The 113,463-nt window shown below is 43.8% G+C and overlaps 3 protein-coding genes across 6 annotated transcripts; 1 reads left to right on the top strand and 2 right to left on the bottom strand.

The window, feature by feature from the left end:
- Window positions 1-1,110: 1,110 nt before the first annotated feature.
- RCBTB1 (RCC1 and BTB domain containing protein 1) lies at window positions 1,111-48,737 on the bottom strand. Of its 3 annotated transcripts, XM_039538881.1 has the most exons (13): window positions 48,401-48,609; window positions 44,560-44,662; window positions 30,135-30,305; window positions 29,019-29,169; window positions 27,303-27,469; window positions 22,713-22,871; window positions 16,460-16,567; window positions 15,057-15,199; window positions 11,511-11,701; window positions 10,047-10,173; window positions 8,918-9,069; window positions 7,500-7,630; window positions 1,111-2,133 (listed from the first exon to the last, which is right to left on the bottom strand). In XM_039538881.1, the coding sequence occupies exons 3-13, from the start codon at window positions 30,276-30,278 to the stop codon at window positions 1,993-1,995; spliced, it is 1,614 nt and encodes a 537-aa protein (XP_039394815.1). In that variant the 5' UTR covers window positions 30,279-30,305; window positions 44,560-44,662; window positions 48,401-48,609; the 3' UTR covers window positions 1,111-1,992. The 3 variants fall into 3 exon arrangements, with proteins under 3 accessions (XP_039394815.1, XP_039394822.1, XP_039394804.1); XM_039538888.1 differs by lacking the exons at window positions 44,560-44,662; window positions 48,401-48,609 and adding an exon at window positions 48,623-48,737; XM_039538870.1 differs by lacking the exon at window positions 44,560-44,662.
- Window positions 48,738-63,779: 15,042 nt separating this feature from the next.
- On the top strand, window positions 63,780-80,309 carry ARL11 (ADP ribosylation factor like GTPase 11). 2 transcript variants are annotated; one of them, XM_039494835.1, is made up of 5 exons: window positions 63,867-63,895; window positions 74,554-74,668; window positions 75,368-75,424; window positions 76,646-76,895; window positions 77,772-80,309. In XM_039494835.1, exon 5 carries the CDS (start codon window positions 77,789-77,791, stop codon window positions 78,359-78,361), a length of 573 nt encoding a protein of 190 aa, XP_039350769.1. In that variant the 5' UTR covers window positions 63,867-63,895; window positions 74,554-74,668; window positions 75,368-75,424; window positions 76,646-76,895; window positions 77,772-77,788; the 3' UTR covers window positions 78,362-80,309. The 2 variants fall into 2 exon arrangements, with proteins under 2 accessions (XP_039350778.1, XP_039350769.1); XM_039494844.1 differs by lacking the exons at window positions 74,554-74,668; window positions 75,368-75,424 and having other exon boundaries at window positions 63,780-63,895.
- A 6,633-nt stretch (window positions 80,310-86,942) lies between these two features.
- EBPL (EBP like) lies at window positions 86,943-109,547 on the bottom strand. Its single transcript, XM_039504074.1, has 4 exons — window positions 109,357-109,547; window positions 94,716-94,785; window positions 92,311-92,449; window positions 86,943-87,415 (listed from the first exon to the last, which is right to left on the bottom strand). Exons 1-4 carry the CDS (start codon window positions 109,540-109,542, stop codon window positions 87,175-87,177), a joined length of 636 nt encoding a protein of 211 aa, XP_039360008.1. The 5' UTR covers window positions 109,543-109,547; the 3' UTR covers window positions 86,943-87,174.
- Between the last annotated feature and the right edge of the window lie 3,916 nt (window positions 109,548-113,463).

Genomic DNA, 113,463 nt, shown 5'->3' with positions numbered 1-113,463 from the left:
ATCTCAGGGCAGGTCTGCACTACAAATGTACAGCGGCACAGCTGTGGTGCTAGTGTGATTTTGATGAAGACTCTCTAAGCTGCCGGGAGAAAGCTCTTCTGGCAGTTTAGTAATTCCATCTCTACGAGAGGCGGCAGCTATTTCAGTGGGAGAGCTCTTCCTGCTAACATAGTGCTGTCTACACTGGTGCTTAGGTCGGTATAACTACGTTGCTTAGGGGTGTGGATTATCCATATGCCTGAGTGACGCTGTTATACTGAAGTAATTTTGTAGCGTAGACCAGGGCTAAGGCCAATTACAACTCTCTTTCCTGTCTTACAGCAATAGAAAAATCTACACTATTGACTAACACTTGAATGGATTGTCTTCTAAAGGAAACTGCTTTCATTTCCATCTCTGCCTCTCCCAAACCAACTTTTTATAGTACTATAATTCACATTGTTTCTCTGAACTGATTGTTTTCTTTCTGGCTTGCAAAATAAATTCTTTGAGGCACTTAAATGCATTACTTTAGAAGAAGTATCCACAATGCAAAATATCACATTCCAAAGAATCTTTGGAATAACAATAATGATAAAAACCAGGCATACTGATCTCTGCCACGTTATGCAAGAGAGTTGTCGTAAATCAGAGAGGAAGGATGGTTCTGTGGTTAAAGCACTGAAACTCTGATTTTGGAGCTCTGGGTTCACTGCTTTGCCACATTCTTCTTGTGTGACCATGGGCAGGTGGTCACTGTGCCTCAGTTCTTCTGAGAAATGGGCATATTTTCCTACAATTTTTAATTAGTTACAGTAGCATCCACTATGTGCTAGGCACTTCCCAAACACTTAAGGGAAGCCCATACCTCATAGCAGTGTCACGATAAATTCATTGACATTTGAGAGAGACCAATATTACATTGATGGAGGCCAAGTAAGTACGTGGATAAATTCTCTTCTATTTCCGGACGTACGGATTGAGAGTGTAACACCACTTGTTTGGCATATAGAGTTGGACTGGGACTGGATTCTGTCAATTCACATTTGCCACACTATTTGTAACTTCATTCTGTGGTAGATGCAATAAAAGATGTGACATTTCCTTCAAGTCAGAAGAGTTGACAGTGGACAATTTGAAAAGTGTAATTTTATTACATGTAATTTTTAAGTTTTTATACAATATTCCAATGCAAAAAACAACTTTCCAACAGTTCTCTCCCCTTTTATTTAGAATTGCCTAATTAACTTGATTTGGCCCTCAAAACAGGGCAATACGTCTTTCAATGACTATTATAAATAATCTTTGAACATCTAGGTTACATGTTGCCCTTTGCATTTTAAAGTATCCTGGATGAGCAGCTTTACTTCCAACTCGATTAGTAAGTTTTCTCTGCGCATATTTTATAGCGACATTATCTTTTCTGCAGTTTCCTCTAAGCCTTGAATACATATGATTATTTATACATATCAAAATTGTCACAAATTCATAATCATGCAACCACAATACAAAGAAAATCAGTCCTGTTTGTTCCTTCAGGGTAATTCTACAGAGCTAACATTTACATGAAATGTTTCAATGGCTCAGTTCAGCCTATGCTGCAACTCCCTGGAGGTCCCAACAGATCAAGTTAAGAAATCTCAATTCCTGGCCCCAAATGATTAATCCTCATCAGCACTCAAAAACATCCTCCTGCTTCAATTTTTCCCACCTCAGAAGTACAGTAAACTCAAAAACAGCAACGTGAAGATTTCCAGCTCTCCAAATGTAAGTTAATGTTAACCTTCTGACTTGCATCTCTTGCAACAGTTCACTTTTTTAAAAGCATGGATACAGCACACAGAACATTTGCTGCAGTTTCTGTATAGAGTTTTATAACCCCAATATAATGCAATCAATTAGGTTTTTGTTTTGTTTTTCTTCACCTTCAGGGTTACACAAGCCTGTTATTCATGAATACAGCAAACCAGCTATGACTGGTACAATGTCATCCAAAACTTACAGCCATGTGTTTCAGTTCTTAAAGGCTCCACATTTACTGGCTTTAGCAATGAATTCCTTTAGCAGGGGGCCATCCATTTGCCAAAACGCTGCAGTCTGTGTCACTTCCGTCAAATGATTGACACAAAACTTAAAGCAGAATTCTTCTAAATCCTAGACACAAAACAAAACAAAAAGCCTTTTTATTAGCTTTGGTTACACCATAAGAGATTATTTAGAACCAGGCTCAAATGCTTTTACATCTCTTGTGTGATTACAGTGGAATTATAAACAGATTAGAGAGCTACATAAATACATTATCCCAGCTGTTCTCAACCTTTTCCATACCATGCCCCACATTGCAACAAAAAATAGATCCACCAAACTAGCCATAAAGAACAGAAGGTGCTCATGACCCTTCCAAACAGGCTCACAACTCTCACTTTGAGAGCCCATGTACTAGTCACAAGAGCATATTTTACTTTAGATTGAACTGCCTCATCTCACCTCAAAAGTTTCCCCTACTCTGGTCAAGAGTGTTTGTAGACTGGATTGGTTTTTGCTATTTCAGAGGAAGCATCCAGGGTGGAAATTATGTCTACATTCCACTGACAGCTAATGGAAAGATGAGTAAAAGCTATCTTTGAAAAATGATACCCAAGGCTGGATTGAGAAAATTCAGTTCTTCCATTTCCACATTAAAGCCTGGTCTAAATACAAAGTTGCACTGGTTTACCTACTGGAGTGATGCTGCACTGGTTTAGAGAAAGAGCTAATTACAGCATAGTACATCTTGACCAGGGGTGGCCAACCTGTGGCTCCAGAGCCACACGCGGCTCTTCAGAAGTTAATATGTCTCCTCTTGTATGGGCACCGACTGAGGGGCTGGAGCTACAGGCGCCAACTTTCCAATGTGCCGGGGGTGCTCAGTGCTCAACCCATGGCTCTGCCACAGGCCCTGCCCCCACTCCATCCCTTCCCAAACCCTCACCTCAGCCTGCCATGCCCTTGCTCCTCCCCCCACCCTCCCAGAGCCTCCTGCACTCCACGAAACAGCTGATCGGGAGGTGCAAGAAGGGAGGGGGAGGCGCTAATTGGCGGGGCTGCTGGTGGGTGGGAGGCGCTGCGAGCGGGAGCTGATGTGGGGCTGCTGACGTATTACTGTGGCTCTTTGGCAATGTACATTGGTAAATGCTGGCTCCTTCTCCGGCTCAGGTTGGCCACCCCTGGTCTAGAGGGAGATGTCTTTAAAGAAATCTATAAAGTTCATGCAGGACACCTTTATGTCCACTAGGAATAAACCAGTACTGAAAGGCTCTATTTGTTTCTCATGGAAATATTTAGCAGGAATGTATTGGGCACAAGGCAGCCCAAGTCTCATATTTTAATTCTACACCACACTAAAGTCTGACCCACAGTCATATAAATATTTAGATAACGCCTTTCATCTAAAGATGAAAGAGTGCCTCAAACAATTCTCACACTGCACCCACATGGTATGAATATTACACAGTTACTAATTCTGCAGCCCACAACAAAGTCAGTCTTAAACCCCAGATGTCGCCAGATGATCAGATGATTAAAGTAGCAAACTATTCCATTTAGAGAGGAATCTTCTCTTTCATGCTACAATTCTAGGTTCGGACAATCTGTTATAGTAAGGACTACTGCATCCTATTTAAGTATCTCCCCCTCCATCCCACCTCCCCATGGAGTAGAATGTTAATTTGACAGACTCCATCTAGTCTAGTCTTACTTCAATATCCAGCCTACAGAATATATAATAGTTTTAAAGACAGTCAAGCCACTTACAAGTGTGATTGGGTAAAGCCATATTTGCATTTCTGCACTTTAGGCCAGGATGGAAAGTTAGCTCAGTGACACCAAGTCAACCTTTTTTGACACAGCAATACAGAAAATGCACTGGTTTAAGATCAGGATCTCTGGAGCTGCATGCATGTCTTGGCTTGTGTCGCGTCTATGTAATAAGTGACAGGTTTATGAAAGGCCGAACATAGCTGTGAATTTTTATAACAAATGGACCAAACCGATTTTAAATAAAACTACATCATGTACACATTTACTGTATTACAGTACTTTATTAATAAGATTCCCATACTCCAAGTCAGTAACAAAAATACAAAACAGTATTATCATTACAGGAAGACACTTTGGAAAGTTTAGAATTCTACAGAAGAATTAGATAAGTCATATTTTCACACTGGATCACAAAGTAAAACCTCAGTGTATACAGTGATAAATGACAGAGGCATAAGGTATTTCCAGTGATTAGTTAGCTGCAGGGAGAAACTGGACCTACAGTGTAACGCTGGCCATTACAATTCAGCCAGTCATTAATCCCAGAGAAACATACTGCATCTCAGTACTGGAAAAGCATGCAATTTCATGATATGGAAGTATTTTAAATAGATGACGCAGTTTTAACTGGTGCTTTCTAGAGAAAGGACATCCCATGAACTAACTACATTACTAAAGTCATCTGAGCTTGCCATTTAGCTTACTGCACATGTAATTATAGATTCAAGAGACATTTAAAATCAGTCTTCTGAATATTGTAGATGCCCAAGAGAAGCTCAGAACCACAGTGCAGAGCCTTCCAGTTTGCTTTGGTTTAGCTTTTACACCTGGCAATCCATTAGGCAGACTGTACACAAACCACAATCAGCAAAAGGCAGAACGTACATCCTGCAGCAGAGTAACTGTTTCTTTTCCCACTCTTTAAAAAGGGAGAATCATGAAGGCACACAGGAAACACATTCTGCAGGACTATTTCACCTCCACCTCCCAAACCACATCCATGGATGTCACACCTGGCTTTGTGAAATTAAAATAGATAACCTTCCATTTCAAATAAAAAGCTTTGTATTGTGTCTATTATCTCCCAAACAAAAAGGTTTGAGATAACGGCAAGTCTTTTAACAGATGAAGTTAAGCTTTGAGGTAAGCACAACTGCACATGTATATGTACGTGCATTTTGGTCGCTACAAAGCACATGTGTGATCTATGAAGCAACACAATCTTTCATAAGAGTGAATAGTCTATAGAAAAGTATCTAGCTGCAGCAGAGTCGCACATTTAGTAACAAAAGCTAGTCTGAGTAACAAATGCCAAAGGAAATCCAAGAAGTAAATACCTTCAGGACCTGCAGACCCTAGGAGAGGAGTCTGCCAGCTGATCTGATTAAACAGCAAAATAGTTAAATATTACTTCATAATGCAAAAAATGTCATTTGTGTCTCCTCTTCATATACCACTTGTCTGACCTCATAGTTCAGTTAGCTAGCTCCATGATGAGCTTTACTTCCTGCCATTTTATTCCATTGTAGGAACAGATTTCACACTTAAGGTATTGTACTTTGATTGTCATCTGATTTTTGTTGTTAAGTTAAGTTTTATTTTATTATATTTATTTCCATTATCAGTTCAGTAATTAAAGAATTTGGATATGTCATTCTAGATGTGTACAGTGTTTGATGCCTGAATACCCAGACACAATTGTTTTTCTATTCCCAGAATTGTAGTCTCTGGTTCCCACATATTTAAAAGGAACTACACACTACATAAAAGGAAAATGCAGTTTAAATTCAGAGAGGATAAAAATAAAAATAGTTATCTTGACTTCTTTAATTTTCATTTAAATCAGATTTAAATTAAATAGGCTTATTTTTGAAAAGAAAAGTGTATTTAAAATTAAAATTATATTTAAAATTATAACAACCTATATTAAAAGCCTAAGCTTATAGAGTCTATTAAAATGATTGTAAATTGAATACAAATATTAAAGCAATACATGTTTGCTGCCAAAGTTTTAAAGAAACCAAACCAGTGAGTTGGTAGAAGTCACTGGCTAAACAGTCTATAAGCAGTTTGTTGAAGCGCTAAACCAGCTTTGACAGCAGTAGAGAATTACAGGTAGAGGACATTTTTCTTCATTTTAGTTTGTTCAACTTCTTCAGCTCAATGCCTAGTTAGTTCAAAACCGAGACACTGATTGGGAGATGGATAAAAACAGGAAATATCGTTTTCCTCTTCCAATCAACGGATAAGAACTGCCATGAGTCTGGCTCCACCACTTACTCAACACCTAATTCATTGTTTGTGCCCTCAGAAGCCATACGCCAGAAGAATAAAAACCAGGTGAGAGGATGAGTTTTACTAATTCTAAAACCTTGATGGAGATAGTCACCAGAAGGACAGTTTATTTCACTAACTACAGATAATACTTCCTTTGTTGAATAAATCAATGTTTTAAATGCAAAACAGGTATTGATAGAAACTTATTTTTTCTTACGCATCTAGCACATTTAAGGTAGTTTCATTTAACTAATGAAAAGCAATTTTAAATTACAGTTTTTGTGCATTTTTAATTGCATTCCCACTTCCAACCAAATGCAGCTTGACACAAATCATGACTAAAAAAATTAATCTGTTGAGTAAAAAAAAAAAAATCTACTAAATATGTAAAGCATCATTCACCATTTACTAACTTAATAAAAATGCAAAAATTAAGACAGAATACAGTTATTTTAAGCTACACAGTTTCTTAAATAAATGTGGATAAAAGTACCTCCAAATCTAGTGTAAAGGCTATATTTAGTTGCAAATCAACATTTAATAGTTACCAACCAGTGAGACTCAATTTTTTTAAGGAAATAAAAGTATAAATGCAAAACAAGATTTAAATCATTGATTAAATCAAAGTTTCCTGCTTGCTGATTTAAACTGGTGATTAAAATTGCTTTGATTTAAATCAATCTACCCTGGGTACAAGATAATGGAAGTTTTCATAGCACCAAATTGCTGATGTTTATGTCTATATCCAAGCGTAAATCAAGAGGGAGCAAATAGGTTCATCTGGCACCTAAGATGTCACCTACTTCTAAACAACTTTGTTAACAAAAGTTCAGACGCAGCTGTCAGTACCCTGCCATCAATAATATTACAAGAAAAATCCCAAACACATGAAGAGGATTTAAAAAGCTGCAGCTTGTACTGTGAACATATTTAAACGTATTAAGCAAAGATTAGTGTTATAAAACCAATCGGCAGGACTTTTAGAATCTCCAGGTTTTGCTTTCTTTTTAAAGCCTGCCCTTTATTTGCAAGGTAATATTTTCAACCTTTAGATAGAAGGTTTTCAGCATGGAATTTTTTTCCAGATAACATGGAGCGATGCATTATGAAGCTAGGCAAAACAGCATAAAATGGCTACCATTAACTAGACAATATGAAAGTTACTTATATTGTGTTTCATTCAGTGGCTTGATTAAAATAAGTCATTATATATAAAGTGCTAGTTAATTTGTCTACTACAAGTTTAATACAAAGATATGGCTTTTGCTCTGAACAGAATGACTACAGAGTCCAAGGAATAGCACCAGAACCCTAGTGCTCAAATTCTCAATGCAATGAGCAATTTTCCCTCAGTCAAAATGGAGATAAAAAGCTGTCTGCTATGCTCCATGGTTCTGGTCAAAAAGAGGTAGTCTATTTAGCGAGTTTAATCTTTAGAAGTTTACCTCTGCATCATATCTCACTGCAGCAGAGAGCAATGAAAATGCATTTTCCACAGTAATTCCTCTCTTGATAATGTGTTGACACAGTTTTTTCAATCTGTTTTCACAATAAGATGTGGCCAAATCCAGAAGTCCTGAAATTAAAATGCCATTATATTAGCCACTTTCAATCTCTGCTTTTACAGTATCAAGGCAAGCTCCAAACTGTCTCTTCATTCTCTGTGCATGGTATGTCTATACTGCAGCTGAGAGCCTACCTCCCAGCCCGAGCAGACGTGCTAGCTGTGCTTGAAGTGGCACACTAAAAATAGCAGCGTGAACATTGCGGAGTGGGTGGTGAAGCAGGCTAATCACTCACATGAGGACCAAGGGGTTGAGCAAGTCCAAGTTGCTGCCCAGGGCCATAACGTCAATACTGCTATTCTTAGGGTACGTCCAGACTACCCACCGTATCGGCGGGTAGCGATCAATTTTTCGGGGATCGATATATCGCGTCTCATCTAGACTCTGGAACTCCCGTTGACTCTGGAACTCCACCGGAGCAAGTGGCGGTAGCAGAGTTGACACGGGGAGCCGCGGCCGTCGATCCCGTGCGGTGAGGACCTGAGGTAAATCGATCTAAGATACTTCGACTTCAGCTACACTATTCACGTAGCTGAAGTTGCGTATCTTAGATCGATACCCCCCCCCAGTGTAGACCAGCCCTTAGAGTCCAAGTCTGAGTGGAGCTAGTGCATGTCTATATCTCCCCAGGCCGGGAAGCACACTCCCAGCTGCAGCATAGACATTCCCCAACACACAACACCATATATCAATTAAATTGGGCGTTATTCAGAAAATCAGCTTTACTGACATTCAAGAAGAAACAAAGGCCTTTTCACTACTTTAAGCCCCATCCCGCTAACACTTAAACAGGAGCTTATCCCTAAGCACAAGTGGTTTCACTGACATCAACAGGACTACACATGTGCATAAAAGTTAAGTAAATGGTTACAGAACAGGGAAAGTACTAAGTGCACAACTGTTGCTATCAAAGCTAGAATTTAACTCAGAGCTTGTCCACTGTGCTGGGTAAAAATTACCCCCATTATAGGGACTGAATTTTTTTCTTGAAGTCATTTCAAAGCATAATTGATTCAATTTAGCAAAAGGTCTGAATGCTTATTTCAGAAGAGTAATTTTAACACCTCTTCTACCTTTTACTCTGATACTTGCTGCTCAATTTATTAAGAGTTACACAGCATTATTTCTGTAGCAAGTTGTTAACAGTTTATTTTAGTTGTGCTTTAAAAGTTATCACCATGAAATTGATCATATGTTGGTCTTAGGACCATACATGCACCACTTATTCCCCCACTTTTTTGTCTATTGATCAAGACTCTAGATTTATCATGTAATTTGGCCAAAGAAGGCTGTGCTACCTATAGCATCTTCAGGTGGCAGATCAACGCTGTCTGTATATAGGTATTCAAGAAAGGCACGATACACTGGGTAAGAAAATTGGTCTATTTCTATCACCTCCTTCATGTCCTCATTCCAATATGACTGGAACATGGTTCTGAAGTGTTCACATCTAGAACAGGAAGGCAGAACATTTATCTGGCATACCGTGATATGATACATGTATACTACATTAGAGACCATTTGAAATAAAGCTTCCCTTCACTTTCTCTACAATAAATTAAGATCTCTAAATACAAATGTCATTAAATACCAAAGGGGTATGTTCTCTTCTCAATACTGGGGTACAACAAATGCAAGTAATATTTGTGCATCAAGAGATTAAAGCAATTATTTTGTGTGTGATACAACAGATGGGAATTTGAAATAAAGAATTAAGTTTTGTACACATGGAATTTAATAAAGGGCTTTAGTAATTTTTTAAACAAAGAAACAGGCTCTTGCTGTGAAGTCTGGATATTGATCCACACTCAGAAAATGTTAAGAACTGGTATTTCAGTTCAGCCCCTTCTCAAAATTTAGTATTTAACAATCTCATTCCAATAAAGTGGGCATCTGACGAAGTGGGTATTCACCCATGAAAGCTTATGCTCCAATATGTCTAATAGTCTATAAGGTGCCACAGGACTCTGTTGCTTTTTACAGATCCAGACTATACAGCTACCCCCCAATACTCATTCTACTAAGTTACACTTGGAGAAATAACATGTAAAAACAGCATGTCTCATTCATGTGTATTCAAAGTCCGTGCAATTAGCTATTTAGTTACTTGTCTTTGTTTTGGTTATATTACCTGAGAAATGTCCAGGGCAGCTACTGGCCCACAAAAATTAAAAAAAGACATCAACACACTAATTCAGCCAAATCCCCTCATTTCTAAAGATCTTCTTGTGTCAGCCTCATCCTTCCAAGCAGTCCAAAATACAAACTTAAACAATTTCAATAATAGTAAACAGTCTTAAAAAGTCTAAGTACAGCTTCGCTTTTGATAGCACTGCAGATGGATTTCTCTGAGGGGACAAGTTAATGGGTTGATCTCTATGCAGTAGAGGGATTGCTGACCAAGATGCCATGAAACATGAACATTACCTGATTTTTAGAACAGCTTTATGAACATGGATGTATTTTCCATCTACACGGAATTTTAGGTCTGAGGTTTCTGGACTGTCAAACTCTTTCTTCAAAGACTCAGCTACTGTTAAGGAGTCTTCATGCTCTTTAAAAAAAAAATCAAAGGTTTTGAAAACAAAATACATTCTGCCTAATAATACATACATTTGCAGAGTGGCTTAATTAAACAGGCTAGTCAAGAAAAGATGGTCACTGGGTAACTACGCGATGTTTAGGAAGTAAATGTCCAGCAGATCTATGTTGGTAGTCCTGACTGGGGTTCAGAGTTGTCAGCACTCATTTTATGAGCCAATTATGAGAGCATAATAATCCGATAAGCGTGTCATGAAAAGTGAGGTTGGTACAACAGCCTTGCAACTGTTACCAACGCAACTATTCAAGCTGGAAAACTATTAAAATTACCCACTTGAGCAAACTTCCAAACTGAGTTTCCTCAGCATTTGGACAGATCCAATGCAGGTCTGAAAAATGTAGATTAACCTTCCTGCGAGGAAGTGCAGTACATCAGACCTAGCTATGGGGAAAAAAAAAAAAAAGTGTCCTTGTGTATTATGAACTTGTGGTGCCCAAGCTGACATTACTCTCTAAAACATAATTAAAAAAAAAAGTCAGATTTACTTTTTAAAACAACCCCAAAAAACACGTTAACATTTGTGAAAGGTGCTTGATTAATAGCACTGAAGATTTAAGTCCTCCATTCACCTATAAAAAAAACACGTACAGTGGTCAGTAGTAACAAGCTTTCAGAGATTTGTGGCATTGCAGGAAACCTAACTATGAGTTTAGCAACCTTAACTCTGCCTCCCCACATGAACTGGCAAGAGCCCCTTGGAATACATTGCAAGTATGTTTCAGCAAAGGCTGCCCTACAATAAGGCGGCATGAAGGAAGATTAAGTAAGAGTGTCATTTCATGTGGTGTGCTGTGCCCCACAATGCTATTCTTTTGTTTATCTGAGTGCGCTCCAAATGCCCTCCACTTGTTAGTAACAGCTACGCTGATTGGTGTAGGGATTACTGTCAGCAAATTGCCACTGCTCATGGTGTGATATGAGAAGTGCATCTGCACCCAAAGGAAACACAGACCCTTCATTTCAATGCTGAGTTGTGAGTCATGCAAGCAAAGAAACACAGTGGTCTATTCTATTTTTCCCATGGTGGATTTCTAGCAGTCCAGTAGCATACATGACAACGTTAAGTGCATATGATGTGGATTTTAGAGCACTTAAAACATTGATTGCTAAACAGTAAGCTGCTTTCACCCTTAGCTATCGCAGAGTGCCCACCCCACTAGAATATACAGATTCTAATAAGAAAGCACATTTTCAGAAGGTGCAAATATAATTAAACAGGAAATTTGTTCCATACAAGCATTAGATTTTTTGGCTGTAGCACTGCATAACATGTCCCAGTTTGCTCTCACCTACTGAGAGGAGGCGCCACATCACAGCGGGAGTAGAAAAGCAAGCAAACACATCATCAGTGCAAGTGAAATGAGTGAGGTGAGGAAGAACAACAGACTGGCCACGGCACTGGCCCCACATATACACCTGGCCACCTTGGGTCTTGGCAGCAGAAGTGTGAGAAGAGTGGCAGGCTGCAATCTCTACCACCCTGTGAATAGAAAAATCAAAAGAAAATGCAGAGAGTTTGTCTACAACATATATTTAAAATCACAGAAGCATAAAATTAAAGACAACCTAATTGTATTAGTGGGAAAAGTAGAGAATATGCTATCTATAGTCCTGTATTTTCTTTTGACTGGGTATCGATTTGAACTGAACAACCTTCACATAATCAGATTCAGTATTAAATTACAGAGATAAGACAATACAATATCAGATTACAAAGACATTTACAGAAAATGATATTCACAAGTCTTTCAACCAACATTCTTCATACCTCACCCACATCAGGCACTTAACAGGCAGAGATTTCTAAAACAAAGGGACATCACCAGATATCGCAATACACATAAGCAAAGCCTAAGGATAAGCATGAAGAAATTACTACATCTATATTTTGTAACAAAACAAGATTTGAGAAGTAGCCTGGAAAGCTATTCCCAAATTAATGGTGCACATTCCAGGCCTTCTGTCTTCAAACAGCACTTTTATGAGATAGTTCTCTCATTTTAAATTATTAGTACCAGTGCAGTGAAAATGCCTTTTGAAACAAGCACTTAAAATACTTCACTAAAGAATCTCCTAGCCCCTCTTTGGATGGGCTCTGATATTTAGACAGATATAGCCTGCTGTAAAACATGCCTTTATTTTTGGCCTCACATGTATTTAGTTCTCCCCCCCACCACACCCTCCCAGTGTTTAAAGCCTGTTTGGAAAATAACAAATTGACAGGATTATCATTTTAAATAGTCATATTATTCAAAATCACATTCTTAAAAAAAAACCTATTGTTTTACAGTTTAAAAAAAAACGGTGTCCACAGTGTTTTAAAGAACTGCAGGTGCTGCTGTACACTTATCTATTCTGTTCTCCCTTTACTCAAATAATGCCTAAACTGTTATCTGAAGTGATTATATACAAACAGAGAAGAATTACATTCCCATTAAAAGAATTGCAAGGACATATCCAGAATCTCTGTTCAGCTGGTGAACAGTGCCACAGAAATGAAAACTTGGGAGGGAAGTTCTAGAGTTAGTTTTAAAATAAGATGAGTTTTCTTGTTTCCCCATGTTAAAAATATGCATGCCAGGGTTTCAGGTATTTTCCACATTAATAAAAAAAGAGTCAGTAGAGGACATCAAACAAAAAATGTTTGATGTCCAATAAAACCTAATTTATCATATTTCCTGACAGTTTTTCTTCTGTATATCAAAAGTCAGTATCCCAATATGACAATCTAGGAGTAGCACAAATAGCAGATTATAGCACAAAAATTGTCTTTCAGCATAGAGTATCAGGTGGTAAATCCTGAATTTAGATACTTTCATCGGTAAATCCAGTGTTTAAATTCGTAATGAAAGTGGTGCTGGTGCTCAATCAATTTTTTTTACATTCATAACTGATGAAGCAAGCCCGGAGGGGCCAGGGCTATGAACTGCCAAGCCCAGAGGGGCCAGGGTTCAGCCTTGGCACAAATTAAGCATTGAGCAAATCCTAATTTATAAAGAAAACAAGTTGAGTATTACACACACAATCATTGTTTCACTTTAAAATAGTATTAAGACCCATCAGACACCAAGATTTTGGAGCATCCCATCGGATCCACAGCTGGTAACTCCAGCAATTTAGCATGCTGTCTCTTCTTACTCAGGAATTCACAATACCACTACTATAACCTCACCTCTACCAGGACTGCCCATCCCAGCCAGCAACAGCAAACTCTCTCAACATTAAAATCATTAAAAAGAAAGTTCTGTTAATAACTCTTCCTCTCCTTCCGAGGCCACAACCACTCCTTGCTTTCAAATCCATGCACAACTCCACTGTGCCCTCAATTACCCGTGTTTCCCCAATTGGACTCCATCAACACTGACACTACCCTATTTTTTGTCTTGCCTTATCTCAGCCCTTGTTCTAGAATGTAAGCTCCTATGGTCAAAGGTGGCATGTGTCTTGTAGAGCACCAAGCACATCACCTTTTCTTTCTTTGATAAATAGAGGTCCTTTACCTGCTGGACATCTGCACTCAAATTCTTTCCTTCAAGGCTGCATCTCCAGGTTAACTCAGATTTCCTTTTAAGCTATTAGGCTTCACCCTGGATGTAAAACTCAAATTCAATGATACACCATACTTATTCCTCAGGACAGCATGGCACTCCGCTTCAACAGGATCTGCTAGTAGCCTCTATTAGTAGCATTTAACATAGATGGCAGATTGGGTAGTATGTACAGACAACAGGAGCAGCAAGAATTAAAATGCATCCCACCAGAAAACGCTGTCACAGGCACTGACTCCAAGAAAGATTAGTTAAGTAAATTCAGTAGGGGAGGGTAGATTCATCAAAATTTAGCACCACAAATTGCTTTTTCTGGAACATTTTTTTCAATTTTATCATTAGCAAGGCATTAACCACTTCATATTTCTGAAATGAAGACTTTAAAAAAAAAAACACATGCCTGAAGACATGATCAGTTCTGAATTTAAATTCTGCATGCACCTCACTTGAACCACTATTTAAGAGAAAATAAAACCCTATTCTGTATTATCTTTCCTTCCACCTGCGTTCTCCATCATCCAATTTCGTTTCTGATTCTTCATCACTTCAAGAAGTCCTTCACAAAAACAAACTATTTTCTACCATCTTTAGTTTTGTTGAGCTTTTAGCAGGCTCAGTACTGAGAAGCTTTGTCACCTCATATTTATAAAGATGTAAAGACATCTTACGAATGGCCTTGGTTTCCCAAATGGAAAATGTAGCTGTATAAAGAAAAGGCAGCCAGATGCTGACTGTTTGCCCATTAGATAACTACACAAACAGAACTAGGTAGAATGAGAGCAAATCACTTATTAAAAATTGACACAGAAGTCCAAGTGTTTCAGAGTTAAGAGGAACTTACAAAACACATTGTTGGCTTTTGACTATAGAATCTCAGACAGCTGACTTTCCTAGGGAATCATCACATACCAGGCTGTCCCCTCCCCCCAAATATAGGCATCAATATAGTATAACAACTTGGCACATATAATCCAAATGTTTTTATTAGAGAGGTCATCGGTGGAATGTCTTATTGAAATTAACATCTGGCCTCGTTGTTCGTTACATCTCTGCACCAGATATGTATAGAGTATACATAATTTCAAACGTTAGCATAGGAGCCACTACAAATACCCTGTCTAGAATTTAGAGGAAAAAAGGTAGGATAAAAGTATGGTATAGTACAAGATTAACAAACAGGAACAAGTATCCATAAAGCAAGACACACCTTTCTAGAGCTACAAACAGACTCCATAATGCATGCTCCCACAACACAATCTAAAAATACGTTAGCTGCAGCAACATTACCTTTCCTTTTCCATCATGATCTGCGCCGGGCTTAGCTGGTTACTTTTATTGCCAGTTCCCAGCTGCCCATAAGTGTTAGCTCCCCAGGAATAGAGCAAACCCTCATCTGTTAGTGCTAGTGTGTGCGCATAGCCACAGGTAATCTGTAAGTAAATGTACAAGGATTACTACCAAACAGAAACAAGTGGAAGACAAATTATTACACTCATTACATTAATCTGTCTGAAGTACGTTCAGTACCTCCATCATTCTCCATTTAGGACCAGAAACTGCCATTTCCTGATACTTAAAGCAAACATGAAATACATTAGCAATAAGAACTAGACAACCTCAAGCACTGGTAATTTAGTGTTCATTGGTTATTCCTCACTGTTTGCTGCAATTCTTCATTTAATAAACAGAATTATAAAAAAAAATCTAACATTCTTTGTCCACAATAGCTAAACAATTTGCCCTAGGTTTTTAACCTTGGACTACTTTGTATAATCCCCTTGTAGTCTCTCTGACCTCCAAGTTACAAACTTCAGTAATTCCTCCAGAAACAGTTAAATCTTTCACACTAGACAACTACATACAACTTTTAATCCCAAGATATCAAAGTGCTTTACAAACTAATGAACTGAGGCTTGAATAGCCCTGTAAGGGGGGTTTTATCTATTGGAGAGATGGAGAAAAAAATTGAGTGGGTCACACAATCACTTAACCTAAGTTATACAAGTCTGACACAGTCCTAACTAGAATCCAGATCTTTTGAATCTTAGCCCTATGCTTTCACCGTAAGACACTTCTTGCTAGCCTTTCACTCCTAACCCACTGTCTAGATAGAATATTAAGACAAATCCTTTGAACCTCTTAGTTTCCCTGTTCTTGATAGTTCCTTACAAGCTTGCCCACTATACCTCACTTCATCATGCCCCACAATATACAGAGATGGTACCTGCATGACATATTGTATGCATAGTTTATTCATGTTATTCAGCAATGAAGCATTCTGACACATTCACAAGGTTATTCAAAAGCAAGCATTACAAAGACTCAAGGAGTCCTGTGGCACCTTATAGACTAACAGACGTATTTGGAGCATGAGTTTTCGTGGGTGAATACTCACTTCATCAGATGCATCCAACGAAGTGAGCATTCACCCACGAAAGCTCATGCCCCAATACGTCTGTTAGTCTATAAGGTGCCACAGGACTCTTTGCTGCTTTTACAGATCCAGACTAACACGGCTACCCCTCTGATACATTACGAAGATTGTCCACAATCTTTCAGCTTTAATAGGTTTTACAAGAACTAGAACACTGAAATCTTGAATTTAGAAACGTGCTTATGACTCAGATTTGGTGAAATTTTTGAAGGCATAGACAATATTAATGCACTGTTTACTTCTACTTTGGACTTACCTGAAGTACACATACACCATGTAAGGCTGCCACTCTACAAGGTGTGAGTTGATTACCATTGTTTCCCAGACCTAGCTGACCATTACCATTGTAACCCCAGCCATATACCTAGTTTAAGAAAAACAAAGATTAAGCTACCTCTTCTGTTTGTAGGAATACAGAAAATATGAGTTGTAACCAGAGACAATAGAAGTCTGTGGAGAAAGTCCCTTGAGATAATGTCAAATCTTCACAATCTAACAAGGGGAAGGAGAAATGGAGATGAGGGCATATTATATTAATTTGATCAATTTCTCCAACTTCTCTGTTCTCCGGGTTTTAAAAGAAAGTTGGCTTTTTAAAAGATGCCTGCCTTTACTGTACTGAGCTAGTTTCCCAGAAGACATACAATACTACAAACTCCTGCAAGTCTTACTGTGCTGGTCTAATATTTTTCAGCGGACAGAACTGTAAAGCAATCATCTTGATCCACTTAAGGTATGTCCAACAGCAGAGTAGTCCATTACTTCCCTGTTCAGAACTTGTTACTTTACTCCTAGTGTTCATTCTAATGAAAACATCAGATCACCACAGGTACAGTGCAACCCAATTATCCACAGGTCTCTCGGGAAAACTAAAACCTTGGAAAGACAGGGTTCTCACAGCACCATCCGTCAGTTGGTGATGCTGTGCTCTGGGACTGGGGTATCTGAAGCAAAGTGAAACAGATATCCAATTGGCTGCTTCCAGCAGTGAGGCTGCATTACAAACTTTTTGGGGAACACTAAGGTCTGGTCTATGCTTGGGGGGTGGGGTTCGATGTAAGATACGCAACTTCAGCTACAGGAATAGCATAGCTGAAGTCGACGTATCTTATTTCGACTTCCCGCGCCGTGAGGATGGGAGGTATCGACAGCCGCAGCTCCCCTGTCAACTCCGCTTCCGCCTCGCGCCCTGGTGGAGTTCTGGAGTCGACGGGAGCGCATTCAGGGATTGATATATCGCGTCTAGACGAAATGCGATATATCGATCCTCGATAGATCAATCGCTACCCACCGATTCGGCGGGTAGTCTGGATGTACCCTAAGTGCAGTTAGATAACACCAGAACAACTCTCAGGAGACATAATTCACTTTCACAATATGCATGGCATATTGAAGTACACAGGACCACTGTATTAAATGGAAGTTTAACTATGCTAGCTTTTAGATTATCATAGTTAAGCATCACATTTAATATCCTATTGAGATGAATAAATAAATTTATACTTGGTGTGGTTGTTTTAATCCCTCTACAGACTCAGGAAAACATATGTATCAATGCAATCTTTGCAACCAGAAAAACTACAAGTTACACTGAAAAAATCATATTCCATATCTGGAAAGATACTGAAACAAGTTGTTACACAACCAATTTGGAAGCACCTGGAGCATAACAGGGATATAAGGAATAGCGAGCATGGATTTCTCAAGAACAAATCATGCCAAATAAACTTAATTTCCTTTTTGAAAGGGTTACTAGCCTGATGGATAGGGGAGGAAAAAAGTAGATGTAATGTTTTGATTTTGACAGTTGCACATGACATTTTCATAATGAAACTAGGGAAATATGGGAAGCTATAAGATGAATGCACAACTGGTTGAAAGACTACTTAAAAATATTTATCAATGGTTCGATGTCAAACTGGAAAAGTGTTTAGTGGGGTCCTGCAGGGATCAGTCCTGGGTCCAAGACTATTTAATATTTTCATTAATGACATGGATAACGGAGCAGAGTGTATGCTATGAAATCTGCAGATGACAGAAGGCTGGGAGGGGTTGCAAGCACTTTGGAGGAGAGGTTTACAATTCTAAATGACCTTGACAAACTGGAGAATTGGTCTGAATTCAACATAATGAATTTCAACAAAGAAAAGTGCAAAGTATTCCACTGGAAAAATCAAATGCACAACAATAAAAAGGGGAATAAGTGGGTAGGTGCCAATACTGCTGAAAAAGATCTGGGGGTTATTGAGGAGCACTAATTGAATATCAGTCAACAATCTGATGCAGCTGCAAAAAAAGGCTAACATTCTGGGGTTTATTAGCAAGCGTGTTGTATGTAAGACAGGAGGTAACTGTCCCATTCTACTTAGCATTGATAAAACCTCAGCTGGAGTACTGTGTCCAATTCTGGTGCCACACTTCAGGAAAGATGCAGACAAATTGGAGAGTGGCCAGAGGAGAGCATCAAAAATTATAAAAGGTTTTGAAAACCAGACCTCTTAGGAAAGATTAAAATACTGGGCATGTTTAGTCTTGAGAAAAAAAGACGACTGAGGGGGGAACTGATAACACCTCTTCAAATATGCTATGGGTTGTTATAAACAAGACACTGATCAATCGTTCTCCATGTCTACTGAAGGTTGAATGAGAAGTAATGCGCTTAATCTGAAGCAAGGGAGATTTGGGTTATATATTAGGAAAAGCTTTCAAGCTATATGGATAGCTATACTCTGAGATAGGCTTGCAAGGGTAGCTGTTGAAGGTTTTGAATCAGGTTGGACAAACACCTGTCTGGGATGGTCTAGGTTTACTTGGTCCTGCCACAGCACAAGTGGTTGGACTTGACTTCAAGGTACCTTCTAGCCCTACATTTCTATGATTCAATTAAGAAGAATTCTGTATAAAACTCTGGGAAGAGCTGTTGTGAGGATTAACTGATGCCTGTGAAGCATTTTGTGAATTTAAAGTGCTGAAGTACAGACACGTGTTATTTAGGCACTTTGAGAGCTACTGATGAAATGCACTTCATAAGAAAGCTGTGGAAAAGGTGCAGCAGGAGCATACGGTTTGGACGGACGTCCTTTGGGGAGGTTTTATTAAAGGAGAGTCTATATTTTAGTAAAGACGAGAGGATAAAAGTTGATAAAAATATAGGTAGGAACTGTAGTGAAACAGTCCCATTCAATTATATCACATGACGGCACACAACTAAATCGACAAAGTGCTTGTATAGAAATGCAAGAAGTCTAAATACTATGATGGGTGAACTTGAGAACCTGGTTATTAAATGAGGATATTGATTAATAGACATCGCATGAACTTGTTGGAATAATGATAATCAATGGCACACGGTATAAAATATACAGGAATGACAGTATGTTATGTTGGTTAGGAGTGGCACTATATGTGAAAGAAAGCATAAAGTCTAATATAGCAAAAATCAAAAATTAAGTAGAGACTGTTCCATAGAATCTCTATGGATAGAAATTCCATTCTTGAACAATAAGATTATAACAGTAGAAATATACTACTGACCATCTGACAAGGGTGGTGACGGTGATTGTGAAAAGCTCAGGGAGATCAGAGAGGCTACAAAAACAGAACACACTGTAATAATGAAGGATTTCAACTAACCCCATATTAACTGGGTATACATCACCTCAAGATGGAGTGCAAAAATGAAATTTATAGACATCATTAATGACTGCTTCTTGGAGCTGCTAGTCCTGGAACCCACAAGAGGAGAGGCAATTCATGATTTAGTCTTAAGTGGCACACAAGACCTGTTCCAAGAGATGAATATAGCTGAACCAACAGCAACTACAATGTAATTAAATTTAAACATTCTTGGGGGAGAGGAGAGAGGGAGCATTTAATTTCAAAACGAGGAGCTACACAAAAATGAGGAAACTATTAAATGGAAATTAAAAGGAACAATCACAAGAGTGAAATGTCTGCAAGCTACATGGAAACTTTTTAAGAACACCATCAGAGGCTCAAACTAGACATATATCCCAAATAAAAAAACAAACAAACCAAAAATAAACCAGCAAGACCACCAAAAACTGCCACCATGGCTAACCAACAGTAAAATATGTGGTTAGAGACAAAGACATCTTAAAAACTAGGAGTCAAATCCAATTGAAGGAAAACAGAAAAGAGCATGAACTCTGGCAAGGTAAGTTTAAAAGTATAATTAGGCAGGCGAAAAGAGAATTTGAAGACAAAAACTATATATTTTAATAACATCAAGAGCAAGAAGCCTGCGAAACAATCAGGGAGGCCACTGGACGATCAAAGTGCTAAAGTAGCACTCAAGGAAGAGAAGGCCATTGTGGAGAAGCTAAATAAATTCTCTGCATCGGTCTTTACTGCAAAGGATGTGAGGGACATTCCCACACCTGAAATGTTCTTTTTAGGTGACAAATCTGAGGAACTGTCCCAGATTGAGGTGTCAATAGAGGAGGTTTTGAAATAAATTGATACATTTAACTGTAATAAGCCACCAGGTCCAGATGGTATTCACCCAAGAGTTCTGAAGGAATTCAAATATGAAACTGCAAAACTACTGACTGTGGTATGTAAGCTATCCTTTAAATCAGCTATTGTACCAGATGACCAGAGAATAGCTGATGTAAAACCAAGTTTTAATAAAGACTCCAGAAGTGATCCTGGCAATTACAGGCCGGGAAGCCTAACTTCAGTATCAGACAAACTGGTTGAAACTATAGGAAAGAACAGAATTATCAGATACAGAGATAAACATGATTTCTTGGGGAAGAGTCAACATGGCTTTTGTAAAGGGAAACCATGCCTCACCAATCTATTAGACTTCTCTGAGGGGGTCAACAAGCATGTGGACAAGGGTGATCCAATGGATATAGTGTACTTGGACTTTCAGAAAGCCTTGGACAAGGTCCCTCACCAAAGGCAGCAGTCATGGGATAAAAAGGAAGGTCCTCTCATGGATCAGTAACTAGTTAAAAAGATAGGAAACAAAGGGTAGGTATAAATGGTCAGTTTTCACAATGGAGACCAGTAAATAGCAGGGTCCCCCAAAGATATGTACTGGGACCAGTGCTGTGCAACATATTAATAAATTAACTGGAAAAATGAGTTAAAAAGTGAGGTGGCAAAATTTGCAGATGAAACAAAACTACTCAAGATAGTTCAGTCCAAAGCTGACTGCAAAGAGTTACAAAGGGATCTCGCAAAACTGGGTTGACTGGATAACAAAATGGCAGATGAAATTAAATGCAAAGTAACGTACAGTGGAAAACATAATCCCAACTATGCATACAAAATGATGGGGTCTAAATTAGCTGTTACCGTTCAAGAAAGAGCGGTAATTCTCTCCTGCCAAAAAAAAAAAAAAAAAAAAAACCAATGTTAGGAACTATTAGGAAAGGGATAGATAAGACAACAGAAAATATAATGCCACTATATAAATCCATCGTCCGCCCACATCTTGAGTACTGCATGCCACTCTGGTCACCGCATCTCAGAAAAAGATTATTTTGGGGAAAAAAAGGTGCAAAGAAGGGCAACAAAAACGATTAAGGGTCTGGAACAGCTTCCACATGAGGAGAGATTAAGACTGGGACTGTTTAGCTTAGAAAAGAGATGACTAAGAAGGGTATACGATAGTAACATGTAACACAAGAACCATAAGGAAGTACTACTTCACACAATACACAATTAACTTGTGGAACTAAACTGCCAGGAGATGTTGTGAAAACCAAAAAGTATAACTGGGTTCAAAAAGAATTAAACATGTTCACAGAGGATAGGCCCATCAGTGGCTGTTAGCCAAGATGGTCAGGGACACAACCCTATGGTCTGGGGTGTCGCTAAACCTTCAACTGCCAGAAGCGGGGACTGGATGATATGGGATGGGTCATTCAATAAATTGCCCTGTTCTGTTCATCTGGCACCAGTCACTGTCAGAAGCCAGGATACTGGGCTAGATGGACCATTTCTCTGACCTTGTATGGCCAGTCTCATAGAACTAAGTATTATAAATTTGCAGACTTTCAGATCCAGTGACTTTCTATTTTCTCAGGTTACAAAAATACAGAAGACACTTTACAATACAAACAGATCAATATCTTGTAGAGACTGGAAACTGGTTACTCAACCTTTGAGCCACATCTGGAAGTTATTTCTTATTGCAAAGAAGGCATCTGAATGGTAACTAGGAGATGGAGACTTAAAATAACTTCTATAAAAAAGTAACCCATTCTGTGAATTTTGTTAAGTGAAAAACCCTGTTAACAGCTTGGACAAGTACGCAATTAACACTCCCTTAGCAGATACTTCCTACTGTTCATGCTCAAGCTGTGACCGCTGAACCGTTATACTAAGGTATTTCTTGTGGACCATAAAATTCCACAGTAGTTACTGATGTATCTTCCGTAACTGAAGCTTCTCCATGTCAGCATTTCTCATCGCTATTCAGTCATAAGCAGACAACAATGTATTATATTATTAGGTTAGTGGAGAAAGCTTACCTCACCATTGTCTATTACAGCCATAGAGGAGGTCTGACCACAAGCAATACTGACCACCATTTTAGTCTGTAAACAATTTGAGACTTTGCGAGGAGTTGGCTGATTTGCTGTAGATCCAGATCCAACCTGACCACAGTTGTTATAGCCCCATGCATATACCTGCCCATGAAAAGAGAGATACATATCTGAATAGTTTAGAGCGAATATGTTTAGTTCTGCTACTAGGTTCTTCTGAAGAAATAGGACTTGCCCAACCCTAGCTAAATCCAAATCACTGACTTTTTCTTTTAAATTTAAATATTATGAGCTAGATCTGGTACTGTATAAACATGGCATTTTTTCCCCAATTACTTATTCCAAAACAGGAGCATCCAAATTTTGTCAAAAATAAGGGACATATTTCCAGTATAAAAGATAAAGGTGGCAGTAGGACATATACAACTTTGTGGGCTGAATTTGAACACACCTCTTCCAACATAATTCAAGACAGTTAAGTATAATGGGGAATACAGTGAAGGATGTAATTTAATTTTCCAGCTTTACAGAATTCCCCCCTTCTCACTTTTCTTAACAGTCTGTTGTTTCAGGTGGATAACGGTCTAAAAATTGTCCTTGGGGTTCCTTATTTCCCCCAACCTGCCATTGTGAATGGGGAAGTTTTGGTTCACCGTACAAGTTTCAGCAGCTATGACACTTGATACAAATTGCATGAAGGGAAGTATTGGTTTTGGTAGTTGTTTTGTACAAGAATTTGTTGCTATTGAAAATGTCTCAAATTAAGAAAGCAAGATGTTGTCTGTGTTCATAAATTCCTAAAAGATCTTGAAACATATACTCCCTCAGGAGACTTTTTCCCCCTCTTCTAAAGTTTCTAATATATGTTATTTCATATTTGGTTATCTAGTCCATCCCCAGAGGCAAATTTAGGAATATTTCCTACAGTTTACTATCCAGTGTTTTGTCCTGCTTTAAATTTACCCTTATGGAAAAGATGTTACCAGACATGCTGCTGACTGCAACTGCAAGACCGAGGTTGCCTTTGCATAAATTCTACATATCCTTCTTGGTGCTAATTGAGCGCTTTACTTTAATATCTATTGATAGAAGATAAATGGAGAAAAACTTTGTGCAAAAGCACCAGCCACACACATTATAACGTTACCATGAAAAAAAAATAAAAAGCAGGAGGTTTTGTCCATAACTATATTACATCCTTTGCTTTTATTAACTATTCTAATTAATCTAAAACTAAACACCTACTGAATATATGGAGGGTGGTGGGGGGGTGTATTTCAAGGTACAGTAGAACCTCAGAGTTACAAACACCTAGGAATGGAGGTTGTTCATAACGCTGAACAAAACATTATGGTTGTTCTTTCTAAAATTTACAACTGAACTTTGACTCAATACAGCTTTGAAACTTTACTATGCAGAAGAAAAATGCTGCCTTTATCCATCTTAATTTAATTGGATAGAAAATTGGCTAGATTGTCGGGCTCAACGGGTAGTGATCAACGGCTCGATGTCTAGTTGGCAGCCAGGATCGAGCGGAGTGCCCAAACATCTTTATTAATGATCTGGACGATGGGATAGATTGCACCCTCAGCAAGTTGGCTGACAACACTCAAGCTGGGGGGGAGAGGTAGGTACGCTGGAGGGTAGGGATAGGGTCTAGCGTGACCTAGACAAATTGGAGGATTGGGCCAAAAGAAATCTGATGAGGTTCAACAAGGACAAGTGCAGAGTCCTGCATTTAGGATTGACGAATCCCATGCACTGCTACAGGCTGGGGACCAATCGGCTAAGCAGCAATTCTGCAAAAAGGGCCTGGGGATTACAGTGGATGAGAAGCTGGATATGAGTCAGCCTTCTTGGCAACAAGGGTACACTGCTAATGGCATATTGGGCTGCTTTAGTACGAGCACTGCAGATTGAGGGAAGTGATTATTCCCCTCTATTCGGCACTGGTGAGGCCACATCTGGAGTATTGCATCCAGTTTTGGGCCCCCCGCTACAGAAAGGATGTGGACAAATTGAAGGAGAGTTCAGCGCAGGGCAACTAAAATGATCAGGGGGCTGGGGCACATGACTTACGAGGAGAGGCTGAGGGAACTGGGCTTGTTTAGTCTGCAGAAGAGAAGAGTGAGGGGGGATTTGATAGCAGCCTTCAACTACCTGAAGGGAGGGTTCTAAAAAGGATAGAGCTCGGCTGTTCTCAGTGGTGGCAGATGACAGAACAAGGAGTAATGGTCTCAAGTTGCAGTGGGGAAGGTCTAGGTTGGATATTAGGAAACACTATTTCACTAGTAGGGTGGTGAAGCACTGGAATGGGTTACCTAGGGAGGTGGTGGAATCTCCATGCTTAGAGGTTTTTAAGGCCTGGCTTGACAAAGCCCTGGCTGGGATGATTCAGTTGGTGTTGGTCCTGCTTTGAGCAGTGGGTTGGACTAGATGACCTCCTGAGGTCTCTTCCAACCCTAATCTTCTATGATTCTAAGGAAACAGTTTCCTTACCTTGTCAAATCTTTTTGTTTAAACTTTCCTTTTATTTTTCTACTAGTTTATGTTTAACACATTACTGTATTTGCTTTTTTTCTGGTCTTTGCTGCTGCCTGACTGCACACTTCCAGTTCCAAATGAGGAGTGTGGTTGACCAGTCAGTTCACAATTCTGGTGTTCGTAACTCTGAGATTCTACTGTATTAAAATGTATCCTTTGTATAACTAACATCCTCTATGTGTTAAGCTATAATGAAGACGTTTTCAAAGAAGACTATTTACCAGCTTTATTTTTGAGAATTATAATGGAAGAGTGAGCCTCTAAATTTAAAGGTTCCTAGAGGTTAAATTGCGAGTAAACTTAAGCATATTTTCTCCCCTCCTAGCAAACCACCACAGGAATGTGAAATTTAAGCCACTGTTTTCTCATATAAGACAGCCACCTGTGATTACAGCTTCTGCTCTTTAAACCATGGAATGAACTAGCTGCCTCTATTCATCTGTTCAACAGTTCTCCCAATTTGGCAATTGCTGATGGTTTGTTTGCCCTTCACCTACCTTTATCTACTCTAGAGCTCATCATTTAATGCCGCAAGAAGTGTCATGTGACACTTCAAAGACTTTCTGAAATTCCAGAGATTAAAGTCATTTAATTTTGCAGCCAATTCTTACTGTAAATATTATTCCATAACACGTTCCCTTATATAACCCGATTATACGAAACATATCATGTAACAACAAAGCCTCAGTCAAACACTTATGAGGCAGCATAATATAGGTCAAAATAAAATGTTTAAATTTCAGGAGGTTAGCACTGTATTTAAGTACAGTTTAAATATACATTATATTCAAAATATGCATTACAGGTCTCATTCTTCGCACCTGTAGAACACTCTCTCTCCTATTTCTCATCTTATCTTGTTTGGACCATATCACTGCTGCCTAACTAGGTGCACTACACTTCCAAATTTCATACCCTATGCAAGGCAAAGAAATGAAAAATCTCAAGATCTTTCCTAAGCACAAGCTCCTCTCAAAAGCAGCACATTATCAGCAAAAAACTAGTTTCTGAATCTACTTTCCCTCCCCCTCATTACAGACATTGATGTGCTACTGTGTGTCATAATGGCAGCAGTATGATTTCGTATTAGAACAGGATATGGAGGTGCTCAGATACTATGGTTCTGGGGGCCAAGTACATAGACAGAATTATGCCTATTTTTAATTCCTCATCGTAACTATTTTAAGCTGATTTTAGAATCAAACAATTCAGATGAAGCCTTAAAACAGCATTAGATCAGGTTGATTACTCAGTCTAAAAATACCATTTTTACGCTCATCAAAAAGGAAACATTGACTAGTCAGTAGTACATAAACAAATTCGTGATTTACACTTTCCAGGTAACTAGACATGGACAAATCAAGCCTGACTCCACTCATTTCTGCAGGGCTATATTTTCTACAACATATGTAGCATAAAGCAGAACTTTGATATAAAATCAACTATGCCCAATCCCTCTCAATGTATGTGAAGGTGGATAGAGCAGAATACTTCCACAATAATGAATAATGCAGCAATCAGATACAGTATTAAAGAGAACCAAAACACTACCACAGACTGACCCATCCGTGTCAGTGCTAGGACAGCGCACACAGAGGGCAACCTTAAATTTGTATCTTTTGGAAAAGGTCTACCATTTCTGGCACAATTCTCTATTATACAAATAGGGAATACTAGTGGAAAAAAAAGTCTTTCAAAATTACATTGCTTTTTAGGTGCAGTGTTCTTTCCAGTTTCAGACTTATTAATAGGTGTCCAATGCACAAAAAACGCATAAGAATACTCACTGGCCACAATTTTCAAATCGCTGTAGGGAAGAAGAATTAAAATTGGCCTGGAGAATGAACTACCTCTCCCACCCCTGGAGAGAGGGTCCTTGAGTTTGAAGCACATTGGTAGGACAGCATGGTAAGGTTACTTTGTACCTGTACTGTGGATAGAAAGGGCTTCAGTCTCCAAAGCTATCAATCGGATTCCTTTCAGGAACTCCAGGTTTATTGAAAAAGTTAAATAAGAAAATATAAGACTTACGTCTCCATCAGATGATAGGGCCATAGAATGATGAGAGCCACAAGCTACTTCAATCACCCTCTTAATTAGCAGGTTGGTACAGACTTGAACAGGAGTAATGCCCTGATTGGTTGTTCCATTCCCAAGCTGGCTGTATCCATTATGTCCCCAAGCATAAACTTCACCATCTGCACAAAATATGCATGTTTATGATACCACCCCCACCAATTCCAAACTAATTGAGATGTTAATTGATTCAAACACTGTATTCTCTTTAACTTCTATAAAAGCGTAAGTACAAACAGAGCTATAAGTGAAAGTGAGAGTAGAATAACTAAGTGGCAAGACTAATGTAGTAATTGTTCTACAGTTTATTCTTTGTACAGTTTTTAGCCTTCCTTCTCAAGTCTAACTATTCATGACTATACCATAGCATGAGCTCTGGATTATTTGAGAGAGATAAACGGTGGCACATGAATATAATGGAGGACATTAACAAATGGTTTCACTAACCTTACTGCAGAATTAAAATGCTTCCTCCCCGCACTCAACTATAATTGGCAGTAAATATAAACTATTTAAAACTGATGTCAGCTGTCTGATCAGACAATACAGACAAAAGCTATTTTACCCAAACCAAACCAAACCAGCTTCCTATATGAATTCACTATTCTATAAGGGAAGCCATATAGGAAGCAACTTTGAGTGGACATTTCCTGTACTCCATTTCCTGACCTCCATTATATTCATGTCCCTTCCTTGGACTCAGCATTCTTCACCCTTGAGAATTTCTCAAGCAATCTCTCTGCTCTTCTCTGACTTTCTGCCTTCCCCGGACTTCCTTTAAACAGATTTTATCTTGCCTCTTGTCAATTTAAGGCAAAGAAGGCTTTGTCCAGTGAGTCCATATTAACTAATTTTGATGTTAATTATTTTTTAATATCCCCTTCCCAGAAAAAAAAAACTGAGCAAGGTGTTTCAATGTGCTCATAATCCAACATTAAATAAAGGAACCAGGCAAACAATTTAGAGGCGAGAGTGAGCAGCCTATCATTTTACTCATAATATTTCAGACACTTGAAGCCACATGCTACAAGCACATAAGAATAGACTGACAAATTTAACTCAAAACAACTATTTAAAAACAAAGAAAAGTCTAGTGTTAGGGTCTGAAGCCATCAAGTCCAGACCCTTTTAATCAGCACTGCCTCGCTAGTCAGCCAATGAACTTTACAACTTCATGTTGGAGTCTGGTTTCCAACTTTATGTTCAAAAAGTAAAATGCATTCATTCCCTTGCCACTGTTTACTACCCACCCAGTGTTGAGAAATAACCTGCGTTCTTCCCTTTGTAAAAGTTGGTTGAAGGCTACTAAACTAGAACATACTATTTGATTCTGATGGCCACCAGGTTTGGAAAATGTTATCTGATCATTAAATTTTGATAGTAATTCACATAGCTCCTCCATCCCAGAGGGAAGACTAAGCATGTTACCATCATGGTATGCTTTGGGCCAGTTCCTCAGCTAGTGTAAAGTGACTTCAGCGAAGCTATGACCTATGTAAGTTGAGAGATCTGGCCTTTGAACTTTGTTGGCCCAGGATCAGAATTCCCAGAAGAGCAACACAAACCCTGCACATTGGCCAAGTAGCAATCTACCAACATATCTCCACTTCCATTCTTGGTAACCCTGATAGAACATGTAACTGATTATTTCACATACTAAATGTTTTCTACCTTCAGTGCTAAGTATAACATGTGGTCCACTTCCATAACTGAGATTGTTAATCTTCTTTCCACATAAGGCTTCTAATTTCTTTGGTACTATTGTGCTTTGATTATCTCCAGTCCCCAAACAATTACTACAGTTTAGTCCAAACACAAACACCTGGGGGGAAAAAAAAAAGAACAATTTGCATTTTAAACTATTTAGATTCATATTTATGGAGAGAGAGAGACAGACAGAAATATAGATATATAGGGTGAAAACTGGCCCTAGTGAAGTGAATGGGAGTTTTGCCATCAACTTCAATTGGGCAAAGATTTCATCCATGGAACTTTATTGCTGGTTCAAAGGGTTCTACAACTAGTTCTAGATTCAAAATTTAGATTTTTATTTAATACACACCAGAAGGAAGGTTTACAAACCCTAATGGAAATACTTCTACTGAAATCATAGGTCTTTAAAAGCTTACAGAAGTGTTTTTATTGTGTTTTGTACGCTTTAAAGGCAGGCATCCAAATATCTCCTCCTTTTGGGTGCCGAGGCTTATTTAGGGCAATGCACTACTTCTTCTCTTTCCATAAAAAAAGCTGGGACAATTCTATTTTGATTCAGAAAAAAGTTACTTAAATTTAAAAGGATCTCTCTAAATGGGGCATATCCTGGACTGGAGATTCATTTTTATTACAGCTGCTATCCTTTATATCACTATCGGGTATAAGAAGTTCAACATTTGTCATAATAATTGTCTGGTTATATTTATGTGCTAGTGTAAGATCCAAGAAGTTAAACTGACCAGTCTAGTTCAGCTGTTCAAGTGAAATGAAATGTAAAGAGACTCAGTTTATGTAGCAAATTTTTATTTTTTCATCTTTACTAATCTATGACATTAATAGTAATGAAAATAAGTTTTGTTAAGAGTGTTTTATTGTGAATCCTTTTACTCTCTTCCCAGTTATGTCCCAATGCAAGATTTCAAATATTTGCAATTCATTTCCACCACATTCATTCACAGACTGGGACACAGTTACATGCAGTGTCTTTTGTAGGCTTCTTATTTACAGGCATTCAAAAGGGTTAGAATTACATCCCAAAACAGATCAGGTATTTTCATTTCCTTATACACTTACCTCATCATTATGGGTTATGTATATAGCTTCATTGGCCGATGTGCCAAATACACATGCTTTCCGAATAGATGCTATTTCTTGAGGTGAAAGCAAGGTAAATATTGGCCACTTTCCTACATCCACCATGACTATGTTGGGTTTCATATAATTCCTATAAGTAAGTTGACATTTCTGCAGTAATAATAAGAGAAAAAAACACTGTTAAAAAGGCTTATTTTTTGTTTTCAACAAAAGGCACAAGATATTCTTTAGAAAGGAAAAAAACACATAAAACTTAATTACAGGGACATTAGTTTCTCTGATGAATGAATATTCTATTCCTATACAAGATGTGTAATCATACAGCATACCAAGGAAGAACAAGAATAGCTAGCCCTAGACAGGATATTACAGAAATGTCATTAAAAACAAGTACCTGCTGGGCTACTTTGAATTAATAACTACTAAAAAAAAACAGATAAAGACACTGTTCTACTTGAAAAAAACACATTTGTTGATAAATATGCAACCTAGCAAATGTTGCCTTTCAGTGGCAGCAGATTTCTGAGCTATATTTTGGATCTTATTTTCTTTTGTATTCCATTCAATTCTCTTGTAAATGTGAAACAGTATTCCAAGCCTATATTCCATTTAAGTAAAGACAAGCAGATCTTAAAGCAGAGGTGGGCAAACTAGGGCCCGTGGGACCGTCCTGCCTGGCCCTTGAGCTCCGGGCCAAGGAGGCTAGCCCCCGGCCCCTCCCCTGCTGTCCCCCCCTCCCCTGCAGCCTCAGCTCGCTTGCCGCCAGCACTCTGGGTGGTGGAGCTGCGAGCTCCTGCCGGGCAGTGCGGTGGTGTAGCTGGCTCCAGCAGGGTGGCGCGGCTGCCAGTCCTGCTGCTCTGAGAGGCATGGAAAAAGGGGCGGGGGATCCCAGGGGGCCATCACGGGACAGGGAACAGTTGGATGGGGCGGAGGTTCGGGGGGGGATCCTAGGGGGACAGTTAGGGGCAAGGGATCCTGGGGGTGGGTATCAGGGGACAAGGAGCAGGGGTTTGGATGGGTCGGGTGTTTGAGGGGGATAGTCAGGGGGTGGGGGCCAGGCTGTTTCGGGAGGCACAACCTTCCCTACCCGGCCCGCCGTACAGTTTCGGAATGCCGATGAAGCCCTCAGGCCAAAAAGTTTGCCCACCCCGTCTTAAAGTAAAATATTGTCTCCTACAACTAGTGTGCAATCCCAGTTCAAATTTTGGACAGTGTGAAATCCCAATATATGTAAGTAGCACATGATGCCAGCTTGTTAGGGTGTTTTGTTAAAGTATTGGGGATGTCCTGGGGGCAGGGCTGATTTAAAACGTTCCTTGTGGACAAAAATAACTATTTTTGAGCATGAGAGAATTACAGCACATAACCATGATATGTTTGCTTCAGACTACTTAATGAAAACTGTTGGCGAACTCAGTGCAGAGCAACTAGTCATTATTGGTCAATCGGGAAACACTTTGGATTGTGTTAGAACATTGGAAGATGAAGATAAAAGTATCATCAAATCTGCCAGAGAAACAATATCACTGTGTATAATTTAGAGGTGATGAGGGTGGCAGAAATTTGTAGTTTGCGCATGGACACTGAATGGATTCAAGGAGGAGATAAAAAGACTCAAAAAACGAGCAAGAATGTAAGATTTTTTTAGGCCTGACACAAAAGAAATGTCATGTTAGCACTGATGCTCCAAAGATATTCTGGTTAGTACTTGTCCACATTTATGTGATAGGCTGGTACTTCATGGGCATGGATCTGTGCTCGCACCAGCACATTCCATAAGATGACAGCACTATGGTATGCACTGGTCATGTATGACCCAGGAACCTCTTAGTGCCAACTATATTTTTTATATATATATATACACACACACAAAATTATGTTAAGGTCTGTATTTAGGAACTGATCACCAGCAAAGATGAAATACAGGTTCTGTCAGAAGAGAACTTGTTATCTAACAGTCTGAACTATACAGTGCTTAATTTACATGTAAACAAAGGGCCTCTTCTCACCAGTCTAAACTGAATGCTAATGAAAGATTGTGAAAAATTCAAAAGACAAAAGTAACAGGAGGAAGCAAGCAGCGGGAGAGCGGGGGAGACAACCCTATTCTGACCCACACACAAAAGGGCTGCTCTAGTAATTCAGGGGACAAAGACGACGACACCCTAGCATCCTTCACTATGGAAGCAAATGGACAACAAGTTTCATGAAGCAAAGAGGGATCTCAACCACACTTGGTTGAAAACACTGGAAAGAACCTTGGATGAGATCAGCTTCGTTAAACAAGATGTTAATCTGTTAGTTATGTTTAGTCTCAAGAAAGCGTTTTATGATTTTGTTTTATATGTAATCATTTGTTTCCAATATTCTTATTCACTTGAATGTCAGTTCTTTAATAATAAACATAGTCTTTTTCACTATAAATACATCTAAGTGTTTAGGAAGGTATAAGTTGGTGTTTACTGTTCCTTTGGGAACTGTAGGCCAGGTAATTTTGAGTGCTCAGTGGATAAGGGGCTGGGCACTCCAGGGAATGCTCAGAAGATTCAGGGATTGATGTATGCCTATAACTACCCTGTACAGAGACAGCAAGGCCTGAAGAGGTCTGGAAGGCAGTGGTTGCACTGCCAGAGGCTGCTGATTTAGAGGAACTGACCAACAGAAGGCAGAGACAACACTTCCTCACACTATGGGCAGATGGTAGGGAGATGCCTCATGACCCTGGGTACAGTCACATAGAAATAATACTGTTAACATAATATCTATTATCTCTAAAAGACTATATTAAAAGATAGTTAAAGTTGCAGAGTCAAGCACTCAGTTAAGAAGTGCAACCTATATCCTGTCCCACTCAGCTCCTATCCAACCCCCTTCAGCTCCTCCCTTTCTCCCTCCCTCACTTTCTGACTCCTGCAACCTCCCACCCTGCAACCCCATTTTCTCCCGCCTCTCCCATTTCTCATCCCTCTGAATTCAAGACAGGCTTCTCCCCATCCCTCACATGCTTCCTGGGCACCAGTAGTAGAAGCAATGAGAACAGGGAAGAGAATCCCCCTACTCCCCATTCCCGATATCATAGTGTTTCAGGACACCAAGAGGTAGGGTGACCAGACAAGTGTGAAAAATCAGGACGGGTGTGTGTGGGGGGGGGTGTAATAGGAGCCTATATGAGAAAAAGACCCAAAAATTGCGACTGTCCCTATAAAATCGGGACATCTGGTCACCATACCCAGAGGAGCAATTGCATGAGAAGTCCTGCTCAGTCCCTGCAGCCCTTAGCAGGAGCATGCTTAGTGCATAAAGAATCTTCAGAAAACTTAGTTTTCAAACTCTTACAAGTCTGAGTTTTTTCAAAAATGTGTAATTTGGCTAAGTTTTGAACATTTTCCACAGAGTAAATGAAGGTTAGTTACTTGTAACCATAGTTCTTGGTGATTGACTCTGCATATTCACACTCTTGGAATGCTCACATACCCTTTTCCCCACTTCCCTAAACATTCTAGCCCATTCTGATGGCACGGCCGTCAAAGGGGCTTGGTGACACAAGCAGCCTCAGTTTCTTCCACCCCTATTACAGAATCCAGTGATAACCTTAACTGGGACACCACAGAAGAGGGGAAGGGGGGCAGGGAGTGGAAATATGTAGAGTCCATCTCGAAGAACTACAGTTACAAGGAACCTACATTTCCTTCAAGAGTCCTCTGAATATTCCCACTCTTGGGATAGTTTGGCAAGGAGTACGTTAAAGGTGGATGTAGGAACACTGAGTCCTAATTAAACAACAACAACTGAAGTATCACTTTGCCAAACTGTGCATCAGATCTGGCTGCCAAATCTAAAAAGGCACACTGTTTAGAGAAAGTGTGACCTGAACTCCATATTTACATATTTCAATAATGGGAACATGCTACAGATGCAGCAACTGCACTGGTAGAATGAACTCTCAGAACTGCAGGAGGAGAGAGTGTGAAGAACTTTTATAACTCTCCTCTATATACACTATCTGACCCACTGACGGGGAATGGGCAGAGACAGCTTGACCCTTGACCAACATATGATACAACGTAGCAGAGGACCTAAAGTCTTTAGTTCTGTTCCCATCAGAAAGCATTCTCTGTGTCTAAAGAATGTAATTTAGATTTGCCCTTACATGACCATGGTTTGGGAAAGAATACTGGTAAATTTATACACGGATTTACATCAAAGTCTTATGTTACCCCAGACACCTTACTGAAGTGAGGTATCTGATGTCTATTTAGAAGCATCTGATCCAAGAGGCTGGACCGACAACATTTCTTGTAACAGAAGAGCCTGAAGTCTTGTCTAGCTATGTGGGCCTGAGGAGGGCCCCAAATAGGCATTCTCCTAGGCATTTCAGCACTGAACATGCACATCGGATGCCATAGACAGCCAGGCATGACAAACACCCTTTAAAACGGTGTTTCTTGATCTTTAAATCTGCCATGGTATTGTGTAAGTAACTTACTTTAAACTGAAAGTTAATCTAAACCTATTTCTAAAGCTAGTACCAGGACTGGCAGTCGTAAGTAGTACATCATAAGTAGCACATTCCTACGGGGAGCACATTCTGAGGGGGGCAGGGGGTCCTGGGAGAAGGTGGTCAGGGGACAAGGAACGGGGGGGGGGGGTTGGATGGGTCATGAGGGGGCAGTCAGGGGTGGGAAGTGGGAGGGGCGGGCTGTTGCCTTCCCTACCCAGGTGTAGTGTACTAAATTTCTCCCCGTAGGAATGTGCTCTTATGGTGTACTGCTTACGACTGCCAGTCCTGGTGCTCCACAAGTAGCACATTCCTACGGGGAGAAGTTTAATATACTACACCAGCGGACAGAACCCCAGACTAGTGGCAGGTCCAGGCCGCCGGCCCCGCTCAGCCAGCTGCCGGACTGCGGTTCCCTTCACCCAGGCCAGCAGCAAGCTGAGCCGGGGCAGCAGCTGGGACCCCAGTCAGCGTGCCAGTAAAAAAAAAAATAAATAAAAAAAAAAAAATCAGTTCGCATGCCACCTTTGGCACACATGCCGCAGGCTGCCAACCCCGTGTTAGAGCATTCAGGGCAGGGGAGGGGTTTGTGAACATTCTAACACTGCACTGTCCAAGCTGCATGTGTCAGAGCATCTCAAGAGTGTACAGGACACTTGAAGAAAAGGCACCTCCCATGACACCACACAATCTCACTGCTAAATTTTATGTCTCTGCTCCAACACAAAGAAGTGCTAGAGCTTCTCAATGAAATGGTTGTAAGCATTTTCCCCCCAACAGTACGGAGAGATACCTTGTTTGTTCAACTCATACTTAGAAATGAATTAACTGCTATAGCTGAAATTTTTAAAAAATTCAATGAACAGTTAAAGTTTGCAAGAGTTATAAGCAACTGAAATCAAGTTCTTATAATGTCAAGTATCAGGCAAACTTAACTATAGCTGGTGCTACAAACTCAGCCTACAATAAAACATGAGATTATGTTTCAAAAATCACACTAAATCAGACTGCGTAGCTGCATTCTGTTAAATGCAGTATTGTTGATAACTGAGAGCTGCACAATTGTGAAACTTTTGTGATGGACTATAATCAACTATCAGAGGGGTAGCCATGTTAGTCTGGATCTGTAAAAGCAGCAGAGAGTCCTGTGGCATCTTACAGACTAACAGACTAACCTTTAGTCCATTTGGTATGATGTCCATCCGTTTGCATTTGGAAAGGAAGATGATATGTCTGTATTTGTGCAAGTTTCTTCATGAGGTTGATGGATTTCCACTCCATACGGCTAAATGCAGTGCTTTGCATGGTGTCAAGTATCAGAGGGGTAGCCGTGTTAGTCTGGATCTGTAAAAGCAGCGAAGAGTCCTTATAGACTGTTAGTCTATAAGGTGCCACAGGACTCTTTGCTGCTTTTATATAATCAACTAGAGCTCTGATCCAGGAAGTCACTGAGTGAGCAGACCCAGTATCTGTATGGTACCTCAATGAAGTCAATGGAAGACTATATGGACAGAAGGTCTGCCTGTGCAGAGTAAACACATCAACTACCGACTACAACTCAGGAAGACTATTCCTAATCAGGAGCCAGAGTGACAGAAATTGATGGTACTCAGAATTAAATTTATGTGGTTGTAAAATGGGGAATACACTTGCCTCTGCCACGTGGAAAATGATGAGTTAAATGTTCAAAAACACTAAACAATGAAGTGCTATATAAGAGCTAAAAATTACTTGCACATGAGATTAACGCTATAAGCCAAGTCAGGAAAATTATTTGGACTGGCTGCTTATGATATTAGCACATGGTCAAGTACCAAAATACAAATCTGAAGAGTTTATTCCGGATATTGCAAAATCTCACACGTGGGTGTTTCTCTTGAAGCCCCACATTCTTGAGCCAAGCTATTACATGAGAATCTCAGCTTTTTAAGATGAAAGTTTCTAGCCCGCACAGTGGTGCAGAAAAGCCTGAAAATGAGACCCAAGACTAAATGCTTGAAAAACAATTAAATAACCCCTTTTTTAATGTCATGATTGGTTGGGGCCAGACATGATATCTGAATGCTCAGAGTCCAACTATACTATTGCGCCTCATTCTGTGTTTACAGTTATCTTAGGCAAACTCTTCTTATCAGAGCTAGTTTACCACAAAACCTCAAAAAATCCCCAAGATTTGGAAAGGAAAGATTACATTAATTTAGATGCAAGAGAAAAGGCCCACATTTAAGAGCCTGCTTTGTCCACAGAAGACCTTTTGTAGGCTCAAAATGGAAGAAAAAATGAAAAGGAGATGCATATAAGTAGTTTAGTAGTTAGGAATGCAAGTGTCATCTACCACCCTGACCAGACAGTTTATAGAACTTTAAAAAACATAAGATCTACTCTGCCACTGAAGGACTGTGTGACCTTGGGGTTGTCACTTCAAATCTGTGAGACTTTGCTTCCCCTTTGTCTACTTCGCTTGAGAGACAGTCCTCACCTCAAAGAATTTATGCTATGTTACTATAGTCTTTAGCACAATGTGGCACCAATCTTAGTTCAGACCGATAGATGTTATTGTAATACAAATAATGAAGACTTTCATAGAAGTGTATGAATATTGGTAGGATTACTCTCCATTAGTCAGCAGTGAAAATATTTCATACATTCCCCCCCCACACACACTGTTAACTTAGATTGTTAAAACTGAGGCAGCTATTGTGGCTTACATTTCTTTTCATTTCTATCTCCAATAAAAAGCACTTGAGCAATATAATTAAAGAGCATTAACTCCAAAAGATTAGAAAGTCTATAATGGGTGAGGAAGCAAAGAATCACCGAACAGAGGAACTCTAGTGAACCAAAGGCCACATTTATACCAGAATTTTACCAACAAGTTCTCCATTGATGATACTATCAGTTCCAGCTCCAGGAGCTAGTTTGGCACTGATGGTAGCTTCTGGCATCCTTACCTTACCTATAGGAAGGGCTGTCATCCATGCAGCTGAACCAGTGGAAATGTTTTGGTGGAATTCTTTAATGCAGACAAGTCCTAAATAAGTAGCCATCCTAGGTAAACTGTGACACTAAGCTGCAGAGCAATGCACATGACAAGTTTCAACACTCAGTTACTGCAAATGGTTTTTGTTATTGTTTTTAATGTAAAACACGCTATGAAACCATGACAACCTTATCCCTAAATATCTGACAAAATATTTAAAGGCTATAAAATCATAAGTATTCATGTACACGTTTTAAAGGGATATCTCCCTTTTACAAAGAAAAAGGTGACTAATAATGCAACCACCACCTAAAATTATAAAAGAGCAAAAAAGTCGTGCTATTTTATTTGTTTACTTTGTGCATTTGACAGTACTTTCAGTATAGTCACTTCCTCCTTTTGTGTTCCTGGATCTTCACACAGTAACAGGAATAAACACATTTAGCAGTTTTCCTACCTTTTTTAAAAAGGCAGAAGTTGGCAGACCTCTCAGCAGCAAATTTAGTACCTGAAACTACTTTTAATTCATCTTTTAAAGTTGACTACAGCAAAGATTTTTTCAAAAATAGTAGCCTAAAGTTGGGCTCCCAAATTCATATTAAGGCACCTACCTCATTTTCAAGAGTGTTGAGCACCCAAGAGGAGGCTGCTACATACTCAGCACTCTTGAAAAATAACCTAGGTGCCCAGATATGGATTTAGGAGCCTAACTTTAGGCCACTATATTTGAAATCTGTGACCTAGATTTCAAGTGTATATAGCAGGGGTGGCCAATGTGAGCGTGAGAAGGAGCCAGAATTTACCATTGTACATTACCAAAAAGACACAGAAATACATTAGCAGCCCCCTACATCAGCTTCTGCCCTCAAGCCCCCCCAGCGCCTCCCACAATCAGCTGTTTCACATGCCCAGGAGGCTCTGTGGGAAACGGGGAGGAGTAAGGGCATGGCAGGCTCGGAGGAAGGGACAGGGGCCTTGGGGGAAGGGATGGAGTGGGGGCAGGGCCAGAGGCAGAGCAGGGGGTTGAGCAGTGAGCACCCCCCAGCAGGTTGGAAAGTTAGCATCTGTAGCTCCAGCCCCGGAGTCAGTGCCTATGCAAGGAGCCACATATTAACCTCTGAAGAGCCACAGGTTGGCCACCCCTGGTATAGAGTCTCTATATAGTTATTACTCATTCCACAAAAGCTTGTTTACAAAGTTTTTTTCAAAATTAACACCAGAAAGACCCACACATTATTGTAATTTATACAGCTAAACAATGAGCCTGCATTTAGACTCTCTTAATCAGTAACAATTATCTATTGGAAGCTAGTTAGTTGCCAAGATCTAAAAACCCTCAGAATGGTTTACCAACGTTGACAAATCTTTAACCTAGACTGCACACACAGCACCATACTTACAATCACACCATTTCTTGTAAACCATCACCTTGACTTTGAACACCATCTACTTTGATTTATACTGAATTCCTCTAGCATTGCAGTCCAACATCCTGTTTATGTGAAGAGAGCAAAGGTCTATTCAGAGGATAATGTCTCTCTTAGACCTCTCCGGCTGGAGAGGATATGCTATTTCTATTTGCTCCCAACTAAAGCAGCAGCTCCTGCTAGATACAAAGTGGCAACAAAACAACTACATATAGGACTTTCACACCAGTGGTTTTCAAACTGCGGGTCATGACGGCTCTGGTGGGTACCGCCAACCGGGCCATTAAAAGTCCTGTCGGCGGTGCTGCCCTGCTAAGGCAGGCTAGTCCCTACCTGTTCCGACACCACGCTGCGCCCCAGAAGCAGCCAGCAGCAGGTCTGGCTCCTAGGTGGAGGGAGGGGTATGGCCTGGGGTTTCACACACTGCCCCCACCCCAGGCACCAGCTCCGCACTCCCACTGGGGCTGGTGGTGTTTGCAGTCAAGAGCCACATGGAGCCGCTTATGCACCTCCACCTAGGAGCTGGACCTATTGCTGGCTGCTTCCGGGGCGCAGCATGGCCTGCAGTGCCAGGACAGGCAGGAAGCCTGCCTTAGCACCCAAACTGCACCACTGACCAGGAGCCACCCAAGTAAACCCCTGCCCCAATCCCCTGCCCCAGCCAAGAGCCCTGACCCCATCCCGCACCCCAACCGCAGCCCCAAACCACCTCCCACACCCTGAACCCCTCATTCCTGGCCCCACCCCGCAGCCCTCACCCCCACACCCCAACCCTCTGCCCAAGCCCTGAGACCCTCCCACTCCCCAAACCCCTCATCCCCAGCTCCGTTGGGTTGTGGGCATCAACAATTTTCTTCAACTGGGTCTTCAGAAAAAAAGTTTGAAAACCACTGTTTTACCCTACAAGTGCTTTAGGACCGATAGACAAAAAGATCAGTTCAGCAACATGCTTTGGGAGAGGAACATGATGAACTCGTTAGCTCAGAGGATTTTGAGTCAGGAATGCTGGGTTCACCGGTGTTATTCAGGAAGTCAGACTAGATCATCATAACAGATCCTTCTGGCCACAATCTATTAGGATTTCCTCCTATATGCACAAATTTGTCAATCATGTATATTCCGTGGACAAGCCATTAGGAAAGCTTTTTTTGGGGGGGGGGGGTAAAAACTTTCTTCAGTAGATGAGTTACTACCTTTAAATGTATTTGAGTTATGAGGCTCACAGCAACAAATATAATTTCAACACAGAACATGTTGCTTTCTGTGAAACGGCGGTCTAGGAAAGTATGCCTAAACTGCAAAAAACAAAAACAAAAAAACTCAAGGCAGCAAGTCTTTAAACCCAGGTCAACTAACTCAAGCTCACACTACCCGACTAAAAACAGCAGTGTAAATGTTTGGGCTGCGGATGGGCTCTGAAACCCAGTGGGGGTGGGGAGGAAATGAGGGTCTTGGAGCTCAGGCTCCAGCCCAAGCCTAAATGTCTACACTGCTATTTTAGGCCCAGTAGCAGGAGCTCCGGTTGGCTGATCTGGACGCAGAGACTTATTTCCACAGGTCTTTTTCTGCAGTGTAAATATACACTTAAAATTCCTAGCAATTCATGGCTGACTTCTGAGTTTACTTGGCATATTTGCAGACTAACTACCCACATGATTCAAGACACAGACTCTTGTGCGCACTCTATTTGGCACACAGAAGTAAAAAGACTGGAGGTGAACACTATAGGAATATAGACAAGCTTGAGCAATACAAGACCTGGAATCTACTCAAAGATGCGAAGTGCTATGGAAAAGAGGTCACAAACAGATTTGTCATGGAATGAAATTAAAGCTAAGTCCACCCATGGCCCTCCTTACCCATATGCAAACCACACAGCTGTGTAGGGCACCAGGAAATTTGGGGCTGTGTGCTGCTCCAGCGGCCAGACCAACCCTTCAGCTGGCTGAGCCGGCCAGGAAAGCTGCCCCCGCCCCTGCTCCGCCTCTTCCCCAAAGCCTCCACCCCAAAACCTCCACCCCTGTTCCGCTCCCACCCCGCCCTGCCCCTGAGCTACGTCCTGGGGGACTGCAACAGGGGTTGGGCATGCCCTGCACTCACCGGGTGGCGAGAAGTGGTGCAACCTGGCCCCAGCCCACTCCGACAGCTCCCAGCTGCCCCACTGGTGAGTGCTGGGGGGCAGTTCCCCCCTGCCCCGAAGTCCCAAGGCTGGGAGGCAGGGGAGCAGAGCGGAGCAGGTTGGGGCCAGATCACTCCACTTCCCACCACCCTGAGTGCAAGGTCAAGCCCACCCTGTAATCACTGGGTGGCAGGAAGTGGAGCCACCCGGCCCCAACCCGCTCTGCCGGCTCATGCTGGGGGAGCAGTTCCCGTCTGTCCCCCAAGCCTGCTCCTTCCTCCCACAGACCTTGGGTGCAGCCCCACCTCGCTACCCCCTGCAGACTAAGCCTTTTTCTAGCTCCTATACTTAATATTTTTACAAGTGACCACTTTATTTACCATCTAATGGTGCTACCACTTATATGATCAAAATATTTTAAAGAACAGCTACTTTTTTTTATTAACTGTATTACTCCTAACATTAACTGTAAATTTGGAAGTCTCATTTTAAAAACCCTTATTTTAGAGTGAAATCTATTAACATCGATATTTCTTTTCTGGCTACTGTAGCAAGTAACTGAAGACACCAGTGTGACTAACATGCACTCTCAGGGGGACTAAAAATTCACTGGCCATTAAGATGTGCTATTAACCATAATTGCCTATTTTACTATATGTTGGGAACAGCATCCTAAGATGGACTCCTTATGTATCCCACTTGAGCATATCAAGCAAGAAAGATACCATACCTTACTCAAGGAGGAGTCCTTAAAAAAACAACAGATTTATTTGGGCATAAGCTTTTGTGGGTAAAAACAAACAAACAAAAGCTGGTTCCCTTTCCTTTCTTGATCTTCAGGTTAATTTTCTATTCCACATCATATAATCTGATTTTACCCACTGATCTCTGACATGGGATCTTGTCAAATACTTAAAAAAAAAATAATCTAGCTCTATTATAGTCATTGTATTTCTCATCCATAGTGGTAGTATTTAACAAGAACTCCAACAGGTTATTCAAATATGACTTCCCTCTACCTGAAGCCATGCTGGCTACTCTAAAGCGGTGATTGTTCAAGGCTTACCAATATACTACTAAAAATAGTTTCAAGAATTTTTTTTTCCTCCCAACACACGTCTTTTGCCTATAATTTTCTAGTTTCTTTCTTGACCATTTGCTGTAATGAAATTGTGTTTACCAATTCACAATCCTCAAATCTCTCTGAAATGTAGTGACCAATTAAAAATTCACAGATGTCCTAGTTAACGACTTCCTGCCTGCTAGATGATACCAAGAGTACAGTACTCTTTATTATGGTGGGTTTCCCACCCCCACTCCACTGCAGTGGTTAGCTATTGCCAGTAGATGGTGCAATTTGCTACAATATTTTGTTATGAATTGGCATTTTTTACATTAATGTCAGGGGCTCTTTTTGTTTTTGATTAAGTCTAAATTAATCAAACTTAGTTTAAAGCTCATTATTTCACAATATCTGACCTACTGCTTTGTCAGCTTTAAGAGCACCCAACTGTTTTAGAATCTGTTAGTTGTACACTACAAGTTCTTCTGTTGTTGAAGGAAAATTAATTCCCGACCTGATCATAGGTCCATCCTTTTCCTCTCTAAAGATAGTAGAAAATGTCCATACAGGGGAATAAAAACTTGCTTTGGAAAGATGTTAGCTTACAGTTACACCTGTTATCAAAGCAATGTCCCACTTAGGTGCTGAATTCTCTGACAGCGGGTGAAGCAAACCTTCCAGGAACGAGACAATTTGCAATATATTATTTTTGTCCCACCCCTCACCATGTTCTAAATATAACCTCAGATTCCTGTGCAAGACTCTCTGGGCAAATCATTTATTATTATTTTTGCAGGAACAGTCCAGAGGAAACTACACAGCTACGAAAGCATAGGAATGATTGTTCATCCTTCAGAATCCATCCATATTATCACAAAATGTGGAACAGGATAACACCACCTTATTTGGTTGTCTTTTCCAGGTCCGCTTTCATCAAAAAGGTAACCCCTAGAGGCCTCAGCCCATTGTGCTAAACACTATACAAACATAACAAAGACAGTCCTTGCCCAGAGGAGCTTATATTCTAAATATAAGAGAAGACAAAACAGGTGAAAACAGACAGGGCAGGATTTGAAGGCATCATGGCAGATGTCAGTTTTAAGGAGGAGCTAAGAAGATTCTGAATTTCATCCGTGGATCAGATTCAGCATCCCTGAAGTGCACATTTTAGAAGTTACTATACCAAAATATTCCTGGAAAAATAGCACATGAACAAGTTAGTATTTTCATTTCTAGGCCCTCTCAAAAGATCAAATTGATGGCAAGCAATGATAATTCAGAGCAATGTCCTCTGGATTCCAAATATCTATTTTCATTCCTGTTATCTGGTCCACTGACAAACAATTTAAAATAAGAGTATACAGGACCTGCAATGCTTTGTGTTCCACTATGGCAGAACTAGCCAGCAGAGGGAGCATAAGTCCGTTAACCCCATTCCCAGCGCTGTGATGACATCTTTGAAATGATCCAATGTACTAGTGCTCAAACAAGGACAAAAACAAAGAGCCATGTTAGTTTCAGCTCCACTGAAACAAAACAAAAAAAAAAGTGTTTACCAAACAAAAGGAGGAGACTGGTGGGGAATAAAGTGAAGCTTTTATACATCGTACTGAAAATAAATTTTAAAAACATCAAAGAAGTTAAATCCAGCATCTTTAACACGGGGGGGGGAGGGAAGGAGGAAGAGATATCCAGGTTTGTACAGAATGAACAAATCTGAACAGATTGAACTTCTCATGAATTCTCCTCATTAGTTTGCTTTTCACAACAACATTTTGCAAGCTGATTGTCACGGATGTGGAGAAGGATCATTTAGGCCAGTGGTCGCCAGACGAAGGACCACTGCGGCGGTGGAGCACCCGCCGAAATGCTGCCGAAATTCGGGAGCGACGCCCCTCAATGACATCACTTGTCGACGGCAAGCAGCGTCATCGAGAGGCGTCTCAGCCAAAATGCCGCTGAAATTCGGCGGCATTTCGGCAGGTGCTCTCCCGGGGGCCAGGACACGGGCGCATTAAGATGGCGCCCACGGGCACCGCGTTGGGGACCACTGATTTAGGCATTTAGGATTCCCTCTCCATCCCCTTACAAAGTCAATAAAAGGAAATATTTACAAAATGCTTTCAACTGATTTTTTTAAATGATTCCTAACATTATTTTATAATTCAGATTAATTAAACTATGCTTCAAAGGACACAATCGATTTAAACACACTTCTGCATGAAAATGGTGTGCTTACTATCATTATAAGTAACACTCAAGAGGACAAACTGAACAAGTTTAGAGAAAAATATTTCTATTCTTAAAACTTATTTACTTTGAGTATTTGCTAGTGTATTGTTGGGTATAGCCACTTCCACTGTTTCCCTCAGCCGCACCCCAATCCTGCAACAGTTGTTCCTACAGGCAAAGCCCTGCATCTGCAGAGAAAAATGTGCAGGATCAGAATTTTAGTCAGTTTCCGCTAGTTGTATAGGTCTTTCATAAACTAACAGGGGAAAGAAACATCTTAAAAAACCAGAACAAACCAAAAACAGGAAAGTCTGATTGTAAAACCATAAGAGTTGGCACGGGGACTCAAGAGCAAGTGCAGTAACTGAAACTTTTAACCAGTTTTTTAAAATAATTAAGTTTCAAGGTAATATTTTTAGGGTTGCACCAACAAAAATGTGAAAATTCAAGATTAAAGAGTGTCAGTGTCACGTTTGGCATTTCTTACTTTTGCAATTTTATAATAGCAACATAAGCGCAAAGAAACAGCAATAAGAACACAAAGATTGCCATTAGACATTAGAATCAGATATTTTTAAAGTGTGCAATTTCTCATATACCACTAATTTATACTCTTTCCAAGTGTACATGTTTGGTCTAAGGCTCTTTTCTTGTGTGTCCCTAACATAGCCTTACAATTGTATTATAGTACTGCCTTTATGGTATGTTTAAATCCCTGCACATTGCTGCTTTAAATTTTAATATCCTCCACTAACCAGTTTGGGTTAGTGGAGGATATTCACTTCTATATTAAGATTCTTTAAAAGTAAGATCCCAAAAACTTTTACAATGATTAAACATTCCTAACTATTTGCCTTGAGTAACTGCCAGAAAGATAGATAAAAATGGGGTCATCATTAGATTCTAGGTTATTATTTATAAACAGTTATAACTGTTTTAACAGTTTTAACTATGTAAAGTACTTAAGTACTACGATGAATGCCAAACATTTTTATAGTATTATTGCTACAATATGCTGATTTTTGTTTATCTGAATTATCACTACTTCTGAAGCAGACCAATTATCCTAAACAGCTCCTAAGACAATATCTGTTCCAAATTGGCTAAACACAGAGGAAGTCATTTTAAACTTATTGTTTGTCCCTTCTATGGATTGTTTTCCCAAGAAGGTCAATGATGGATTTGGTTCTCAAAATATACAGGTGTCTGTTTATGGTTACCTGTAGTTTAGAAGGGTGTAATATCCCCACTTTTATGTTACATTCCTTCAAAAACTTTTGCGTGGCCCCAGACTTCTCCTAGCCTTTGTTGTGTAAATATGAGGGAGAGACAAGGCTCTTTTTATATTTAATTTGTTAGGATCCTTTCATGTGCAATGAAAGCTATAATGATAGAGATGTTGCTACAGGTCATCTCTGCATTCACTTCTATATTAAGATTCTTTAAAAGTAAGATCCCAAAAATTTTTATATAAAAAAAAATCCTGTTCCTTAATTACCCACTTGAGTGGAAGTTTTACAACTCTGTCACGACTGCAAGAGATGGAAGGTGGGGGTCAACAACCACTGCATCAGAGATGTCACTTGAAGACACAGAGTTATTGCAGAAATCTCCGAAGTCCAAATTTCTTAAGAAATTAGCTCTCTATTTCCATGGAGCAGGAAAGAAAGCAAGCCCGCTATTATTAGCAAAGGAAGATGAGTGGAACAAAAATATTTAGCTAGCAGAGGTAGGGAAATGAGTGGTGGGAGAACTATTGTGAAGGAAACTTCCAGCATAAATGAAAAATTCAAGAAGGCTGGAGCATATTACCAATCTGAGTACCAGCACTATAGAAAGCAAACACTTATTTAATTTTAAAAGCATCTGTGCTCATAGGATTAGAATAAGAATCCTATGATGGTGGAATCTCCATCCTTAGAGGTTTTTAAAGCCCAGCTTGACAAAGCCCTGGCTGGGATGATTTAGGTGGTGTTGGTCCTGCTTTGAGCAGGTAGTTGGACTAAATGACTGCCTGAGATCTCTTCCAACCCTAATCTTCTATGATTCTAAGACGCCTGCATACCAGGAACAAGGGAACAACCTCCCAGGACTTTTGTAACCCTACACTCTTATAGGACTCTTTGGGGGGGAAGTTATATGCTTCTATAGTGGCTAATACAGTGCAGAGTCTGTACAGTAAATATAATGGTTTCATTATCTTATACAACAGCAGCACTCTAAATTATGACATTTCATTATCTTTACTACTCAAATTTGGAAATAACATATCACAGCAAAATAACATGGTTGTTAGTGTCAAGTACCTTTCTGTGACTATTTACTGGCTTTACTCTCTTCAGTACTAAATGAAGTACCTTCTCCTTTCAGAAAACATTCCCCTAGTAGAGCGTTCTGATACATTAAGTATTTCCTGGTCTTTCCTTCAGGTAGTCACTGGAGAATTATTCAGGTTTCTCCTAGAAGCTAGCTTACTAGTGTTCTGCAGTGCCATCCAGCTAATCCCAGTTTGATTCCTGGCCTATTCCTTTATAAATTAATATTACTGCAATCATAGAACATTCATCCCTTAAGGGTGAAGAAGTCATTTATTTCATCCATCTATGGAGATGCATTAGCAAACACTGAACAATCCTGTGGAGTTGTCTGAAGAAAGAAGAGTACAAGAATTGAGGTCTTTGATGGAGAGAAAGGTAAAGTGGGAAGAGGGAGAGAACAGAAAGGACAGTACTTAAAATTCAGTGAGGGAAGCGGATGGCACCCCCAAAAAAATTAGAGATTTCATAAGACATTCACATTCCAGAAAAGTGCAAGGAATTCAAACAAGCATTACAAACTCTAAGAACGTTCAGTCTTGCAGTGCAGTGAAAGGGTAAAGGCTGTCACTTCATCTTTAACTCACTCCTGTTATGTCCAAGGTAGTACAATTCTCTATTTATGGAGGAGATCTCAGAACAGTGCATGGCCTGATTATACCATATATGCTAAAATGGCTATGCAATACAGGATAGCTGCAGTGCCCTAGGCAGAGTGTCAGCCTTAATTTCAATTTGAATTTCATTGAGTTCAGGGTTTAAGTCAACTATATCAAACCAACCCAAGTTCTTGCTTTAACTTTTGCGGCAGTCTCTGGGAGAGAACCCCGGGCATTAACAGATGCTTGTTCACCCATGAGTTTAAGCACAAAGCTATGTGGACTGTTTTTCTTTCCCCTTTTTCCTAAGTTTTACTGGAGCATTCAAGAAACAGCAAAAACTAGTTCAGATCCAAAGCCAACACCCCCTTTTACATGTCTGCTGCACAAATTTGGGAAGAGGGGGCAACCCACCCAAGCCCCCAGGTAGACTGAACGCGCCTCGATTGCTGATCCACCAGGCATGGACCATTCAACCTGCTCCACCGCTGCGCCCGCCCGGGAGTCACTCCGGAGCACGGATCATCTGTAACAACCAGATCCCAGCCCGCGGGAATCGAAGCGCGCTGCACCGGTTCTGTACACAGCAACGCTGAAATGCAGCCACCTCTGGGGAGGGCAGCCAACGCCGGGAGGGAGCTACAGGCAGGGCACCAGGCAACAACCAGCCCCGCACATAGAGCGGGGGGAGGGGGGGGAGATCAGCACCCACACAAAGCACCGCGCGGTCAAAGGCTCTGCTCTCAGCTGCTACCCCCACCCCCCCCCAGTCACCCCAGTCCGGAGCAGCGGCCGGGCCACAGCCAGCGCTAGGCAGAAGAAACCAAGCAGCTGCTTAGGGCCCCGAGCAGCTCGGGGACTGAGTGCGCGGGCGGGGGGGGGCGGCTATTAATGTGTGTTGTGTGTAGAGGGAGCCCCCCGGTGATACCCCTGCTCAGGGCCGCCCGTGGGCTCGCGCCGGTCCCGTTAGCGGCACCAGGAAGCCGGAGCCGCCCGCAGCCCCGCCGGATACCTGGAGATGAGCGAGGAGCGTCCTGCCCGGCCGAGCCCCGGCCCGCGGCGGGGGGCAGGGTCGCTGCTGCCCCGAACCCCCCGCGAGGCACCTGGACGCGGCCACCCCGGCAGCGCGCGGAGCAGGAGGCTAAGAGGGTGCGGGACGCTGCCGCGACCGGTCCAGATCATGTGACGGGAGGGCCCGAGAAACCCAACATTCGTCACGTGCTACGAACTTAACTCCTCCTCTCAGGCCTCACGCGGACAGTGACAGGTCCCGCCCACTGGGTGCTTGCCCCGGCCTCAGACGCTGACGAGGCTGAGGCGCTGCGCTCTGATTGGCCGGCGGTGTCGGGCTCTGACCGGCCTAACGCAGGAGAGTGACGGACCCGCTCTCCGCAGGCGCCGCTGTTATGTAGGCCGGAAGCCGAAAGCCATATCCCCGCACCACCCCCGCCTCGCGGGCAGCCCGCGCCCGGCGCATACCCCTCCCCCCGCCGTAGCCTAACGCTCGCTCTGCCCGGCGGGGGAGGGGCGCTCCCACTTCCTCGATGGCCGCGGCGGCTCGGGGGGGACAGAGTGAAGGTGGGGCCCGGCGGGCGGTGGCTGGGGGCGTGAACGCGGAGGCGGGGGGGAGATGGGTCGGGGGAGCCTAGGATGGGGCAGGTGCTGTGCCTACCAGGTGGTCCTGACGGAGCCCTTCAGACGCTCCGCGGGGCAGCCGTCTCCCTGCAGCCGGCCAGGCCTGCCCCGAGGAGGGGGACAAGTGGGGCAGTTTGCCCCACAAGAATATAATATTGCAACTTTTTTATGGAAGGGGCCCCCAAAATTGCTTTGCCCCAGGCCCCCTGAATCCTCTGGGCAGCCCTGCAGGCAGCCCTGCTCAGGCAGGGCCTGCCCCAAGTCAGACAGCAGAGCGGGGCTGGAGCAGCTCTCGGCCTTTGGCAGGGCCCAGCACTTGGCCCCGCTGCTGTAGTTACCGCGCTTGGGGAAAGCGCACTGCACTGAACTGGCCTTTTCTGCCCTCACGGCCCACTCCCCGAACAGCTCTCCTCCTGGGCTGCTATGCAAACAGCCTGGGCATGAGCAAATAGACTGAAGGCGGTTTGGCTTCCTCTGCAGTGGTGAATTAGCAGCCGCCTTCTACCTTGAGCAGAGCTCAGCAACATTGTGTTTGCTTACTTAGAAAGTTAACATTTTCTAACACCAAAAACCCAGTGACATTATGCGGGGAACAAGCTGGACTGATGGATAGCTGTGTCCCCTCAGTTCTCCAACATGGGGTGCCTTTCTCGCTGCTTAACAGAGAGCAACCACTCAGGGTCTGCTCTCACAGCCTCCAACACGTAAATCACTCAGCCAGGGGTGCGCGGGGGGGGGGGGGGGGGCGGGGGGCAATTTGCCCTGGGCCCCCCAGGGGCTCCCACAAGCCCTGGCCCAGTGGCGGTCCAGGTCTTCAGCCAGCATTTCGGCAGCGGGGGGCCCTTCAGTGCTGCCAAAGATGCAGAGTGACTGAAGGGCCCCCTGCTGCCAAAATGCTGGCTGAAGACCTGGACCGTCACTGGGTGACTACAAGCGCTGCAGCTTCCCTGCTTTGCCCTAGGCCCCTGAATCCTCTGGGCAGCCCTGCACTCAGCTATATTGTAAAGTGCTATAGCCAGTGACTCTTGAATTACACTGCAAGGCAACACCAGCAAATTCTCAGTCCCAGACTTTCCCCTGGAAATGAATGTCTTGTACTGCCTAGCGACCTTCTGGACACTACAAGCTCATATAAAGTCCATCATTTAATTAATAGAAAATGATATACACAAATCCTGTTATCCCAAATGAAGTTTCCCAAACAAACACACCGGTTTATATAAAACAAATGTATTAACTACAGAGATATTTTTAGTGATTACAAATAAAGAAATAAAAAGGTCAAATGCAACTAATATAACTTAACAAACTAAGTGAGTTTTAAGCAAAGGTCTCTCACCACAAGTTCCAACAGTCTTAACTGGCTGAATCCTTCAGTCAGGATCTCCCCCTAGCCTAGTGCTGCTTCTTTTCAAGTGTTGATGCCATTAGTAGAGAGAAATGGAATGATGATTTGGGGTGGCTGCCCTCTCCTCTAAGAGCACTTTGTCTTGCTCAAGAATCATCTTGGGAAAGTCTGTGTGGACAGGAACTTTAAGGTGCTTCTTTGTCAAAATGTAGACTTTTTGCCTACACCCTGTTTCCTGTGGAAAAATGGCCACTTAATCAGATGATGGTCCACTTGATCATGTTGACACCTGGCTAAGACGTTGATTAGCCTGTTGTCTCTAGGGAACTGGTGTGTGACTGCTCTCCAGAACATGGTTTAATAAATATCATATAGTGGAATCTTATTTTATATATAATGTTACTACACGTTTTACCAGGACAATAATGGTCAGCAAATAATGTGTTGTAAAATGATACTGCACAAGGCAAACTTTGTACAATATGTATCATAGTTCTATAAAAGGGGCAAAATAAGGGTACCCTCCCTGCAAGCAACTTCACTATTCCCACCTGCCCTACATTCTGAGTAGCATGCCCCTGCACTGCTGCAGCTCATGACTCAGCACACTCCGGCCTTGGCTACACTGGCGCTTTACAGCGCTGCAAGTTTTTCGCTCAGGGGTGTGAAAAAAAACACCCCCCGGAGCACTGCAAGACACAGCGCTGTAAAGCGCCAGTGTAAACAGTGCCACAGCGCTGGAAGCGCGGCTCCCAGCGCTGCAAGCTAATCCCCACGGGGAGGTGGAGTACATGCAGCGCTGGGAGAGCTCTCTCCCAGCGCTGGCGCTGCGGCCACTCTCACACTTCAAAGCGCTGCCGTGGCAGCGCTTTGAAGTTTCGAGTGTAGCCAAGCCCTCATCCTATCCACCCACCCCAATACCTGTAGCTGCCCAGCAGTTGGAGGATGGCCTATGGATTTTCCCTTGTTCTAAACATCTCTTTGAAAAATAAAAGGTGTCAAAATGGTCAACTAATACAATATTGTTGAGCATGCTTGGATAAAATAGCACTTTCTTTTTATACTCCTGCTATGGTTCTTTCTCAAATTGTTGTAAAAGGGTGAAAATATTTGAAAAACTAGAAAGAGCTCTCCCATTGACATAGCGCTATGCCCTCTACCACTTATGCTGACATAATTTGTGTCGCTGAGGGGGGTGGAATATTCACACCCCCTGAGCGACATACATTTTGCCGATGTAAGTGGTAGTGTTGACATAGTGCTAAAGATTTTAGGCAATAATTTGGATGTCTATTCAACTTGATGGTGTGCTATTAACCATTAAGTGACTAGGGCAGGATTGACCATTGCTTGTTTATTCAAACATCTGACTGCATCTGTCTTAAATTCTAGGCACAATACAGCTTTAGATAAACATAGGAATCAAAGCCACGGTCATATATAGTGCCCATCTATAGAAAGGGAAACAAGGACAACCTGGGGAATTACAGACCAGTCAGCTTAACTTCTGTACTCGGAAAAATAATGGAGCAAATAATTAAGCAATCAATTTGCAAACATCTAGAAGATAATAAGGTGATAAGTAACAGTCAGCATGGATTTATCAAGAACAAATTGTGTCAAACCAATCTGATAGCTTTCTTTGACAGGATAACAAGCCTTGTGGATAGGGGGAAGCGGTAGATGTGGTATATCTTGACTTTCGTAAAGCTTTTGATACTGTATCGCATGACCTTCTCATAAACAAACTAGGGAAATGCAACCTAGATGGAGCTGCTATAAGGTGGGTGCAAAACTGGTTGGAAAACCATTCCCAGAGAGGTGGTTCACAATCATGCCAGAAGGACATAACGAGTGGGGTCCCTCATGGATGAGTTCTGTGTCAGGTTCTGTTCAATATTTTCATCAGTGATTTAGATAGTGGTATAAAGAGTACATTTATAAAGTTTGTGGATGATACCAAGCTGGAAGGGGTTGCAAGAGCTTTGGAGGATAGGATTAAAATTAGGGTTGTCAAGCGATTAAAAAAAAATCATGATTAATTGCGTGATTAAAAAAATTAATAATGCTGTTAAACAATAGAATACCAGTTATTTTAAATATCTTGAATGTTTTCCCTACATTTTCAATATTGATTTCATTTACAACGCAATATAAAGTGAGCACTGTACACTTTGTATTTTGATTACAAATATTTGCACTGTAAAAATGATAAATAGTATTTTTTAATTCATATAAGTACTGTAGTGCAAGTTCTTTATCATGAAAGTTGAACTTGCAAATTTAGAATGATGTACAAAAAAACCTGCATTCAAAAATAAAACAGTGTATAACTTTAGAGCCTACAAGTCCACACAGTCCTACTTTTTGGTCAGCAAATCACTCGGACAATCAAGGTTGGTTACAATTTGAAGGAGATACTGCTGCCTGCTTCTTGTTTACAATGTCACCTGAAAGCGAGAACAGGCGTTCGCATGGCACTGTTGTAGCTGGTGTTGCAAGATATTTACGTGCCACATATGCTAAACAGTCGTATGTCCCTTCATGCTTCATCCACCATTCCAGAGGACATGGTTCCATGCTGATGATGGATTCTGCTTGATAATGATCTGGAGCAGAGCGGACCGAAGCATGTTAATTTTCATCATCTGAATCAGCTGCCACCAGCAGAAGGTTGATTTTCTGTAGTTTCCGCATCAGAGTGTTGCTCTTTTAAGACTTCTGAAAGCATACTCCACACCTTGTCCCCCTCAGATTTTGGATGGCACTTCAGATTCTTAAACCTTGGGTCGAGTGCTGTAGCTATTTTTAAAAATCTCATTGTGACGGGTTGGATCACAGAAACCCCCTTGGGAACTGCCAACTGATGTGTCAAGATTACTTCTGCCCCTGCTTTCCCTGCCAGCCTGGGAATCCAGCACCCTGTCTTGTTGAGCCAGACACCAGTCTGCTCCAGCACAGATCCAGGATCTGAACCACATGCCCCAAAGCTGCAGACTTAACTGAAAGCAACTTACAGAAGTGTTTTTGTCTTTAACACTCAGATGCTCAACTCTCAGTGGGGTCTAAACCCTAAATAAATCCATTTTACCCTGATTAAGCTTATACAGGGTAAAGTCATAAATTGTTCGCCCCCTACAACACTGATAGATATGCACAGCTGTTCTCCTCCCCGCCCCCCGGTATTAATACATACTCTAGGTTAATAAGTAAAAAGTGATTTTATTAAATACAGAAAGTAGGATTTAAGTGGTTCCAAGTAGTAACAGACAGAACAAAATGAGTTACCAAGTAAAATAAAATAGAACACACCAATCTCTGTCTAAGAAAAGTGAATACAGGTAAAACCTCACCAGTTCCAGTAAGCTTCCTTTTACAGACTCATCTCCTTCTAGTCTGAGTCCAGCAATCACTCACACCCCCTGTAGTTACTGTCCTTCGTTGCAGTTTATTTAAGGTATCCTTGGGGGTGGAGAGGCTCTCTTTAGCCAGATGAAGACAAAATGGAGGTGTCTCCAAGGGGTTTAAGTAGACTTTTTCTTGTGGGTGGAGACCCCCTCCTCTTTCCTATGCAAAGTCCAGCTCCAAGATGGAGTTTTGGAGTCACATGGACAAGTCACATGTCCATGCATGATTGAGTTTCTTACCAGCCAAGCCACATTCCTGGGAAAGCTCCGATGTGGATTGGCACCTTCGAGTTCATTGTTGGCGTAAATGGTTCTTGATTGGGCACTTAATTTGCACGTTCCTTTCTCAAGAAGCTGACCAAATGCTTTACTAAGGCTATTAAGCAAATATACAGCCAATATTCCTAACTTCAAGTACAAAAATGATACATGCATACAAATAGGAGGAATGTATTCAGTAGACCATAACCTTTACATAGATGTTACATGACATGTAGCATAAAACATATTCCAGTTATATCATATATACATTCATAAGCAAATTTGCTGTGAAAGTGTTCTTAAAACGAACATGTGCTGGCTGGGTCATCAACTGAGACTGCTATAACATGAAATATATGCAGAATGCGGGTAAAACAGAACAGGAGACATAATTCTTCCCCAAAAGAGTTCAGTCACAAATTTAATTTTTATTTTTTTTTTAAAACGAGCATCATCAGCATGGAAGCATTTCCACTGCAATGGTGGCTGAAGCATGAAGGGGCATACGAATGTTTAGCATATCTGGCACATAAATACTGTGGCAGAGCTCTGACCTTGCCCCTGTGGGTCCTGCGCTTCTAGACGGTTTATGCTAACCTCAGTGGCTCACTGTGACCCTCCATGTAGCCCTTCTCTCTCTAGGACCAGGGTTACAGTCTACTGAGCCCTTTTCATCATAGGCCAGCAAGGAGGTTGGTGAGAGAACTCCCACAGTCTCTATTGTCTCTGGGGGCTTATTTCTGAACAGTTTAGCCTACTGTCCTGACAGGGGCCTGACTTCCCCTGCCAAGAGATGTTCCTGTAGTGGTGGGTTGGGGGGAACCCGGGCCCGCCCTCTACTCCGGGTTCCGGCCCAGGGATCCTAATGGTACCAGCTATTGGCAGCCGACCTTTCACTGCCAGAGTTGATACATTTTCCTGGGCCACTTTCCCACAGCTCTCCTGCTTCTCCCTTCTTCACCCTTACCTTAGGGCTCCCTTACCGATGGTTTGAGGGTGTCTTCATTGACTAGCCCTTCAGCCGCACTTCCTCTCCTCTGGCTCCCTGACTCTCCTCTGCCTGACTGGAGTGAGCCCTTTTTATAGTATCAGCAGGGCCTTAATTAGAGTCAGGTGGTCACATTAGCTTAATGGCCTCACCTGACTCTTTGCAGGTTAATTAGAGTCAGGTGTTCTCATTAGCCTGGAGCAGCCCCTGCTCTGGTCAGTCAGGGAACAGAAAACTGTTAATCCAGTGGCCAGTATATCTGCCTTCTGCTGTACCCAACGGGGTCTATCACAATACCTTGCAATGCCGGCTACAAAAGTGCCATGTGAACGCCTGTTCTCACTTTCTGGTGACATTGTAAATAAGAAGCAGGCAGTAGTATCTCCCATCAAAGTAAGCAAACTTGTTTGTCTTAGTGATTGACAGAATAAGAAGTAGGACTGAGTGGACTTGTAGGCTCTAAAGTTTTGCACTATTTTGTTTTTGAGTGCAGTTATGTAACAAAAAAAATAATAATCTGCATTTGTAAGTTACACTTTCACAATAAAGAGATTGCACTACAGTACTTGTATCAGGTAAATTGAAAAATACTATTTCTTTTGTTTATCATTTTTACAATACATATATTTGTAATCAAAACTAATAATATAAAGTGAGCATTGTGCACTTTGTATTCTGTGTTGTAATTGAAATCAATATTGAAAATGTAAGAAAACATCCAAAAATTTCAATTGGTATTCTGTTGTTATAAGTGCGATTAATTTTTGAGTTAATTGCATGAGTTAACTGTGATTGACAGCCCTAATTAAAATTCAAAATGATCTGGACAAACTGGAGAAATAGTCTGAAGTAAATTGGATGAAATTCAATAAGGACAAAGTACTCCATTTAGGAAGGAACAATCAGTTGCACACGTACAAAATGGGAAATGACTGCCTAGGATGGAGTACTGTGGAAAGGGATCTGGGGGTCATAGTGGATCACAGGCTAAATATGAGTCAACAGTGTAACACTGTTGCAAAAAAAAAGCGAACATCATTCGGGGATGTATTTGCAGGAGTGTTGTAATCGAGACACAAGAAGTAATTCTTCTGCTCTACTCTGCGCTGATTAGGCCTCGACTAGAGTATTGTGTCCAGTTCTGGGCATCACATTTCAGGAAAGACAAATTGGAGAGAGTCCAGAGAAAAGCAACAAAAATGATTAAAGGTCTAGAAAACATGACCTATGAGGGAAGATTGAAAAAATTGGGTTTGTTTAGTGTTGAAAAGAGAAGACTGAGAGGAGACATGATAACAGGTTTCAGGTACCTAAAAGGTTGTTACGAGGAGGAGGGAGAAAAATTGTTCTTAACCTCTGAGGATAGGACAAGAAGCAATGGGCTTAAATTGCACCAAGGGAGGTTCAGGTTGGACGTTAGGAAAAACTTCCTAGCTGTCAGGGTAGTTAAGCACTGGAATAAATTGCCTAGGGACGTTGTGGAATCTCCATCATTGAAGATTTTTAAGAGCAGGTTAGACAAACACCTGTCAGGAATGGTCTAGATCAGGGGTGGCCAACCTGTGGCTTCAGAGCCACATGCGGCTCTTCAGAAGTTAATATGCAGCTCCTTGTATGGGCACCGACTCCAGGGCTGGAGCTACAGGCACCAACTTTCCAGTGTGCCAGGGGGTGCTCACTGCTCAACCCCTGGCTCTGCCACAGGCCCTGCCCCCACTCCATCCCTTCCCAAACCCTCCCCTCAGCCTTCCGTGCCCTCTGGAAGCAGGGGAAGGGAAGCTGATGGTTGGGGGGGAGGCTGCTGATGTTCTGTGGCTCTTTGGCAATGTACATTGGTAAATTCTGGCTCTTTCTCAAGCTCAGGTTGGCCAGCTCTGGTCTAGATAATACTTAGTGCTGCCACGAGCGCAGGGGACAGGACTAGATGACCTCTCAAGGTCCCTTCGGGTCCTATGATTCTAAGTCCAGTGTCCTGTTTCAGACAGCAATCAGTACCAGATGCTTCAGAGGAAGATGTAAGATACTCTGCAGCAGGTAGATGTAATATAATCATTGATCATTGTAATACAGTTCACAAAACAGGACATCTGAACATGAGCTAAACCTGTAAATCTTAAAAGAGAGAAGGACCTCTGCAACCTCCTCTCAGCCCAGCCTCTTGCATCTCTCAGTCAGCCCCCAATCAAACCCTCTTCCCTAGGGAAAGTAGGTGGATATTGCAGCATATCGTGAAGGTCTCCAAGTCCAGGGTCTGCCATATAGAGTGCACTGCAACAGTCTAACCTTGGCAAGTTCCACCTCCAAGAGAAAAGGACACAGCCTATTTACTATTATTTGTAAAGCAGCAGAGCCCATGCTCCGTTGTGCTAGGCACTGTACAAATTTATAACAAAAAGACTTTCAGAAAGGGACAATTTACCAAGATTATGCTTGCTTCCTAAATTGATCTTCTAGCCTCATTGCCATCATTATTCTATAGCTCTAAGAATTTATTTCTTTTTCTGCTCCCGTGTTTTTTGGTCACACATCAGGGCTGCCGGGGGGGGGAGGCAAGTGGGGCAATTTGCCCCAGGCCCCCATGAGAATATCGTATTCTATAGTATTGGAACTTTTTTTTACGGAATGGGCCCCTGAAATTGCTTTGCCCCAGGCCCCCTGAATCCTCTGGGCAGCCCCATCACACATGGGATAACTGAAATGTTTTATCCTCTTTTAATCTGCTATTTTCTGCTGCTGAATATTTGCACTTTCTCATATACACAAAGATTCTCCCAGAAGAGCTTAAAGTGTGGCAAATAAACCAAGGATCTAGAGTTTGGAGTGGGATAGGTTTTTTATTCCTGTAAAACTAGGGTGTCCTAGCCATAGTGAAGAGCTTGGTATAACGGAGATTAAATTAGAGACATACCCTAATGAAGCACATCAGAAATTAATCTGGTGTTTTTAATCCTAGTCCACATCCAAAACCACTACATGATTATCAGCCTCTGTTCGTGAGGGACCTGGGACTGTACACTAGTATTTGGGATCCCAATTGGCAGTGATTTTAAGAGAAAATTTACATAACCTCTGCCAGGCAGTAGCCAATAAAGAAATAAACATGATCCATAAATAATGGCTTTTAAACTTCATTAAATATAAACAGATCAAAAAGCCACTAATTGTTCTTGATTTCCCTGTAGAAGCCAGACCAGAGTGTAATCAATTCTCCATTTTTATAGCTCTGATGTGATGTCTCCCTTCCTCTTTATCAAACTTAGGTGCCAGTCCTGCAGTGAGCTTTGCATGCTCACAGGATTCTGCCTGCATAGACTTCACTGTTGTATTGTAGACTTAGGCCTTGTCCACCCTACACAGTTTTGTCAACAAAACATGGGAGTTGTATGCATAACGATGTTCCTCCCACTGATTTAACTGTCCTGCTATGCCAACATAATAAAACCACCTCAACGAGCGGCACAGATCTTTTTCTAACAAAGTTAGAGTGATGCAGTGTCAGTGTGACCACTGGGCTTGCTTATGTCACCCTAAGTGGCCTCCAGGAGGTGTCCAGGAATTCCCATCGTGACCACTCTGGTAAGCAGTTTCTATTCTGCTGCCCTATAGCCAGGTATACAGGCACGTGCCTCTCCCCCTTTAAAGCCCCAGGAATTTTTGAAATTCCACTTCCCATTTACTCAGCATGGACAAAAAGAACAGGAGTACTTGTGGCACCTTAGAGACTAACACACTTATTTCAGCATGGACAGCTCACATTGCATCGCCCCAGCTGACCATGCTGACTTTCAGCAGCAAATGGGCTCCCACGTGGAGTACACTGGAGTTGCTGGCTCTGTTAGGTCTGTGGGGAGAAGAGGCTGAGCAGTCACAGTAGGAACTTTGCCACTGAGGAGCGGATTGCTTGTGGCATAAATGAGAAGGGACATGCAGCAGTTCCATGCTAAGATCAAGGAGCTGAGGCTGGTGTACCAGAAGGCAAAGGAGGCTAACTGTTGCTCTGGTGTGGTGCCAAAAATATGCCACTTCTACAAGGAGCTGCATGCCATCCTCAGCAGCGACCCCACCTCCACAGCCAAAAGCCCTGTGGATACTTGGGGGAGACCAGAGGCAGTGGCCAGCAGAGTGAAGCCGGGGGACTAAGTGATGGATGAGGAGATCAAGTTGGAGGAGGATGTGGGACAGGCAACAGGCTTGTCTGGTGGTGTGGCGAGCCAGGACCTCTTTGTGACTCCAGAGGGGTCTAGCCAGTCCCAGCAGTCTGGCTCTGGCATGCCTGAAGCAGGGAGGGGAGCTCCAGTAAGTACGCATTTTTCTTTGATAGTGCATGGCTACATGAGGTAAAAGTATCCTTTATTTGGTTACACGGTGCACGCGGGAGACGGGATCGAAGTTAACAACACTAAGTACTGTTTACATCTGTTTCACATTCCCCTGCAGCTACACAGCGGAGCCCTATGGAAAAGTTTGTTAATGGACATCGAGATCTCCTGGGAATCCTCCACAGAGATCGCTAGGAAACTTTCTTGCAGATACTCTGCAATCCTCTGCTGAAGACTTCTTAGCAGAGTTGCTTTGTTTCTTCCCCCATTGTAGGAAATGTTGCCACGCCAATCAGCAATTACTTCTGGAGGAACCAAAGCAGCATACGGACCTGGTCTGAAGCTGCTCACATGCAGGAAAATGCACCCTTGCATTTTCAGTTACCTTCAGTAGTGTGATTTCAGCTTTGATCACCCCCGCCTATGTAAAATTGTGCCAGTATTCAGCACAGTGTCCGTAAGCCTTTTTACTGATCCCCCTTCTGAAACTACCCAGACCCTTTGTCCCATTTTGCACCACCCCCACCCCCAAGGCTGAACTCAACATATTTAGTGCTCTGGCCGTGCTGCATGCTTGCCAAGGGAAAGCGAGAAAGAGGTGTATATAACTCTTGTGATTCAAGACTGTGAGTGCACACACAATACTGACTCTGTGTATTGTTTCTTTTGCTTCTGTAGATGTGCCCTTGCAGGCCATCTCCTACACACCAGCAGAGTGTCTCTGAGAGATAAGGGGGCAAACAGAGGAGTAAGGAGGACATGTTTTACAAAGTGCTGCAATCATCAGATCAGGCTGATAGTGAGCACAGAGCATGAAGAGAGGCAATAAACAAGAAACTGATAGCCAGGAGAGGAGACTGGGCCAGGAGCAGATAATACAGGGTCAGGAGTGAATAATAAAGCTCATGGAAGACCAAATAGAGCTGCTGAGGTCCCTGTTTGTGCTGCAGGTGGAACACATACAGAACTGCCTTCCTTGCCCTCCCCAAACTCCCCTTACACATTCCTCTCACATTCCCAGCCTGTCACAGTACCCCTTGCACTCCACCCCTTAGGGACATTTTCCATATCAACAGCAGGACTTACACACAGCTGTGAGTTCCTCACTTCAGAAAGGGCTGCTCACTGTCATGTCCCTTGTAAGAAATGTTAATCTGTGTCATAGGCAGCGGGTATAATAGACCTGGGGAGGCTCTGCCTCTCCCAGCGCTGTTGTGGCTGCTGGACCTCTGGTTGCAGGGTTGGCGGCGAAGTTTTTGCTTTATTATGTCCCATGCAGGTTCCAGGGTGGCTGAGGAGGCAGGTACTACCTTTTTAGCTGCCCCAGAACCTGCATGGGGCATAATAAAGCAAAACAGACACTTTTCCCTTGGGCAGGTTGCGTCTGGGGAGGGGGAGGCATGACATGGCTTACGGCCAACCCAGGGCTCCTCCATGCGGGGTTGGGAGGGAGGAGGGTTGGGGCTTCGGCCAGCCTAGGGCTCATCCAGGTGTGTGTGGGGGGGTGAGGCTCAGGGCTTCAGCTAGCCTGGGGCTCCTCCAGCCGAAGGGATGTGGATGCTCCAGGCTGCAGGTGGCCCAAGGCTCCTCCTGGCAGGTGGAGGGGCTCAGGACTTCAGCCCGCCCAGGGCTCCTGTGGCTGGGGTGAGGGGCCTCTTCAGGCAGGGGAAGGAGCTTGTGGCTCCGGCCGTGGGGAGGTCATGGGAGGAAGAGGCGGATACCCTCCCCACAGGGGGGCTCCATCCACCATCCATGATCTGTGTATTGCCTATTAATAAAAATTTAGTCTTACAAAAACAGTGATTATTTGTGACCTACACAGTGTGTTTGCAACAGAAATTCGTACACAGTGGCAATCGGCACATTTGCAGACTACATTTAACACTCAGCAGGAATCATTACAGGAGACATTCAATGTGGCAAGTAAACAATGCCTGGCTCAATTCATTGCAGATGGATGCATTACTGGGGCTCATGGTCAAAATGTTGCTTCAAAGTCCCTTTGATTTGACTAGCCCCCCACTGAGCCCCTCTAATAGCTCTGGTGTCTGGCTGCTCAAAACCAGCTGCCAGGTAGTCTACCTCAATGCTCCGCCCCTGCGGAAACTTTTTCCCCTTGGCTTCACAAATGTTATGTAGAGGACAGCAGGCTGCTATGACCATGGGAATAATTTCCTCACTGATGTCTGCCAAAAGGTAGCACCACCAACCCTTTAATCTGCCAAACTCACATTCTACAATGATTTTACACCTATTGAGCCTGTTGTTGAAGCACTCTTTGCTGCTATCAAGATTTCTGGTGTATGGCTTCATGAGCCACAGGAGTAAGGGGTAGGCTGGGTCTCCCAGGAGCATTAGGATTGCCACATCCCCTATTGGAATCTTCTGGTCTGGAAAGAAAGTCCCTGCATGCAGCTTTCTATACAGGCTCATGTTCCTGAAAATGTGTGTCATGCACTTTCCCTGACCACCCCGCACTGATGTCAGTGTAATGACTCTGGTGATCCACCAGTGCCTGCAAGATCATGGAGAAGTAGCTTTCTGTTGATGTACTCCACTACAAGATGGTCTGGGCCAAAATTGGGATATACATGCTACCTATCTCCCCACCGCAGTTACGGAATCCCATTGCCACAAAGCCATCCACTATTTCCCACACATTGCCCAGAGTCACAGTCCTTCATAGCAGGAGGCTATTAATAGCCCTACAAACTTGTATCACGGCAACCCCCATGGTGGACCTCCAAACTGATTCACAACTGACTGGTAGCAGTCTGGAGTTGCCAGCTTCCACACAGCGATCAGCACATGTTTTCCCACCATTAGGGCAGCTCTCATTTTGGTGTCCTTGTGACACAGGGCAGGGGTGAGCGCCACAGAGTGTTCAAAGAAGGTGGCTTTGTGCATACAAAAGTTTTGCAGCCACTGCTCATCATCTCATACCTGCATCACAATCTGATTCCACCACTCAGTGCTTATTTCCTGAGCCCAATAACCACGGTGCACTGTGTGCAGCTGCTGCTCCATAAATGCCAACATCAATCTTGAATTGTTTCTTTCCATAGTACACAGCAGGGCAGGCAGCACAGATTTCTGTTCAGATTCTCAGCTCAAGAAATACTGCAGGATCAGCCACATTGTGTTCATAACACTTATCGCAAGACTAGTGAGCTGTGCAGGATCCATGCTTTCAGGCAGAGATGATGGGTAGAAGGTTTACAGGGGCAGTTGAAAACCGTGTGAAATGCAATTGGAAGCCCTTAGAATTATGGGATGGTGAAAATTGCATCATGGGACGGTGATTCCATCCCCAAGATGCACTGCAATCCATTCCCAGAACTCCTAATGGGAGAAAGTGGCGATTGGCACAGTGGGATAGCTACCCATGGTGCTCTGCTCTCTGTTGGTGCTAGAGCACCACCTGTGGATGTGCTCCACCATCACAAGGAGCATTGTGTGAACATGCACAAGTGGTGTAATTACAGCAGTTTATGATCGTCAACATAACTTAAGTTGACAACTCTGTAGTGCAGACATGGCCTCAGAAATCAGAGGGATGTGCTCAAGCTGTTGATCATGCCATTATATCAACAGGCAATCATTTTTCAAAAAATGCACACCATTTGATTTTAGTACCAACACATAGTAGAGCCTATGCTATATTCCAGGCTGGCCCTAGGCAAGGCATCTCTGTGGATCCTTTGGCAATTTCCTAGGGCCTCAAAGTGGAAATAGGACTGAAGTATGTTTAGCTTTCATAGTCTCATGGAGCATGTAGGAATGGCTCTGTGTTTTTAGGAGCTATACATGAGTTTGGACTAAGCCTAATTGAAATAGGACCCACCTACCATCTGGTTGGAATGTTTTCTGTTCAGCTTAAGTCTGGTTTGTATTTAGGACAAGAGGATCCAACACTCAGTTTATAACTCACATAAATCTAAGGAGCCTTTGCACTCAAATTGTTCATTGGGATTTAAAATGGGATTCAGAGGGGCCAGCTGGTACCTGTAACTTTATCTGGCTATGAAGTACCATGCAAAGCTTTGATGATGTAGAAGAAGTGCATATTATAATATTGTTAAAATTTCCCCACCTCCTTTGTGCCTGAATTTCATACTAAAAGTGATAAATTGACAATTCTGAAAAATGAAGCTGTCTGTTTAGCCATGGAGGAGACACAAACAGTAGCGATATCGGCTTCCTCGTGCCATCCAATCAATGTAACTCAACACTAACCTCAACAGAATATATCTAGGGGTGGGTAACAATGGAATCTTGCAAACAGCTGGTTTTTGCTAGGAAATTTTATCATGTTAAAACACAACCATGAAGCATCAAGTTAGCAAGTATGATGCTGACTGCTTAATTTATAAGTCAGGGCATACTGAGTTCAGCATCATGTCAGCTAACTGTGGGTAAACCCTAGTTCCTACTGTAAAATATTGTGGCCTATCTTAAAGCACCTCTTCCTACTGGACCAGGTTTTGCTCTTACTGAGCCAGCTCACTCCCTGGGGAAATTCGGTCTGAAGCTCTGTCACAGAATCCAGGTAAGCAGTTTCCAAAGTTAATTGTTTTTTTCCCCTCATTTCAAGCCTGCCTAGCAAAGGCAGACTCTTCCCTCAAAGTCTATGCAGGCTGAATAGTCCCTTCCTCAGCTCCACCCCTCACACCAGTAAGTTCATCAACCCAAATTTTATGGCCCTTATCTCCAAGCCCTAGAGATACAGTTGCTCTAGCAGCAGCCCATTAGGTGCACAGACACTGGCCCCTCAGCTTTCTGGGGGGAATTGCTGTTTCTCTCTCCATTTCCTGCTGCCTTCTTCTATGAAGATCAGGCACCGCAGCGCCAGGGGCACCCAGTACGAAACCGAAGGGGGTTTTTTGGCCGTTTAAAGGCTCGCTGGCGGACATTACTGACTCGCTCAGACCTGCCGTTCCTGAAGCTCACCAGACGCCGGCCACTGTGGGATACCCCGAGGCCAATAATACCGAGCGTTAAATCGGTTTTACGCTCCTAAAACCGGTTTAAACGCCTAGTGTAGACCAGGCTCCAGTTAAGTTCCAGCTCTTCTTCTCACGTGCAACAGCAGAGCTAATCAGCCAGCCTGTCAGCTGCAGGCCTCTGATCCCAGAGGAAAGGTATCCCTTATACCTTCACACAAGCATAATTAGATGATATATTAACACAGCTTCTCTTTTTGTCCTGACCAGTCACGGTTGGCATTGTATTATCTAATTCAGCTCCCTGTGTTCATGATGAAGCATGATAAAATTTCCTAGGGAAAACGAGTTCTGAGTGGGAAGATTGTGGTCTTTGAGGCAAAAATGGTGGAGATTTTAAAATCCTCTATTACATTTTCCTTGGCTGTAGTTACAAGATCCTGAGGTCTGAACTTCCCTCTTGCCTCAGTGACTAGAAGGACAGTTATCTCTCCATTATATATAGTACATCAGGTATTCTGGTCTGTTTGCTAAATGGTAATTAATACAGAGTTGCATACCCTTACGTTTTTCTCTGCATTTATACCTGTAGATCCAGTGCTAGAGCCCTAAATTCTCTGGAAGGCTCAGAGAAAGAAGGAGCACACCAAATTTCTCAAAGGAACTCTTTTGTAATGGAGAAGCTGCTATCTGGAATTAGAACAGCCTAGAATAAACCATTTTGAATAAGGAAGGGGATTGCTTCCACCCTACCCCTATTGATAAGGTCTCATAAGGCAGGCTAGGAAACACAGTACTAGTAGTGAGCAGAGGATTGGCTGTTTTCAATGCATGTTTGAATCCGCAGGCAGTGGATGGAGCCTACCAGCACTAAGGGCCTGCCCCCCTCAGATGAGGGAGGGGCCACAGGAATTAGGAGACAACTGATTGCAGGGGACAGAAATGGAAAAACACATACAGGAGTGAGGAGCTAGGTGTAAAATGAAGGAATTGGATGGGGACACTGAGCAGAGAACCCCGGATAGTGCCCAGAGCTTTGCAGAGTTTGAGGAGTGACTGGATGCAGCCCAGGGGAAGTGTCCCCAGATTTGTGAGATGAGTAAGGAACAGAAGTAGGCCCCAGAGTGGTAGGGAACCTCGCTGCTGAGCTTCCTCCTCCTGGATTGCTGGATGGCCATCTTGGCCAGCACCAGGAGGAGGTTGACAAGTAGGTCCTGCAACTTTGTGGGGCCACACACAGAGAGGGCATAAATGAGAAGGTGTGGGGAAAAGTGCAGCCAGGACCTCAATTAAGTTCAGCTCAAATATTTCAGCTCCTGTACTGAGAGAGCTCCATCTTATGACTCTGCTGACAACAGCTGGAGCAATATGGTACTAGAAGAAAGATGCTCTCCCGGGTACCCAGACTCAAACCACTGGTGACTTTAAAGGTCAATATCAACATAGTGAATTCCACCCAGAAGCCCAAAGGCAATTTGAATCAGCCATTTCACACCTAAGTATAGAACATTGCAATAATAAAGCCTGGAGATCATGAATGTGTGAATCACTATGACTAGATCCAGATTCAACAGAAGAGGACACAATCTTTTGTGGGCTGTAGATAGAAAAGGGTGTGTTGTGTGTCCATGGCTATTTGGGTATCCAGAAGCAGTGAGAAGTCCCAGTGAACATCAAAGCTATGGACGGGCAGACACCCTCTAAGAGGATAATGTAATAAAGGTGGAAAATTCTTTAAATTCTTCTTCTTCTCTATTCCCTAGCCAGTGTCACTTGAGTTTTTCCAGGAGTCAACCAGCTAATCTTCATCCAGTTGCAGATCCCAATCATAATTGGAAAATAGTGCTGTCTGAGTCTGATATGAACATGATGTAGAAGTGAGGGTAATCTTGCTGGCATTTTAATCCATCCTATTTCACAATCTTCACTAGCTGCTTTATATAGACATTGAACAGGATGCGGGAGAGAATGTATCCCTGTGAGACAACCACAGAAAAAAGCACTGGCGGTGGAGGAGCAGGTGCACATCAGAACTCTGAGTGTGATGTGAGAGGAATGTGTGAAGTAATCTCACAGTGATCCCTAACTCCTGCTATGTCTCAGGTGAGGAGGAAGGACACCCTGGGTCTAGGCTGATCTCTAGAATGAAGACTCTTCTGAGGCTACATCTACACTACAGTACTTACAGCTGTGCAGCTGCAGCGCTTGTGGTGGAGGCATTCTAAGATGACAGGAGAGAGCTCTCCCGTCTGCTTAATAACTCCTGCCTCTGTGAGAGGAAGTAGCTATGTCAGTGGGAGAAGCTCTCCCGTTGACATAGTGCTGTCTATACTGGCTGTTAGGTCGGTATAACGTATGTTGCTCAGGGGTGTGGCTTATTTACATTCCTGAGTGACGTACGTTATACCAAAGTAACCTGTAGTGTAGACAAGGTCTGAGTCACTGAAATTTGAAACTGGTTCCTTTTAAAGAACAGTTTTCCTACCCCTTAGAGATGGTGTCTCATTGAAAAATATGTGGAATAAGGGTGACACTCTGTGGTAAAACAGAATAAATGCAGTTTCTTAACACTGAGTCTCATGTGTTTGCTTTCTTCTATCTTATTGGTCAAGAAAGAATTAAAAATTGGGTTGGCGTTCTCATAGCCACTTCTCATTTTAGTGGCTATTTCCATTATCTATGGATAACTCTCTACATCAGGGTGGGCAAACTTTTTGGCCCGAGGGCCACATCTGGAAATAGAAATTGTATGGCGAGCCATGAGAGCTCACAAAATTGGGGTTGGGGTGTGGGAGGAGGTCGGGCTTTGGGGTGGGGCCAGAAATGAGGAGTTCAGGGTACGGGAATGGGCTCCAGGCTGGGGCCGGGCAGTGGGGTGCAGGGGAGGTGAGGGCTCTGGCTGGGGGTGTGAGCTCTGGGATGCGGCTAGGGATGAGGGGTTTGGGGTGCAGGAGGGTGCTCTGGGCTGGGATCGAGGGGTTCAGAGGGTGGGCTGGGGCAGGGGTTTGGGGTGCGGGAAGAGGTGCAGGCTCTGGCTGGGGTGTGTGGGCTCTGGGGTGGGGCTGGGGATGAGGGGTTTGGGGTGTAGGAGAGTGCTCTGGGCTGGGATTGAGGGATTCAGAGGGTGGGAGGGGGCTGGGGCAGGAGGTTGGGGTGTGGGGAGAGGCTCGGGGTGCAGGCTCCGGGCAGGGCTTACCTCAAGCAGCTCCTGGAAGCAGCCAAGGTGAAGTCAGGTGGCTCTGCATGCTGCCTCATCCACAGGCACTGCCCCTGCAGCTCCCATTGGCTGTGGTTCCCAGCCAATGGGAGATGCAGGGGCGGCGCTTCGGGTGGGGACAGTGTGCAGAGCGGAAGCCCCTGGCTGCCCCTACACGGGAGGGGGAACCATGCCGCTGCTTCTGAGAGCCACATGGAGTGGCCCCTGACCCTTCTCCCCGCTGGAGCACCAGAGTCCCCAGCGGGAGCTCGAGGGCCAGATTAAAACAGCTGGCGGGCTGGATCCAGCCTGCAGGCTATAGTGTGCCCACCCCTGCTCTACATAGACCCTTTCCCTTTATTGTTGTACAACACTCTGATTATGTAGGCTAAAGTAGTAAGAAGGAAACTAAAAATAAAATTATTATATAATCTGAAGAGATGGCCCTAAACCAAAACACTGGATCCAAAATCCCTGGGGACATTCAGATTAGGATCCAAATGTTGTTACTCTACTATTTATCAGAACTCTGGCTGTTTGTATGAACCAAGTTTTCAGATTTGTATGTGCTGGCCTGTTTTGCACTTTGTAATTAATGAATGTTTCTTCCCATGCCCTTCGAACAGGGCTAAATACAGCATTTTCTCCCGGGTATTCTGTATGTGCAAGTAAAGTCTAATTCAAAGTACATTAATAAAGTTACCCCCCAACTTCTGAATGTCAACTTTCCACAGCATTAGCAGCTGCAGAAGAGTTTACTGTATTGGCTCATCATTATTATTCTAGGTGGTGCAGATGTGTGCATATGTATAGTAGTGCCTAGATTGGGTAACTTTACTAGGTGCACTACAAGCACAGATTAGGACAGATTCTGCCTTGTGGAACTCAACATCTAATATAAGACAAGACAAGAACAGACTATTAGTCCATTGAGTCCAGAATCCTGCATCTAATAATAGTGGCCTGGCTTATACTTAGGCCCTACCAAATTCACGGTCATGAAAAATGCATCACAGACCATGAAATCTAGTCTCCCCCACAATGAAATCTGGTCTTTTTTGTGCTTTTACCCTATACTACACAGATTTCACAGGGAGACCAGCTTTTCTCAAATTGGGGGTCCTGACCGAAAAGGGCCTTGCAGGGAGGTCACAAAGTTATTTTAGGGAGGTCACAGTTTTGCCACTCTTACTTCTGCACTGCCTTCAAAGCTGGGCAGACAGAGAGCAGCAGCTGTTGGCTGGGTGCCCAGCTCTGAAGGCAGTGCCACACCAGCAGCAGTGCAGAAGTAAAGGTGGCTATATACTATACCATGCCGTCCTTACTTCTGTGCTGATGCTGGCAGCAGCTCTGCATTCAGAGTTGGGCTCCCGGGCAGCAGCCACTGCTCTCCAGCTGCCCAGCTCTGAAGGCAGCACCACCGCCAGCAGCAGTGCAAAAGTAAGGGTAGCAGTACCGCAACCCCCCCTACAATAACCTTGTGACCCCTCCCCCTACAACTCCTTTTTGGGTCAGGATCCCTATAATTACACCACCATGAAATTTCAAATTTAAATAGCTGAAATCATGAAATTTATGATTTTTAAAATCCTATACCGTGAAATTGACCAAAATGGACTGTGAATATGGTAGGGCCCTACCTATACTTGATCCTTCAGAGAAAGGTGAACTCCAACTATGCATCAGCCAGTTGTGCAATGCTTTATTTGGGGGGGCTCTTTTCCAGGCCCCACAGACTAATGCCATATATTCTGAATCCTTTGTAAATTTCTGGTCTAGGTAGCACACCAGTGTCACCCCTCTTAGCATAAATATCAAATGCCTTTTCAATCTACCCCATTGCTCCCTCAGTAACTTCTCATATTTTGTAAAAGATTCCATTTTATTTATTTTAAATCTTGTTGCCCTCCAGTTTTGTCATGTCCCATGTTCTCATATTATGGAAAACAAGTCATCTGATCATTTTTCACTCAACAAGAGCTGGTTTTAGCTCTCCTTTAATACAAGAAATTTGGGGGGCTGGGTAGAGTAGAGATGAAAAGGCCTCATTCTATGTTACAGTTGTAAGAGCATCTCCTGTCCAAGCTGAAGCATGGGTAAAATTGTAGCTTGAATGGGACCTAACTGGGTCTCCATAGTTGGATAACTTTTGCCTAGTCTAAGAGAAACAGTTTAGTCCCATTAAAACTACAGATTTTACCCACATCGTAACAGATCTCCTTGATTTGGTGATAGCTGAACAGACAATGGGTAGAAACGATTGATCCAATCAAACACCAACTAATGACAGGAAATAGTTCCCTAAGTGCCATTTCGTATATTACACTTTAATTCACACATTTTTAAAGCCTTTGGATTACACTCCAATTATTTGACTGGACCACCTTTCAGTAGTGGGGACCATACTGTACAACATATATATGGTAATCATAAATATATATTTTGGCTGAGGTGTAAGATCAAAAATGAAAGTATCATCCACTGTTTTGTTTATTGTTAATTGGATTAAAGTTTAGACTCATTTCAAACTAAGCAGTAGTGGTAGTAATACTAACTAACTAACTAACTAAATTAAATAAGACTTCCTTGATACGCTATAGGGCTGAGTGCATCCTGTTGTACAAAAGTGGATAAGAATGCCAACAACAGTGTTATAGTTGAAAGAAAATGTATGCACCATGTGCAAACTTCATTGGTTATACTCGGACCCAATGCAGAATTTGCAGGGCAGCAGTTTTGGGCTAGGTGATATTGCTTTTCTGTTTGAGGTAGCCTGGGACATTAAATCAAGAGGTCCCAGCCTGTCTCCTGTGGCTATGCATACAACTATGTATTACAACCATGCCACCTAGAGGACCCCCCAAAATGGCCAAGGGCTCATTTTGATGGGAGTTGTACAGACACAACAAAAGACAATCCCTGCCCCAAAGATATTACATTCTGAGTTTAAGACAAGATGCAACAGATGGGTGAGCCATTGGTGGGAGAGGTAAGGGAGGATGGGATGATGATAATTTGAGCACATTTTGGCATAGTCTACTTGTGTGAACAATTTGTAGGGAGTAGAACATTTGTTTGTTCTATTAATGGAGACATGCTGCAGGCGTCATGGTAGCTGTGATTCTTAAGGAATTTCAAGAAAGGTATACTAGGTTGGAGGGAAGGCGCTCTGTGTATAATGGGTGGCATGGAAAAGAGCAGAAAGGTACTTGTAGGAGAAATAGACAAGAAGTGATGGAGTCTGACATGCTGGAGTTGATAAGAAGATAACAGAGCAAATAGGCACAGAAGGGCTAAATTGTGCAGGGAAAAGCCAGTAGAGGAACTCAGAGAGGAGGAGTGATTTGGTCAGAATTTGGCAAGAAAGATCATCTTAGCAGCAGAGTTTTGAATGGACCTGAAGGAGGCAAAGTTGTGACACTCAAGACCAGAGAGGAAGAGGTTGCTGTAGTCAAGATGTGAGACTATAGGGCCTGGATGAGAATTTTGGTGATACAGAGAGAAAAGACTGGAGCTTTGATATGTTCTGTAGGAAGGAGCAGCAAAATCTGGACATGGCTTGGATGTGCAAGTCTAGAGAGAGAACCAGTGTCCTGGCCAAATTCCGGACAGTTTAGGTAATTATAGATTCACAGATTATAACGAAAATACTGTATGTTCTTAATAAAAGGTACGTTCTAGTTCAAAAAGGAAATAATTCAACATAGATAATTATCTCCTTTGTAGCCGTTACACCATACAGCAATCAGCAGCGGTCTACCTGAGGTGACAGTAAAAGGGGAAAGTAATCACTCTTTATCATATTTCTCCATATCTACTTCACAAGGGTGTTGTAAAACTCACTTGGGTAATCTTTGTAAAGTGCTTAGAACTCTTTGGATGTAAGGGAAATACCATCATCTGTGAAGAAATAATCAGTTGTTGGAGGAAAATCTGCTCACATTTTAAGTTAAAATTTATCAGCTGGCTTCAGTCTCAGTAAAACTAAACTTTCATCTGTCATTAATGTTCCTTTCTGATGCAAAAGTCATTGCATGTTTGAATTGAGAGAGAGAGAGAGAGTAACTGTTTATCTATAGTGCAAATTAGCTCACTAACTGGAAGGGTCACACATTACCAACTTGGAAGCTTCTGCCTTGATTTTTTTGGGAAGCTTTTGACAGGACCATATCATACCTGTGCGCCACAATCAGCACTGAATTCCAGTGACTTTCTTGGAGCAGTCCTGGTTAGCTCAGATTGTCTCCCCCTATGTGACAGCACAGTAGCAGAGATCAACTGAGGCATTCATGCGAAGGGGCTCATGGTTTAACCCTGAGGGAAGAGGAAACAAGATGTTTTCAGCGAGGAATCCTCAATTGACCCATTTGCTTTCCTTTGTCAGTTCTCTAAAGCATATATTTGTTGACCAATAATTCATACTGCAAGTCCCACTTGTCTCCTTAGGCTTTTTTGGTAGGGTTACAGAGAGATCTGGAGGAGGTGGGTGGGGTTCTGTTTGTAGGACATTGGGCTTACTTGTTGTTCTTTATAATGAATGTCAGCGAGCCAGAACACTGGATCAGCACTTTTTTGTAAACTGAAATAAAATCGAAATATAAATATCTGAGTTTTCCCCCTTTGGTTTTTAATCAAAATTAGCTACGGCAGTTTCTGTTCCTATGTACCCTTGGATGCGCAGCACAGGAAAAAAAATGCCTCATAGGAGCAGTTGAATGTAGCAATGATAACTTCTGGACACAATGATGGGCTTTCTGAATTATTTATAGCATAGCTTTTCTTTTCTGGTAAACTGTCTAGACTCCCAACGAGCTGGTCTCAGCTGCTTTTTATTTATTTTTTAACAGACATGTAACTATATATTATTTATAGAACGTATTTGCTTCTGATTGCATCCACCTGGAGCTGGTGTATCTCTGTTAGGGGCTTTTTCTCCATTCCCCTGTATGTTTCCACTATTTCACTCCAACATGCCAGCTCCCCAGTGCTTAATTTGTAATGAAAGAGGTACCGGGGCTCAAGCAATGGTTTTAGATTCAGAACTGATGCAGCAAACCCAGAGGTGCCAGAGCTACGAACTGACAAAGCCTGGAGGTGCTGGGGCTCAGGCCTGGCAAGCCCTGGCACAAATTAAGCTTTGCAGATCCCCCTTCCTCCACTACTTGTTTACCTCATACTGAGCCACTCTGCTCCAAAGTGCTCGGCTGTTCCTGCAAAGTGACTCTTAGAAGAGTAGTGCATTCACGCCGAACACTGGGGGGGGGGAGGGGGGATCACACAACAGACTCTGCGTGGTGTTCCCTGGGAGAAAGGTGGCATGACTGGGATGTGGGCACTCTGACTTAGTGGGTAGGATCAGGAGTCAGAGACAGGGGTCAGACAGCAGGAATCTAGTCAGGGATCAGGAATCAGGCCCAGGGCCAGAGGCAGAGGCAGAGCACAAGCCAGAAATCAGAGCTGAAGAACATATCTGGAGTCCGAAGCAGGGACTGTTATAGCAACAGGCCAGGTATTGCTAGGTCACACAGACAGCTTCCTGGAACACCTTCTATGCTTAAATAGTGCGCCTGCTGATTGGGTCTTCCATAGGTGGCACTTCCTGTGGTGCTTAGTTCCCCCCAGGGTTGATAGTGTATGAATTGTGGCTCTGCCATGGCTGCCAGATGGTGGCATGGAAGCATTAGTCACTTGGAGCCCTGCAGACCCATGTTTCAGGACTCTGGATCCTTACAAAGGGTATGAAAAAAGCAGAGGAGGGGGATGAAATAGACTGTGCCAGGTGGATTTGTGCACAGGTGGTTGGCGTGAGTGGCAAGGATAGAACAGGCAACAGCCCAGAGACAAAGAGCTAAGAAAGTGCAGAAAGGGGAGATGCAGAGTTGCATTAATTATCCAGTGTTCTCGCAGAATGCCAGCCAGCAAAGAGAGATTTACTCAGCTTTGTTCAATGATGTTTCTAGGGGGTGGGATTTCCTAGAACAATTTGTTGTGAATGTTCAATATGACACATTTAAAATTTGAGCTGTGCTGCTTGGTTGGGGTGACTGACCAGACACATCCCAGGGTAATGTTTCTGTGCCTTGATTGGATGAAAATGCACGTACTTGCAGCATGAACAGCTGCTGCACATGCACCCACACATACACAACTGTCGTATCTGACCAAATGTGGGAGTGTTCATGAAACCCACGTCTTACATTTGGTAATAATTGGAGATTGGTATATCTCCAATTATTACCAAATGTAAGACATGGGTTTCATGAACACTCCCACATTTGGTCAGATACGACAGTTGTGTATGTGTGGGTGGGAGGGGGCATATCATTAGATCGGTCAGGTAGCTGCAACTTTGAAATTGGTTTTGACACTTTCTTCCCATTCTCTTCCGGAAACTATCTAAAAACAGGAATACACTCTGAATTTTAGAGAGTAAAAATATCATGATCCAGTTGAAATGGCATCTGAAAGCATGTTATTGGGGCAAGCAATTTAGAGCCAGGCCCTCCACCTTGTTGCTTTCTACTGATTACTCCTCTTGTTCATCAGACTTCTTGGGGAGATGATGTTCACAATACTGTCTTTGTGGTCAACCTGGAAAGCTTCTCTCAGATCACACCCAGCCCCAAGATACTAATATCCCCATAACTTAGGAAGTCTGGCTCCAGTTCAAAACTTGCACAGCTGGCATCTGACTCTACAAGAGGTGACACCTGATCCATGTCTCCACTCCCTGAACTTGGGGAGCGTTTGGATCCAGATCTGAACTTTGTGGCTAAGGCCCATCGCTGTACTGTTTAAATCCTATGCTCTGCATTTGGCTGCTGGGAGAGACGATATATAATGAAGTAGATTCTGATACAATATCACTTTGTATAGTGTCTTCCCCACATCTGTATCCCAGTTACATTGGCTCTTCTGGATTTATTTCACCCATATTTCAGACGATACCTATTTCTGTAGCATACCAGATGATGATGCAATAGAGACCCATTGCATCATATTTGCAATACTCAGTTATTCATGCATTTTGTAGAAACCCCACCCTCACTTACTGTATGTGTATTTCAGCTTCCTTAGAGGAACTTAAAAAAATGCTACATAAACCTAACTAGATAGAATCAACTTGTACCATGTACCATCAAACCACACAGAAGATGTGCAGGAATAAAGACGATAGGAGCACGTAAGTACCAAGAGCTGTATTCCCAGATCCATTAGCATTTAACAAAATATTTATTGATTGGCCTTATAGTCCTCTGCAGTACTCTGCATCAAATCTGGGTTTCATTCCTAGCCTCTGCTCTCTTAGGTGCCTTTTAGGCTCTGGGCCTATCTACCTCTTTAGGTGTCACCGACATTTTCAAACCTACCACTTGACTGCTGGCTAATCCCATAGGCACTTAAATTTCTGCCACTCAGCATTTGCAAAGCCACCTAAGCCCTGACACCACCCCACAGCTAATGAGCAGGATGGAGCCCTCGCTCAAGCTGAAGGCCCAGAGGCCCCACAGTAGATTCTCATACTAAGCAGGGGAAAGCCAGTCTCACCAGTGGCACCCAGACTGGTAGGTGTGCTCTGGGCACATGTAATACTCCTGGGGAAATTCTGCACCAAAAAATTAAAAATCCCACGTACAATATTTTAAAATTCTGCATATTTTATTTGTCAGAAATAACACAATATAATCATGCCAGTTTCAATTATTTTGGTAATTTGTTTCAAAATACCTGTCAGCAAGTATGTCTGTAACAATACAGACAACAAGAAAGATCCAGGAAATGTTTTTGACAAATAGATTCTTTACTAGGCATGTTAATACAGAACTCTGAGTAATAATACATTTAAGCTTCAATATAGAAACGTATTTTCTGCACCCCTCAGAAGCAGTGCAAAGGCTTGGAGGAGCCAGGGATAATGGAGGAGCTGAGGGACAGGGAAGTAAGTGCTGGGAAGGAGCCTGGGAGTGAACCTGGAGGGTTGTTGGGTGTGGGTGGAAGTATGGAACAGGTTTTTGGGTTTTTTTGGGGGGGGGGAGGGAGGAATTGCTAGGGAGTAGGAGAACCTCCCCAATGCAGACCCTGACTGACCCCCGCCCCCAGTTTGTCCCCCCATATGCTATGCCTCCTCACCTGGCCCTGGACAGGGTGCTGTGAGGAATGCAGTCTCTCCTCCTCTGTGCTGGCTGCTACACTGAGCTATTCTGGTGCCACAGCAGCCCCTGGTGGGTGAAAGGCGTAACTGCAGCGCCTCTCCAGTAGAATGTATTTTCTGCAGAGGAAAAAGTTCTGCAGAGTCCATTAATTCTGCACCTGGTCAGCGACACAGAATTCCCCCAGGAGTAACATAAGATCTGATAGTTGTCAGACCCTGTGGCAGGAGGGCTGGATGCAGGCCAGGGAAGGCATAGCACAAAAGACAGCATACAAAAGAGTTGTGGGCACACAGAAACATAGGGCAAGTGTGCGAGAGCTATCACGTGTGAGAGCGACAAAGCCTGTTTTGGCTGCAGGGACATGGGTTACCTAAGTGACTGACCTGGCTTAGGTGCCTAATTCCAGGAGAGGGCTCATGGCTGAGGATCCTGGCCAGAGGGAGGCTCATCAGCCAGACTTGCCAAGTCAGCTGTGTAGGTGCCTAAGCCATTCTTCTCTCCATTTCAGTTCTGGTGAGCTTAGGCAGCTCCCCTTTCAGCTTGTCAGCTTCTGAGAATCCCTTTCTTAGGCATCTAGCTCTCCCCATGCATTGTGTGGGTGCCTGGGCAGCTTGCTGGAGGCTGAGGACACCACTAAACAGCAGGCTGCTTAGGGGTTACAACGCTGAGTGAAGCAAGACTTAAGTACCTTTGAGGATCAGTGCCTTAATTGCCAGACCACTGGCGGCCGTGAGTGCTGCAAAGACAACACAAGCAGCCCCGATGGGGGCAAGTGCCTACCATTGTTCATCAGTGACTTCTACAGCTGATCAAGGAGTCACTTCCACAGGCTATAATGAAAATCATCCAGCCTGGCTGCCCAGAAATATGGTGGTTTGTATTGCAGATCCTTCACTCGGGTAACATCAGATGATATTTGCAGCTTCCACAGGAATGTGGAAGATGGTCGGGGGTTTATAGAGAAGAAAATGAATCAAATTCCTGCTTGTCTCTTTCTCTACATTTAGGTAAAGTGGTTGGAGACACAAGCTCTCTGCTGACACAGTAACCAGAGATTTACAACCTGCCTGGCTTGCGTTGTCCTGTGTGTATCTGACCAGACTGTTAGTGTGCAAGTCCTGCCACAGTTTGTTAAGGATCTATTTTGCTGGCGCACTGCACAACAACCAGGCTGAAAAGAGCAGCTCTTGTCTGAGTGACTCTGCAAGATATTCAAGTACCACAAAATCTCCTCCTATTTATCCTACCACTCCATTGGTATGTACCACTCTCAGGTTGGGTCTATCTAGCTAAACAATGTACAGGTTTTGTGATTAAAGTTGTATTTGCTGTTGCCATAGACGACTGACCCATGTTTCATTCATTTGGGATTCACGGTAGAGCACTTTAGTCTTTCCACCTCTTGGTTTTTGCTGGCTGCATTTCAATGAGACATTTAAAATAGCATGTATCTATTTCTTTAAATCTCCATTTCTATTGTCTGCACAACAGCTGGTGAAAGCCGCTACTACGGGGAAGATTATTTTTCTTCCCTTAACTTAAGAGTGGCTCAGAAGCTTTTTCACCGTCTTGGCTGCTGTTCTCGAAAGTGATGACCTACCAGCCTCTGATTGTCACGAGTGATGCTTGCTTTGCAAACAATTCAGTTCCCTCTGCCCTGGGATGGGGGTGGATTTCCCCTGGAGAGGCTGGTGGACAAAACAGCAGTTTTGTTTCTGTGCAACATGAGGAGGAAACTGATTACACAGTCCCTTCACCTCTCCTTAAAAGGTCTGTTTCCCCCCTAACCCTGGGCAGTTCTGGGTTGCAGATGAACATGGAATTTAGAGACAACAAAGCAGGAACACAGAGGCCATTTGTTATTTCAAGCCACATTTATTGGCTCTGCTGCACCCCTCATAAATAATATCACTCACCTTGTTTTAGCTACAAAGAAAGCAGGGAGCTGATTGTTTCTTTCTGCAGCAAATATTAACACGTGAATCCAAAGTGTTGTCTCAGACCGAGGGGCTGGGGGCCAACTGGACACCTTTCAAAAGTTTAGTCACTCTACCAGACAGCGCCATTATTAGATGCGGTAAGAATGTTTCTCTTTGGAAAAGAATAATTTTTTATTTACAATTTTTCAACAAGATTTCAGCAGCAGCACAATGGGGACCCTGAGCTCCAAGGCTTGGTACAAAAGAGACGCCCGGGTGGTGATGCTGGGACTGGATTTTGCAGGCAAATCCACCATCTTGTCTAAATTGAAGAGCAGCGAGCTTGTGGAGACTTTCCCGACAGTGGGCTTCAATGTGGAGTCTCTGAAAACCCCATGTCATCTACCCTTGACTCTCTGGGATGTGGGTGGTCAAGACAAGCTCCGCGCTAGCTGGAAGGACTATCTGGAAGACACGGACGCTCTCATCTTTGTGCTGGACAGTGCCGACAAAACCCGGCTGCCAGAGGCAATGGCCGAATTGGAGAAAGTCCTGAACAACATAAACATGACTGGGGTTCCAGTCTTGCTTCTGGCCAACAAGCAGGAGCTGCCAAGGTCCCTCTCTCTCTCAGAGCTGCAGGAGAGGCTGAATCTGGAATGGTTCAGTGGCCGAAGCTGGGAGCTGAGAGGGTGCAGTGCTCACACTGGTGAGGGGTTGAGGGAAGCCTTAATGGCCCTGGCAGGACTTCTTAAGAGCCGGGATAAGAATTCCCCTGAATGTGTCTGTGCACCACTGCAGTGATGAGGACATCTTTAAGCTCAGACATGACTAGAGGGGGCAACTTGAGCATGAAACTGGAAAATCAGGTAAATTCCTCCACTAGTAATCCCTCAACACTCTGTTCATCTCAGAAATACCCCCTCTGTTCCTGGTATGGTTAACAGAACTCCCTAAGGCATGTGTAATATTCCAAAATATCCCATAGTTCTACTGCACCATGAAATCACATCGGGAAACCCCCTTAGCAAAGCTGCATTTGTGGACAGCAATGTTCTTGACCTTGCCTTGCCAGTTTTTCCTAAGCTGCTGCACCAGTAAACTCAGCTCTCACTACAGGTATTACTCGGGTGACATTTATTATTTTGTTCATGTTAAATGTCTTACTCTATGCATTCTGGAAACGGGTTTTGACCTGATGAAGAAGATATTGCTGGGTGTCAGTCTTTATTTTATTTCTCTAAGCTCAGATGCACTCGGTACAGAGTAACAGTCCCCAAGGGGATATATTTGAATGACCTCAGTTCCACTTCTCTTACAATTTATAGCAGATGTTTGTTGATCTGAAACAGAGCAGAATGGAAAGAGAATGGCTGAACAGAAGAAATTAAGCACAAGAATTTAAACAACTAATTGGCAATCGGTTTTAGCAGTGTCCTTTGTGAGCATCATGCTGGGCCACTGAAGCGTGATCAGGATTAGGTCGTGTGTTATGTTTTTAGACTGTATGTGTGGATTTATGCATATCCTGTTTTGTATAATTTTTGACATGTATTTAGACTTGCTTCATTTTTATTGAAACAAGACTATAAATGATACACATTTGTCCTTGGGTTAATTTAAAACCTGAGGAAATCAAACAGGAATGAGCACCATGATGAGCTTTAAATGCTAGGAACAGATGTATGCACACCAGAGCTCTAATCTGTCTCAAAATATCCTGATGCTGAAATCTATTAGATGGTGAACTAGTCTGACAAGAGGAGTGCCTGGAGACCTGTCTATTGGGTGTTTTAAAATTAGACTAGATAAAACACTAAAAATGTACTGTAGAAAAGGCAGGGTGATAATCTAGACTAGAGGACCTTAACTTCTGCTGTTTTCAGTTGGAGTTGAAGCACTCGGCAGCTGTCAGGTAGTGCTGGGCACATTTCAGGGTCAGGCCCCTGCTATGAGTGAAAGTCTCTATTTGATTCCATTGACTCTTACACTGAAGAGTGGCCCTGTGAAGCCACTCCTGTACGGAGGGCACATACAAACAGCATGGAACCTTTTGTTAAACTTGGAAATTTAAACCAAACCAAAACCACATTGATTAAGATGAAAAACCTTAGTATGTTTGTTAGCTTGTACTAGATTATTATGCTATCAATGGAAATGGGAGGGGGTGGAAACCCAACCCAAGAATATTAGGCAGCTGGAGTCAGCAAGTTTCAAAGAGGAACATACACATGATGCAAAACCAAAAAGAAACACACACTTTTCTTCTGATCACCTCAATGCATTTTACAGACATTAATGACTTAAGCCTGAGAACATTACTGGGAAGTAAGGCAGTATTATTATCTGCCTCATTTTACAGAAAGTGAAACTGGGGTCAGGTTAAAGAATGTGACAAGAAGCGCGTGGCAGGGTAGCAATAGAACTGAAACCACCTGATTCCCAGTGCTATGCTCTAGCCACAGGATTATTGATGGGCAATCCCCCCTAAAAGAAATCCTTCCTAAGGAGACATGCCAGAATTTTCAGCCAAGCTAAACTATATAAGGAATAGTATGTGCTATGTTGTGAAAGTAAAAAAAATGGCCCGGTTTTGATTGGGCATAAATGATTGTTGCTATCAGTAAGAGTGCCATATACTAGACTTGCACTGAAATGCATAGTGAACCTGTGTTCTAGGCAAGGCTGTAGCTTTATGTTACAAACACACACGTGATCATTTGAAGGATATGGTCATAAGAACAGTTTGAAACTGCAGTTGCTGTAAATGGGTTGATTTTCCTATTGTTGGTTGTAAATGCAAGATTCCAATAAACTGAAGAGATCACTGAGACCTCACATACGAACTGAATCATTTTAGCTTCCACTCGTCACTGTGGCTTTTTCACAATCTCCCTGCCCAGCCATCTTAACACAATGGGTCAGATTCTCACTCACAACTCCAGCCTCTAAACACCAGGTAAAAGGGTGAAAGGGGCTTTACAGTTGTAGGTCAAGCTGGGAGAGAATTCCCTTAGAGCAAGAACTGAGACTGATGGCCTCAGGTGGTCCTTTTGAGGGCCCCTTTCCAAGCCCTGCTGTAAGGGGCATGGCTGAAGAGGATGTTTCAGGTAGGGAGACCAGACAGCAAGTGTGAAAAATCGGGACAGGGGATGGGGGGTAATAGGAGCCTATATAAGAAAAAGAACCAAAAATCAGGACTGTCCCTATAAAATTGGGACATCTGGTCACCCTAGTTTCAGGCCTGGGGCCATATCATACAGGGCTGCTGCACATAGGCAGACAGGGACAAGCTGCTGTAACCCTATTTACATGGAGAAATTAACTGGCAGAACGATAGCAGTATAATTCTAGGACTATGTCTATGCCAGTGTAACTCTCCATGTAGATTCTCTATTCTGGAACAAAAGTGACTCTCGGTATAGCTTTATTTCTGCTGGCCGTTTTCCCTGTGTAGACAAGCCTTAGGCTGGGCTGTTTAAATTTTGGCAGGGCCACTCTGACCCTTGGAGCAGCTTGTTGTTGGGAGAGTGCAAAGGTGCCGTAAAGCCCCCTGAGCCTGCCCCCCTCCGGTACTGCACCTCTTAGAAGCCTAGCGCAGCAGCTCACCCAATAGCGGTAAATTAAAAACTTGATCTGGAAGGAGGGGAAGGTCTCATATGCAGACAACTATCTCAAAGCACGTCTTGGCTTCTCAGCTGTAAGCTCTTCGGGGAAGAGACTGGCTTTGCTTTTGTAGGCTGTGTAGTGCCAAGCGCACAACTGGCACTGACACAATAACAGCTACTGAATGTTCACACACTGTGCTCTGTGGTGCCTTTACTCCCTCTTTATTATACAGTGTGTTCTGCATTCATGACGTTTCTAAAGACAACAAACCACACGGCTTCTCCCTTGTACTCCCAGCATGTGAAAATACAAATCAAGTACCAGATAAACAATTTAACGGCACTAACTGAAAAGGCACTTGGAGAAAATACAGGGCAGTTATTAGTATTTGAAGGCCTTCCGAGGAGTAAGTATTTTAAAAGAATAAAAACCTATGATTCCTGCATCTGAGTTACTGCATGGTCTGAGCCTATGAGATTTCACCAGGGAAGTACGTGCTTTCCATTCACACCGAGCAGCCACACACTGTCCGTTTAAAACACTCATTCTATTTTAGCATAAAACAAACAGTTTCCATTCGAGCCCAGTAAGCTGCATCTGGACTGAACACGAAATTGCAGCTGCTTCCAGCAGACTCCTAGGTCATGTCTACACTAGCACTTATGTCGGCAAAACTTTTGTCGCTTAGGGGTGTGAAAAAACACCCCCACCCAAGCAACATAAGTTTTGCCGACATAAACACTTGTGTGCATGACGCTCTCCCGGCAACAAAGCTACTGCCGCTCATTGAGCTGGTTTTATTATGTCGATGGGAGAGCGCTCTGCCGTCGGCGTAACATGACTACATGAGTGATCTTACAGCGGCACAGTTGTATCAGTACAGCTGTGCCACTGTAAGTTTGTCAGTGTAGACATGGCCCCGGACATTTAAAACTGCAAGACAGAGAACAAAACCCTAACGATTACATAGCTACATATACCACAACTAGCACTTGGCTGGGAAAGGGATTCCTCAGCACTGCAGGCGTTAGGTGCTGCAGTTTCACAAGCTGGCCTTCTTCCCATTGGGGGTTGTGACAGGCACAGAACTTCACAGGTAAAGCTGAAACTTTACTGGTTAAACCAAGTGAATCTCCTCTTTGTGCTTGTGAAAGATGCTAGCCTGAGACTGAAATCCTCCATTTATCCATATACAAGGGAAGGGGTTTTACTGGCAGGAAAAGCGCAGCCCCCTCCCCGCCTCCAAACGCTGCCTTGCCAGTGTACTACAACTACACACCTTCAGGAATCAACTCTACAGGCCTAGCACAATGGGGCCTTGACCTTTACTGGAGTACTTTGGTGGTGGTTTCTATGAGGATGAGACACACACACTGGCAACTAGCCTGAGATCACCAAGCTCAGTTCATATAAGCCACCAAACAGCCATTGAACGGTAGTGATTTACCTTTCCAGGTACTGATGTAGGCTGGGTTTGAAGCAATGTTCTAGAGGTACAATAAAAGGCTCTGTATCTCCCGTTCAAGCCAAACCACCACCCTTAATTCACCTGCTGGCACTTGGATATTGCAGCACTCCATGCACTATCAAGACTAGGCTCAGACCTCGGCATTACTTAGACTCAACATTGTGAATTACTGACTGACAGCAGCGCAAGGACAGAGTCACTGGCTTTTGTTATGCATGTTAAATACAACTTTACAAAATTACTTTTTCAAAAGTTCCCATTAGACGAATGTTTAAAAACCCAGCTAAGGTCGCCAAATCTGCTCGTGCTGAAGCCAATGGAAGCAGGGACAGATTTTTAATAAGGTGCATTGGTTAAATATGTAAATCCACATGTAGGAGGCAGATTTCTTTTCCCAGCGGTGGGGACTTTAAGCATCTTAAGCTGACTTATCAACATCCTGCTTACAGAAAAAACTCTCACTTCCCTCTAGGCAGTGACTTAACAATGTCTCCTGTCTCAGAGGATGTCCTGAGACTTATCACCAGCTTCATTTTCTGGGGTAGAGATTTTTCTTGAGACTTATTATTCATATTGTTGAGCTGTTTTACAGCACTCCTTGAATTTATCTTCCTTGTGTTGGTTCATAACATGCCCAAGTGGCAACGTATATTTTGCTTTTTTTCCCCTGATGCATTTTCCCTTGCAATGGAAAAGTGTATTAGATGTGGGATCCTGCTTCTGCTGATTGTTTTACCATGTCCATGCCCAAGCCATTTCAGGGCCTCATTGTCAAAACGCCTACTGATTTCAAATGGAGCAGGATAAGAACATAAGAACGGCCATACTGGGTCAAACCAATGGTCCATCTAGCCTAGTATCCTGTCTTCCGACAGTGGCCAATGCCAGGTGCCCCAGAAGGAATGAACAGAACAGGTAATCATCAAGTGATCCATCCCCTTGCCCATTCCCAGCGTCTGGCAAACAGAGGCTAGGACCTCTCACTTTAAAAATCCCTTTCTTTTTTTTCCTTTGAGACACCATAAAGGATTTTGTAATGCTGCTTATAAGGGATACTATGTACATTTTCCAGTGTATACACGGATTTGATAGTCTCCCCCTCCCCCGGAATAGTTTAAGCTATTTAGGTTACTTTTTTTGGTCTGAAAAAAGCAAAACTTTAATAAACTATTTTCTTGAATGCAACACAGATCAGATTATTTTTTAAACAAGCAATTTCCCACCACCTCCCAGAGACTACGATAAGCTAAAACCAAACAAAACTAAAACCACTAAACTAAGAGACAATCTATCCTTCACTTTTAACTCAGCGACGTCTATACCTCACATCAATTAATCCATGAGTTTGGACTATAGAGAATTATTTCTAACCGAGCATCATAGAGTATTTTTACTTTTCTCTGAGTGGGGCAGTGGTAGCAGTGGTGGATGTATTTAGGAATACTAATGTATAATAATTTTACTGACCAGGTACCTACGGTATTAATGAGTCACTGTATAGCTATATTGAGTTACAGGACTTTCCTATATCAATGTATCGATCTAGCTTAAGAGGGGGCTGTTGGAACACCCCCCCCCCAGAAAGCCACAAAATGGGTCTAGAAAAGCAGCCTCCCAAACACACACTAGGGGACAATTACAAGAGAAATGTCAAGCTATTAGCAGGGAAGATGCCACTTCCAGGCTCCAGCCCAAAGACACAGCCTTTTTGCCAAGGCTGGGAACTGAGAAATCAAAAGGTCACTACATGGTTACAAAGACTTTCTGGAGAGAGGGAAAGGGAGTTGTTAGGGAGCTGTTTGTGCAGGGAACAGACTAACATGGAGACAGAGACAGGTCCCGCGGCAACGTCTGAAAGAGATGGGCCCTTCTGCAGCTTCCAGAAGGGTGGTGAGCCGTAGGGAAAGACAGGCAAACCTACAGACTGGCTATCGTTTTAAGATGTTTTTCTCTGAAATGCTTTGATTCGAAATAAACAATACAGTGCTTTGAGAAGGCTGTTTGGTCATCGGGTATTACTGGTCATAGCTCCCGAGGAGCAGAACTGCAGGCACTAAACACAAGTCAGACCTGCTGAGGAAATCAGAGCTAGTACCAGGGCTTAGCAGCCCAAGGCCTGATCAGAGAGTGGGAGAATCACATGAGCCCACCCCAAGAGAGGTGATGGCTAGTGGTTGGAGATCTGATAGGAGCCCACTGCAGGGACAGCAGGAGAGGTCGGACATGCAGTCAGCCTGGTTACTGGGACAGTAGTACTTGACCAAAGGATTTAGCAGCAACTGTTTTGTGGTGGCAGTGTCATTACATGCACTTAAAATATTGCCTGGTCTTAGAAAAATTATCCTTTTCTGGACAGCGCAAGTTAACCCGCTCAAGTGTAAGGATCCAACATACCGAGCGATAAAAAGCAATGTGGTCTAAAAGTAACCGACAAAACCCCACCACCTAATTTAAACAATATTGTAACAAAGAATGCTCAGTAGATTGATTTTTCTTTATCTGGGGCTAGATCGTAACGCATTCTGCAGGCCTGCGCGGAGTACGGTGCCCCTTTATTCCACTGCATTGTCTACCTTCATTGCATGACAGGGGAAGCAGTCTCAGAACCACTGCACCACCAATGCAGGTGAGCTCGCAAGGGTGGGGAGTGGACTGAGCCTTGGCTCTCTCTCCCTATAAGCCAGGGAGAACAGCTGCACTTAGGGTGATACACTGTCCTGCCTCAGTTTCCCAGGTACATTGTGGAGCACTGGAATAATATGCTTCCCCTTCCATGGGGCTCATGGGAAAGCCCTCTATTATTCTCCTGTAAAGAGTAAGCCATATTAACCAATGTATAGCTATCACACACTTTATTTCCTTCCCTGATAAGGAAAAAGAAAAGTAGTGTGACAAGGTCAGGCCAGATGGATACAGGAGAGTGTTCAAAGGCAGATATTTAGTCCCAGATTAAGTAGATCCCTTTTCCCTGGGTAAGGTTAACAGGGGCAGTTCCAGAACAAGCAGGAACTTGCTGGAACTAATTAAGGCAGGCAGGCTAATTAGGACACCTGGAGCCAATTAAGAAGAAACTGCTAGAATCAATTAGGACAGGCTGGCTAATCAGGGCACCTGAGCTTAAAAAGAACCTCACTTCAGTTTGTAGAGTGCATGCGAGGAGCTGGGAGAAAGAGGCACTAAGAGCGGGAAGGTGTATTGCTGGAGGATTGAGGAGTACAAGCATTATCAGGCCAGGAGAAAGGTCCTGTGGTGAGGATAAAGAAGGTGTTGAGAGAAGGTCATGGGGAAGTAGCCCAGGGAGTTGTAGCTGTCGCGCAGCTGTTCCAGGAGGCACTCTAGACAGCTGCAGTCCACAGGGCCCTGGGCTGGAACTCGGAGTAGGGGGCAGGCCTGGGTTTCCCCCCAAACCTCCCAACTGCTGATTAGACACAGGAGGAATTGACCTGGACTGTGGGTTCTACCAGAAGGGAAGGTCTCTGGGCTGTTCCCTGACCCACATGGTGAATCTCTGAGGCGAACAAATCCACCAATAAGTGCAGGACCCACCAAGATAGAGGAGGAACTTTGTCACGGTAGGTAAAACTCTATCATATACTCTCTGTAAAACATATAGATTTTTCTGAACAAAATAAATGACTCGTTTGTTTGTTATAAGCTGTTAGTTGTATCAAAGAATGCTGTTGCTTACCTAGTCTTCACAGTTTGTGAATTAATCTGTGAACATGAAACTGATGAAATCAAATAGAGGAAACATTTTAGGAATATACTGTAGGTAAAATTTCACCAGCACCTGAAATGTTTAATCCAATGTAAAGTCATATATGCAGCCTCAACACTCAGAAGCAAATACATCCCTGGAGCCAGACAGGTCTGTTTAAATAGTGAGATGGACATTTTTAGAAGTATGGGGAGAGCAGGGAAGGAAAGACAGAGGGCATTTATCATAACCCTCTCCTGAGGCACAGATAAAGCAGCAAGGTCTCATGCAGATTTAATACCTTAAGTAGACAGATTGCATTACTAATACTTTTCCATATAAGTCAAAATTTGTTTCTCAAATGTCAAGACTCTTAGCAACAATCTGCTTCAGATATAAATGAAACTCTGGACTTTGATGATACTTGGAGATTGAAGGGTGAACAGGGCTGTGGAATCAGGATGTAAAGCCAGCTTGAGTATTTCACTGCTTGCTTGCTTCAGGTGGTTCAAGGATTCCGGTGGGATAAGAACATTTTTCTTTTGAGGAGGGAAGAAAAGAAAAATATCTGCAAGCCACTTTGTTATAAATATATTGTTTATTATTGTATGCAGTGTAGTAATATGGCAATTGGTTTGAGTACTTTTATATACTTCATTGATCATGTACATTATTTTCCTCCTCTTAAGAAAGGATCAGCCTGAAATACAATGTCCTACAACAAAATTTACATGTGAGCTACAAAGATGAACAGTTGATTGTGTCTCGGCAAAAACAATAATGCTGCTTATACTCACAATTTAAAATCTCTCAATTAATGGGGTTAATGAAGTGGGCTTATCTTCATCTAATCTTCTTTCCAGTATTTGATTTTTCATGATGCATTTGCTTAAGTCCTAACCAGGACTGCCACAATAAAAGTCCAGGTAGCACTACCCATATGCCATTAAAAAATACCAGGTAGACCCAGAGGTAAAGCCAGTTACTGGTGTTTAGGTTAGGACTTCCAATGAGCCAGTCTGGGCAGAATGTCATCCACCCACCATATAATTCACAAACACACAATGTAATCTGTATGAAATGCCTGTAAAGAGGAAGAAGAAAAAACAATTGGGCAACTGCAATAAAAATTAGTGTTGTCCAGAAAACCATTCTGTTTCACACATAATTTTCAAGATTTTGAAATTTTAGTTCTGATGCAGATCAAAAATTAGACCTTTGAAGTTTTTCTTCCTCAAAACAATCATGAAACCCAGCCCAGAATAGCCAATAGTCTGGTGATTAGGGGACTCAGCTAGAACGTTGGAGAGACAAATTCAAATCCCTGCTCTGAATTAGGGTCTCATCTCAGGTGAGTTATCTTTTTCTGGGGTGTCTGTCCCCAGTTTTTACCAAAAATTCCATCCTAAATCTGAGAATATCAGGGTTAGAAGGGACCTCAGGAGGTCATCTAGTCCAACCCCCTGCTCAAAGCAGGACCAATCCCCAGACAGATTTTTGCCCAAGATCTCTAAATGGCCCCCTCAAGGATTGAACTCAACCCTGGGTTTAGCAGGCCAATGCTCAAACCATTGAGCTGTCCCTCCCCCCGCATATGAAATTTTTGTCAAACCCTATATTTTTCCAAGAAATATTTTGGTTTCAACAAAACAGCATTTTCCAAACAGAGAAAAATTGTCAACAAATTTTTGGCCACTTTATGCTAGCACTTATATAATGCTTCACGTTCTAGAGATAGGGACCAACTATCTCAAAGAACCTCCAGTTACAGGTAACTAACCTCCATTTCTTCTTCGAGTGTTTGTCCCTCTGCATAGTCCACGTGTGGGTGATTATTGCAATCCTTCTGTTTGCCAGACAGAGTCAGTCAAAGCACTACTATTCTTTTTAACGTGTACAACTTAACCAGCTAATTTTTTTGGTCTGCTAATCATTACAAGCAACATTTACATTAAACTCACAGAGTTTACTAAGCCACCATAAGTGGATGAAATATGCTTAATTTACCAGTGCCGCTTAGGCCCCAGCTTCTATCTATACTAAAGAACCACATTAAGACTCCGTACAAAATAAAACTGTTTTTAACATGCCAGGACACAGCTGTGGGGTAACCAGGTTCTCAACACTGTTGAATGTGTTGGTAGACAGGACGGACTGACTGGCAAACAGAAGTTTTGCAATAGTGCTATACCTAGTTCAAGGTGCCTGTGTGTATATAAACGTACATGAACCCATTATTTATTTTCTTATCCAAATAATTTTCAATATGACAAGACTTTAAGAAGAAAATGGAGGTTACTTACCTATACCTGGAGGTTCTTCAAGATGTGTGATCCTTATCTGTATTCCACATGGGGGTAAGCATGCACTCCATGTGCCTGAGACAGGAAAACTGGCAAATAGCATTCACTGTCCGCCTCTGCACCCTGGTGTTCCTTGCGCTCAGTACCAAAGGTATAAGGGGAGGTGAAGACTGACCATTTCTCTAGTTCCTTCTTTACCACAAACCCAGATGTGATGTGAAGCAGATGGGGTGGAGGGCAGGTAGTGGAATACAAACAGATTGGGACCAAACACCTGTAATCGGAGCTTTGATATAAGTAACCTCCATTTCTTCTTCTTCGAGTGCTGGTCCCTATGCGTATTCCACGTGTGGGTGGCTATGACTAGTAAGCAGTATTTAAACAGGAGAGCGGTACAGGAATGTGGGCAGTACAAGAGATCTGTAATATCAATGTCCCAATGGCTGCATCTATGGAAGAGGCTTAGACTAAAGCGTAATCCTTTGTGAAGGTGTGGATGGAACACCCAGTAGCTGCCCTACAAATGTCCAGTATAGGTACTTCTCAAAGGGATGACACTGAGGTTGCCTGTGGTCTAGTGGAATGGGCCTTCATCCCATCTGGGGGAGGGAGCTGGGCTAACTGATAGCGAAGATGATGCAGCCAGAGATCCACTTAGACAGCTTTTTGAGCAGATAACATTTGTCCCCATCATCGCTCTGCTACAAGGATGAATAAGTCCAGGATTTCTTCTAATTGGTTCTGTTCTTTGTAGGTAAAACCTAAAGCTCATCTGACATGGAGGGGGGAAAAAGCCTCCTCTCCTCATTGGAAGCATAGGGTTTTGGAAAGAATACCGGTAAGTGAACTTATTGATTGATGTGAAAGTCAGAGACTACCGTTGGGGTGAATTCTGGGCAAAGGGAAGCCTTTTCCTTATGGAATATAGTGTGTGGCAGGTTGGCCATGAGTGCTGCCAGTTCACTCACCCTCCTGGCTGATGTGATAGCGACAGGTAAGGCAACCTTCATAGACAGATGGGACATTGAGCATGTAGCGAACGGTTCAAAGGGTATTCTGGTAATTAGTAAGAGAATGAGACTGAGGTTCCATTGTGGTGTTGCACTACCGGTGGGAAGGTCCTAGAGAGATCCATAAGGAATCTGGTTCTTATCAGGTGAGAAAAACTAGACTAGCCTTTTACCAGAGGGTGGAAGGTACTGATTGCTGCTAGGTGGATCTGAAGCAAGCTGACAGAAAGGCCCGACGTCTTGAGAATGAGAAGGTAGTGTGGAATAGCAGGAACACCTGCTGTGTCTGGAAATAACTGGTTCTGTTTCATCCAGGTAGAGAAATGCCTCCATGCAGTTATATACATCTTCTGGTGGAGTCTTTTCTGGCGTGGTTGAAAGGAGCTTGAATGGCCTCTGAACATGAATGCTCTGATCTGACACCCATCCAAATACCAGGCTATGAGGTCTGGGTTGGGATGTCTGATCCCACTGTTCTCCTGAGTTAGCAGAAGTGGGAAGGATTGAATGCTGATGGGAGAGTGGGTTGATACTCTCAGGAGGTTCAGAAACAAATTATCTGGGCCAGTTGGGTGCAATAAAAATGACACATGTTTTCTCATGGTAAATTTTCCCCAAAACCTGAGGAGGAGTGGAATGGGAGGAAAGGCATACCTCAGATGTTCTGTCCATGATAGACGTCCTAAGCTAGTACTGCTCTGGAGCAGTACAGGTTGATCATCTTGTTTGTCTGGAAAGTGAACAGGTTCCAGGATGGCATTCCTCACTGAGTGAAGGTTTAGTTTAGGACTGAACTGTGAATCTCCCACTCATGATCTGTGGAGCAATGTCTGCTGAGATTGTCTGCCAGAGAGTTTTGTGCACCAGGAAAGTACATCACTGAGAGTGTGATGTGATTCTGCAGCTTGCTAATTGGCACCAGAGTTGCGCACCTTATCCTTATGGCTGAGAGGTTTAAGCTGGCCTAAGTCTTTAGGACCTGAGCCTGAGGACTCACCCAGTTTGGAAGGAGTCAAGGAGGGAATCCTTTCTCTTGTGAGCAGATCTGGAAGTGGATCTGGTTTTGTGTCTGAGAGACTGCCCCTTAGTTTAACTAGAGGCCTGAGACAATGAGTCCTTAGGCTTTACAGACCTGGTCTCTGCTCTAGAGATCGTGCTCAGAGGGATGCTGCTCGCAGGTTGTGGCTGATGTACAGGAGGGTCCTCCCAGCCTGGATCTCACTGGGGTCTCTCCTGGCTTTCTCCATGAGGTGCATCCTCAGTTGAAGCTCTCCTCCCTTTTGGATTTGGGTAGGGAAGGAGCAGCAGAAGCTGAACTTGGCAGAGATGTGAGCCTCCCCAAGCAGTAAGGACAGCGTGGATTGTTGGTGCTGGCAGAGAAGGAACGTGGGCCAGAGAGACAGTTCTTAAACCCCAGAACTCTGAGCACAGACCTTCTCCTGGGGGTAGGGAGGGGATTGGGAAGGGTCCCTGAGGTGGGGAAAAACTACTCTATTCTAACTAAAAGGTACTAGAAAAGCACTAAAAACAGTAAAATTCTAAGAACTATTTACAATATGTTTACAGATAAGATGATGAAGCTGCTTCGGCCACAGAGGATTCCGACTCAGGCCATGTAGTAGTGAGAAGGAACTGGGGAGGCCGTCAAGCCACACCTCACCTTATACCCTGAGTACTGAGCACGAGGAACGCCAGGGCACAGGAGTGGACCAACGGACACTAATTGCCAATTCTCCAGTCTCAGGAGCATGGAGTGCATACATACCCACAAGTGGAATACACACAGGGACCAGCACTCGAAAAAAAAACCCCACCAGAAGACCCCAACAAAGGAAACTAAGAAAAACAAGACTGCATATACCCCAAACCAAAGTATAGTGAAACTAATAGATCTAGGTACCCATGCAGGAGAGGATAGTATTTGGAAAGACCAAAGGCCTGGGTTTCCCTTAAAAAAGCAGATAATCTCCTGTTAGAACAAGGATCATTGACTTTCAGGGTACTATTAGCAGGTAGCTTCAAGGAACAGCTATGAATGGAGACACTGATAATAGCAAGTAAGAACATAATTATGCATCCTTCACCCTTGTAGCTTAAGTTTTGATACTTTCCTCTAGCTGTGTCCACATGGGACTAAAAGTCAGAACATTGTTTAAATGACACTATAATTAGGATCTTTGTTGATCAGGGAGTTACAATTGCTGCCTGCATGTTCCTAGGAGTGAAAGAGCCTCTGCTCTCAAGGAGGTATCAGGGGGAGGTAGCTGTCCTGCAAATATCTCAAATCAGCAAAAGGGACTCATCTAGGGGCTGCAGGCTCTACCCTTGCAGGTGCTACAGCATTGGAGTGGAGGCTCAGGTTATATAAAGTGACCTTCAAGTTAGTAGGACATGGTTGCCCACTGTTACAATTGTCCTTGAAATACTCGCTGAAAACAGATTAAGCAACTTTTTGCACAGCATACAAAGCTGTATAGTCAAATGTCATCTCTCATAATATTCTCCTGTGTCTTCTGCAGCTTGAAGGCAGCCCAACAGCCCAAGTGTTACTTAAGATCCTAGTTTTCTACAATACACAATTTTTCCCAGCCAAAATACTGATGCAAGAACCTATTCTATTCATGTACTTTGCACCAAGTAATTGTTGGATTTCTAACAGGACTTACCTGTAGTACTTATCTTTGATAATAGCATAAATGAGGATCAGTGCTAGAAGGCCATCCAAAACAACAGTTAGTATTTCCAGAGACACAATGGTTGGATCAGAATAAAGCCACCTTGCATCTGCTCTTCCATATTCTTTCCCTAAAAAATGAAACATGACAGTTAATTCCACTACTGGTATAATCAGTTCAAGAAGATAACTCTTTAGTGGGTGGGAGAACAGACAATACTGCTCCCCTGCACTGGGAAGATTATGCGTAACATTTTCAAAAGCACCTAAGCACCCAATGGACTTAGGTGACTAAAAATTTTACTTTATGAAAGGATGTTTGAGGTGAGCATCTAGGCGCTTCAGAAATAAGATTACCACTGTTTGCTAAAGTGACAGATTATATAGATTTTCTATTTCTTTCACAGGAAATTTTTCCCTGAATGTAGGCGTCCATGTTCATCAAGTACCCCACAAATCTAGAATGAGACTTTACCTGTGCTGTCTTTATTCCTAAAGTACACATGAGGAAAATGAAAAAACTCGTTAATCACTGGGGATAATGGTGGTTAGACAAATCCTGGAGATTTGTTTCTAGAACTCAGCTATTTCCCCCCAACACCTTAAAATTAGTCTTATATTTTACAGTGCTCCAGGCTAAGGACAGCCAAATTCTGATCTCAGTTACACCCGCAGCCCTACTAGCTATATTAACTGTGGGAAGAATTGGACTCGTTTTCTAGTTTACGTCCACAAGGAATCAACATTTAAATATAGGGTGACCAGATGAGAGGAAGAAAATATCGAGACACATGGGGGGAGAGAGGGGAAGGGGGCGGTGCAAAAAAAAAAAGGGGGGGGGGAAGGGGACAGTCACCGGCGGTGCAAAAAAACCCAAACAAACAAAAAAAGAGTGCCGCGAAATAGCAGGACAAATTGCGTCCCGACCAAACATTGGTTGAGACATGGGACAAACACCTAAATATCGGGATGTCTGGTCACCCTATTTAAATAAGGCAGTAACTGCAAATGGACTGCACACATTTGTCTACAGAGCCAGTTATCATAATTGACAGAGAAATAATTTCCTCTAGAGTTGAAGGGGCAGATTCTCTTATACTATGGTGATGAAGGCCACAGAAATACCTAGGTGGATAGATGGAGAAGTTTCTAATAAAAAACTGTCCTAATGGATAAGATATTCAATATTTAATGACATAACACACTGGCATCATGGATGGAAGAGAACAATCTTTAAAGAAACAAAAGTCAAGTAAGTCAAGCTGTCCTTAAGTGACAGTCTGTATTGAGTTAGAATGACAGAACAGTTCACTAATGCTGTTTGATGTAGAGGTTTGTGTTCGTTTCTGCAGCACAAAGACAATTATTCAGTTTTATCAGTTCATGCTATAGTATGTTTATTAACAATGTGGATTGGTGTCTGCAAAAATAGCATTGCAAAGACACAACCATATTTGGGATTGTTTTGAAGTATAGTACAGATGCCCCAAGCATAAAGGGTTTTGAAAAGAAAATTATCATAGTCCTGTCTGTCTCACCCTGCATATAAACTCCATCCTGCACTCTCTGTGCACCCAGGACTCCCATTCTAAGCAATGTATTTTGGCTACACAAAGATGACAGGATCAGGCCCTTTATCAAAAGAAACAAAAGGTTAAAAACTGAAGTTGTCATTTTGTTCTGTAGCTCTATTATGATATAAGGGTGACAGATGCTGCATTTTAACTAACAAGTCTTCTTTACAGTAAGAACAAATATCAAGAAAATTAGATGCATTAAGTTCCCAAAATGTCAGCTTTAGACTTCATCATGGAGTGATGGGATATGAAATCAGAATTATGTTGCTCTCTTCATTAAATTAACAAGCAATGCATCAGCCTAAACATTAGTCTTTTCAAAGATGCTCCAGCAGTGCGTTTTTAGCCACTCACATGTCATCACAAGCAGCATAAACTTACTGCAGAGGAAACTCACGGGCTATTGTATAATCACATTAAACCTTAGTAATGCTGGTTTTTCCTCCTTACTTTCTCAAAGGCAGAGTGGTTGCTGGGTTTTGTTTTTGGGAACAGATGATTTGGATTGAACGGGATATTCCCCCAGACCGCCATCGGGGCATAAAGTAAATCAAATGGTTGGATATAAACTACCAGGAGACTCTGGTTCTTCAAAGCTTTTCCTCTACCTAATAATGAACAACTCTTCTTCTTTGAGTGACTGTCCACATGAATTCCACTCGTACTGTGCATACACCCCATGCACATGAAATTGGAATCTTTGGCTACACCAGTGTCTGTTGGGGCTACATATGCACACTACGGTTCCTTGTGCCACCACACCCAATCCCCCTACACCTGACAAGTACTCCTGCCATCATAACATGAAAATGATACTTACACAGAGAGGCAAATATGTTGTCTGACTCTGCCACTGTTCCTATTAAAGACAGGTACACAAAGGGGCCCTCCTAAGGGGGGAAAACAAAGCAGAAATATGTTCTAAATTTCACTGAAGCAAGACAACATCCATATTAGCACTCAGAATATGGTGGTAGGACATTCTAGGAATGTCATAGATTAGATAAGGAAACTATTAATAAATATAGAAATCCCGTGTGTAAACACCTCAGCAGTGCCACATACTGGACATGCCTTTCAATGCATTTTATACAATAATCAACCAGCATGTGGTCAAGTAATCTTGTAGTGCCTGAGACCCAGCTGTTTAAAAAAATATGACCATTTTGAGCTGTAAAGTGTCAACTGTATTATTTTATGTCTACTCTCCACACTTATTTTCCATTTCCCTCATATGCACAAGCCCCCTATGCAAACACATTGTGGGTGTGCAATAAATCTGACATGAGAACCAAGATAGTTAAACTTAAACATTTGAACAGGCTACAAAACCCACTTTCCCAAGATCCAGAGTCAACTATAATATAATCTTGCACCTACATCACACCTTCAGTCAGAAAACATCAAAGTATTCCATAACCATTCAGTTGGTGAGGGAAGGAAGAGAGCTCTGACGGGAGTGCAGTGGCACCAAAAGGAGGAGAGATGGTTAACTGTTAGCCAGGAATGCTTCATAGTAACCCTGGAAAAGCTTGTGAGAAGAACAGTGATAGGGAAGTGAAAGGGAGTTGGAGAAAGGAAAGTTACAGAGCATAAGAATGCATGAGAATCAAAGATTGTGATAGCAAAGAAATACAAACAGCCTGTGAAATCTCCCTGAAAATATAAAGTTGTTTTCAATTCTATCCTTGCACTAACAGCATGAAAGGTACGAATTACTGCCTGACCTCGCTCTAGTTAAAATTTAAAAAAAGGCTACCCCATGAGTAAATTCTAAGAATAATCAATTCTGGTGAGGGCTAAATCCAGTGCCTAGGACTAGTACCAATGTATTTATATAAAAAGCTCTGGAGTTGCGGGGGATCATACCGATGACGACAAGAACATGGAACGCCATGTCAGCCCCTCTGGAGAGGACACCAATAAGAGACAAGAGGGAACTGTTCTGTCAAGTGTAGCACTGGGCAAAGTTCCAGGTTGGCAGCCCTGCGGGATGAAGGTGTCTATTTCTGCCCAGAGCAGTACAGCCCAGGCACCAGATGAGCAGGCTTTATTGCAGAGCTGTACCAGCTGTGGCAAATCAGGCCAATTAACTACCTGGAGAGGGGTAACAATTAGCCAGGAAGGCTTAGCCAGCAAAATAAGGTTCAGCTGGGGCAGGGGTTGGAAAGAAACTAATCAGGTTCAGCTGGCCCCAGTTGCTAGAGACCTTTTTAAACCCTCCCTGACAAGGAAGCCAGGGGGGAAGGAGGACGAGAGAAGCAGGGCAGCTGCCAGCAAGGAGGGACAGCTGAACTCTGAGACTCGCTGCAGGACGGAGGGCATTCTCCCCAGGGGAGGAAAAGAAACTAGAACTAGGAGGCTGGCTGAGAAGGAATCAGCCCGGCCTTGGGAGATTGAGAAGGGTTTTTTTTCCCTTGTGCCTAGCCTGTGCCTCTGAAGCTAGGACGGACTGAGCTAACAAGCAGAGGGGCAGGTATTTTGCCACACGTGGTGTCAGGAGTGGGATCGCCCAGTGAGTGAGGCTCCATGGCAAGCCGTAACTGGGCAGGGTGAAGACCGCAAAAAAAAAAAAAAAAAAAAAAATTTTTCTTCTTCTAAAATGGAGGATGTGCTGAAGGCACTGATGCAGGCCACTGCGGCCCAACAAGAGGCCACCCGAGTGCAGGTGGCTGCCCAGCGGGAGTCCGTACGGGTGCAACAGGAGACCAACCAGCTGTTGATGAGCCAGGCAGCCCAAGATCGAGCAAACCTGACCGAGGTAGTGAATCAGTTGAAGGCCCTGACCACGATGACGCAGGGGGCCCAGGGACCCGACCGCACGGGCAAGCAACTACTTGCAGAAGATGATACCAGAGGACGATGTAGAGGCATATCTCCTCGCGTTCGAGAGGACGGCCGGGCGGGAGGCCTGGCCACAGGACCAGTGGGCCGGTCTGCTGGCTCCATTTCTATGCGGGGAGGCCCAGAAAGCCTACTTTGACATGCCCGCGGAAGCAGCCATGGATTACTCTCGGCTGAAGGCGGAGATCCTGGCGAGGGCAGGCCTGACGCCTGCCATAAGGGCCCAGCGCTTCCACGAGTGGAAGTACCGGAGGACAACCCCCGAGGTCCCAGTTATTCGATCTGATACACCTTGCTCGGAAGTGGCTCCGCCCCGAGGCCCATGGTCCGGAGAAGGTATTAGAACTACTGGTATTGGACAGATACATGAGAGGGTTGCCGCCGGACATACGGGGGTGGGTCTGCCAAAACGACCCCTCCTCTTATGATGATCTGGTTGCTCTCGTGGAGAGACACTTGGCAGCCCAAGAACTATCTCAGACCCCCGGGGGAGGGAGGCGCCAATATCAGAGGCCAGCCTCTACGCCGAGGCCCCCGTTCGCCCTAGCCCCGAGCCGGAAAATGGAGGGGAGGCAGGAGGTGAAGGAACCACCGGCAGGCCCGGAAAGACTGGAGGACTGGGGAAGAAGGGCTCCGGGAATGCGTCCCGGCAGCCCGAAAAATAGGGGGCTGCCCAAGGGGGGATACCGATGTTATGCCTGTGGTGAACTAGGGCACATTGCTGCCCAATGCCCTAACCTTGGGGAGCCTATGCAGTGCGAACTAGGGGAAATAGGGGGACCGTGTGGGCTAATCAGTCTGGTCGGGGACACGATGGTCCCTCATAGATACATTCGGCCCGTTAAGCTGAACGGGATAGGGACCACCGCATTAATAGACTCAGGCAGTGCGATTACGCTGGTCTCTGGGAAGCTGGTCAAGCCGGGCCAACTATCCCAGGCCCCGCGCTCGGGAATATCCTGTGTACATGGGGATGTCGGCTACTACCCGACCGTCCCTGTACGCATTGAGGTGCTCGGAAACCCCACCGAGGTGACGGTAGGAGTCGTTCCGAAACTCCCTTACCCTGTCCTTATCGGACGGGACTTCCCGGGATTTGATGGCCTACTCCCCGGGAAAGAGGAGGAAGGGTGGGAGAACCCTGGGGGCCCAGGGGCGGCCCAGATGGGGGACCCTCTCCCCGCTTTCCATGAGTTTGGCCAGGACGTGTTCTCCCCACCGGGGAAGCCCAGGAAACCTCGGAGGGAACGGAGGGCCGACAAAAGGAGGGGGACGAGGATCCTGACCCGGTACCTGACGCCTACATTGGTGGGGGAAAGAAGGGGCGCAGCTGACAGCGGGGCCAGGCCCGCCGACTCCAGCCCATTTGTTGGGCCAGGTTCCCCGAAGGCTATCTCTGAGGGAGAGGGGGAGGAGGACCCTCCCGAAATGGGGCCCATAGGGGCCGCACGTGGGACTTTTGGTCAGGATCAGGCCAATGATCCCCTATACCATAACATTTTTAAAGAAGTAGTAGAGGTGAACGGGGTCCCGGTGGAGGGAAGAGCTAAGGGACCAGGACCGTATTACATGATTAAAAAGGATTTGCTGTATAGAGTAGTCCGGGTCCAAGGGCGAGTCATCGAACAACTCTTGGTCCCCCGGAAGCATCAAAGGGCGGTAATGGACCTCGCCCACAGTCATCTGTTCGGGGCCCATCTAGGGATGGATAAGACCCTCGACCGGGTTCTACAGAGGTTTTTTTGGCCTGGCATTTATGCAGCCGTTCGGCAGTATTGTTCCTCCTGTCCGGAGTGCCAACTACATGGGCCCCGACCATGCTTGCGGGCCCCCCTGGTCCCTCTACCAATCATTGAGATCCCGTTCGAGCGTATAGCTATGGACATAGTGGGGCCACTAGAAAAGTCAGCCCGGGGCCATCGGTACATCCTAGTAGTATTGGATTATGCCACCCGATACCCCGAGGCCATCCCCCTGCGGAATACCTTGTCCAAGTCCATAGCCAAAGAATTAGTCCAGATATTCTCCAGAGTAGGGATACCTAGGGAGATCCTGACAGACCAAGGGACCCCCTTTGTTTCCAAGCTGATGAAGGACTTGTGCGACCTGCTCCACATACGGACCCTCCGAACGTCGGTCTACCACCCCCAGACCGATGGCCTCGTTGAGCGCTTTAACAAGACGTTGAAAAACATGTTGCGGAAGGTGATCAGCTGCGATGGAAAAGACTGGGACACCCTGCTACCATACGTGCTGTTTGCCGTCCGGGAAGTACCTCAGGCCTCCACGGGATTCTCCCCCTTCGAGCTGTTATATGGTCGGCACCCCAGGGGCATACTGGACCTGGCTAAAGAAGACTGGGAAGAGCAGCCAAACCCGGGGAGAAACATTGTGGAACATGTGCTACAAATGAGAGACCGGATCGCCAGGGTCACCCCCCTAGTACGCGAACACATGGAGAAGGCCCAAGGGGCACAACGGACCTACTACAACCGTCAAGCAAAGGCCCGGAAGTTCCAGGTGGGGGACCGGGTGATGGTGCTCCTACCCACGGCAGAGAGCAAGCTCCTGGCCAGATGGCAGGGACCCTATGAGGTAATTGAGGCGGTAGGGGAAGTTAACTACAAGGTCCGACAGCCAGGTCGCCGGAAGCTGGAGCAGATCTATCACATAAATCTGCTGAAACCCTGGCAGGATAGAGAAACCCTGGTAACGGGGTTGGGGGCGCCACCCCCTAAAGACGATCGGCCCAACCAGGTGGGAATATCCCGGGAGCTGACCCCAGAACAACGATCCGAGGCGGTCAGCCTGGTCGAACGCAACCAAGACGTGTTCTCGGAGAAGCCCGGTCGAACTACGGAAGTTCACCATCACATCTTCACAGAGCCCGGGGTGAAGGTGCACGTCAAGCCATACCGGATCCCGGAGGCCAAAAGAGAGGAAATTCGGAAAGAGGTCAGGAAGATGCTGGCCCTAGGGGTTATTGAAGAGTCTCATAGCCAGTGGTCCAGTCCCGTGGTTCTGGTGCCAAAGCCAGACGGCAGTATGAGATTCTGCAACGACTTCCGCAAGCTGAACGAGGTATCCCGGTTTGACGCCTACCCTTACCCAGGATCGCGAACTGATCGACAGATTAGGAAAGGCCCGGTTCATGTCTACCCTGGACCTTACCAAGGGCTATTGGCAGATCCCCCTGGCGAAGACCGACAAGGAGAAGACGGCCTTTGCAACCCCGGAAGGACTATATCAATACACCGTTCTTCCCTTTGGATTACATGGGGCCCCCGCTACCTTCCAGCGGCTGATGGATAAGCTGTTACGGACCCATAGGAGTACGCTGCTGCCTATCTTGATGATGTCATCATATATAGCCCGACTGGGAGACGATCTCGGAAAGGTAGAGGCAGTATTAGATACCCTGAGAAGGGCCGGGCTGACCGAACCTCCAAGTGTTCGATCGGGTTAGCTGAAGCCAAATACCTGGGGTATGTAGTGGGGCGGGGCGTGGTGAGGCCCCAGCTCAACAAGCTAGACGCCATATTGAAGTGGCCCGGCCACTGCGGAAGAAGCAGGTCCGGCGTTCCTGGGACTCGTGGGGTACTATAGGCGGTTCATTCCCCACTTTGCCACCAGGGCATGCCCCTTAACGGACCTGACCAGGGCTCGGGGCCCGGACATAGTGAAATGGTCTGCTGCGGCCGAAGCCGCTTTTGTGGATCTACGAACGGCCCTCTGCACGGACCCTGTCCTAGTAGCCCCAGACTGGGGGCAGGAGTTCATCCTACAGACGGACGCCTCAGAAGTAGGCCTGGGGGCAGTGCTTTCCCAAATGGTCGGAGATGACGAACACCCCGTCCTCTACCTCAGTAGAAAGCTCCTGCCTAGAGAACGGAAGTACGCCATCGTGGAGAAGGAATGTCTGGCGGTAAAGTGGGCCGTAGAAAGCCTCCGCTATTATTTACTGGGACGGAGATTTGCCCTAGTCACGGACCATGCCCCGTTGCAATGGATGCACCAGAACAAGGACAAGAACGCGCGAGTGACGAGATGGTTCCTGTCGCTTCAGCCCTTCCACTTCACGGTTCGGCACCGGTCCGGGTCTCAACATGGCAATGCGGATGGCCTGTCAAGGGTACATTGTTTTCCGACCCAAGTGGCCCAACCCCGTAGTGTTGAGCAGGGGGGGGGGATATGTGGCAAATTCAGGCCAATTAACTACCTGGAGAGGGGTAACAATTAGCCAGGAAGGCTTAGCCAGCAAAATAAGGTTCAGCTGGGGCAGGGGTTGGAAAGAAACTAATCAGGTTCAGCTGGCCCCAGTTGCTAGAGACCTTTTTAAACCCTCCCTGACAAGGAAGCCAGGGGGGAAGGAGGACGAGAGAAGCAGGGCAGCTGCCAGCAAGGAGGGACAGCTGAACTCTGAGACTCGCTGCAGGACGGAGGGCATTCTCCCCAGGGGAGGAAAAGAAACTAGAACTAGGAGGCTGGCTGAGAAGGAATCAGCCCGGCCTTGGGAGATTGAGAAGGGTTTTTTTTCCCTTGTGCCTAGCCTGTGCCTCTGAAGCTAGGACGGACTGAGCTAACAAGCAGAGGGGCAGGTATTTTGCCACACAGCACTCTGCAACCCTGTTCTGGAGAGATCACCTCTAGATAGCATAGGATAATTCATTTATCTGCAATTCTCTAAGAGGTGTTCATTTTTGTGATATCTGTCCACTAGGAACTGCAGTGAGACCACCAGTTCATTCTACATTCAGAAGGCACTCAACACCTTCATGAGAGAACAGCTTTAGGGAATTACAGCCTGGGCTGGATCAAAGAAGGTTTTCTAGAGGTGAAAGAGTTCCTCATTAGGACTTTTTAAAACAAACAAAAACAAAAAACCCCATAAACACACATGGTTGCATCATGGCAGATTTGGAAAGATGTACTGGATTTGTAACTCAATCATGACAATGATCCACAATTTTCCATTCTGGGCCCTGGCCCCAACCTGACCTCCCAACCGCTTAGCCCAGTATTTTTCCATCCCCTTGCAAGGAATGAGAAGTGAATGATAGGTGGTAGGGAGAGGAACAACTGCATCAGCAACTGTTCTTCACACACCTGCTGCAGAGAGGGAAAGGCAGGAAGAGAAAGTCACAGGAGCTGGCAAAAGAACAGGAAGTCACCAAATCTAAGGCAAAACAGTACTCTCTGACTCACCATGGCCAGTGTTCTGTCCATCCATATTGAGCATAACAAGTAGGAAAACAGCAAAGGGAAACCCATGTACCCAACAGCAAAGACAAAAACGCAACATGTACAATATGGCTGAATTACTATTGTTGTAAAAGCACAAAACTCTCATCATTCCACTCTCAGCTTTAACAAAGGAGGGTTTTTTTGCATAATTTGATTATATTTCAAATCTATCATTAAGTATGTTTTTGATTGACTCTCAGATGAGGTGCTCAGGTACTACAGTAATGGAGGCCATATAAATTCCTAGATTAGATTGTTTAGTTTAGTCTTTATGATAAGAAATCCTGTCAGTAAAGTTCACAGACCTGGTCTTTAACTCCTGATGACATGGTAAAGCGCCCCCCGACCTGAGGTTCCTATTATCAGGGACCCCTGTTCTTTAAATACAATTCTGTGCAGCAGCTGCACCTTCATTAGCAAAACTGAACAAGAACACAGAATAAACTGTATTTTGAAAAAGGAATCCAGAAAAACAGAGGGATACTCTTGTAAATGTTTTAAAGCAGATATTGGGCCAATTATGAAAACCGATCAAGCAAACTATTCTACTTAAATGAAGCATTATTAGTCCCTTGTGCATATATTAGTAAGCTATATCCCCGCCCTTCTAATATTTTTAAAACCCACATGGCTAAATATTTTTTCTAATTATATGTCAGTGACATTTTAGTATTGCTAAGTCACATTCAAAAACTCAAGCAGTAATAAAATTATTAGAACGGAAAAGGACAATGGTAGAATGGTTGGCTCACTGCTGGTGCATCCCCTTGTGGCTGGGCATAGCATAGCTGCTCTTTCACCTCTAGGATTTCCTGTGGATGGTTGCTCCAGTGCTGTGGCGATCTGCCTCTTCTCACAACTTGGGCCTCTGGCCAGTTCACATTTTAGTTCTACCCCTTCTGGGGTTATAGAGAATCCAACAATAATCCTTACAAAAGGTTTTCAGCCCCATGGTCGTCACACCCTTCTCTCAGGGTTCTCAGTTAAACTTATCCCCATCTCAGGGGCTTCCTGTCATCTCACCAGTGGCTGGTAGGGGAACCCCGGCCACCCCGCTACAGTGGATTCCAGGCAAGGTCTGCTCCATCAAGCGACTCCCTTCTGCTGCCTCCCTGACTTCCTGTCAGCAGGTAGCCTGTCAGCAGGTCTCTTCCACGGCCTCTCTAAGTTCACCCTTTCTTCTGAGCCAGGACTCGCAAGGGTCTCCCCTGGAATCCCCAATAAATCCCACTCCAAAACTTAAACCAACTTCTGCCCTCCTCAGTCTTGGCCTTTCATGTCTCAAATTCCCCTTGCTCTGTTCCTCCATCGAACACCTGCCAGGTCTCTCTCACCTGCCACACCTTGCCCTTTTATCAGGGTTGCAGACCACTGCAGCCTGCTCCACCTCCCATACTGCTCTGTGTCTCTCCTACCAGACTTCTCTACTTAGGAAAGGATCCCAGGGCCAACTTTCTCCCTGGGCTTCCTCCTTTACCCTAGTTCCAGAGAGTTTCTCCCTATGGCCCCCTTCTGCTTCAGACTCCCTTTCTTTACAGTCATCACTCAACTCCTCCTTCAGCTGGGCTTTAATTAACCCTAGCCCACCCTCTAGGTGCAACAAGGTGGGTTAAGTATCAGAGGGGTAGCCGTGTTAGTCTGGATCTGTAAAAAGCAACAAAGAGTCCTGTGGCACCTTATAGACTAACAGATGTATTGGAGTATAAGCTTTCGTGGGTGAATACCCACTTCGTCAGATGCATGTGGTGGGTTAATTGGCCTTTCAGGCCCACATTAATCCCTTCAGAAGCAGGATGGTGTACATACCCCAACACAACAACCCATTGCCCACTTTGTCATCAGAACCTCATTAAAACAGAGCTAGCCATTTCACTTGTGGTATATTTCATTTATATGTCGCAACTGGCATTTTTTGTGAAACAAAATCAATGAAAACACACCTGATCTCAATATTAAACTTCTAGTAACACTGAAATATGACCTGCATTTTAAACACACGACCCTAGTGAACAGACTGATTTTTTATTGGGAGAGATGAAGGAAGGAATTCAGGGCCTTAGCTACCATACAAGAAGACACAAGATGCCAAGACATCATTGTTGGACACGACAGACAGACATACCATACAAGAAGACAGGTGGCTTCTCACAGCAGCAGTGTGCTTTAGCATCAGATCAGCCAGGATCCAGGCCATATATATTAAATAGGTTACTTACCATTCCTGCCAATGCATCTCACACAGTACCATCTCCATTCAGTCAAAATGGGCAAGAATGTTGATTGTGTGCCATCCAAAGACTTAATTTGCTGCAGCTCTTAAGGACTGCCACTATGTGGCAGCACTGAGCTGAGAAGCAGCGATCACTAAGAAGATCTAGGAGTGGTAGCGTGTTAGTCTGTATCAGCACCTTCTTTCTCAACCTTTTTTATTATGATGTTAGAGTTGTTCCTGAGGCTGTGGATGGTATTATGTTCTGCACGGCTGAGGTCAAAAACTATGTCCCTATGCTAATTTCCCCCCCTACTGTTACTCACACCTTCTTGTCAACTGTTTGAAATGGGCCATCCTGATTATCACTACAAACGTTTTTTTCTCCTGCTGATAATAGCCCACCTTAATTTATTAGTCTCCTTAGAGTTGGTATGGCAACCCCCATCTTTTCATGTTCTCTGTATATATATCTTCCTACTGGATTTTCCACTCCATGCATCTGATGAAGTGGGTTTTAGCTCACTAAAGCGTATGCCCAAATAAATTTGTTAGTCTCTAAGGTGCCACAAGTACTCCTGTTCTTTTTATGAAGATCTAATCTATCATATTTATCTTTAGGTTTTTTATTTGAATGTTGATAAGCTCAAACCCTAGTGGCAGCTGATGAAACAGTCCAAGAAGGTGGAGAGGCTCTGAGGGGGCACAAGAAAGAGGTATGAGGGGAAGGGAATGAGAGGATTCAAGGAATTACTAACGAAATAGGGAATCTTTGACCTGTAGGCCCTTGGTTTGACTCTAACCCAGGTCAGCAAGGAATTGAAAGTTATTGCAAATCAGTTTGCTGTTTGGAGGTCTACAGGGAATGAGCAAGGAATCTTAATCTGTTACCTAACCCAAAAACCATCACAAATTACACCTTCAGCAAAGATGCCAAGCACTGAATGAGCATGAAAACTTTTGCACACATAAAAACAGTCCTTTTAGGGAATAGAGTTCACAGTTTAGGGATGCTTTTAGACACCCCCCCAAGCTGCTGTATGTCAACAGCATTACAGCAGTAACTCAGGCAGCTTTTTGCCATCTGTGACTTGCTAGGAGGTTCTGACCTGTCCTTTTGGGTGCAGACTTTGTAACTGTTATCCAGGATTTTGCTACCTCAAGATTAGACTATTGCATTGTGCTCTACGTGGCGCTACACTTGAAAACCATTTGGAGACTGAAACAGGTTCAAAACGCAACAGCTCACTCACTGAATGGGATTTCACACTGGAAGCATGACACCAGTGCTCCAGGATCTGTGTTGGCTGCCAATTGGCCTCTGATTGAAGTTTAAGATGTTGGTTATGACCCATAAAGCTCTAAGTGGTGGGACTGCCCTATCCGAGGGATCACCTCTCTCCCTGTGCCATGCCATCACAGCTGCTGTCAGGAGAGGTGCTCAAGCTGAGATCTCCTTTGTTATAACTGTGGGGGAGGCTGGCAGGGCATTTTCTGTGAAGGCTCCAGGACTCTGGAACTTGCTCCTCACCTTGGTCCAAACAAGCACAAATTTGATGCCTTTTTGGTAATACAGCAAGAGACATCTCTTTGACTGGGGTTTTTTAGAGGGCTGAAGATATGCTTCCTAGACAATGAAGGGATAGAAAAGAGTTTCTGTAGGTGACAATGTGATCCTGGGATGCATAAACAAGGAAATCTCAAGTAGGAGTAGAGAGATATTTTACCTCTGTATTTAGCACTGGTGCGACAGCTACTGGAATAGCATGTCCAGTTCTGGTGCCCACAATTCAAGAAGGATGCTGATAAATTGGAGAGGGTTCAGAGAAGAGCCACAAGAAGGATTACAAAACATGCCTTAGAGCGATAGACTCAAAGAACTCAATCTGTTGAGGTTAGCAAAGAAATGTTTAAGGGGGGACTGTAAGTATCTTCCTGGGGAACAAATATATAATAATGGGATCTATCAGGGAAAGGGATAAAATGATCCAATGGCTGTAAGTTTAAGATAGACAAATTCAGACTAGAAATAAGGCATACATTTTTAATGGTGAGAGTAATTAACCACATGAACCATTTACCAAAGGTCATGGTGGATTCTCCATCACTAACCATTTTTAAATGTATGTTCTTCTAAAAGATATGCTCTAGGGTTTATTTGGGGAAAATTTTATGGCCTGTGTTATACAGGAGGTCAGACTAGATGATCACCATGGTCCCTTCTGGCCTTGGAATCTCTGAATCTATATTCAGAACTACAACTGCCTCCACAAGCAGAAATTTCTATAACCCCCAAAAAAGAGAGAGAGAGAGAAAAAGAGATTCTATGAAGTCCAATAGGGACTATGTTATTGCCAATCTAATTAATGTGGAAGGCACTCAGATACCTAGAAAACAGCCTAGAACAGGGTAGGTGGAACTCAGAGAAGACTGCCGGCTTCCACTTACTACCTCTTCCATGCAGTAGTTCAGCACTCAGCAAAAGGAAAGAAGGGATGGGCGCTACTACATCATCAGGTTGTGGGGAACAAAGGAGAGGGGCAGAGCAGTGCCCAATCTCATGACCCCCAGTACAGGCTGTAGGGGAGCACTGAAAGATGCACTGCAGGCTTACATAAACAAACATTCTTCAGATGTTTATGTCCCATGTGCCTGCTCATAATTTAAACGTAGTTGACAGTGATGGGTAACATTCCTTGGAAATTGCTCAGTCATTACAATCTGCGCACTTTCTCACCATGTCACTAGCAAATCTTAAAGGAGCGTGTTGCCCTGAGATCAAAGCCGCTTTCTGGAACTAGTAGGATGGCAGGTGGAGTTCTGTGAAAGCAACTATCAGCTGAAAAGTTTTCAGGATGCTTTGTTAAAGATGTGTAAAATATTGATATCAACCAAGTCTGAACTCTGTATAAAATCTGTCCACAGTATTAAACGGAGTGTTGCCCTGCACATTCACAGCCTGATTTTCAAAGGTAATGAGAAACTTCAGCTTCCACTGAAGTCAGTGAGACTTTTGAAAATCAGGACATAATTATGTGAGATGGGCAAGATGCATTTGTTGAAGTGACCCATTACCTGTAAGATATTGCACAGTGCTTGGATTCATGGGTCTGTCTCAGGACTTAGTGATGCAACGACTTAGATGTTGGCATAGAAAGTACGCTTATTAAGTTTGCAGATGATACCAAACTGGGAGGGATTGCAACTGCTTTGGAGGACAGGGTCATAATTCAAAATGATCTGGACAAATTGGAGAAATGGTCTGAGGTAAACCGGATGAAGTTTAATAAAGACAAATGCAAATTGCTCCACTTAGGAAGGAACAATCAGTTTCACACATACAGAAAGGGAAGAGACTGTCTAGGAAGGAGTACGGCAGAAAGGGATCAAGGGGTTATAGTGGACCACAAGCTAAATATGAGTCAACAGTGTGATGCTGTTGCAAAAAAAGCAAACGTGATTCTGGGATGCATTAACAGGTGTGTTGTGAGCAAGACACGAGAAGTCATTCTTCCACTCTACTCTGCACTGGTTAGGCCTCAACTGGAGTATTGTGTCCAGTTCTGGGCACCGCATTTCAAGAAAGATGTGGAGAAATTGGAGAGGGTCCAGAGAAGAGCAACAAGAATGATTAAAGGTCTTGAGAACATGACCTATGAAGGAAGGCTGAAAGAATTGGGTTTGTTTAGTTTGGAAAAGAGAAGACTGAGAGGGGACATGATAGCAGTTTTCAGGTATCTAAAAGGGTGTCATAAGGAGGAAGGAAAAAACTTGTTCACCTTAGCCTCTAATGATAGAACAAGAAGCAATGGGCTTAAACTGCAGCAAGAGAGATTTAGGTTGGACATTAGGAAAAAGTTCCTAACTGTCAGGGTGGTTAAACACTGGAATAAATTCCCTAGGGAGGCTGTGGAATCTCCATCTCTGGAGATATTTAAGAGTAGGTTAGATAAATGTCTATCAGGGATGGTCTAGACAGTATTTGGTCCTGCCATGAGGGCAGGGGACTGGACTCGATGACCTCTCAAGGTCCCCTCCAGTCCTAGAGTCTAAGTCATGATGTGCTACAGAAGCACAGAGAAACTGATTGTATGTGTTTTGGTTGATGTCCCAGACACAATAAAAGAGCTGAATATAACATTTTGATTTTCAGAAACAAGTGAAAGGCTGTTTGATTATGAAAGACATACATGGTACAAATCTCAAACACACAGTGATTTTTCCAGTGCTTGGCTGGATACAAGAACTAATCTCACTTGAGTGTTTTCAGCTACCCTCTAAATTTCAGCAAGAGTTAGGATTTCTCTGTAATATCAAGTGAAGCAGTAATCTTTCTGTGGAAGAACTGGGAGAAAAACAGAATTCTCAGTAAGTTTGTCTAATCAATTAAACAAATTATTCTGACTTTGACTTGAAACTGACAGAGCAGCTACAAAGCCCTAAGAAGATGACACAGCCTACAAGTTCGACCACCACTAGGTGTTTTTAATTTTCTTGTGAAGAAAAAATTGCAGCAAGTTTCCCCCCCCACACACCTGTCCGGTATGGTGGGTGCAGCTTGTTGAGTGGGCACATTGACTTGGCTTCTGAAGAATGAAGTATTTAAAAATGTAAAACTGATCAAATCCTACCTGAAGCCTCAGTGACTCAACCGACTGAGGACTTGTAAGACCAGCAGCAAACCATGGTGTCTCCAAACTCTTGGCCAGGGTAGTTCAGATTTATAGGGCCATGGCCATTAATAAAGTAGGAACCGGCCCTCTGACAGATGGAGTTACTGCCTGTGTCTGCGGGCGGCTGAAATATTGAACAGCCAGAACTGAGGTGTAATAGTGGGAGGCAGCGTCTGTGCCAGGAGAGCAGTTTGCCAATGAAGCGGAGACACGGGGGTGTATTTACCACGCGGAGGGCAGCGGTGTTTTGTTGAGGGGGGGGCGGGGGGTACTTCTGGCAAAATGCCTCAGGCTGGGTCTGGTTCATACCCGCCTGTGTTGGGCTGCGGTAGAGAAGCCGCGTCCCCCCGATTCCTCACAGCAGCGCCCCCTTTTCTGACCAGCCCCATACCCCAGAACTGCCCCCTTCCTCTCCCGCTACGGGCCGGGCCGGGCCATTGCCCCCCTCCCTGAGCCTTGCCCCGCGCGGGCGGCCCCGGGCCCGCACTCACCAGCGTGCAATGCACCAGCACGTCGTAGCAGAGCCAGCCCAGCACCCAGCGATCCGCCGGGGCGCAGCGCCCGCCCAGCCTCCGGCCCAGCGCCCAGGCCAGGCCCAGCTGCGCCGCGCACACCGCCAACGAGCCCGCCGCCGCCGCGCTGAGCAGCGGGGGAGCTGCGGCCCCGCGCCCGGCCATGCCGCGCTCACCTGGCGGCCACGGCAGCGACTCCCACCCCCGCAGCCCAGCCCAGCCACAGAGCGGGCACCGCCAGGACAGGGGGCGGGACCCGGGCACCCTGCGGCACTTCCGGACACGGGGGGTGGGGAGACGACACGCTGCCAGCCTGCGGCAGCCCCCGACAGAGAGAGGTGGGGGCTGGGCCTGGCCCCCCTGCGGCAGCCCCCCGGGCACAGAGAGGCAGGGGCACTGCCAGCCTGCGACAGCCCCGGGCGCACAGAGCCAGGGCACTGCCAGCCTGCGACAGCCCCGGGCGCACAGAGCGCCAGGGCACTGCCAGCCTGTGACAGCCCCGGGCGCACAGAGCGCCAGGGCACTGCCAGCCTGTGACAGCCCTGGTTAGAGAGAGCCAGGGCACTGCTAGCCTGCGACAGCCCCGGGCGCACAGAGCCAGGGCACTGCCAGCCTGCGACAGCCCCGGGCGCACAGAGACTTGGGCACTGCCAGCCTGCGACAGCCCCGGGCGCACAGAGACTTGGGCACTGCCAGCCTGCGACAGCCCCGGGCGCACAGAGCCAGTGGCACTGCCAGCCTGCGACAGCCCCGGGCGCACAGAGACTTGGGCACTGCCAGCCTGTGACAGCCCTGGGCGCACAGAGACTTGGGCACTGCCAGCCTGTGAGAGCCCCAGGCGCACAGAGACTTGGGCACTGCCAGCCTGTGAGAGCCCCAGGCGCACAGAGACTTGGGCACTGCCAGCCTGCGACAGCCCCAGGCGCACAGAGACTTGGGCACTGCCAGCCTGCGACAGCACCAGCCACAGAGCGCCAGGGCACTGCCAGCCTGCGACAGCCCTGGTTAGAGAGAGCCAGGGCACTGCCAGCCTGTGACAGTCCTGGGCAGAGAGAGATGAGAGCTGTTAGGGTTATGGGTACTCACCAGCTGCCTTGGGGAGGAGGGTGGGAAGGTGGCTATGGGGTGTCACTACCTGTCTGCAGAAAGGCTCAGAGAGAAAGAAAAAAGTCACAGGAGTCCTAGAATGTAGTATTATAGTTGGGGAGTTGAAAAAGGACAATGTGTGGTGATAGAGACTGATACTGTGGCCATCCCTAACTGAGGCTGCTATCCTGCCAATCAGAGGCTAAAAGGCCTCTTGTCCTACTGTCTGGAATACAAACTTTAGCCTGAGCTTGTCCCTGCCCAGAAATTGCACTATACAGACCATAGAATTTCCTCCAGTCATTCCTGCTTTGAGCCCAGTATCTTGTGATGGAGCTAGCACATTTCTTTTAGGATAGCCACTCTAATTAAACAGAGGAATTTCCACACTCAATCACACCCAGTCTGTTTAGTCCAGTATCCTGTCTCCAGCAGTACCAGATGTTTTCAAGTGAACAAAACTCACTTCACCTCAGGGCAAGTTTCATTTTATAGGTACCTACTGTGTCATAATCCTCCTAGCTCTTCATCTGTACCTAATTAATTGTACAGACGCTTGCCATCAACTTGTGCTTCTATTTTCCATTAACCAAATAGAAAGACAATGTGATTGCATGTTTACTAGATACTCCAGTTCAGCTTGTGGTAGGCTAATACAGTAATATAAATGCTTTAGGCTTAGGGACCAATATTTATTTTAGTGCAGGAAAATAATTTAATTTTTCCATTTGATACATTGCCATTTAATTGTTAAAAGTTATTTTTTTCATTTGGCTATTGATGCTCTCAAGTTCATCTGTAACATCCTTGCCTTGTCCACATTTAAGTCCTTGTTAAAGACCCACTCTGCCATACTGCTTAAAGTGAATCTAGTTGTATGTAATTTGCCTGGTTTTGTTCCCCTTCCCCCAACCTCCCTCTCTGTCCTTAGATTGTGAGCTCCTCAGAGCAGAGTCCATGAGAGTTTAGAAAGCTCCTTTCACATAGCAGGCATTAAGTAAATAAGGTGAATTGAGAGACTTTCCCCTAGTGTCACTGAGGGCAGAGACCTTGCCTTTCTGGGTACCCAAGCCCTTTCAAGCCATTTTAGTAGGAGACAAATTTAGAGAGCAGAGGGTGGTCCTAAAGGAGTTACACTGCCATCAAAAGAAGTTTTCCAAATGCAAGAGTACAGTATAGAAGTCTTATGAGGTGTTATTAAACCTGGAGTTAAAATCCCATTAGTTAATTTCTCACACCATGCCTTCATCAAGATAGAGGACCTGGCACTGCAATTAAATTAGAAGGAACCCTATTTGTCTACTAACGTGGATGTGGAAACACAAGGCGCAAAGGACCAAACAGTAGTGCAGACTGTAGAGTTGGCCTTATCTTGTAAATCCTAGTGTAAAGGAATGGCCCAGTGGGAAAATAGGTACAAGTTGACCATGGTTCCAGACTTTAGTCCCCTATGTACTACCATAGCTATTGCAAAAACCAGAAGCATCTGACATTCAACATGGATACCAACTAGGCCTGAAGAGGGATGTGTCTAGCTGGATGTCAGGACCAGGATCACCAAGCAAAGGGGAACTCGCTTGAGAGAACTGTGTAGCAGCTCAGACTAACATGCAAGGTAATTTGCTGTACCATAGTTCTATTTTATATCATTTCATATACCACTTTCATTCTTATTGAGCATGTTACAGTAGTGTAACTAGGATCACAATATCTGTCACACAAGGGTCATTCTCATCTTTTCTGCAGGGGGAAGGCTGTAAGCGTGGCATAGTGCGGTTTTGATTTGGTAGGGTTTTTTTTAATATACACAAAGTTATGTGGGGGTTAGAGTTCATTCCAGTGTCTCTGACCTAGATGAGCTTTACCCATATGGTATAAGTTCCCCTGTGCCTGAGAAGCAGACTTGACAACGATTCTTCATCCCAGAGCTAAGCAATCTCATAGGTACTTGGCTCCGCACAACAGTGCAGCTTAAAGATAAGAAACAAGGCCTTGAACTTGACCTGCTATTTCATGAGAAGCCAATGTTAAGAGTGACAGAAAGGTTTGATGGGCTTGTGATAAGCCTGGGTTAGTGAGGAAAGATGTAGTAGGGTTTTTGTGCCACTTGGAGTTTTCTAAGGCTGATGGCTTCCTGTCCAGGTATGTTGCACTACTGTAGTCCAACTGGGAGGAGACAAGAACCTGAATAACTGGAGCTGTTAAATTGTCCATGATACGATGGAGTTTCTTAGCCAGCCAAAGAGGAGAGGAAGCACTAAACTCTCAGGTATCAGTGAGAGGCTAATATCAGCAAGGGATTCAGGAATCTCTAAACTATGGATTAATTCAGTTCACATCCATATTTCTTCAGCTAAACCACCAATTGGGGTATTGGCCAGACTAAAACTGCTTTGCAGATCAGGAAATCCCTGAACACTAATCTCAATACGAGTTCCAGCTTGTTGCAATGTATCTCATACCTTCATCCCAGCAGAGTGGTTGTGTGGTTATCCTGTGGAAGACAGGTTTTGAGAGACCAAGTGCATGCCTGTGGCCCACCCCCCCCCTACCCAAAAAAGTGTCTTTCCCATGGCAGGAACCAGAAAGATTTACTTAAGACTAAAGATGCCTTGACTCTCAAGTTCTTTAGAAAGGTGTGTAGGGTGACAAACCTAGAACACCTCAACACCAGGAACTCCAATAGCTCAAGCCCCGATTGGGCAAGGCTGGCACTAGAGCCATACAGGTTTGGTCTTTGCTACTCTCAATTAGAGTTAGACTGCTCTCACTGTCAAGAAGCAGACTCCCAACTTAACTACGTTCTGTGGAGGATGGTCAACAAAAGCCATCTATGGTGAAAGGCTGCTACAATACACAATTACCATCAGTACTCTCAGAAGAGAGGATCCTCTGTAGGTCACCACTCAAAGTATTACTAATACTTACTCGTTTTCATAATTGGGCTATGATCATTAGTTTTGTGGAAAATGGGAAGCTTAGTGTAGGATAAGTGGGAGG

The sequence above is a fragment of the Mauremys reevesii genome, linkage group 1, assembly GCF_016161935.1.
Source record: "Mauremys reevesii isolate NIE-2019 linkage group 1, ASM1616193v1, whole genome shotgun sequence".
Classification (NCBI taxonomy): Eukaryota; Metazoa; Chordata; order Testudines; family Geoemydidae; genus Mauremys; species Mauremys reevesii.
Note: the sequence above shows the minus strand (reverse complement) of the source record. Positions and strands in the feature narration are given on the sequence as shown.

Coding starts and splice junctions, on each gene's coding strand:
- RCBTB1 (XM_039538888.1), bottom strand. CDS start 30,278: ATGAAACCCAACATAGTCATGGTGGATGTAGGAAAGTGGCCAATATTT. Junction 7,631..8,917: donor GCCACCTGAAGATGCTATAG/GTAGCACAGCCT, acceptor TTTTAATTTCAG/GACTTCTGGATTTGGCCACA. Junction 2,134..7,499: donor CAGTGAGATATGATGCAGAG/GTAAACTTCTAA, acceptor TTTTGTGTCTAG/GATTTAGAAGAATTCTGCTT.
- ARL11 (XM_039494844.1), top strand. CDS start 77,789: ATGGGGACCCTGAGCTCCAAGGCTTGGTACAAAAGAGACGCCCGGGTG.
- EBPL (XM_039504074.1), bottom strand. CDS start 109,542: ATGGCCGGGCGCGGGGCCGCAGCTCCCCCGCTGCTCAGCGCGGCGGCG. Junction 94,786..109,356: donor TGCTGGTGCATTGCACGCTG/GTGAGTGCGGGC, acceptor TTCCCCCCTTAG/GAGGGCCCCTTTGTGTACCT. Junction 92,450..94,715: donor CAACATATTTGCCTCTCTGT/GTAAGTATCATT, acceptor TTCATTTTTTAG/GGAAAGAATATGGAAGAGCA.